At 39.3% G+C, this 144,179-nt stretch overlaps 4 protein-coding genes across 7 annotated transcripts; 2 read left to right on the top strand and 2 right to left on the bottom strand.

The window, feature by feature from the left end:
- Positions 1–55,567: 55,567 nt before the first annotated feature.
- Positions 55,568–56,589, top strand: si:ch211-198c19.1 (uncharacterized protein LOC100151013 homolog). Its single transcript, XM_044359787.1, has 2 exons — positions 55,568–55,733; positions 55,816–56,589. The coding sequence occupies exons 1-2, from the start codon at positions 55,589–55,591 to the stop codon at positions 56,367–56,369; spliced, it is 699 nt and encodes a 232-aa protein (XP_044215722.1). The 5' UTR covers positions 55,568–55,588; the 3' UTR covers positions 56,370–56,589.
- Positions 56,590–80,201: 23,612 nt separating this feature from the next.
- Positions 80,202–101,879, top strand: cep162 (centrosomal protein 162). Of its 3 annotated transcripts, XM_044359793.1 has the most exons (31): positions 80,202–80,307; positions 81,624–81,725; positions 82,295–82,430; positions 83,422–83,478; positions 85,104–85,370; positions 86,371–86,520; positions 86,762–86,933; positions 87,617–87,696; positions 87,803–87,852; positions 88,962–88,992; positions 89,112–89,186; positions 89,826–90,032; positions 91,041–91,122; positions 92,007–92,277; positions 92,818–93,058; positions 93,178–93,341; positions 94,221–94,355; positions 95,051–95,182; positions 96,463–96,575; positions 96,807–96,906; positions 96,995–97,121; positions 97,262–97,425; positions 98,146–98,250; positions 98,388–98,627; positions 99,109–99,330; positions 99,455–99,758; positions 99,950–100,082; positions 100,153–100,294; positions 100,390–100,488; positions 101,128–101,262; positions 101,341–101,879. In XM_044359793.1, exons 2-31 carry the CDS (start codon positions 81,666–81,668, stop codon positions 101,554–101,556), a joined length of 4,410 nt encoding a protein of 1,469 aa, XP_044215728.1. In that variant the 5' UTR covers positions 80,202–80,307; positions 81,624–81,665; the 3' UTR covers positions 101,557–101,879. The 3 variants fall into 3 exon arrangements, with proteins under 3 accessions (XP_044215728.1, XP_044215729.1, XP_044215730.1); XM_044359794.1 differs by lacking the exon at positions 85,104–85,370 and having other exon boundaries at positions 80,204–80,307; XM_044359795.1 differs by lacking the exons at positions 83,422–83,478; positions 85,104–85,370 and having other exon boundaries at positions 80,204–80,307.
- Positions 101,880–105,434: 3,555 nt separating this feature from the next.
- LOC122987464 (melanocortin-2 receptor accessory protein 2A-like) lies at positions 105,435–114,941 on the bottom strand. Its single transcript, XM_044359359.1, has 3 exons — positions 114,304–114,941; positions 110,580–110,679; positions 105,435–106,781 (listed from the first exon to the last, which is right to left on the bottom strand). The coding sequence occupies exons 1-3, from the start codon at positions 114,509–114,511 to the stop codon at positions 106,319–106,321; spliced, it is 771 nt and encodes a 256-aa protein (XP_044215294.1). The 5' UTR covers positions 114,512–114,941; the 3' UTR covers positions 105,435–106,318.
- A 2,865-nt stretch (positions 114,942–117,806) lies between these two features.
- Positions 117,807–139,879, bottom strand: LOC122987401 (cytochrome b5 reductase 4). Of its 2 annotated transcripts, none has more exons than XM_044359278.1 (16): positions 139,450–139,879; positions 138,353–138,462; positions 137,874–138,027; positions 135,527–135,627; positions 134,997–135,081; positions 133,661–133,742; positions 133,496–133,553; positions 133,058–133,151; positions 132,540–132,572; positions 132,307–132,429; positions 131,893–132,033; positions 129,152–129,298; positions 126,201–126,351; positions 125,836–125,922; positions 124,648–124,809; positions 117,807–122,183 (listed from the first exon to the last, which is right to left on the bottom strand). In XM_044359278.1, the coding sequence occupies exons 1-16, from the start codon at positions 139,571–139,573 to the stop codon at positions 122,129–122,131; spliced, it is 1,707 nt and encodes a 568-aa protein (XP_044215213.1). In that variant the 5' UTR covers positions 139,574–139,879; the 3' UTR covers positions 117,807–122,128. The 2 variants fall into 2 exon arrangements, with proteins under 2 accessions (XP_044215213.1, XP_044215214.1); XM_044359279.1 differs by lacking the exon at positions 139,450–139,879 and adding an exon at positions 138,685–139,033.
- Between the last annotated feature and the right edge of the window lie 4,300 nt (positions 139,880–144,179).

Here is a 144,179-nt window from a genome sequence, read left to right as displayed (position 1 = left end):
GTGTGTGTGTGTGTGTGTGGGTGGGTGGGTATGCGTGTGTGCACCACTTGTTCTAACCCCACTCATTTCTTTCCTTGTTTGTACTGAACGTCTGACTGTGGAACAAAGGCCACAGTCATACAAACACACACTGTCACATACAATATAATGAGCCCAGTGAAGCAGGAATGACAGGTCTACCATACAGACAGGAAAGCAACTCTGTAGTGGACCGACACTGTCGGGATTATTAGTCATGAGAATGAATCGAAGAATCAGCATCCTCTCTGTTACGATGCATTTCCTTGGTAAGAATAGGAGCTGACTGACTGTCACGTTCATATTGTTAGAGACATGTGCTCCCTGAGGGACTGTTGATCAAAGCTGCCACTTTCACTTTCAAAGTGTGACGTGTTCCTGTGCTTGTTATTATAAGCTATTATACAGTACCTCCAATATTTGGGGAGAGGTTTGTGTGCACTGATGCCTGATAGAGGCTCTCTAACATCACCCAGTCCGATATCTTTTGATATCCAGCAATCCACCAGTGCAGGATTGAAAGCCGGGTGTAAAAGGAGTGTGTGAAAAGATAGCAATGTGTTGGTTAACAGTGACAAATTTGCATGGCAGTAAAAATATACATACAGGATATGTTCAAATGTCCATGAACACTTCTTGAACCACTTCTGCTCTATATGTTATAAACACTTATCGTTTCCTTGAGGAGGCTAAATTCATTGTCCCCCTTAAAACTCCAAAGCTCTGCTAACAGCTGTGATTTCAGACACAGATATAGAGATGGGGATAACTTGTAGGCCTGCTAGTGTTGTCAATGCAGGAATGATGTGCTTTTCTGTTTTGAACAGGAAACTACATACATTTCCTGTATTGTTGTAAGTATTCACATCTTTCCTTTTCTTATTTTGTATACACTATTCAATGCTGTGCTTGTGTAAAAGTCCTGGATCCACTTTTCTGTTGATACTTTAACTTCAGTGAAATGCTTTTAGAGTGTTATATTATTATACATGTCCAATCATTATTCATTATCAATGATGAGTTCACATGTAAGCAGCATTTTACTTTAACATCTTGGTGTGTCTTGGTTTATCAGCAGAACATGCCTTCTGAAATGTAGTGGAGTAGAAGTACTGTAGCAGGAAATAGAAATATTCAAGTAAACAACAAGTATATCAAAAGTGACCTGAGTAAATGTACTTAGTTACTTTCTATCAGTCTTGTGCTGACAGACGCAACATTGTTTTGAACAGTTCTGCTGCAGCTTCTTGATTTCCACTGTCCATTGCATTGTGGGAAAACAGTGACTGATTCTGAAATCTGAATCCTTTCAAACTCCTCATCCAATCAGAAATCAGAACTATAGTTTTGAATGGCACCCTAATTAATATTGACAATCTGCAACTATAGAACTTGACAATGGGTTGAAGATCTGAACAATTTATTAAGTGCGTATCTGACTCATTACAAAAACTGGTATAGCCTTCTCACTTTTATTTCCTGTTTTTTACAAGCTGCATGCTCCAAAATCTAAAAAAAACATTTCTTTAGAGAAGACTCATCACTCTGTTGGTGTTGCTGATCTACAACAACACACAGTCCACCTGTGGTTATAGAGTGATGTTCCTTTATCCTACAAATGATTTTTGGTAGACAAACAGAAAACAGCCAAAAGTTTAATGTCAGCAATTACAGAATCAAAGTTCATTAGTTACAGCTGATCTAATCTGCTACTGGTGATGTTTGTCATTTCTCCAGTGAAAGTGTCAGTCAGCTGTTTGTTAATAAAATAAAGAGATGGAAAAAAAGGTTCAATAAGAGTGTCAGAGCTTCACAAATGGAATCCAGACCCCAAATTAAGCGGGCTATCAGAAGCTGGTTGTTAGAATTGGCATATAATATACATCCTGAACACAGCTCATATCTAATGAAGAGGTGAATCTATAGTCAAACCTGCAATAGATGATGACATATCATCACCTTTTAAGTTGATATGCTGAGGTTGTTAACTCTCTTCTCTATTTTTACTCTCTACCAACTCCTGAGGGAAATATCTGTCTCTTTATCTGCTAAATGCTCCACTATGTTCACCAGCTAGTCTACAGCTAACTGTGTCTGTTTGCCATTTGGTGCTGAGCAGGTAGTGTACAGTGGCTTTCTACAGCTTTTCCTCTGAAAACAGCTGCCTGCTGGGGCTGAAAGCGACACTATGAGAGCACTGAGAGTGAACTAAAACAGTAAAGTTGCAGCCGGACAGATAAACAATGAGCTGAAACTCATTATAAAGTTCGGTAAAGCCGAGAGGAGCTGCAGAGTCACTGATAATTCTCTGTAGGTTGAGCCACGACCAACACATTACACCACTGATACAGTGGTATTATGAAAATATTGACTATAGCTGCTTTAAGGGAAGCTCTTCTCCCAAAAGATTCTTCTCACAAGCACTTATTCATTTATTGATAGAAGATATAAAAAGTTATTAAATGACAGAATTCACAGTCAGACTTACTGGAAATAAAACACTGAGGTTAAAAAGTTTTTTCTCTTTCATACAAAAGTTTTTCATACAAAATTTGAAACTGTAGTAAAGATGGCAGACAGCACTGTACATACAGCTGTTTCTTTTGGCATAAACAGAACACAGCAAAGAGCACAGGCCCAAAGTTACAGCACAGCGAGTCAGGCAGGCAAGACGAAAAAGCAATAATGTGAGTGTATTCATTGGAATTCATTGTTATAGATTTGAGGAGGAGTTGTAAGGCAAAAATTCAGACAATTTAGCCATCTTTCCCTGAAAAACAACAACCAATCAATTTTCTCTCTCAGACTAATTTCATTGGACTGCAGTGATTATGGGCTGAGGATTTAGCTAATTTCCTTTGTGAGAAAGCAGCCCTTTGCTCCTTAAACAAACTAATGGCATGGGCAAGCAGCCATACACAGGCATTAGGCATGGTGCTGTTAACAATGAGTAAATATTCCACTGCTCAGGATGCAGGGAAGGTGGAACTGAGGGCTGTTTGCTCAGCCACAGATAGTCTGGCAGCATCATTTTAATTAGACAATGTTCATGAGAATAGTATAGTCAGAAGATGTTAGTTCCCATCTTTCTCCACTTGCACTTTTTACAATAATTTTGATTAAAAAAAAAACAAACAATAAAAATCTTACACGAAAGAGTGAGGTGACTTAGCAGACGTTTGCCAGTACACAGAACTAGAAATGATAAAAGTTACAGGCAAATTAAGGTTAATTAATTATTAATCAGTTTCAGTATAAATGGCACTGTTTGTTTCTTACTGACAGACTAATATAACCAATATTTGTTTTACATGATCAGTTTCAGCTGGCTCGTTCAGCAGCACAGCTCAGTGCTAAACTGTGTGCACAGCTATGTGTTCACAGACTTGTTTCGCTGGAAGTGGCAAGATAATAACTTCTGTCATTCTTGGCAGATTTTTACTGTCCTAAAAAAGCTGCTGGATATCAACTACACTCACTATATGCTATTATATGAGAATAGAGAATATATTAGACCAGAATAGCTTGGTTGTGGAATGCCTACATGTGCTTACTTCTGGTAGCTTCGCATAATATCCAAAATCAACATCCACCTTTATGATGTATATTTTATGTTACAGGATGGTGCTTAAAATTGTCGTTGTGATTATAACATGCTTTTAACATATATTCAAGTGAATGAAACCTATTGTTTATTGAACTAATGTGACTCGGTGCTGTATGAGAGAGGCTGTGCAGTATGTGGCCATTTACACAGTCAACACTGTCATACTCTATAAGTGGAACTGCTATTTACATTTCTACTATACTGCATGCTTACATCACCCGCACTTGGACGGGCACGTCAAATGAGACTGGACTACACTGTTCCTAGCCCAGTTAGCCACCACCATGGCTAAATGCAGATACAAAATTGTATGATGCAACACTACTGATGATGATCATTGGATGTTGGCTTCTTTCAGCCAGACATACTGTAGTGGTCTTAACAGCTACTTTAATTTGTAATTTAGAGGTGATTTAAATACAGTTTTACTATGAAGATAACTGGGTATAATATTTGGTAATGTAAAGCTTTGTTCATACATCAATGCAGATGTGGACAGCTGCAGTCTTGCATGTGCTCCTATACATTCTATAATCAGGGGTTTGCATACGCACACTTCAGGACAACAAGCAGCTCATTTGTTTGTTGTATGTCTGAACAACAGGGGAAAGTCAGAAAAAACAAAATGCATTAGAGGTGAGCTAGAAAAGCAGACAGTCTACTCAGTCACACATTTTGGACAGATGACCATGGACCCTCATGAGTATGTACCTCTAGTATACCACATACTGTACCTCCTGGTGAACGCCAGAACACACAAGTCTCTGACTAAAACTTTGAACAAGCCAAAGCATAATTAGCACCAAATTCAGAATACCAAAAAAAAAAAAGGGAATACTCAAAATCTGAGGAAACTCCATCAACTGATGAAAGTCACTTTGGAGATCTCCCCTCACTGCAGACCTAATCACACCGAGGCAATATTTCAAAATGACATCTCATTTGGCTTCACCGTTGGAAACTAGTCTCACACATTATGGCCATGCAGTTACCGGTTCTTGTTTTTTTTTGTTTTGTTTTGTTTTCTTTCCCATTGTACTCATTCTTCAGGCCACTGAATGACATTTTTTCAATTGGTTTTGTTGACTTTACTTGCAGAAATATATGTGCATGCTGGAAACCATAAATTTTACATTAACATTTCAACTATGCACAGGTGGAAATTCTCTATATCTCATTATTTTAAAAAATGACTTGCACCATTGTTATATGATAGCCTGCGTGTCTTTTATTCAAATTCAACCTTATGATGTCACACATGCTTTTTTCATGAGTTTCTACAGTTCTCTCATCTTGCGATCAGAACTGGTGATGGAGAGCTCATTCTGTCAGACCAATGAAGAGGATGCATTTTTATAAATAAAATGTAGTTTAGAGATGATTTTGAAGTAGCATTACCCCGAAAAATCCAAACTGTTCTCATGCGGGGAGTTGGCTGGGTTGCCATCGTGTTCAGCCTCGCCTACGGCTGCTTAGCTTGTTTTATTATGTCAAAGTGTAGCAAAACAACCCTGTAGCAATCATAATCCTGTAGTCTGTGGCAGTCTTTGGAAAACTCCAAAGAAAATTCCATTCCTGTGCTTTCAAAGCCTAGCTTTCACACTTCAGAGATGGCTGACTTCGTAGCTGCAGGCGAGCGCCGGGAACCCACACAGCATCCACTACAGAGGAGCAATAATGCAGTCCTCTGGCCGGACAGCAAAAATATTTACTTTGGAGCCGCAAAAGGAGACACCAGGGAAGTTCTTTAACCTTGATGTAATCGCCTGGAGTCACAGAGGCTCTCACATGTCTCTGAAGTGAATTGTGGATTAGTCTACATTCTGATGTGCGTTTTCCAAATGCTGTATAATCGTCAGAAATATATGCTACTCTGAGATTCTGCCTCTGTGGTTGAGTATTCAGGGGGATTTAAGTGCTGTAAACTGAATGTTGTCACAACACTACTTACTGTCAATATCTGAGATGCAGAGTTAACATTATAAAAGATATGCACAGTATTTTTATATGCATAGCCTCCCACTGGCTTTCATGAGTGTAATTATCATTCAATTTATGTACAGTACACACACTCATATGCACACACACACACACACACACACACACCACCCTTAGCATTCACTTCTCCACAGCTTATGGTGCCTCTTAATCCCCCTCACTCTCTGTGAAGCTCAGCAGCCTGCCTCGTGTGTGTTCTCCTCAGCTCGCTCATCCTCCTATCTTTTTTTTTTTTTTTTTTTTTTTTTTTTTTTGGCTGTGGATGCTCAGCATGCATATTGATTACAATCCCATGCATACATACCCTGGCTCCATGTGGATCAACAGGTCAAAAGAATCACAGCATTCTTGTGTTCTTTAATTAAGCCTAGTAGTATTGCGTCCTTGGACAGTGCAGCTTGTGGCATGTGTCCCCCACATCATTTTTTTGAACACAGATAAACACCGCCTTTGAGACGGCACATTTGAAAACACAGATTAGCCTTCAGCACAGCACATCTGCTGTCTGAGTGCATTTCTCTCAACCTGTCATCAAACAAATTCTCTGTTGAAGGTTCAAAATCAAGCTGTCACAATAAAATGCCTGCATGTCTTCTCTCTGCAGAGAAATATTTTTAATTTAAAAGGATGATTTATTACCAAGTCATGCCACTATGGAAAACTACCATTTGCATTGCACTTTGGCTAACTAATGGTACTGTAATAGGCTGTAGGTGTGTGCTTACTGTTTGCTGTGTTCAGTGTTGAATGACAGGACTCAATTTTTTTTATTTCGAACATGTTAAAAGAAAAAGAATTAAAGAAGCAGCAAAATAAAATATATAAGCAAGAAAACAAAACAAACTCATAAGCAAACATATAAAAAAAATCCCCTTCTCGACCCCCTCTCATGAGGGGTGGTGGTGTGTCTTCCTCAAGCTCGGGTCCTGGGAGTTTGAGGGTTCTACGCAGTATCTTAGCTGTTCCTAGGACTGCGTTCTTCTGGACAGATGCCTCAGATGTTGTACCTGGAATCTACTGGAGCCACTCTCTCAGTTTGTAGGTCACAGCCCCCAGTGCTCCGATTACCACTGGCACCACTGTTGCCTTTACTCCCCACATCTTTTCTAGCTCCTCTTTCAGCCCTTGGTATTTTTTGAGCTTCTCGTGTTCCTTCTTCCTGATGTTACTGTCACTTGGGATTGCTACATCTATCACTACTGCCTTCTTCTGTTGTTTGTCGATCAACATGATGTCTGGTTGGTTAGTCCAGCTTGTCAGTCTGGATCATCACCAGCTTTTCAGTCTGGATCTGGAGGTCCCACAGGATCTTGGCTTGGTCATGCTCAATCACCTTAGGAGGTGTCTTCCATTGTGACCTTGGGACTTCCAGCCTATACTCAGTGCAGATGTTCCTGTACACTATGCCAGCCACTTGGTTATGGTGTTCCATGTACGCTGTTCCTGCCTGCATCTTATACCCTGCTATTATGTGCTGAACTGTCTTGGGAGCATCTTTGCACAGCCTGCACCTGGGGTCCTGTCTGGTGTGGTATATCCCCGCCTCTATTGATCTTGTACTAAGTGCCTGTTCTTGTGCTGCCATGATTAGTGCTTCTGTGCTGTCCTTCAGTCCAGCCTTTTCCAGCCACTGGTAAGATTTCTTGATATCAGGCACTTCTTCTGTCTGTCTGTGGTAAATGCCGTGTAGGGGCTTGTCCCTCCATGATGGTTCCTCCTTGTCCTCTGCATCATTGGGTTTCTGCTGCCTGAGGTATTAACTTAGCTGCTCATCTTTGGGGGCCATCTTCCTGATGTACTCCTGGATCTTGGTTGTTTCATCCTGGACAGTGGCTCTGACGCTCACCAGTCCTCGGCCTCCCTATATATACGTAGGGAGTAGAAAAGGAGTAGGAAGAAGTTGAAAAGTGCCCCCCTCCCTTTTTTTTTTGCTTTAACAATAAACTTTATGATTAATATGAAAAGTCATCTATCGACCACCAGTGTCCATGATACCTACCTCTATCAAATCAAACAAAAACAAGGCATTCAAACAAAACAAGAACAAAACAGAATAATTACAAACCAAACAACACTAGAACAAATCAATCAGGTTGGAAACAAACAAAATGTTACAAGTCCATCACATATCCATTCAATATATTTTTAAAGAGTCTTTTAAATTTGATACATGTTTTCATTACTTCACTACAGCTGTACCCGATCCTTTCATTGTGACACACTGATATTTTGATTTGTCCTTACTTAATGCTTTTTGAACATACAAATTCCTCTCAGGTCACGTTTATGTTCTCTTATTTGAAACAACCCTTGGATACTGTTAGGTAATCATTGATTTTTTACTTTGTACATGATTTGATTTGACATGATTTGGGCAGTTTTGAAGTCAACCAGATCTTTACATTTTAGTGCTTTTAATTTAATAAAAAGTGGGTTTGTTGGTTCTCTATAAGTAGTTTTGTTTACAATTCTAATGGCTCTTTTTTGAAGGATGAAGACTGGATTAGTGTTTGTTTTATATGTATTTCCCCACACTTCCACACAGGTTATATATGGAAGTATAAAGGAACAGTATAAAGGTGTCTAACAAAGCTTGATTTAGAAGATCTTTGGCTTTATACAGTATTGCAACTGATTTTGATATTTTAACTTTAATATACTTTATATGTGACTTCCAGCATAGTTTATTATACATTATCACTCCAAGAAATTTAATTTCAGTCACTGTTTCCATTTCTACATCATTTATTATGAGTTTCTTATTTGAGTTATTTGAACTATTACCAAAGATTATAAATTTCGTTTTACTTAAATTCAGTGTTAGTTTATTTGCATCAAACCAATTCCTTTTCCTACTGTATCCAAAAGTTGTTCCAAGTTGTCCCCACAACAAAGTAAATTTGTATCATTTGCAAATAGCATAGTTTTCAGTGTTTTGGACTCTTTACATGTATTATATCTGTTCAAAATAAACAACAGTGTTCCCAACACTGAGCCATGGGGAACCCCACAAGTAACCTTCAGTAATTGGGATTTGAAATTTTGTATCTGAACATATTGATATCTATTCTCTAGTTAGCTAATAAGCCAGGAGAGTACTATCCCTCTAGTTCCATATCTTTGTAATTTCTTTAATAATAGGTCATCGTCAACCATGTCAAATGCTTTTTTGAGATCCAGAAATACCCCTACTGCATATTCTTTATTTACTATTGCTGTTGTTATTTCTTCTACAAATTCCATAAGTGCAAACAAAGTTGTCCTAATAGCTCTAAATCCATATTGCTGTTCATACATTATGTTTTGTGATGAAGTCATCTAGTCTTGTATAGATCATTTTTTTCCAGTATTTTTGAGAACTGTGGAAGCAAAGAAACAGGTCTGTACTTTGAGAGTACATGTCTGTCTCCAGCCTTATATATTGGTATGACTTTAGCTGTTCTCATTTTTCTCATGTTTGTCGAGACTGGTTACAGATATGAGTCAGAGGTTTTGCTATACATGCAATAATATTTTAACCATGGACATGTCAATTCCATTCCAGTCTGTGGATTTCTTACTCTTGAGATTTTTAACAGTGTCAATCATTCCTTCTTTTGTTATTTTGTTTTTTTAGTATGTATGCTCTCCTTGTAGTCAAAATGGACTCATAAGTGGCTAGTTTATGAGTCCAGTGTTATCTTGCACTTTAACACACACTCTATATTGTATATAACACAACACTGTGTGGCAATAATTTACACTTCAGTCTTTTTAAAGGTGGAAAAAATTGCCTTTGGGTCCCCAAAAAACTTGAGCCAAGAACCAATGATGGGTCAGCAAACTTGTTCACAGTAAACTAGCCACTTACAAGTCCATTTTGACCACAACCCTTGATTTACTTGTAACTGGACACATAGAAAAACTAAATGAACCAATTCAAAAGAAAAAAGTGTATCTGCATGAGTTTTGTGTGCAGATGCGTCAATTCACACCACTTACAATCTCAAAGTTACTATTTATCCTGTCATGGATTTAGATGATAATAGAAGCGGCCAGACTGTTTTCTCTCCTCAGAGCAGCAGACAGTCAGGCATTGACGTCAGCAGCTCTCAGTCTAATGGATCCCTCCCACTGCTCTGCAGCCTCCCAATCTCCAGAAGGAACACTGCTGCTGCTGGTCATGCAAAGAAGTCAGTATGCAGTCCTTTCCAAGTGTTTTAGTGCTCTTACCATGGGGCCATTACAGTAACACTCTAAGTCCAGTGGATGTGGCCATCTGTCGGCATCGGCCCGCTGCCCTCTCCCAGGTCTCATTATGTTGGCATGGCGCTGAATATCAAACCAATGCCATGCCGCCTGCAGGAGCAACTACCGAGCCGTAGTATGCACTGGCACACACTGAGATACACAGGTGTGCATGTAAGCATGCAAAGCACACACGCTCTCTTTCACACACTATTTAGCTATAAGGTCACTTAGAAGAAAAGCAAAGGCATGACATTATCTTTTGTTGAGTAAAGTATGCCAAATTTTACAGCATAGTAGACAGTTTTAGAGCAATACATTTATGATACAAACAGAAATATACATAAAAATGCATTTTAGAAAGTAATTTGAATGACTGTATTATGGTTTGGGATTTTTTTGTCCATTTGCTCACACACAAATCATATTTGCATCACAGCTGACCGTTAATAAAAAATAAAAAAAATAGTATTTTAATAGTATTTTTTCCATTTATGTTGATTGCCATCCCAAACTGGAATACCAGGAAACATATAGCTGCATGGAAAGTTGTAAAAATATTTTTGAAAATCTGACATTGTGGTATATAATGGTGTGTTTTGGAAAATGGTTGTCAATAACGGAAGTACTCACTACATGATTTGGATTTGGTTGGTTTAGATCTTAAAACGTTGAAATCATAAAACATAGAATACCACAAGCCTAATCATTTGATGTTGACGGTTGAAAGGCCAATACAATGCTTGTCAACTTAAATCTACTCTGTGAATCAACCAATAAGAATCCACCTCATGGCTAACAAACAACCTAGTATGTCTGGTACATAGATCAGTCCAGGCCCTTTCTTAAAAAACATCAATGAACACTTGTCAGTAATAACTTTGAAGCAAAAGTACTGTCTGTCCAAGGTCAATAATTGCACCAAAAAGTATACTCTCTTTTTATTACATCAGCAGACTATAGACAAAGCATGTAATTTTGGTAAATATATTTAATGGTTTGGGGAGCTGCAATTCAAAACTAAATGTGCTACATTATTTCAGAGGTTCAAGAGGTTCTCTGAAAATCTATTTGTGGTATTGATATATGCAGGCATAAAGCATTTGTAAGATGAATTCTGAAGAGCCTGCAAAAGTGGATATTATCCAGAGTTTGATAGACTCAAGGAGAGACATTAATGCATCCTTTTTAGGGTTCAAGTAGCATTAATTCTTCACCTTTTTGGAAAATTGTCTCGGTGTCATATAAAACTAATTAGTTGCGCTCCACCCATGACTGTGCCAAAAACTATCCGCTCAAACTGTTCTTTTTGCTGGTGTTCATTTGTGTCTGACATGTCACTAGCTGCAGTGAAGTATTGCAGTAAAAGTAGTGGTTTGGTCCCTCTGACTGATATATTATTATATATGACATCATTAGATTATTAATACTGAAGCATCAGCAGCATGTTACTGTTGTAGCTGCTGGAGGTGGAGCTAGTTTCAACTACTTACAGTTACCTAATTTAGTCCAGTGGTTCCCAACCTAGGGGTCGGGCCCCTCCAAAGAGTCACCAGATAAATCTGAGGGGTCGTGAGATGATTAATGGGAGAGGAAAGAAGACAAGACCTTTCCTTTTCCAATGATTGTGTATTTTGTACTGGCCAAAAAATGCTTTTTGGGCCAATGACTCAGGAAGGCTAGAAACAGATGAAGAAGGCCATTCACATCCAACACTAGAGTTGGATGTTTACTATACTATAATCTCTCAGAAACTTCAAATCCATATGCCATACCTTTCTGACAGAATCCTTGCAAAACACCTTTGGAAAGAAAAAAAAACATTCTAACCAGTAAAATTCTTTTGTTTATCAAAATGGGAGTGCATGCATGACCAAAGATGTTCCTATTCAACAGCCTCGTGGTGCTCGTGGAAGAGTGATACTGCAGCTTCACAGAGAACTGCAAGGTCAATTAATTGCTTCTTATTCAGGCCATCGATTCCATAAAGTGGTTTGGCTGAAAAGGCAATTTCAGAAACCGATCCTGACAGTTAACTTTGGCTCAACCTTCGAGGCAATTTAGAACTGTTTAACATGCGTCAATAGGAAATATTTATCTTCATATGAATTAATTGCATGATGCAAGAAATCAATATTTGTGATTTATTTTCTTCCCCTCCTGTGTGTTTTCAGAGACAAAGAGATCAGTGGAGGCTGAAGCCTTCTGACATTCTCTACTGTCCTTCCATATTTCATTCTTTTAATATCCCTCGCCTCTCTTCTTCAGTTTCCCCGTCTGTCCGAGCTGAAAGACAATCCCAGAAGTGATTAGAGACTGTTAAGCTGGGGAAGCTTTGCAGCAGATCTGGTTTCATCTCCCCAACATCTTTCTGTCTTTATGCATGCATTATTATTCTGAGGGTGCTGCCCCGAACAGAGGAATGAGGACGAAGCTGGCGCCCTCAGGTTAGCTGTCTAATCATTCCAACAAAGATAGAGAGGCCAGGGACACCAAAGGAGAGCATGCCTTAACTTACTCCCCTGGCAGTCTGGGAGGTCTCTTAGTGCTATGAATGATTCACTGAGCAGGGGCCCGTCACTGTTCCGGTACCTAAGGCAAACACAGGTATGGGAGCCTCTATACTTGCTCTTTTCACCCTTCCTGTTTGTCTTTACAATTGTGCTTGTATCACATCTTTTCACTGCACCACTGAATTGATCTGCCGCAGAGTTTTCTGTGACTTATCCTGTATTTCATCTCTAAGAGTATTGGTCCCAGGAAGCAGCCCAGAGATGAATTGAAGAGTAAAAGATTACCTGTTAGAGGTGTGAGCAGGCTTTGTCACCATCATAAGATGTGTTGCCATCATCAACAGTAGTGCATGAAGCAGCACTTCCTGTGATAGCAGTAGGTTTTTTTTTTGCTTTCCTCTTTTTCACATTTCCCTTCTATTCTCTTTCTCAGGTTAGATTTCATTTTTGTTCCGAGAACACACATATCTCTTGAGTCATCCCTTATAAGTGGGTGGTAGTTGGAATTGTAGGAAGTAAAGAGGTGTTCATTGACACTGACAAAATAAGCACAATAAGAAACATTTGTAAATTTGGGGGGCGGGGGGTATCAGAGGGCAATTTAGAGTCTAAATGTTTAATCAATTAATGGAATTGACAGAAAATTAATTTGCTATTTGTTATTGCTATTGTTTTAGTCAATTTTAAAGCAAAAAAATGTCATATATTACATAATTACAGCTTCTTATTCAATAATAAATTAAATATATTTGGGTTTTAAACGTATAACGCAATATGAGCAATAAACAAGACTTAAGGTTTAACCTGTGATCCTTCGTTTCTGCCCTACTTTTAACTTTAACCCAAGTCACAAATCTGATGACACTGACTCAGTAAAATTTAGAAAAAGGTTTTGTGGGTAAGAGCAGACCATTTGTCCCCATTACACTTTGGATTTCTTTCCTTACCTGTCATTTGTTTAGCCAGTATATGTAGCAGTGCTGCCACATACTATCCCAGGTTTTGTTTGTGTTTAGCATTGTTGTGTTACATTTATTTACATCTGCCTTACCAAGACAGACAAGTGTTTAAGTTTACTTACTGTTTATTCATTTAAGTCCTGAGTTTCTTGAGATTAGCTTGTGTTATTGACTACACTTACCATGCTTTCCAGGAGACAAAGAGGAAGTCACCCACCCAAGTATGGGGGATTTATTTTACTTAGTTAAATGTTTGATTTAGCATGACTCTACATGATTTGTACTGCATATATTGGCTTGTAATGAGGATTATGCTGAGAATTATGTGTTTTGTGTTAAAAATGTTGACTAATACAAGTGACATTGTCATATGCCAGTTGGTTGAAGGGAAAGGACACCCCTGCAAATAATATGGTTCTGCCGAGATAGATTGGAGGGCCTATTTAACGGGCAAGTCATTGGTTTAAAAGAGAGCCAAAATGACAGGAAGTCTGTGTAGCTGTGTGCACGTGATCATGCCTAAATTTGAGTTATCCTGAGTTAAGCCAGTTAAATTTGATTTGCTCGTATTCATTTATTTTTTGAGACACTTGTTTTTTGTTACACTGGACAGAATAAATCTTTTTTCACTTTTTTTACTCATTTAACAAGCCTGAGTCTGTCTCTTACCACCCTCCTAGCCACTGTGGTCAGGCTTCCTCACAGGTTTGTAATGAGACTTAACCAATGACTCAAGACTTCACTTTGACTTAAGTGAGATTATGTAACTTCTGCTGCACAACCTCAACACCCACTGCTACAAGTGGCAATTACAGGACGCTGGCACATTTAATTCTGTTGATAACTGAGCAGCAAGTACTGCACTATTCTAACAGGAGGGAAACACTATTTGAAGGGGAGCAGACTTTGACTCAAGACCTGAACAGAGAGGAGAGGAAACACATCTTCAAATGAGGTGAAATGACTTTACTTTTGGTTCTTTTGTTCACACCTTGTTGCTTGGGAACATAGATATGACCGCACACTCAGCCGGCACATCTGCAAAGCGATCAAAAAAGTAGGATTTGGTGGCCAAAACAAATGTATGGGTGGGTTTGGTACATTATTTTTATTACTTAGAAATTTAACTATTGTTTTTGATGAGAGTTTACTTTTTGTACATTTAAAAATTAAGTAATTAAGTAAAATACTTGGTGTGACGTGATACCCTCCCCAATCCCACAGATTAAAAATCACGCTTCCACAATATGCAAATAAACCAGGTGGTATGCAGAAGCTATATGTTTTGGCAAAACAACATATTTTGCAACAACTGAGCTTTTGGATGGATTGGGAAATTGGATTATGCTGAAAGAGTACTTCTAGATGTTTCTGGCAATGTTGATACTTTTTCTGCCATAAAAACTGGGACTGTCCTCCCAAGAATAACAACATGATCAGTCATAAATGCAAGTGACCCAAAACGATATATATTACGTATACGTAATGTATACATTCCATTGACAGCACCCTCTAGTGGCCATAGTAATTATGACGGGAACAAAGGAGGAAATAAGATGATGTTAATATACAGCAACAAATCCACGTAGGGAGGAGGTCAGGCTGGATGGATGGGTCAACAAAACACCAGAAAGATAGATTTGCTATGAGACAACTATGGACAAAGTGTCAATGCTAATCTGAAAATGAGCTCTTGACATGTCAGTTTGGTGACCTGTACATCCAAGAGGTAGGTATTGGTAGCCTAAATGTTGTCTGACAAATTCTCTCAAAGTCTGTTAGTTATCACTTATTGTTGGGTGGCCAGCATGTTGCTAAACTCAGTTCAGCGAACAGCATTCATGTTACAAAGTAATCTTGAATTAATGACTTTATAGTCTGTTGCTGGAAAAGTTGAGGCAGGTACAACTTTATTACTGAATGGCAATGCTGTGTTGGGGGACATACAGCAGTCCCATTGAAATGAAATGAAATGTTTTTATTGACACAGTGTTCATGTCGGTCTGAACATGGACTTAGTCCTGGGTCACTCAGTTATGTATGAAAGAAATACTGCAGCTATATATCAAATTATATATACATCATTTCATTCATCATAGCACCAGTATACATCCTAAAATGTGATTTAAAAAAATGGTCACATCATAATAATATAAGTATTGTGACATGATGATGTATTTAGATGTATGTTAGAGTAGCAACAATTAATCGATCAAAAGAAAATCAATCTGCAACTATTTTGATAATTGAATTTTTTTTAATGGTAAAAATTCACTGTGTCCAGCCTCCCAAATGTGATTTTTTTTCATGCTCTTCTATGATAATAAATTGATTATCTTTGTATTTTTGGACCATGAGTTCTGGGAACTTATATTTTGATGACATTTTTCACAATTTGCTGACATTTGTAGTGGTTTAATTGATAATGATTGTTAGTTGCATACAGTCTGCACTAAGCTGAGACAAGCTGATCACTACTGAACTTTAAACTGTCAGTACAGCAGGTGAGTTTACATGAAATATTTGATGATTAAATATTTTAAATCAAATCACAGCTCTGCATCTGTCTGATTGAATACAGGAGCTGGTTGTATAGACCACAGCAGCCGAAATTATATTATCATGATTATATTGTAATCATATTTCAGGTATATTGTAGTTTTGTAGACCATAAAGTCAAAAATATTGCTGTTGGTATCTCATAATGTCATCCCTCCTACCAGCAACCCACTACCATACTGCCCAATTATTCAAAGCACTCAAACCTCTACCTCTCTATTTCTCTCCATTTCCCACCTTCATGTCTGTCAGTTTCCATTTCTCTCTCTCTCTCTGTCTCTCTTTCAGTCTCTCTCTCTTTCTCTCTCACTCTCACACACACACACGCATACCATTAACTGTATATCATGGATGTATAAAGAGAACTGAATACAGCATCGGCGGTGCTTTCATTCCTATGAAAGTTGCTGTAAAGAAATTACCTGGATGAAAACATACTGCACACACTCTATGGGCCCCAGTGCCCATAGAGCATGCTCACTAGAGACTTCCGCCGGCCAAGACAGCTAATTTCCAGTTTAGCCCTCCGGCTAACTTTAATGAGGATAAAACAATTCAATCATGTGGTTCTCCTAGACTTTCCAAATGGTATTGGACTGAATGGATCAAATTCTGAAGTGAAACAAGTCATTTTGCAGGGGTTGTGAGGTTAAAAAAAATGAATCCACCATTTTTCAGCTGCTCCTTTTCCAGTGATTGTGTGTGGGGAAAAATGCTTTTTCTGTCAGACCTAGAAGTTGTAATTCCATGGTTTGGTCACTATGTCAAATTGGCTTCAAAGCTCGGCGCTCTTTCGCTTCCACTTAGTTATTTGATGATATAAAAAGGGGTGTGGGGTGTGATGCCATGATTGACAGCTGTGACAGCTGCTCTCAAACTCCCGTCTGGCTGAGCGGGTGTGTCCCACGGGCCGTCATTTCACCGCCCGACTCTACTGCACAGACAGTCACACAAGCAAGGTCGCAGCTCCCTGAAAGGAAATATTTTGGCTTCACTTTTACACAGTGGCAGGAACTGTAGATGCATCGTCCATACTTATATACAGTCTATGATATACACACACACACACACCCTCCCTCTGTACACAGTATAAGTCTGTGTGCACTTACAGGGCTGTGCAGTGTTGTTGACAGAGCCTGGATGATGAGGGCTTCTTCATGAGCTCCTTCCACAGCAGTGGGGATTGGAACAACAAGCTGAACATCTTCTCCTGGATCACAGGATTTGGTTGCGTGTTTCCTGTCTGTCCAGTCTTACAAGTCTTGGGTCTGTGTGCCAAATTGATGAGAATGAAACTAATCCAGTGACACAGCAATACAGAAATACAAACTCTGACATCATGGGTCAATGACAAGAAATAACAAGCAAAAATAGTGTATTAATGCACTCATGGCATTCTGAATCTAAAGTAACTATATTAAAAATGAACGCGGTTGCATTTTGCACATGGGCAGAAGCCTTTTGTCATTTGATATTACTTTAACAGTGCCAGAGGTAGCTTGTACAACTTCAGAGTACTCCACTGATTCAGCTTCACTGATTCACACATCATTGGCATTAAAATGACTTAGTGATACAGATCTTTATTTATCAAATTGTAGTTTACCTAAAGAATCAAATATTGTTAATACAAAGAGTATTTCAGAGTGTTTATGACAATCAGAAAAATGTATTCCTTGTTTCATAGTCATTTCTTTTGTAATGATTGTGTATGAGAAAAAGTCTTTTGTCACATGACAAAAGTATGCGTCACATAACCTGCAATTCCTATTATGGCCACTACACATCATTCCTGGGGGCTTGGTCCATGGTGTAATGTACCTTATACTGGATACCATCAAAAGTCCAGTCAAAACTTTGGACACACTTTCTCATTCAAATGTGTGTGTGTGTGTGTGTGTGTGTGTGTGTGTGTGTGTGTGTGTCCAAACCTTTGACTGGTACTGTATGTCAGGTCACTGTTCATGGACTTGACAATATGTTTCATAACTTGTTCTGGTGAAAATTAGTGACAAATTTCACTTGATTTTTTGAAAATCCCAACTACACAGTTTTCATGTAAATGTGCTGTCTGGGAAAGCACTGATTTCTTTCATCACACAGCTTGGAGAAGGCTAACTTGAAAAGATGAACACTTATGCTGAAGGTCAGGTTTGACTGCAGGAATTTTTATAAGCAACCCAGGGCCCTTTTAAGTACTCAGAGGCTTTACATTTTGTCTGTCCCACTTTTGCAGGAGCTCCAAAAAAGTCCCTGCTCCTGAGCTCTTGTGGCCCAGGCCCAAGTCAGGTTGTGAAGCTCATATTAGCTGATTATGACAATAATATAACACAAACACATATTAAAAGTTTCAGTCCTCAAGCCTATGTTGCACTCACCATCTTAGTGCCACTTTTAACTCACAAACCACATTAAGTCTTTGTTAGTGCAGGGACCCACAGTCCTGCAGTGCTCTATGCAACATTTAATATCAGATGGGAAAATTGCCAATGATTCAACCAGCTACACTGTCTACAGAGAAACTGTTTCCTAATAAAAAAAAAATGGTACAGTGATAGCAGAGCCCCACACAGTGCATACACTACTGTTTGAGTCAGCTGAGCTCAGTGTGACAGTAATAGAGAAGCTGAATATACAAAAGAAGGCGTATAGAACTCATATTGATGTATGTATATGAACACTCATGCTAAATATACAGTTTGTCCTGTAACAACTCTGTCTCCCTAAAATTTATATACAATTAATTTTGTGTTTTTTAGGAAATGATAAAAAACAAACAAACAAAAAAAAAAAACCCCATCAAAACAACATGCTTTGTGCTTCCAAACAGCTACCTTGCAGTATAAAGATGTTACACTTCCTGGACTTGAAAAAAAAACTTTGCCAATATCATTTTAGGGGAAACATCACAGCTGCCAGCATTACCTTCACTGGCAAATACAAAAGTCACTAGAGACACTGGAGTCAGGGTTCACATTTTGAGTCCTGCAAGTTCAATCAATCAAGTTAATTTGTCACATGTGATCATATAAGGTACAATCACAGTGAAATGTAATCCTGCCAGTTCCTTCAATTTGTGCATTAAAAAGAGTTTAGTTTAGAACAGGAATAATAACCAATATATATGTATGACTGGGGGAGTGTGAAGCAGGGACCTCATTTAGGATCCAAGTGGCCTGATGGTAGACGCTCTTCCTGAGCCTCTCAGTGCTGGCCTGGTGTATCCGGTACCTTCTTCCCAACCGCAGCAGGAGAAAAGGCCGCAGCACTTGGTGTAAATGTCTTTTATGCAGGGTAGAATCCCACCTACTGTATGTTCAGCTGAAAAAAATCACCCTTGCTGTCCAGTTTGGTGCTGTTTCAGTACCAGGCAGTGATGTTCCCTGTCAGGACGTCCTTGATGGTGCAGGGGTAAAAATTTCTCAGTATTTGAGGGGATACCCAGAATTTCCTCAAGCATCTGAGGTGAAACAGCCTCTGTCTTGCCTTTCTGATCACTGAGTCTCTGCCCACCAGCCACAACCAAGAGGACAATGGACAATGGCACAAACCTCCCTCCCCATCCCCAGGGTCCCCAGTCCAGAGGGCTGTCACACCCCTACCATATCCCCAACCACCCCAGTCATCATGACCAGCCAGGTCAGATGGCAGCTCACCAGGACCCAGACCAACAAGGCCAGAGGATCTAAAATCAACCCGAGGGTTCTTAGGTGTGAGTGGAGCAGCTGGCAGGAAAGTTCCAGCATCTTTCTGACCTCTGAAAAGGGTGCCCAAGACCTGGAAGACATCCTGTATAGGGCCTGTGCCCAAGAAGGGATGTCCCAGCACTCTTAACAACCTCAGGCCTGTGGCCTTAATGTCACATGTCAAGATGACCTTTGAGAGGCTGTTTCTACAGCACCTCAGGCCCCAGCATGTGACTGCCTGGACCCACTGCAGTTTGCTTACTAGGATGACAATGATGTGGAGTATGCCATCATCTGCCTGCTTCAAAGAGCTTACATACACCTGGAGAAGCCACAAAGCACTTGACTTCTCCAGTGCTTTCAACACCATCCAGCCACTCTAGCTGGCTGAGAAGCTCTCTGCGATGCAGGTGGACCAGAACCTCGTGGCCTGGATTACAGATTACCTCACCGACAGGCTGCAGTATGTCAGGCTGAAAGGTTGTTTGTCCAACATGGTGATGAGCAACACTGACACACCCCAGATGATGAGGAATACAGAGACCTAGTCGAAAATTTCATAGGATGGTATGGCAGCAAGAACCTTCACCTCAACATCATGAAAACCAAGGAGCTGGTGGTGGACTTCAGCAAGCCCCTGTTGCCATAAGGGGGGAGGGAGTGGAGATGGTGGACACCTACAAGTTGCCAGGGGTGCAACTCAACAACAAACTGGACTGGTCAGACAACAATGAGGCCCTCTACAGGAAAGAACACAGCAGGCTGTTCTTTCTGAGGAGGCTCAGGTCCTTCAATGTGTGCACTAGGCTGCTATGGATGTTTTACCAGTCTTTAGTGGCCAGTGTGATCTTCTTTGCTGTGGGAGGTGGCATCAAGGCTCATGGTGCTAATAAATTGGGCAAGCTGGTGAGGAAGACCAGCTCTGTGATGGGGATGGAGCTGGATAGTGTGGAGATAGTAAAAGAGAAGAGGATGAGAGAGAAGCTGAAAGCTATCATGGACAACCCCTCTCATCCTCTCAGTGCTGAGCTGAAGGCAGCTCAGGAGCATGTTCAGCCACAGACTCTTCCAGCCACGTGCCTCAAAGTGCTTAGGGGCTTCTTCTGTGCCATCAGCCATCAAACTCCAAATTGCCACAGTACCCAGTACCTCCTACCTCCAATGACTGAGACTCAAAACATACACACTAACAGTTAAACTGTCACCACCACAAATATTGCCCATGTAATGTATATACAAACAGATACTGTATGAGTATATGTACTGTATGTATAGTATATTTTAGAAACAGCACCATTGCACATGTACATACACATAGATCTATTTTATTGTATTTGTTATTCCTATTTTATCTTATTTTATGTTTTACTTACTTTTTTGATATACAGGTATTCATGAAAATTTCTGTCTTTGATGTTAGCTACATTCTCTTGTGCTGCTGTACCAAACTGAATGTCCCCTGCAGGGGATCAGTAGAGGTACATTTTATCTTAGAGATGCATCAGCACTTGACAAGGAGGTGGGGGAGGGACTTGTAATCTGTCATACTTCTTAGACCATAATCCCTTTTTGCCTCGTCTTACATTGCAGGTTGCTGCTTTGTAATTGACCATGTTTCCAGACTGCAGCCCAAAGTTGTAGGCTGCAGTGTGCGTGTTTATAGCATCCCGGATAGTTCTGGTAATCCATAGCTTCTGGTTGTGGAATGATTTAACTGTAGTTTTGGGTACAGTTGCTTCTGTTGTTTCACAAATTAAATCCACCATAGAATCAGTGAATCCATTGATCTATGCCAATGATACACACATTAACAGTAATACAAACAGTAATTCATGCGTTCATTTAATTTCATTTTGTTAGATTACTGCAATGCACTCTCCTGATGCCTCACACAATAAAACCTCAATAAACTTCAGCTGATTCAAAATGCCACAGCCAGACTTATAACCAGGTCCAACAGGATAGAACGCATGACACTGGTTTTAAAATCACTTCATTGGCTCCCAGTATGTCTTAGAGTGGATTTTAAAATTTTAATGATCACTTTTAATGTTCATAGGGGGTTAACTCCAGAACATATAACTGACCTCCTACGACCATTGAATGACCTATCCTCTGGTAGATCATTCAACGGTCAAACCTTAAAACTAAAGATGACTGGGACTTTTCTGTACAGGTCATGTGGAATGACCTGCTAGAGGAGATCAGGGAAGCTAACACATTGTCTTCTTTTAAGTCACTTTAAAAATCTCATCTCAAGGATTACCAGTCTGTGAGCAGTTAAAGTTTTTGCAAAGATCTGACAGGGCAGTCTCTGTGCACACTTGAGGTGGGATGTAGACTGCTGTGATCATGACTGATGTAAATTCCCTTGGTAGAAAGTGCAGTCTGCATTTGATTGACAATAACTCCAAATCAGGTGATCAGGAACGGGATAGAATTTTAATATTCCTGCTGTCACACCAATTGTTATTCACCATAAAGCACATGCCTCCTTCTTTTTTCTTCCTCCTCTGTTCTGTCAGATCAGTATACAGAAAAGAGACACCTGGTTGAATGGCGCTTCCCAGTATTCCATTATTTAGCCAAGTTTTGGTGAAACAAAGGACATTACAGTTAGTGATATCCTGTTGGAAGTTGATGCAGGCATGGAGGTCGTCCAGTTTATTATCCACTGCTTGTACATTGGCTTGTAGGATGCTTGACAGAGAAGATCCATGTCAGCGGGATCACAGCCAGTGTTTAATCCCTCCATGTTTACTTTGGTGTTTCCTCCGATGTTAAAATGGATGCAGAGAGGGTCTTGCTTGTCTATGAGGTCGGCATCGTAGCTGGTAGAGAGTTTACAAAGTGGTGAGTTGACTATTTACCTGTCCTGATGAGAGACTTGTAGTCATATGTTATCATTGTCCAATATTATTCACAAAAAGTACAACTAAATGTGAAGAGCATAAATTTTGCAGAGCGAACGGAGAGGCGATTGGATAGGTCCACTCCTTCTAGAGGTTAACCAAAGCACTTTGGTCAAAGGTTAGAGAAAGAGCATTTTTGTAAAATGTTTGTTTTTTTCTCATTATGTTGATAAAAATAACATGTTTTGCTGCACAGATTATATTTGCTGTTGCAAATCAGTAGTAGTAAGGACACACAACTATTCATGCCATTTTATTTTTGTTTTTTTAAGAGATAATGGGTAAAAACACTTCATTCTGCTGCAGTACAATGGAATAATCTGCCTTAAAAACTGAAGTTGATCACATCTTCAAAGTTGCCTTGAAAAGATGTTTTTTCAGTCATTTGTAGCTTGATTTATATTTTGTGTTTGTTGTATATTGGAGAATCATTAGGCTTTATTGTTATTTTGTCCTTGATGATTATAACTACTGCTGCTGTGCAGAGTTATTGTGTGTTTGAATCATCAAATAAATTCAACCAAGCAAAGCTAATTAGAAGCATGTAAATGTTTTAGATTGCCTCAGAAAGCCATGGAATGTCATGCTGGAGAATCTCAATGGTTATTGCTAGTCAGATGTAGTAGTTTGCATCCAATGGCTGAGGAGCTGTCATGCACATTGCTGGTCTGCCCATCAGGAGCAACTTGGTGTTCAGCGTATTGCTCAAGGACACTTGACAGGAGGAGTCTGGGATCCAGTTACCACGATTAGTAAACAACCTGCTCTATATCCTAAACTACAGCTGCCCTCATTACAAAAATAATAAGAATAGATTCAAAAATCACTTTGACCTGACTACAAAAAACAGCAGATTTTTCTAACTGGATGGACTAATGTTGGTCTAAGTGAGATGCTGCATATTTTGCTTCTAGTCTGTTGATTTTATCAACTACAGCTCTCTTTGTATGGCTTTAATTACCCTCTTAACTTAATTTCTCTAAAAATGGCATGTCAGACTTTCCATTTCTGTGCTTTTGTTGCATTTTGTACTCCTTATTTTGTCTTTCCCTACCTTGAACGTTGATTGTGTCCTGCTTAGACCAGCCCTGCTCTCCCACACAGTAATTGGATGGTGAGTAGATAGCGGGGGAACAGCTGCAGCAAAGTTTAGAGGCTGCTCGTAACAATAAATGTGTTTTACTGTCAAGATCAATGCAGGGTGCTCTCATGCATAAATATATGCTCTGCCTTTTTTTCCCCCTACATTATGGTAAAATGTTTGGACAAGACAAGGAGGCTGAGAGTTAGAGATATGTACACCCAATCTGAAATCATGCTCCTCTAGTAAAAGCAGCAAATTTGCACATTGTTAGTTCAGCATAGTGGCTCTTTCCTTGCCTGTAGAAGTGGGAAGTGAGGGGGTGGGAGTAACAGACAGATGGGAAATAATAGGAAAGATATGACTGACCAACCAGGGGAGGGGAAAGAAGTACAGTAAGAGAAATGGGGATGAGATACTGTAAGAGAGTATGAGAGAGAGAGAGATGTAGAAGCGTCTGAAAACTGTTTGCTTGAGAGTGCCTTTTAATCAGCAGAGAAAGCACCAGCGAATTTGATAAAATGTTATCTGAGAGCTGAAAAAGTGGAGGTGGAATTTATGGTACATTATGTTTCCCCACTATAAACAAATGCTCTCCGAATGTTAGCTCACAGAAGTCATTCATCACACACAGCTCAAAGCACTCTTTTCCTTTTCTTTGCTTTTGCACACAGGCTGGAACTCTGCCCAGACCGATGTGGGACCAAAAACACACACAGTGCTATAGGAAAGGTAGAGGTAGAGAAAAGCACTTTCTCATTGTTCCAGAAGAGATTCATTGAATTTATATTTCTCTTCCTTATCTCTGATAAACATATTGTATTATTTGTCTGAGTGGAGACGTGTCCAAACACTCAAATGCACACACTTTTTGAAGAGGAAGCTAAAATGATGTAGTCAAATAAGGACATTTCCAAATAGGTTTGGCTGCGGTACAGCAGAGACGTATTTTGGGCGATACTGTAAAATTGGACACACCATCCAACCAAGATTTTTAATAATTATTCAAGCGTAACAAGAAGACGCTTGAAAGTGTTGCTGTTTAAAAGCAAATAAATCAATAAACTACATGAAATAAGCTGGGCTGTGAAGCAACCAACAGAGTTATCATGCTTACAAAGCCTAGTAGTGTTTCCCTTAAGTTGAATGCTTTGGGGTGGTGGCAATTCTTTGTTTAGGAGTGGCTGAGATTGACACTAAAATTAGAATAGCTGGTCAGTCCACCTTAAGTGAGCCCGGTCAGGTTAAGCTAATCCATTGCAGTTAACCTCAGGGCTAACCCCCTTCACTTTTCCAGCAGTTAGGGAAACAACAGACAAGACTTTTCCTTGTCTAGAGAAGCTGCAGTATTTATAAACTGACACACTATAGCCTGTACAGTACAGTTTACTGCCAGATTGAAACCTTACGGCTAACCTTTTCCTCTGCTCCGCTCACATTCACCCTCACTTTTCTACAACCACACACTCACTACGCACACACATTATGCCTGCCCTATTCCGTAAAGGAGCTACAGAGGCTCCAAAACGTTATTGATTTCCAAATGAATGGATATTTGCCATTATCTTTGGCATTAAAAAAAGGATTTTTTTGGCCTGGCAGGGGTTTTTGTTGGCCTGGTGGCCCACCAGGCCTGTACAATTATAGAGAAACACTGCCTAGCATAGCAAAATGAAGGCAAGGTGAACTGAGGAGCAAATTTCCAATTCAACAGAAAGTACAAAAATGCCATTTGGACCATTTGGACAGAATTAATATTCTAGCGGATGAGTGTGATAAAATACCAGCCATGCTCCTGTTATTAGACTAATTGTTCAGTATTTTAGTGGTGCTATATGACAGGCAGTGGTTGGTAATAAAGACAGCACATTCCCCACCTGCACATGCAATCAGTTCTTGTCTGTACTACTTTTACAACAGACTATTTGATGAGTTGCTCACTTGCTCAGCTAATGGCTTTTATTACTTTACGGTATTCAACTTCCACTTAGGACCGTGTTGGTAAAAATGAGTTAATATGTATAATGTCAGCATAAGCCATTTGGATTTCCTCCATTACACCACACAGAGCTTTACAGTTGAAAAATGTACCTGTGCCATCAGCTGTTTTTGAAGACCAGCTTTCGGTTTGCCAGTTGTGACTGTGATATGATAGAATGAGGCACCTGTCAATCAGGCAAATATTCTAAATCAGAGTCTTTTTAACCTGAATATCTACTCAGGTAGATATCTAATGTCTGCCTGTGATTTTACATGGCTTTCACACTAAAATGCGCAAACTGGACATTGCGATTAAATTTAGAATCACATTGGACACACACAGCAAAGGTTAATGTATTTGGGGTCAAACACTGATGGGAAGCAAATGTTGTGACAGCAGAGAAGAATGGTGGAAAAGTTAGGCTTGAAATTAACCCCGGGATGCAGAAACTTGAGAGGATGAGGCTACCAGGGTTACAAAAGTTAATATTGTGGTTTTTCACATTCTGATGTAGTTCATTGCATCCTAGCTGCTTTGGAGGATCATATGCTGCTCATCATTCTACGCATCATCTCACATAAACTATACACTCTTGTGCCTTTAATCTGAAACTGGCATTATATGGGAGGTTAATGAGAGGTGAGAGACTCAACAAAATGGTCAGTATGAGGCTGGAAAACCAAACAACGAGGTGACAAACAGTAAAAGCTGTTTGGAGTTCTTATAGGTACATTGACCTTTATTTTGATAGTGAACAGCTGGGAAGGAGGGATGACATCAAAGGCATAGCCACAGGGATATATGTCAGGTTTGAACCCCTTCCTCACTGAAATATTTCACACATCCAATAATGCATACATTTACTGCAGTACAAACACAGTGAAAGCACATTGGTTGTTTTGCACAATCGATATAAAGCCCTATTAAACATCCTCTTTGTTACTCAGACAGACATTTTAACCTATCACACTACTAACTTTGTTCACATATATTTTAATTCGCCCTACCAACTGGTACTTAACATGTACGACACCCAATCAGAATGAGGTGTTGAGTATGTGTGAGTGAGTGAGTGAGCGTGGGGAAGCAGGGGATTCACTCAGGCTTGTTTAACTTTTGCTCAAAAGCGTACAAATCATGTTTGTGTTCCATTCATACTTGTACATGTACTTTTACTTAGGTCAAATTTAATTAAGCATTAGCAACAAAATATAATTGAAGTATTAAAAGTAGCCTCAAAGTACTCACCGTTTAGAGTGTAAATACAATATTTCTCTCAGAAATGTAGTGGAGTATAAGTATAAGGACCTCAAAACTAGAATGAAATGAAGGAAATTATCTGTTTTCAGTTTTTATTTTGAAATTTGTGAGATAATTCAATCTCTCTTGGACTTCTTACTTCCATCCCCAAATAAATTCCTCACTACGTCACTGAATGACATGCTTCAAACGTCCCTTACCAGACTTGAACCAGGGACTTTGCTATTACATGGTCAGAATCTCACTGTAAAACCTTGTAGCCACCAGGACACACACAGACCAACCCTTTCATATTACATGCAGCTGTTTGATTTAATGGTAATATTAAAAGATATTAAATGATATAAAAAATAGAATGCAATGCTGTTTTCAACATCAGTCAGGCAACAAACATTAGCAGCCTCTCAGTGAGTCACTATCAGAGTATTGGTAAGTTGATCAGTCGTCCGTCTAAGCGCACACTGACAAACCTTATCTCCCTCCCGCTCTGCTGGGAAGCTTTATTAACATCTGCAGCGCTCACTCATCATGCCCTTATTTTCCTGTTGTTCTCCTTTTCTCATGTTTTTTTTCTTCTTCTATTTCCAAGCTTGGTTTGATTTCCTCTCAGCTGGAGCGAAGGTCACCCCTGTGTGCAGGCCATGTGATATTGAAGGCCCTAGCAGTAAATGGTGAAGCAGCAGAAACAAGATATGGTGATAGGAGCTTTAGCGCCAAGCATGTTTAACATTACAGATGGGCCTTCACGGTGGTCCGGCACAGGGCTCCCACCATTCACCAGCTTTTATCTCTGTTTAACCTTGAGGACTGCAGATAGAGGGCAGCGTCTCTGGTTTCACTCCTTTGACAGACAAAAATCTAATATCCCGAGGCCCAAGCATACAGAAACATTCATTTTCACCATTTGTTCTCACTGTCACCCCAGTTCCCTGCTTTGCTTACTTTTATGATAACACTGTGTTCAAAGTCAAGGATCCACTCAGAACAAATGGTTAGCATTCCCGTTTTGAACAGAAAAATGTGACTGTAGTCATTAAATCTAATGTTTAAAAAGTGTAGAGAATATGTCCAAAGGTCTGCTGGAGGACGGCGTGTCACTGAATCTTGATTGAATTCTTCGATCATTAAGCTCAGTGGATTTGATTGAGTGAAAGGGTGTGAAACAGTCTGCTTTCATCTCCAGTCTCGCTATTTCCCTACTGATGCAAATTTCTAAAATAGATTCATGGATTTGAAATGATTTTTTTCTCCCCTCTTGCTCTTCCCACATTAAGAAAATTGAAAATGCACTCAGATAAGTGTGTGTGTGTATGTGTGTGTGTGTGAAGTATATATAGTATGTGTGGAAGTGAGAATGTCTGGGCACATATATGAACATGATGGTGAGAGGGTACAGAGTCCCTTGTGCAAAGAAAAATATCTATAAAAATATTGCCATTGCCATGCATCAAACTGGTCATTAATGGACATTCCAATATTGTTTTCAATCCTGTGTACCTGGCACTCAAAATTAAAACTAAATTATTTTAAATGATTTCAATTCATTTTTAGCAATTGATTCCTTGCTTTCTCATGAAATTGCATGAAATATAGTATATTTTAATGTTTTTTAATGTATCATTTTTGTGACATATGATGTGATATCTGAAGTTGACTGTCATGCACGCTGAAGATGAATTTCTACTTTTGTGCAGTAAAGGTGGACAATAAAGTTGTTTTGGTTTTAATTTTGATTTAATTCTATACTGACTCAAGCACTGTAATTTACTGCAAAGTAAACTCTGCTCTTAAAAGCAAACTCAGGTGTGAATGTCGGAGGGCGACAGTGTGAGAATGAGCTGTGACTTGGGGGAGAAAATATTGAATTGGGATTTGGATTGAGTGAACTGTGACTTTGGGGAGGGAGTATTCAACTGGGACTTGAACTTGAATTATATTGGGGATGAGTGTGTTTTCCTTGGATGTGCTTTTGTCCACAGGTGTGGTGAATCCTGCAATCAAGGCTCCCCTGTCAAGAGGCAGAGGTGACAAAGGAGGGAGACAGACGCCACGGACAGGCCAGAAGGTACTGACTGCTTTGTAGACAGTGACGTGTCTCGAGATCGAACTGCTGCTGTACAGAACCCCAGCTTGCCTCTTCTGATGCTGAAAAGATCACATCACTCACAGACTTCTGGATACTGCTGATATTTTGCTGCCTTCCTGGCTGTGCCATGCCGTGCTGTGCCTGGCTCTATGCAGGCATCAGAGGCTGGCGTTCAGACAGGCACTGGGCGTGATGTACAAATGAGGCAGTTGTTTTTATCTATCTTGTTTCTTGTGTTGGTTATTTAAATGTCATTTTACCTTATAAGTAGGCCACTGACTGTGAGAAGGTAGCCTGCTATGTATTCTGGGGAATTATGCTGATATGGGGACTTGGGGAGGGGGGTTGGAGGAGTGTGGGAGTTACCTTTAGCTGGATATTTCCTTGTACCAGGTCAGAAGATGTTTTGCATGCATGTGTGTTGTGGGATTTATGATAACCTGTGTGTTGGTTGATGCATTTTGCTGTTGACCCTCATTCAAGTAGTCTTGAATGATTTTGCCCAGTTACTGTGTTGCAAGGATATATTATGCTCTTGGTGGTGGTCTATCTATGGTAATTATTTATTATTACCCCCCACAAACTAGTTGGGAAGTCATGTTAGACGATAGTCACCTTCCTACACACAATTAGTCATTTGTGTATTAACGTTACTTAATATAAATATACAATACACCTCAGTATAACTTTTGAGAAATAACCAGGAAAGAGGACAAAACTCTTGCAACTAAACAAAAAACCATGCACAGTGCACACAAACAGTGCTCGGTCGCTATGCAACAGCATTATACTGGTTGTTGATGTTGTCTTCTTAAGAGTGAGTTCAAACCAGAAGTGAGTTGTTAGGTTCAGTTCTTTTGCTTGTTCACTCTCAGTACGTAAAATACCCAGTCCATGAATGAGTGCTCTCAATCTTAAAAAAACAGCAGAAAGGTGATGCACACCTAGGTGAAGATAGAAGTCCTTCAGTGAACATAGAGGGCACTGCTGGAGGATCCACCATGAGCGTTGTTGCTAAACTCAGCCTGTACTGCATGTTTGTCACACAACACTGTAAAGCAGTTACATTAAATACTTAATAATAAAGGATCAATCTTCAGTCTTCTAGTCAGAGACGCTAAGAAGGGTGACCATATAGCATTAGTATTGTCCTGAGAGTAATAATAAATAGTAAATACTGTAAATTATGTCTCCATTTACTGAATGTCAACTTAATGGCAACATTAAAAGCTACAGCAGCTCATATTATGTCATTGATTAGGCATTATAGACAGAGCCACTGTCATCCAAAGTTTAAGATCTGTCTCGAGACAGGTTTCAGCAGCACTAATTCTTAATACATCAACCTAAATCTTGGAACTATAACACTTTCCTATAATATTTGAAGGTATGACCTTTTGACAAAGGGCAGCTGTGGCTCAGAGGTAGAGCGGGTCACCCACCAATCAGAAGATTGGCAGTTTGATCCCTGCTTCCTCCAGTTGACATGTCAAAGTGTCCTTGGGCAAGATACTGAACCCCAAATTGCTCCCAGAGGCTGTGCCATCAGTGTGTGAGGGTGTGTGTGTGTGTGGATTAGAATCTCCTCCTGATGAGCAGGTTGGCATCTTGCATGGCAGCCTTTGCCATCAGTGTATGAATGTGTGTGTGAATGGGTGATTGCTGGCATGTAGTGGAAAGCACTTTGAGTGGTCAGAAGATTAGAAAGGCGCTATATAAATGCAGTCCATTTGCTTTGTTCTGCAAACATTTCCAATAAGAATCATCAGGCTTTAGACCTACGGCGTAGTGAATCACAACAAAAAGCAAGAGCTGCAGTATATTGCTCTCAAAAAAGCAAAAAGGTTTCATAAATTTTCAGCATTCTAATAACAAAAGCTTTTTTTTAATCTAAAACTGGGTCATTTTCCATCTTGGTGTGTTGTGTTGTGTATGGGCTCATCTTCAGGGATAAATCCATCAGATCCAGTTGACTGGCTGTGTGTCGACAGCTCACGTGCTGCTCATTGGATGGGTGGAATAATGGCATATTCATTTCTGGTGTCTGTCAGTGGAGCTGCGTGCCTCTTTGGATACTCTGCTGCAGGCACACCCCATACTGAATGCTGCAGCACAATAAAAACATGGCAGGATGCATTCCCTCCTGACCTATCTCAGAGGGTGCGGGCCTAATAAAAGAGATATAAGTAGCCTGTCATCAAACCCATGTGGAGATGACTGCAGTGCTTGTTGTTATTTTTATTTTATCTGCAGCCGTGAAATGAAAGCTACTGTTTGATTGCACCGAGGGCGAGGCAGGAAATTCTTCATTCACTGGAAATTAAAGTCCAAGCCTGTGGGTTCTGGTGGGTATTGTAGATTGTGGTTCTTCTGGATGTGCTTTTATTGCTTCAATCTTTTCATTATCTCGGCTAGGTGTTGTTAAATCTGTGAAGTTTGTGTTTGTTGGTAATTTGGGAGTGTGAAATTATCCAGAATAGCCTGCTTATAATTCATGTTATGCAGCTGTAAAGGATGGTTTAGATGCATGGTTACCTTTTCAGTGGGGTAGTCAAAATAACGTGTTAATTTCAATTCATTTATTATAGAAAAAATATATAAAAAATAACATGTCAAAAAAAGTAACACTATGATGCCTTGTCCTTGTCCCCATATATCACTGTGCATATATATACAGCCATCCAAAGTAGCTTTGTGAATGGAAAATTTACATTTAAAAAAACACCCAGATAGAACTGTTGATAGAAATATCACCTCAACACAAAGCAGCAAGCTCGGGGGTCAGATCTAGCATAACCCCTGATGCTACTGTAAGCAACCAGTCTCATCAACAGGCGTTCAGACACAGACGCAGTCTACCGGTGACAGAATTACCAACTCAATCACTAAATGGATTGCAATGGACTGCAGGCCAGTTTCAGTGGTAGAGGACAGGGGGTTAATGGAGGCTTTACAGATTGCATCCACTGATACAATTTATAAGCTGCCATCGAGAAATACAATTGTGACCAAAATCCACCAGCTCTACAACACTGAAAAGAGAGCAAGGGAGGATATATTGGTGGAAGCCGAATAATTACCCTGACTGGGGATCATTGGACCTCTGTTTGCAATCACAATTACCTCAGTGTGACTGCACACATCATTGACAGTGAGTGGAAACTTTAGTCATTTGCATTAACCTTGCTGAAGACGGTCACCAGGCACTTTGCTGATGCTTGCGCCAAACAGTTTATGTCTGTGGCAGAGGCTTGGGGAGTTCAACATAAGGTCACCACAGTCAGAACAGACAGAGCTCAAAACACAGTAGCTGCAGCGAGAAAGCTTCCATTCATGCACATGCCTTGTATTGCTCACGTTACTGAGAACCATCAGTGTTTGCCTTCATGACAGTCGGTTTAGTGACATGTTGGCAAAGTGTCATAAGATCACTAAGTGCATTTTAAACACAGCTCTGCCAATACTGAAGAACTACACCAGCAGCAAACAGAACTTGGGCAACAGGGAGAGAAACTGAAACAGGATGTTTCAACAAGATGGAACTCATCACTCGCCATGATCTCTCATCCCCTCAAGAACCAGTAGGCTGTAAAGGCTACTCTGGGCCAACAGAAGCACAAGTTAGTCATGTTGACCACATCTGAGTGGGACAAACTGCAGAGGCTAGAGATCCTACTTGAACCATGTAGGTAAAGCACCCATACACCCACATCAGGAACAGCTGTTTTATTAAAATGGGATTTACTTATTGCTGCCTTTTTTTGTAAAGCTTTTAGAATTGACTCTGAATTGACGCGATATAAATTGCTTTTCCTAAACTAAATGTACTGATGTACTGATATCACCCTAATATAATAAACTTACTGTATGCATCTCTTATCATCCACTGCAGAAATGTGACAGAGCTCTTTGGGAACCTATAACACACCATGGAGGTCTCAGATGAGGTCCCAGCCTACACAGAGAGGTTCAAGACTGCCTTTAAGGACCTACCTGAATGGCAAGATAACATCAATAATGAATGGCTCGAGGTGGCTTCAGCACTCGACCCACATTTCAAGGGCTTAAAGTATCTACCAAGAGAAAAGAGAGAATAGGTGTGGACTAGCCTTGAAGCACTGCTGCAAGAAGAACCCAGCAGAGCTACTCTAGAGCCCTCAGAAGAGCCAACAAAGAAGAAGAGGCTGTTGGCTTCAGGCTCAGATTCAGATAACCAAATGGGGCTTTGAGCCTCTATAAAGCAGAGCCCAGCATCAGCATGCAAGAGTGCCAACTGTAGTGGTGGTCAACTCATAGAGGGGCTCATCTACAGTTGTCTGCCCTGTCTCGCAAATATCTGGTCATCCCTGCCACTGCTGTCCCTTTGTGAGAGACTTTTCCCACTTGCAGGCAACATAGTGTAAAAGAGGAGGGCAGCCGTGAACTCTGAGAATGTAAACAAGCTAGTTTCTCAGCGACTGGCTGAAGGAAAAGTAAGAGGTAATGTGAGTCTGATGGGTCCGTTACTGTTAAGTTACACTACATGTTGATAAATCAAACTGTTATGGCCTATGCTGCTACAGAGATTAATGCTTGGGTTTATTTTGTCATACAAGATATTGGAGAAATAAGAGGAATTGGGGTTAATGGGACTGTTATTTTTAGATGGTCTATATGTCCAATGAAATGAAAATGTTATGTCCTGAATTTGAATTGCGCTATATGTAAAACTGTTGGCATATAAGATATTGGAGAAATAGTATTGAGGTCAAAGGGCCTGTTGTCAGGTAATAATTGTGGCCTGCGATGCTCTTTGTGTTCAATGAAATGAAAATGTAACACCATGTGTCTTAAACTGCACCATTTTTTTGCATCTAAAATATGACGCATTGACAATCATTACAATGTCAAGCATAAAATGAAAAACTTATGGAATTACCATCATTGTTCTCGGTGAAACATTTCAGATTTTTTTCTCAATTTCCTCAGTCTAAATTGCAATAGGTCATATTTGTGATTGTTATGTTATTAATTTACATCTGAATTGACTTGACTGTTTCTGATCCTTCACTCACTCACCAGCCTAAATGCCAAAATTACAATTAAAGACGTATACTCTTATATAACTGGCTGCTTGTACCTTCATTCAAGCATCTAACCTGTTAGTCAGTTCACTGGGGTGTAACATTGAGCGCACTGATGCCTACATTACACTATGACTTCTATGAAAAAACTCATCAATGACCCTATCTTGAAGAAACCATACCATTCGTAGAGCTCAGCCTGAGGCATTGAATATTCATATGATTTGTGAATGCAAACAAAGATCATATTACTATTCTAAGTGTGAAGTTATCTACTCTCTATTAATAAGACTTCCAGAGCAGTCAATTAGCTTTCATAGCATTGACGACAGCAGCACAAATGTTCCCTAGCCCTGATCTGTGTAAAGCAGAAATATAAGAGCAGAATGCCACTCCCTCACACAGCCACTTTATAGCTGTACTTAATGGCTGTACCTATACACGTTGTCATGAATATCCGACATTGCATGAAGGAGTTAAATATCATTTTCTGTGTCCACTATGTGCCGCTAGAGAACTCCCTCATGTAAATTTTATGTAAATCGGATGATGTTTGTCACATAAGGCTGACTTCCTGTTGTCAGTAGGTGGCACTATGACTATGACTAAATATTGACATCTAGATGTGTTCAGGCCTAGACTCTTACCAAGCATATGAAATTTGGGGCAGATAGGACAATGTACATTTGAGTAACAACAACTTCCTGTTTAATGCCCAGAAACGTTTTGGGTAAAATTGACTGGCACACCACATCAGCAGTGTTTGATGAAAACTCAAAAGCTTCACAATTTAGCATGGCAAAGGTCTTTAGATGTCACTTACCAAATTTCACCCACCACCACTCAGGTTAATTCTCTAGGAGGAGTTTGTTAAAGTAGCTTGCCTGTAAATGGTGTTAAATCCCAATAAATTCAAAATGGCTGACTTCCTGTTAGACTTAGGGTATGACTCCATGAGGCCTTTTTTTAAGTCTGGAGATGTTACATCTGTCTACCAAATTTTGTATCTCTACGTCAAATTTAAAGGTGGGGGCTTTGACTTTGAAATTTTCTAGGGGGCACCCTCGAGCCATTTTGCCACACCCAAGCCCATGATCCCTATCAGATATCAAATTATGCCACTACTGATACATATGCAAAGTTTTTGAGTTTTCAAGCACCCCTAGCAACTAAAAAATGCTAAATGCCTCAAACGTGTTTGCAAAATGAAAATTGACACACAAAATCCCAAAATCCCAAGCCCCTCCAAAATGCACTTTCACACTCAGGCCCTAATAATTTTTAGGGGTGTAGAGTGTAGAGTTGACTTTACAACTGATGTAACATATGGACCAACTTACTTTCATCCTCCGTTATGTATCCCCAGAGGGCTGTGTTGAAGAGTGTTTTCTGACATTCTTGCCCATTACGAGCCACATGGGTGAGGCCCTGTTTAATTGAGTTTTGAGTGTTTGGCAGGAATTGGGCATTGATGAAAGCAACTGCCACGGACAATGTTATGATAATGTTAGTAACATGTCTGGCACCTACAAATGTCTTCCGGCATGTATTAAAGAGATAAATCCTCTAGCTGAGTGGATAACATGCACAGCCCACACACTTAATCTGGTTGGGGTTAATAGTGTAAACTGCTGTCAGGAGACTGCAGAGCTTTTCAACTTTGTCCAGTAACTTTTTCATTTTTTTCTCAAAATCTACCTCTGGATGGCAGACCGTCACTGCAGGCCTGGAGCCTAATGAGAACAATTGGATAGAAACACTAAAGGCTCTGTCAGACACAAGGTGGTCAACTCACTCTGAGGCCACAAAAGCGCTATCTCTGAACTATTCTAATATCCAGCATTCGTTGCAGAAAATAAGAGGACTATAATCAGGGAAGACTATAATCAGAACACAATTACAGGAAATGAAGCATGGGCTCTTCACAAGAAAATGTGCAAGCTTGAAACAGCATTTCTGTGTAACATGTGGAATACAATTTTATCACGATTTCTGTGTAATGCAGTAGACCTTGTCTGGTCACTCAGAGATTGTGTCAGGTTTTCGCTGTCAATTTGACGCTTTCTGAGGAAGCTGCAAAGAATATATCTCGAACAGTTTGTCAGTTCTATAAAGCAGACACACAACTAGCGAGAAGACGAAAGCGGCTGTCTGGTTCTCTACAGAACCAGAGTGTGAACTGTCAGGCCAGGCCAAGTTTTCTGCATCGGTGCTCACACTTATAATTGACAGACTGTTTGGCGGAGCTGAACAGAAAATACAGCTCATATCAAGATGTTCAGAAGTGGTTCGGTTTTTTGAACAGATTCACCTCTACCTCTGTTAAACAGATCCACACTGAGGTACTGAGGCTGCAGAAGAAATATTCCACGGACTTGGAGGAAAGCTTTCTTTAAGAAGCCATTCAGATTGGAGAGTTTATGCGCAAGCAAGAAACAAATACATCTGCCCTTCAACTGCTCAAACTAATAAGAAGACAGAATTTACAGCTTGTGGGGAGCGATCATTCTCTAAACTTGGATCGGTCAAGACTAGATTACACTCGCTTCTAAGTGTAAGGCACTTCTAAGGGTAAGTCAGTGTTTCATTTTAATGCTTGGTATTATGGCATTAATATGCCCTGGACTGTTTATACAGCCTGCAATGCATCTGGTGTGGTCTGTTGTATTGGTGGTAGTGTTTGCAGTGGTGCAGAGATGTATTGCTGATAGTGTTTGTAGTTGCACTGAAATTTTGAAGTGTGACATGTCATACTGTTGGCGAGAGATGTTTGTGTCATTTGAGAGATGTGATGAAATATAAATGAAGTTAATTCATGTACAGTCTGTTTGTTGTGGTGAGGCGTGGCTTAGCAGTATCACTATGTGCAGAGGTAAATTGGTTTGTTGTGGTGGTGTGTATGAGGTTGCAGGAAGCAGAAGGGATGACGGGTTTAGCCAAACCCAGGGGCCTATGACAGGATTAAATCGCCCCTAGCTGTACCAGCCACTTTATTTCCTATAATAAAGTCCCACTTAAAGCAGCATGAAAATGACATTGCCATTACTGAGCTCCCGCTGCTGCTATCAGGCCAAAGTGCTGGAAAAGCCCAGCCAATTAATCAGAGAGCATTACTAGGTTTGCACATTCAGACAGCTCTCTTTGAGAGAGACCGCTGCGGATCATTGAATGAAACAGCTTGTAAAAAGTGACAGAGAGGGCTGAACATCTCTATCAGTTCCACAAAAACTCCTGTCGGCTCTCTGTTCTCAAGTCTCTGCTTTTAGTAAACAGAAAGTGTCTTTAAAGCAAGCCATGGCGGTATGAAACAAACAGGAGCCGCTGAATGTCTGCAGTGACAGTCAGATTGCATTTTGCACTGTGCAGTGCAACATGACAACACAATATGTGTAATTATGTTCATCCTTGAAGTGGTAATCATCAAGACGGATTGTTTTCTCCTCTCTCTGGGCAATGAGCATTCACTGTTTTGTTGTTTTTTCACTGAAATTTCCAGTCACCTGTAAATCAAACAGAACTCAAAATTCTATTTATATTCATAGCTGACTTTGCTGCATCAAGAAGTGGCTGATTTTTAGGAGTTCCTAAACCCTATGATTCTGGACCCCGTTGACTGAGTGATTAAACCACTTGGAGAACCTGTGGCAAAAATGAGCTGCCAATGTTCAGTGCCAATGCAGGGAATAGAGTGTTCTTTATGTAGTGAGGTGGAAAGTTAAGGCTGTGTCTGACTTTTGAGACCTTTTGTTCACGTCATGTCACATCCCCATAGTTTTATAATGATAGCCACAAACTTTCCCTAACCTTAACAAGGTGTTTTAGTTGCCTAGTCCTGAGCATACCCTAAACAAACTGCAGTTATTATGCACAGATATAGAAAGAATTTACAAAATGCTGGTGATTTAAATTCATTGTACATAGTCCAGGGTTTTGTAGAATCATCCAATATCAACACTGTTGATATTTCTCAAGAGTGAAATGAGGAGATTGATATAAATCTCATGTCTGTGTTTTTAGGTTTTAGGTCTTGTATTTAGAGCTGCAACTAATGATTTTTATTACTCTGATTCAGTTAATCTGTTGATTATTTTCTCAATTAATCCATTGGTTGTTTGGTCCATAAAATGTCAGAAAATGGTGGAAAATGTCAATCACTGTTTCCCAAAACCCAAGGTGACATCCTCAAATGTCCTGACTACCTAAGCCTAACCCAAACCCAAAGATATTTAGTGTACTGTCATAGAAGATTAAAAAAAGACTCAAAACAGTTGACTAATCAACGAATCGTTGCAGCTCTACTTGTATTCTCATCTATATTTATATTTATCTTGTAACATACTAATCATTATAACTGTTTGTTTATTCAATACAGCCTCCTATGAAAAATATTATTCATGCCTTCTTGTGTTTTAATGCTGTTGGTTAGGGTTATGTATGGGTGATGTGTCAGATAAATCAAATGTGTGCGTGTGTGTGTATAGATTACACAAAGATACATGTTTTAGTGAGCTTTAGAGGTGTTGGTAATTTCAAACTTCAGTCAGAGTCAGGCTCGCTGTTTTTTATTCTAAGCTAGGCTAACCTAGCCTCCAGCTCTGTACTTAACACAGACATCAGACTGGTATCAATCTTCTCATGCCACTCTTGGAAAGAAAGTGAATACGCATATATTCCAAAATTTTCAGCTATTCCTTTAAGGTCCTTATACTTTCATATAATACTGTGCATATTCTCCAACAAATTTAATCTTTTTCAAATCACCATGAACCAACTGACATTGTGAACGCAGGGCTTTTGGGGACCAGTTTTGCCTGATATATACTTATCAGGAATGTGACTAGCCTATGTGAACGTATCACTGGAGACATAATTGTTCGGAGTCACTATCTTATATCATTTGGTGATGACAGTATAGAAGAGGGCAGGCTCATTAATCTGGAAATGACGCTAGTGTAACTTTAAGTGGTGACAAATAGTCATGCATAAAAGACATCATTGAGGTGATGAGTGTGGTGTGTATGTGTTTGGTTTTTCCTTCATGCTGCGTCCATCTGGATGGTGTGTGACGGTGTGTGTGTGTGTGTGATACTGAATGAGAGTGTGGTCGATGAGCCCAACATCCAGACCAAAAGGCAAATGATCCTCTCAGTAGGTGGATGTCCTCATTGTGGGATGGAGTTGTCATTAGTCATTGTCCTGGCCTCCACCCTCCCCACCAGCCTCTCATTTGTGTCCCATCTCCCCAGCCAATCATATGCCCATTAGTCTTCATTTCTCCTTTTATGGCCAGGGCCTGCTCAGTCCAATCAGCTCCTGCTCTCATTTTCTTCACATTGGTTTTATCTACAGAATCGACAGGGCTGGCAGTCCTCCAGCTAGCAACTTCCCCATCACTTACTGAGCCCTAATAACTCTCTCTCTCACACACAAACACACACACACACACACACACACATCCAATACGTACAACATTAAAAATGTGTCTGCTTTAATAAGATGCCTTTTATGAGTTCAAGGTTCTTTCACTGAACAGAAAACAATTCTGCCTTAAGCTTTAGTGCAACATTTTGCAGGCAAGCAGCTCTTCTGAAGTTCAACCCAATCTGATTGGATAAGGAAAACCTCACAGGGTGGAGCCAAAGAACAAAGAGAGCTAATATAAGTCCAGCAATGTTGCGGCTGACTGAAACAGGGACACACAGATGCAAAATACTCGACACAGTTCACACTTTAAAGGTATCTCATATTTTTAGAAGTCAGGATGATGTTTTCAGTTTTTTATTCCCAAGTGAACAAGAATAAAAACTTCTATCATACAATAGCAATTGTGGCTCGGTTATTGATTTCACAAACTTTTAGTAATAAAGTTTGCCAATAAGGTTTTTGAAAACTCTCAGGGGAAACATGTTTTCTAAATTGTCAGTGCCCCAAAAATAACTTTTCCACAGAGCTGAGAGGAACTCAGATAATTCTCTGTGGGCTTGTCAATGAAAGCAACACCTTCTATATTACACATTTTCATTGATCAACTGACAAAAAATCTATATATTAGGGGAGCTTTAAAGATAAGAGCAAATGCAATCAGTTATTGTGCTTTGAACACTCAGGTTTTAGTGATGCTTCACTAAGAAAGTGTCTAGAAAGGACACAGACAGCAGACAGCCCTCTTACACATGGGACACAGTCAAATGATTGCACTACAGTAACGTTTGACTGGTCCCGACAGAAATATTCCAAAGTCAGTAGGTCCCAGACTGAATCATTTGAGTGAAACTGCTTGTGAGAGAGAAGGCCGAGTCCATCAAAAATGTTGCCCGTAGAGACCTGCTGACCTTTCAAATTCATGAATTCCATTGTCATGAGTGAAGGACAGAGGAAAGAGTGTGTGTTATTTTTATTCTTTTTTCTTTACATTAATGTTTGCCACTTGCTTTGATGCACTGATACCTGGGGTTCTTTATCTCCGTCCACCGAGATTTCAGCAGGTGAGACATTTTTTTGAAATTCTTGTTTTTATGTCTACTCAGACCAACTCAGACACATTTGCATAACTAAAAGCCTCTGTTCAACACAACATTTTCCTTGCTGTAGCTTAATTTCTCACGTCTGACACAACGCCCATGGTGAAACGAGAAATGGATCTTAAATTGAAATTGTATTTTTCATTATGCCTTCATATACTCGGCACAGATGGAGAGAGGTTACAGGAGCAAATGTCACGTATTGTTTCCACTGCATTCCTTTTTTTCTCTCTAACACTCTTCATTATTGCTTTATTTGTTTGAGAGATGCAATCGTTGAGTTGTGTTTTCTCAGCCTATGGAATAGCTGCTCTGAGGGGACTCCACCAGCCGCTCACACTAAATGAGATGTGGCATGGCAATCTGTGGTAAGAGGCTCAGGTCATAATAAGTGCCCTCATACATAAATTACCTAGTTAATGCACAGCTAATCATCCAGACAGACTGAGGGCAGCACCCGCTGGCAATGTGTATGTGCAGTTACATTGCATGAAATAGGATTGACATCAGCAATCAGACTATATTGATGGAGGTCTGCGTGTGTCTCTGTAGGCAGCCCTGTAAACCACTTTCATGCAGTGTTCATGCAGTCACAAAGGAAAACAATAACTGTGTACAGTCAGTTGAGTTTACTGTGTTAGCGATTAAGTGATCACATTTGACACGCCAGCCGACATCTGTCATATTTTACTGGCCTTGTGCACAAAACGACCATAATTTATAAGCTGGAGGAGTGTGCAAGTGTTGCTGATGAATGGCAGTCCATTTCTGGTGTGTAGTAGTTGAAAGTTAAAACTTTTTAGGCTCTGTTTTTTGTAGGGCTGCAACTAACAATTATTTTCATTGTGGATTAATCTGTTGATAATTTTGTTGATTAATCAATTAGTTCTTTTGTCTATAAAATGTCAGAAAATGGTGAAAAATGTCAATCGAAATGTCTTGTTTTGTCCTGACTGACAGTCCACAACTTAAAGATATTCATATTTATTGTCACAGAAACCAGAAAATATCCACATTATAGAAGCTGGACATTTTTTTTCTTAAACAATGACTCAAAATGATTAATCTATTATCAAAATAGTTGATGATTAATTTAATTGTAGGCAACGAATCGATTCAGCTCTAGTTTTTTGTTCCTGAACTACATATCATTTGCGGTGCATTTGGGTTTGTTTTCTGACAACTAACCATGACCATGAAATGTCATGATGAACCATCAGTTGAACTTTACCACAGCAGCATGTTAAGGGACCGAGAGACAATGAAATACAGGCCTGTTTGAGTGATAGATCCATGAGTTTGAAGGTTTATGAGTCACCAAAACACTGCACAATGGTTTACTTTCAGGAACTCTTTTAGAACTGTGGAAAGCTATGTGACAATAACATTATTCTCCATCTCAATCATCACAAGGTAAACAGTAGAATAATGGTATTCAAATTCAGAATTGGCATCATATTTCTCTGACAGGTATACAACCTAATATGTAACAAATACTGTAATGCAGATAGCCCAGGAACTCATCATGACATCAGGCTGTGAGCTCCACCCAAACTCCCATACACATCTCAGCTGAAAGCATACACATCACCAACTTCTTTTCAATTCCTCATGTACTGTAATGGAATATTAATTCAGACCACATCACCACAAAATCCCAAAAAGGACTCTCAGACTTTTTTGAGTTGTCTGAGAGAGACATTTCTAAAGGACACAAGGACCCCTCCCACAACTTTAATAGTCTTTGATGGCCACTACTGTGTCGGAGAGCAATAGCAGTTCCCACACAGACTAGAGAGCTGCAAGTATGTACATGTGAATTGTAACGGACATTGCACACATACCCACAGAGGAGATCACACGGGTCACCACTGGGAGCTTTACACTCAGTGCTTTGTCTATAAATCATCCAAGACCATAGCCTCCTCCCATCCACTGAATATCTATACAACGCAAATAATCAAAGTGCAGGTAAACTGCCAAACAATATGTGTCAAATAATGTACCTCAAAAGCATGACACATGTCAATTGAAAGGGCCCTGCCGCATTTCCTGTGGAAAAAAAAGTTATGTTTACATTCAGTGTTTCTCACCACTGGACCACTTACATACAAACTGTATGTAATTTCCTTCCCGATAGAACATTCGCAAAGCATTTTAAATCTTATATTGTTTACATCCATGTTTCTTCTTCTTTCCTGCCTTTACTGGCACAGTGCTGATTTTCTCCATTGGAATAGTTTGGAACCATTGGAAGGACTGTGTATCACCTCCATGCATAACTCTTTGCACGTACACAAGACAAACAAAACAGAGACTGTTGTGATACAGTATGCAGCCTGTGTTATTTCTGTATTAGTTAATGTGGTTTATTTAAAATATAAGATTTTACTAAAAAAAAAAAAAAAGAAGAAAAAAGATAAAGTATTTTGAAAGTGAGGCATTTGCTTTGTATGAATGCCAATAAATGTTGCATCTGTGAAGACATCCAGTCAGGTCCAATAAATATACATTTCCCCAAACCAACTAATCATGATAGTCACCAAAACATTTGGAGAAAAAAATGTCTTAAAAGTATATGGGATCACACATTCCATAAAGAAAACACAACCATCAAAAGTTTAGCTTTTAGCATCTCCACTCCCTCGTCTTCTTTTCTCTCTGCCTCTGTGTTCATGTTCTTTGATAAATGCTCTTTTTTTCCGTGTAGCTTCATCCTCAGCTTAGAGAAACAAGCAGGCAGTGGGGGGGTTGAATGTTCAGCTCTAATACAAAGCATTGTGTGCTTCAGGGAGCTGAGATCAGTCAGTCAGAGCTTTAAGCAGACAGACAGGTACGTCACACACACAGACAGCCGAGCAGTGTCATCATGCAGAAGGACAGATTATGCTGACACTGTCTGCTGCATGCAATACCAAGTCCAAATCCAAGTATCTTTATTGTCATTGTACAAAACAACAACAACGAAACAGCAAAGCATCTTCCTGAGCCAAGTAGTGCAAAATAAAAGATAAAAGTGTTAATAAAATAAAATAGAATAGTTACTAAGAATAAAAAAAAGATATTAAGAAGATAGTCAACACTTACTTACACAATAAAATAGAATAAAATGGTTATCAGGAATAAAATGAATACAAAAAATAGTCAGCATGTATTTTACACAGTTATCAGTAATAGTTTCCATTGCAAATTATTCAGGTGCAAAGTAACACATGTAGTGCAAACATGATTCAAAGTTCTTGTCTGGGGTTGTGTAGGGGGCAGTGGGCTGGGGAGTTTTGTTTAGCAGCTTGACTGCTTTGGGCAAAAAATGTTCATCATTCTGGTAGTCTCAAATCGGATAGACCTGTATCTTCTTCCTGAGGGCAGGACAACAAGTGATGGGCTGGATCTGATTGGTCTCTGATGATTCTGTGAGATTGGCGTAGGCAGCGGGAGGCATAGATGGTGGTAATGTCTCGTAATTGGGCCCTGATGATTTTCCCAGCGGTCTGTATTATTCCCTGAGGAGCTTGCTGCTCTGCCTTTGTGCAACTGGTGAAACACACTGATAGGCGGTATGTCAGCACACTTTCGATGGCAAAGGCATAGAAATTAAACCAGAAGCTTCAGCTTTGCTTTCTTCAGTTTTCTCAGGTAAAAGAGGTGATGATGAGCTTTCCCAATCACTGAGGCGGTATTGGTACTCCAGGTCAGTTCCTCAATCACTGTCCCCGCATCCTCACTGTAGCCCATGAGGCATGATAAGAGATCTTACCTGTCCTTGGATCAAGCCTCTGCAACACCTCTCATACTGTCACTGCATGCATAGTTTCATATTTTCATCATGAGTGAAGGTATTGGTTACATAGTGCATTGACAGTATGGTTGTAAGTAATTCAGGGGACCTTTTCCCACTACTTAATTAAATTCATAGTTGCAAGATAAAAATTTGAATTTGATGATTTAGATAAGCTTTTTAAATTGCCAACATTGTTTTAATGAGTTGTGTTGACATACTTTGGGCATGTTCTCAACTGTGATATAACCAACAGTGGACTTATGTACAGAAGTTAGGCTACACCTGCTAACACACAACTTGATGGAATCTGTTACTACTACACATAGCTAAGGCTAGTCATATTTAGCAGTGTAATCTGGCCATCCTATCCTTCAGTTTAGCATAGCAGTGGATTAGAATGATAAAGGTTTATTTGTGAAATATGCTCAGCTAAAGAGGGCTGTAGCTGAGGGCCATTTGTGCAGAAAAACAAACAATTTTTGCTTATTCATGTAACTGTTAACTACATTGTGTAATCTAAATTCAGCATTTTTTTTTAAATCTGCTGTTATTCACATAGGTAGCACGGTAGTTCCACTGTAGCCAAATTGCTGTTGGCCAAATTTAAGAGCCTTTGGACTGTGGGAAGTTCTGAGGGATGCGGATGGTGCGGTGCAAGATTTTTTTCTCAGCCTCTTGCTCTGTCCTCCAGTGTTGCTTTTCGTTAGGTAGAGATATTAGGTATAATGATATTTGTATTGTAAATCATTTGGGATTTTGGTTGCAGTGATATTGTGATACAACTTAAAGTTTGTATTTTTCCTGGTCTTAAAGGCGGCATTACATTTTTTCTTAAGATGTCAAAATGTGTAAAATATTGTTCATCTGAATAATCCAATTCATTATCTCAAACACACTAACCTATCTTTTAATTTGTTTTACAAGGACAAAGAAGAGTTCAAGGCAGGCCTTGACAGGCAAGTGAAGAAAATTGCCATCATCTGAGATTGGTCCACCCCAGAATCTGACCACAAGACAGCAACATTGTGGTCAAGGGAATGAAATCCTGGAGTGAAGGGATATCCCATCTGCTGTACTTTGCTGATGGGCGTCATATATGCTCTGAATCTGAGCTATCCCAAGAAACTTAAATGTACTTTTAAAGTGTTTCAGAAGCTGTTCCTTGAACTTGATGGACTAAAAGCCAGTGCAACTTTTCCACTTGTTCCACAGCACTATCAGTTTTTATTTAGATGATGTTGTTGTATTTTGAAGTTCACTGAAGAGGCTACAAAACTGATAGTGTAACAGAAAATGGGGCAGAAGACACCATTTGAAATTGTTTTGTCAACTGTCAAGACAAATTGCACATACAGCTTACTCAAAGCAACTTGACAGAGATTTTTTAACCTTGAGCTAAAAGGTCTTTACTTTATTGTGCAAAAACACAGTTAGACAGCAGAGGTATTGTATACAGCAACAGGCATGAGGTCTGGCAGCACAATGATAGTCCCGTAGCCCACATCAAGAACCAGCTTGCCACGCATGTAGGAGATAATGATTACAATAATATTAGCAAGTCACTCTGCAGTGATGACAGTGAAACAAGATAAGACTTGGGAAGGTAAAAAATCCATCCGACATACTGAGCATATCTAGACTTATTAAAAGAATGTTAAGTTCAGTTCAGTTAAGCTGTGCTTGCAATTGAGACTACTTCAAGAGAGAAAGACAGACCCATATGTGGGTCTCTGTAAAGTTGAGTATTCACTTCTATTGTAATTTGTCAACCACAATGCATGCATTTAAACCTTGTACTTGCTTCTGTTTTAGAATCAGTAATAGTTCTTGTTTATGGTACATTATTTCTTTTTGTTCGTTGGCAGAGAGTAACTGAACAAGGATAAAACCGATCTCCAATATCAACATATCCAAGGGTGAAACTGGAACATGGATGTATTATAAAGGCTGGATACTGGGCAGAAAATGGCTTCCATTCAGTCCAATAAGAATTACTCACCTGGCACATACTCCAAAAAAAGTTTCTAGCTTCCGGGTTTGCTTCTGCATTGTGTGGCCCACTGAATATGTGCAATGGTGTTTCCCCCACTGGCCTTGCCCACAAGTTCCAGCTCAGCCCATAGACTTTACACTGTGATGACGTCACATATTAAAACCTCAATGGATCAAAAATTCATAATAGAGAGAGTCATGATGGACCTTGTTTGCAGTTCAAGGTGTCCTGTCAACAGTTTTGCAATGATGGTCTATGGGGAAAATGCTTTTTGGGCTGCAGGCATGGATGTATGAAGAGAACTGGATACAGCATCGGACGAAGGGCCCCATTCATTCCTATGAAAGTTGCTCAGTGGCGTATGAAGCCGGAAAACTTAAACTTTCAACAACTTTTGCTGCATAGCTTCCACACCTGTGGGGCCCATGGAGCAAGCACACTAGTGAATTCCGCCGGCTAAGCCATCTACCTCTGGTTTAGCCATCTGGCTATCTTGAATGAGAATAAAACAACTGAATCATGCGGCTCTTCTAAACTTTCAAAACGTGATCAGACCAAGTGGATCAAATTCTGATAGTGAGACGAGTCATTTCATGGGTGTTGTGACAATAGCATCACATGATGTAATTACACGGTTTGGCCGCTATGTCAAATTTGCTTCAAAGCCGGGCGCTATTCCTGTATAATTCATAGAAATGTTAGAACATTTAGAATCCTATCTGCTTAATAACAGTAGGAGCACATTCATGTATGAGCCTCATCATGTGCATTGATATTAAACACTTCGGCTTCATTATTGGGGCTGCCGCGTGATGCAGGTTTAATGGGAGTCCATTTTGTGGGGGGAAAAACACAGTGTAAATCAAGTGTGCAGGGTAATTTCAGAAGTGGCTGTGGGAGCAGGCTGACACTGCAGTAAGGGGATGAGGTATAGAGCAAGCCCTGGGGTGCCTGGCAGCTCCTCAATAGAAGTGTCAGACTGGCTTACAGGGAAGGTTTTACTGCCAGTCTGACTCAGTCAATGTCGACGCTCCGTCGAGGAAGCACAAAAAGCACAGATGTTCTTACGTCTGCCAAAAGTGTGACAATGACAATGAAAGTCTCTCTCTCATGCACACACAAACACACTTATACATCACTACCTGTGTGACGACTTTTTACTGACTACATTCATAAGCCATCACCCAAAGTAAACCTAGTCCTCTCTATATATTCATCATAGATTTACATACATATAATACGGTTCTCTTTAACACCTCAAATCCCACACCTGGTGACTTGAGCACAGGAATGATGAAATGAGTTAGCTAAATATAATTGTCAGTGATTTGAAACCTTCTTAAAACGTATCTGGAGTTTTTGTCACAGCAATAAGCACTTAAGCTCAAACTTGCAGAAGTACAGGCTTCTTCAAAGCTAGATAGCTCATGCACAAGTCTTTTTTAGCTTGCCCCATCTATCAGCATTTTATGATAATTATGCACAAGTCTGTGAGCTCTGTGAGGCTGTGCTTAAATTTTGCAAACATTTGCTATTTAGCACTAACTATAAAGTACAGCTGAGGCTGATAAGAATGTAATCAGTTTTGCAGGTATTTAACCTAATATTACCGGTATATTTTTAAGTATTGGACAAATAATTCTTCGACCTGATGATGGTTCTGTATGGGAAGTAAAGGGATCATGAAAGATGTTACTCATCCCGAGGAAGGCATTGATTTCTGTTCTACTTAACACTCTAGGTACTAGAGGAAGTCAGGTGATCCCTAAATTCATTAGAATACATCATCTGAGAACCATGAATGTCTGCACAAGATTTTGTACCAATTCATCTTGTAGATGCTGAGATATTTCACAGGTTAAGTGAAAAATTTTCATTTTCACTACCTGTGGACCATGAATGTCTGCACTAAATTTCATGGCAATCCATTAAATATTTGAGACATTTCAGGCTGAACCTAAGTGGTGGACAGTATCCAACCGCCTGACAGACATTGCCTTTCCTAGAGCCATGCCACCAGCATGGCTAAAAATAGAAAACATAATAATACATTGCATGGACTTGGATATAACCAATTCATTCACTTGCTTGCAATGGCTTGTCATTTTCATAAATAATCAATCATTTAATGGAACTGATTACTTACAATAATCTGCTTAGAGTGGTGATCAAAATGGAATTGCAATTAACCTTAAACTTTTAGTTGTGTGTCTTTAACCTTCCACATTACTAAAGGCTTTGCTAGTGTTCATCCAGTCTCATTTCCTAGCCCTGAGACATTTTATGATATGATATTTTCTGGTTTCATTTTACTCATCTGCAGCTGCAGTAAAAAGAATCTGCCTCTGTGGTCCATGGTGTCAATCAGCGTTAAAGTTACAGTCCTTAAAGCCCCTGACAATGTGGTTTAAAATTGAATTATGAATTATGCATCTCTCTATATCAGTTAAAGTTTGGGAAAAACAGTTTAAAGTCACAGTACAGTAAGTAATCCTTCAAATCTGATTGGATCTCTCAACAGAGGGTGTTGTTTAGCAAATATGGTCAACACGGAGCTGCGGAGAGATAGGGAGCGGGGACTGTTGGCCTGCACACACACCTCCCTCCCCTACACTGTTAGATCAGGGGGAAGAGGACAAGAGAGAGATGAATAAATTAGACCACAACCACATTCTTTAGAAGAGTAAACAACATTTTTGCTCACTAACATCTAAACACACACCTCCTACTATGATATTGCTCTGCTAGCTACTACCCACCAACAGTGAAGTGCAGTTTTACACAATGGGTGAGGTTATAGTCAGATTTCATTGACAGTGCTGGCAGCATACACACAAAGACCCACAACTGTCAGATTTTGATGTTGCTAACTTGGTGTATGGAAATACATGACATCACCTTTTTTCAAATGAGCCCTGCCAGAATACCAGGGACGAAGGATTGCTAAGGATTAATGAGCATTAGGATTGCAAACCCAACGCAATTTGAGCTAGCTAACATCATACTAGCCAAGAGTTAAGACAAATAAAAACAGGGCCTAGGTCCCTAAGTAACAAAGCCATTTAGTCTCCAAGATCTGAAATTCTCTTTACCAGATAAAAAATAAGGATGTGAAAGCAGCAACAGTGTAGTATTTCTTGCTCTTACTTGGCTCATGGCTGCATCATCAGGTATGGAATTCAGACTGGTGAACAGAGCCATGTATCAGCTGTCATGAAACACTAGGGGACTTGGCTAGTGACCAAAAAAACATCCACATCAAATTCTTTTCTTCACTTCTTCTTTCGGAGAATGATTTGTTCAAATAATCTGTGTATGCAGTCACTTTGTCTTTTTGTAATGTTTGTTCACAGGGAAATGCATCAATGATATCATTAACAGCATTATGATTTGGATTATTCATTCACTCATCAGGAGTCATTTAGACATTTTTATCTTAAATTGCTTCAGTCTGAAAATGATTGCCTTTCAAAGTAAGAACACAGCTGATTAAAGGACAATTCCAGCATGCTCTCAGTTTCAGAAAAGCAAACATTGTTGAGTAATCTTTACAAGTGAAGGCAGAATGGATGAAAATGAGCACACTTTCAATTCAGAGCTTACACTCACCTCACAATAGTACATCAATAAAGCAAGATTATATTTCTCTGATGAGTGAATGTTGGCTACAATGTCAGCTAGACCTTTCTCATTTTAATTTTTAGCTTTTTTATTAGCTTTGATGTATTAAACCAGAAAAAGTTTGAAAAACATTTAGAAAATTCAGGGTGCGTGTGTAAGCAGCACTGCAGTGTTAGCTGCTAGCTAGAACAACCACAGAGAAAGAAAAGTCTTTTTGTTTGTCATGTGTTTTTCATTTTTAGAAATAAAATGCTGCAAAGGTAACTCCAAAATAACCAGCTGGTTGCTGCCATTAACACTTGCTCTTTGCCTCAATGCAGAGTAACATAACCCAGCGTAGCTAGCTACCCAGCTAGGTATGTAGCATGTTAAGCTAAATGAAAGAAGAGGCTGGTTACTATATTGTTCTTATTTACAGCAGCAGTCTGTAGTCAGTTGATTCAGAATTACATGGACATTGTTGTTACTCTAGCAGGAGCTAACTAGGATGAGATTTCAGACTGAGCAGACTAAAGCACAGAAAGTATCACTGGTATGTGGAGTAATATTTGCTTAAATGTGGTAACAGTTTATTATTAACTAGCTTAATAACCATTACAGATTCATGTGTTGAGGTGTTCATTCGGATATTTGTACATGAGAATGCGTGTATTAAAGCCCAAATGAAATGGCACGGAGTATCTTGCCTCTGTATCGTGACGTATTTCCAAGTGAAACAGGCTAGACAGGCAGGAGGACTTTGATTTGAACGTTGAAAAGTGGGTGTGTCATAATGAACCTTAGCTCTGTGCAGCTAAAAGTTGAAGATTGATTGATGAATGGATGTCATGATATTATTGGTTAAAACTGGTTGGTCAAGCCTATGTAAGCACAGATCATATTTTATTTTACAGGAAGAAAATATGATTGGATTTTGATATAAGAATAAAAAGAAATAGATTTTTTGTAATTTTTTGGGTATAGGTGCACAATATGAGCAGGGATGTGATCTAAAACAGTTTAAAAGGCATTTTTCTTTTCATTTCAACTTTAAAAGACACTGAGGTTATATTCACATTACATACTGAAGTGGCCCAAATCAGATTTTTTTTGCTTTCCTGTGATTTTCTCACAGAAGTGTGAACAAAAAAAAATCACATTTTTTTCATATCATATCTGGGCCACTTGTATATTTGGTCCTATATCTGATTCATATCCGATCTCTGGCTACGCAACAGCTGTCAGAACAGTCGTTATCATTCAGTGTTGGCACCTTAAACATGGAGGAGAGCACCAACAGTGGTGGGAATCAATGGAGAGACAAGGAAGTTTTACATTTGTTGGACATTTATGGAAAAGCTTCTATTCAAGCCAAACTGGAAGGAACTTATCATAAGCCATGTCTTCCATGTTTATGATTTGACTGTTGTATAAATGATGTTATTTTTGTCATTCTTGTTGTACGCATGTGTGGCAGTCTTCACACCGGAGCCGGATACATGTCACAAACTGCAACTAACGATAATTTTCATTGTTGGTTTTTCTGTCAATTATTGTCTAATAATCATCATCATAATCAATTAGTGGTTTTGTCTATAAAATGTCCAATAGAGCAATAGTCCACACCCCAAAGATATTCAGTTTATTGTCATAGAGGACTAAAGAAACCAGAAAATATTCACATCTATTAAAATAGTTGGCAACTAATCAATTAATCAAGCAATCATTGCAGCTCTAACGTGAACCATCAACACAAAAAGATTGGATCTGACTAAAATATCGGCACTGAGCATTAAGGCCTGTAATGTCCGTTATATTCTTCTTCAGCAGAGAGGTGAAGCTATGAAAATGATTGGGGTATTAAATCTCTAAAGTATTGCTTTTCTTCTAACTCCATCTCAATAGTTTTTTTGCCCCCGGGGAGCATTTGAACGTACAACATTCAGACAAACAATTTAAAGAGTCTAGGTCCAGGTGAAATGACAGTGGCTAGTCCTGTATCTCCAGGCAGAGAGCGAGACACATTGGGGAGATACTGTGGTTTCTCTACAGTATGTTCCCTCGCCTCTTCGCACTGACACATTCATTACATTTCTGTAAAAATGTGATAATAGTGTGAAAAGCTAGATATTTTATTCATAAAGTAAACAGCATAAATACTAAGCCTGAAATACTGTACATGCACAAAACAAATGGGGGTCACCTTAGGCTGGCAACTAGACATATTGTACCAGACTGGCGAATTATCAGTATTCACATGAAAACACGAGCTGCTACAATAGTGCAGAGCTGTTATATTACAGAATGTGTAATAGCCCTTGCCTGCCTAATTGTCTAATGTGAGATTAACAACCATGAGACATTAAAAATAATACTAATCAGTGAAATCTTTTATTATGTATGTCATGTCAATGTGTTTTTGAAAGTGGTTAGGATGTTAGGTCCGCAGGCTAAAAGCTCTAGTCAGGCTCTAATTCTGAGCATCCCCACTCTGGCATCAGAAAGGTGTTCACATGAGGAGGCTGAGCCAAGTGCACCTCACAGAGGTGAAGATACTACATGAACATATTATCCCTTATGTAGACAATAAGTAGACTCACTTTATGTCTCTCACTTTATAGCACTGCTGAGAAACAAAACACACATGGAGGTTATAATGGCTTGACATGTCTGCCAACAACTCCTTAATTACTGGATTCTGGTTTATGACAATATTTTTAATACTTTTGTCCATCTTTTGTGTCAGTACTAATGACACTGTCATAACCAAGTAAATTCCTGAGATCTGATATAAATCATGTCCAAAAGCTAAGTTTTAGCAAACCACAGATGGGGTGTGACCTACAATTGGTCAGTCTCCTCCCAAGGGTGTGGGTGCAGTCAAGGCATCACCCAGCATAAGGGCACTATTAGTATATAAAAGAGAGAAGAAACAAGAAAAGAAAGGATTAAGCAAAGGCAAAAAAAAAAAAGTGATAGCCTGTAGCTGGGGCTTTTATACAGGTCACCTCTTCCTGGGAAATGTGTTGCTTTAAAACCCGACCAGCACAGTGCTGGTTTGTGTCGGTTGGGTGTGATTTACATTCCATTTTAATGGAAACAGAACACACTCCGTGTTGAAATGACAGCACTGTTTGGCATCAAGCTGCAATTACCACAGCTTGAGGCTGAAGCCAACACAGAAGTACCTTGAAGTGTGTTATTATTCCCTGTTACTCCTATGAAAGTTGCTCAGTGGCGCATGAAGCCAAAAAATCTGCTTCCTGCTGTAAAGAAATTACCCAGATGTTGCTTATGCTTCTGCATTTTTGGGCCACTTCACTGGCCGAGCCAGCTAATTTCCGGTTGATTCCTGACCCAACTTGAATGGGGATAAAATAATTTGATCATGCGACTCTACTAGACTTTCCAAATGTTGTTGGACTGAATGGATCAAATTCTGATCTGTTTTGCAGGGGTTGTGATGCTCAGATGGTTTGTCCGCCATGTCAAATTGGCTTCACAGCCCACTCCTCCTTCCTTGGGTGGTCCCAGTAAGCTAGCGTCAGCTTGGGTCTGAGGTAGTGGGGCATGTTTCCAGAACATGAAAGGCAACACCCCACAACCGCTAACCAGGCTTCAAAGCAGCTCCACTGCGGACCAATGGGTTCTTTATATATGGTCTGTGTTTGGAATGTATAGAAAATACCACATGTACCAAAAGCATTATAAACAACAGAATAATAGACACCTATTCCACATGGCGTGTAGTGGCTGAATCCAAATAGAGGAAGTACTCTAGTGTTTCTCACAAAAGTTAAAGCTGTGACAAAATGACATGAAGGTTTATCACAGCATCTCTACCACCTGCTGCTGTTATTAATAGCTGATAGAGACACCCCATACCTGCTGCCTTGTATGCTGCCTGCACTCCATTTAAGCAGGTTTCCACACCCCTGCAGCTACATAACAAGTGGAAAACAGAATACACACAGAATAGTCCTACTCGTCGAACACACACACCCCACATCAATACAAAATCTCTTCACACATCACATCACATCAGTTTCAACTACAGTACATTTCAGTTTAACTTTGTTCCCTAGAGTCTGTGCATGTGTTCTGTTGTGTCTATTTTGTCAAAAAAAAATACATTGTGTCATTTGAACTGTCTTGTTTCACTAACTTAAAAAAACAAATTTTAAAAAACTGTATACAGCCATGAACTGCTGCCATAATTTCAACCAGCATGGCCTTTGCAGCCATCAGTATCCCATAATCCACTGCGTGCTGTTCACTTGTCTTTGGGTCTAATTGTAATTCGCTGTGCGTACCTAACTCCTCAGAGAGCTGGTTGACCCACTGCAACCTGTCAGCCTAGACTGGTGCTGAGGCAACAACAGAAGGCAAAAAGGAAAAAAAAGTGGGCTACACTTGTATGATAATGGCTGCGAGCAAAGACGGTTCTCTAGAGATGGATGTATCACTCCCTCGTGTATTTCAAAGGAGAATGCCTTCGGTGACCACTCTGTTTTTCTACAAGGTGTTATTTAGCTCTTTATGTTTTCCTATTCTTGCGGCAGTGTGTTTAGCAGTCACACTGCACCAAAATGTTCAGATCATTCTTATAAAATGTATAATCAAAGGTGAACATTTTTAGCATTATCCATATTGTGCTTATTAAACTTCTTTATTTGTTATGTTATGTGATTCCCCCACATGCTTCCACAGCCAGGTGCCTCATCCACTTTCTTTTTGTGGCTAACTTTGCATCAGAAACTAGAAATACCCTGCTGTGAATAACAAGCACAGCCGCTTTGGGGTGAGGAGCAGCACCTGGTGATGAAAATCCCGTTTGGGGAAAGAGGTGCAGGTTCAGCCTATTAGCTCTCAGTTCTCCAAAGGCTGCACTATTGTAGGCCGTGTCTTTCAAAAGGAGACAGACCCTGAACAGCTTAGGAATCAGCCTGAGTAACAAAAACTCACCCTGACTAACTCTGCCTGGCTCACACCAACCAGCCAACCAACTACAAATCCCTGAAATTGCATGTAAGAAAATGTGCACAGGTATTTTCTTTTTTATTTTTAAGGATTTTTGGTGTGCAAATCAATATTTTTTTCATGTCAACAATGGATCAAGTGACTACAAATGATGTGGAAGAGAATTTTCACCAACTCTACAGTTATTCTCAACTCTCGTTTTTTAGCATTTCTCAGCTCATTATTTTGGTTTTATTTTAGTTTTCAGAATCTCTTGTTAACCTTGTTTCTGCAGCAGCAGGGTCCCATTTTCAGTGCACTCACTAAAAACTTACTGTTAATCTAACTGCTGAACATAACGGAGCACTTAGCAGCTTAAAAGACAAATATTTCTCTCTCTCCTACTATTCTGCTGTTCTGCCGCAGATGTTACTTTCAATTGGGAGTGAAAGCAGAAGTTAAGAAATGCTACCATTTGTGATCATGACCATGATGTCCTCTGAGCCTAAATCTTGACATGTGCTTACACTCCTGTCACAGTGCAAGCACAGTATCACAGTTTACAACAACATGCAGACTTCCCTATCATCAAGTCTATCCATGGTTTGACACCTCGGCGTTGCAGTGTCAACATTTTGTAAATACTTATTTCACGCTGAGGCTTAACTTGTCTAAATTTAAACCAAACTCTCTGCAGACCCCAGCTGTGCAACAACCACAGCACTTCCTCTTTCATTGCAAATAGAGAATGACAATAGTTTCATCTCTGATCAAAAGTAATAGTATGCTGCTTTCATCTTACGTACAAAAGACGGAGAGAAGTCAACCACGATTCCCAGCAGTTGTGTCATGCCCAGCAGAGAGTAGAGACTTCAGCTACAGTTGCAAGCACATTTGGAGACAGCTGTCATTACTTTTCTCCTGTTACGGTAAGCTGTGAAAGAATACACTGTTCTGTACCCACTGTGGTTATGTCATGTAAAGAATTAAGTATTAATATGTTTTTCATAGATATTCTGGACATGGCACATGGCACAGGGATGCACTCTTTGTTTCATCTGACACTGGTGTTGTCCATCATTCTGACCTCAGCTCTGAAGACCCTCGACTCAGATCAAGAGCTGCAGGACAGCGGGTTTGGTCAACCGCCGCCTCACCACGGCATTAAGCTGCTGGTGTGGTATGTTCAGAACTGCGTGGACAACAACATGGTGGCTCTGTGTAATCCCACACAGGGAGAGTATGGATTTCATGAGTTTAAGAACCGAGGGCCCCGGCCTCTGCTTCCAGTGATAAAGGACAAAAAGCAATTCCGGTACTATACCATTGGAAACCTCCACTATCATCATGCTGAGGATCTGCCGTATGAGGTCAAGAAGTACTACAACCGCAGCAACCCAGAGAGTAACGCAGACAGAGTTTTGGTGAGACACAACAACAACAATAAACGCATCACTGAGATCTACGCATCTACACATTATAAGGCAAAAGAGACATACATCATTGGCCCCAATCTTCTTGCCTTTCTTCGACAGCCAACAGCTCTTGTTTGCATAGAAATGTAATGCAAATATCTCTCTCTGACATTTTTTTAACAATCTTGATTGACATATTCATCTGCTGCTTTTCTTTGTAGACAGAAAAAAAAAAGTGCCAAACATTTGATGACCTTATATGAGTATGAGTCAGTAAAGTTTGTGTAGCCCTGCACAGCTTGCTTGTAGAACATAAAGAATGCTTTGGAGAAATGTTTCTTTGACCAATAAAATTAGTGTTCAAATGTGATACTGTGAAATATTTTTGCTCTCCATGTGTATTTATGTTTGTGACTCCACGGCAAAGTTGCCACTGTTGAGTTGTTTCTCTGGTTTCAACAATTCTGGTTTCAACTTGGGTCTCATTTTTTCTGTTTTGGCCATCATTTCTAGTGGTAATGATAACACTGCTCCCAAAGTAATTGTTGAGATTTGGTAACATGGCTACATTGCCACAACAAAGTCTGACGCAGCAACCAACAACTGCAGTCAGATGATCAGACGGGTTAAACAAACCAAAAAATTATCTAGATTGTCTAAGGTATTTTATTTGAGTTACTCAATTTTCTCTGGAAACAGGCAAGTTATTACAGTTCCAATGAACACTGTATACTGGTACCACCAGAATCAATTATCCGACTAAAATGAAATACCACTTTTCTTGTCCAAAACAGCATATATATCTGTTCTGTAAATCACTTGCCCATGTTCCCCCTTGAGAAAAAAAAAATTAAACTAAAAAGGGAGAAATATATATATATACATATATATATGAATATATATACACACATATACATATATATTTATGTATATATGTGTATGTATATATTTTTTTGTTTGTTTGTTTGTTTCATGATGTAGTTAGTTTTGTATTAATCTGTCAGAATATCTTTAGTTATCCGTTTACATAGATTGAGACCTTGTTTCCTTGAGACCTTGTACAGCAAATCAAATCTAGCATAAAGCAGTAACATGGTGACATTTTTTTAACAATCTTGATTGACATATTCATCTGCTGCTTTTCTTCTAGACAGAGCAGACGGTCACACTGAGCCTGATTGCACCCTGCTGCCCAATACAAGAGCCACAGACTCTGAACAACAACCCACATTAGCTTTCCTGCTAATGTCTCCGTCTTATCTAACTTACAAACATGAACACGTCTTGTCCTGCAGCTTAGCTTGTTGAACGAGACACCAAACAAACATTCACCGGGCAAAAGTGCACCGCTAATTTCAATTAGCAGGCTAATTAGCTGCTCAGCTGCAGCACATTACAGTTTTTTTACTATTACTAAAACCCAATTTCTGAAACTAGGGCCTTCTTTGTCGAAACTCTACACATAAAAAACAAAAACATATACACACAATACAAAATATCTTACATCTCTTGCAAAAGCAAACATGTCATTCAAAACTACATAAACTCTACTAAAATGGTATTTTGCATCACAAATTGAAACACAAACACCAAATAAATAGCTCTTTATGTGTCTCAACTGCATACTGATGTGCTAAGTATAAAATATCATTATCTAGAGTCTTTGGCATTTTCATTTGCAGCATGCTGTAAATATAGACTATAAACACAAATGTAATGGGGAAACAAATATATTTATTTTTTCTCAATACTCATGTACTCATAACAGTCACAATGAATTTAACTGAAGATGACATGAACATAGTTACTGTACTGTAAACTAAATACAGTATATTGTAATTACAGTCCATCTCATCTTGGATGTGCAGCTGTTTCATCTGAAGTTGATGCCGCTTCAGTGAACAGCCCAGTGTGGATAAACTAACCCTGTTTATGTTGTTGAATATTGTGTTGTCAGTGATGATGTGCTGTTGCAGTTGTTTGCAACGACCATGTTTATGATGTGTTGTTTCTGTTCTTGTGTGAACAGGTGATTTCTTCCTGTAGGGGGTCACCTTGCAATTCTGCAAAAACAGAATGCAACTGTTTAGAGTCTAAGATCTCCTTCTTATGAAATACTGTAAAATCATAGAGAGGGTAGGATTTCTACCTGTTCTCATTTCAAAATGTCCAGATGACACCTGCTACAGTGTAGGCTGGACCCTCTGACAGCCTCCTGTAGACTCAACCCATGGTTGATTACATGGTCGACCAAAGTGGCCCGGATCTCATCTGTGACAGTTCTATTTCTCCTGACTTGTCGTCTCGCCACTCCTCGTCCTCTATGTCCTCCTCCTCTTCCTTGTCTTCCTAGTCCTCATCCTCCTCTTACTCAAACACCTCTTCCTCTAACTCCCATTGTTGTGCACACCAAAGATCAAACTTCAATCCTATTTACAGTGTTCAAGCTCTGATTTCTAAGTGATCTAAATGGTTACAGGTGTTTTCACATGTGCATTCTGAGTGCAGGTGATTTATCATTGAGTGTGGTATTTCATTGGCAGTGTTTAGCAAACAATACACTGGCTTTTAATTTTGAATGATGTGTCTAATGTAGATAACTGTGTGTAGTTATTTGCAAAAAGTGTGTTTTAGAATTTCAAACTTAGTGTAAAGCAGACAATGTGCTTATGGTTTAGCAAACCTGGTCAATAGTTTCAATAATTCTGAAATGGTTTCAATAATTGTGCCACATGTACCAGTTTTTGTGTCTTGGCAATTGAAAAAAACTGTAAACAGCATGTAAACATACCTTCAAAAACATCACTTCAGTCTGGTTAGATTCTGGTGTGGTTCTTACTCTTCAGTACCACTGCTAACAACACGCTGTCTGTCCATGACTTCCAGCTACAGCAGTTTGTTTACTTTGTCTCCGCTCCCTACGGTGTAATACTGACACTCTAGCCGGCTGAGATAGAAAGGAATGTTTCTGATATTTCCCCAAATACATTTTTTCTTAATTTTAAGAACAACTGACAATATATTTATTATTTATATAGCAGTTATTATTTTTGACTGCAAAAAGAGATGATTAAATGTGATATCAATTGGTATTATTGGCTGGCAGGAAACTGCTGGAAAAGGGTCTATTGGGGTATGTTAGACATGTAATTCTGGTTTAATGATAATTGTAAATCAGTACTCGTTGCAGCCTAAGCTGTATTTCTTTCCTATATCAGGACAACTAGTGCTTAAAACACATCCTGTGGCCAATCAGAAATAAGTACAGCAAAAGCAAAAATAATGCAAAAATGTATCTTAAAATACAATAGAAGAAAAGCTAATACATAAATCACAGAGAGACAGGACAAATACAGAGGAGAGGGCAGTATAAAGCCATTTTACAAAAGTAAGGTTTCAAAGCTAATTTTATAAATTGTTACTATCATTGCTTTATTTTTTTAAATTGTTCTTATTCTTATTGTTCCTACTGATTTATTTATTGATATGTCTCATTGTCAATTCCTACACTTTTACTTCAAGCATTGTTAATTGTAGCTTGTTTTTAGCCCTGTATTATTTAATGATATTTGATTTTAGTTGTGTCTGCTTTTATTGAATGTCTGTACCTCAGCACCATTGAAAATGAAGGTTCTCCCTCAATGCGTCTTCCTAAGTTTTAAATAAATAAAATGATGATGAATGAAAATGATGAAGGCCAACACAAAAATATAAAAACTCTCAATGTGAAAGTTCCACTGAGCTTCAAAGATTTGTATGAACTCCAATATTAGCTTGAACAGCAGGCAGTCAATCAAAATGTTGACTCTAATGAGTTGTGAAACAAGGCAGCACACACCTTCATGCCCAAAAGGCACAAACTCTTGCAAAACTCACTTTCAATATTATGATGACAAAGCACCCTCATGCCTGCAGTCCTCAAAACCCACATAAAGGCCTCATTCATCTTCTGCTCTCCTCTGTTGCCAATGGGAGGACACCATTTGGACGGCTGTACGCTCACAGGTTGAATTCAGATTTGATTTGATACTCCCACTGAAAATATTACAGGGCTCTTGAAAGGGCCCCTGAACAAGCAGGACCAATCTTGGCAGATAAAAGAGATTTATAGGGACCTCGCTTTGTACAGAAATATGTGGAACATTAAAGATACACTGCAAATTTTGTCAGAGGGCCCAAAGGTGCTCAAAAACCCCAGAATGTCCTATCAGCTCACTGTTATTGTTTAGAAACTCAACTCTGAACTGATTTGCACATACATAATTTAAGTTATAATCCTTAATGATAATCACATTAAATATGATCCTTATAATAAATGATGTATCCATTCATCTGACGTCATTTTCAGTCAACATAAAAGCCATGGTAAAGGTTCCTAGGAGCATTTAAAGGGGACCTATTATGCTCATTTCCAGTTCTATATTTTTTATTTTTGGACTCCATTAGAGTAGCTTTGCATGATTCACACTTCAAAAAACTCCTTATTTATCTTATACTGGCCTTTTATGCAGCCCCTCAGTTCAGCCTCTATCTCTTAACAAGCAGTCTTAGCTCCTGTCTCTTTAAGGCCCTCCTCACAGAGTCCACTCTGTTCTGATTGGCCAGCTTCAGGAAGCCTGCTGAGGGGCAGCTGTATTAGAGTTGTGTTAAGTTACTGCTGATGAAAACCCAACATTTCCTGCTTTTGCTGCTTCATGTCGAAGCTTTTAAATGACTAAATAACAGGAGACTTTTATTGTGAACAATATATAGGAAATGAGATGCGTTCATGTGTTTTGCTAATTTCACCAAATTAGCAGAGCTTCGTTAGCGGCAATATTCTTCAATAAAAACAGGTTGAGACAACATCTGTAGATATTTGGAGCTCTTTGTTGAGCAGATCAGTTAATAATAATGCAGGCAGGAATAGTTCAGAATAGATAAATAATACAGAATAGTACAAGCAGAAACAGCCACAGTGATGATGATGATGTTTGATGAAGAGCTGCAGATGACCAGCTCACCTCCAACAGGTAAACTATTTATTCTATTTTGCCCTGCTGTGTAATGGAAAAACACTTGTAGTGTACCAGCCCCACTCCAATCCTGACTCGGCGTGACTACCCCCAAAACAATGGAAAAATACCATAGTGTTGGTGAAGTGGAGCAGTGAACAGAGCAGATGACCATATAAAGAAATCCATCATGAGCCGACATCAGCTCGGTTTGAAATTTAAAAAAAATGTTGGAAACTGAGCATTCAGAGCAGTCTGAAGCCAATGCTTTTTGCTGGCTGGGATTACTTTTAGATATGTTTACCTCATTATTTAAAACTTTGGCCACATTTAATATGAATCGGCATTGTAACATTATATATATGACTGAAAATAAGGAAAAGCATAATAGGTCCCCTTTAACTTAATGCTTGGCATGCCAATCAAAAAAAGTTGGTTTAAAAGTTGTTATTTCTGTCAGTCGAATTACAACAACCTATACAGCTGCATTAATGTGATCCATGCTTCTCACCATTTTTGCAGCCAACTCATCAGAAAAGCACTGATTGGTTTGGTGTTTTAATCCTCGAAGAAAGCCATCATTGACCACAACACCAGCCCTGTTCACTGTAAAAAAAAATCTTTGAGATTTAAGCTGCCATTCAAGTTTTGGAACCAGGCTAATAAAACAAGTCCCAGAGTTCTGTTGGCCTCTTGAGCAGCTACTCTGTCAGAAATGCAACAGAAGAGGAGCATCAGAGTCACAGAAGCACAAAGTGTCACATTGCCACCACGCTGGCCAGGTACTTCAACAGTGGCCTGTTGTGCAATTATGTTCCTGCCTCTCCTTCTCCTCTTCGTCAGACTGAACCCAGCTTCATCCACAGAAATGTATTCATGGGGTCTTTCCATGGAATCCAGTTCAAACACTCTCTGTGTGTAACAATTGATATAGCTTTGTAAGTGCTACAGAAAGATAGACGTATGCTGCAGTGATGTATTGAAACATCTGTATACAGTAAATTTCCGATGACCAAAAAAAAAAAAAATACCTGCTCTCTCTCTCTCATCTCCTGATTATGGTGGTCACAGGGAATCTGCTGAGATTGGGAGATTGGGTTGTACTCTGTGTCCCGCTTCCCTCGTTGTCATTCCAGGAACAAGAACATGGTCTATCACAGTTGCTCGAATTTGATCTGAAATTACTGTTCTTGGTCTTGCTCTTCCTTGTCCTCATCCTCTTTCTCCTTGTCCACCACCTCTTACACACACTCTTCCTCCTCTGCCTCTCAGATTGTTTCCATCCATTGTTGGTATCAGCAATGTTGGTATCGACCTTCAACTGACCTGTGTTGTCTGTGCACTCTGGACTGACCTATATTGTGTTGTTATGTTGTTATGTTTCATGACATCATTAGCAACAAGTGTGAACAATTTAGCGTCATAGTGTGTAAGCTATGACATTTGTGTTGTAATTGTGTCGAACAAATGTACTTGTACTTGTAATGACAGAATGCAAATACATTGAATGGCTATTGCTGAAAAAATGTCAACCATCAACCATCAATATTTTTATATCCATATTGGATCAAATAAATCAAGACTATCAATTATCACCAACTCTGCCGTTCTCCTCACCATTATGAAGCATTTTATTAACCAAGTTTCCACCCAAATGCCATCATTAAAAGAGCAACAGTCAAAGCTCAAACGATGGAAAACCATGCTGATAATGTGATGGATATGGATGGATGGATATGGATATGACATTTCTGTTTATTTCATGTATTAAATTGAGGAACCTTACAGTCTCTTCATCACTCCACACAGATCTGATGTTTTTATCTCTTCAGTGGACAAAGTCTTCATGTACATCATGATTTTTTTCGCGAATTCTGTTTCCATTGCAATTTGTCACATCCAACTTTTTCACTTCACCTCATTAAGCGTAATCATTTTTTGTGATATTTTGCAATTTTTGAAAATTTTTTGGCTTTACAACCCAGGTTTTGTGTAAACTGAAAATGCACATAAAAAGTGGTGGATAGAAATCCACCTACTCTCTTTTAGCTCATTGTTTTGGTTTTGCAGCCCCCAACTTCACTGTTTGGTTCAGTATCACTGCTATCATCCACCTGGTTTCCAGCAGCAGCAGGCAGCTCTTCTTAATGAAAAAGTTCTGATAAACCCGCTATGCACTGCCTGCTCAGCACCAAACAGCAAATAGACAAAGTTAGTAGCTAGCTGGTGGACATACTAGAGCATTTAGCAGCTAAAGAGCAAGATATTTTTCTCAGGAGTTAGTGGAGACCAAAGCAGAGTTAAAGGAGCATTAATATTGGACTAAGTTTCCTAACTTTAAGTAATATGTTACAAATAACAATAATATGTCAGTGTTGTTGTTTCACAGCCCCCAGATAACCAAAAAAAAACTGATAATATAGCTTTAAATCTTTAACAAAAATCACATACAAAACACTGAACTGTATTGAATGTGCATGAGTCAAGCCAAAGTCAATATAATTAATATTGGCACTAAATTTACTTAATTTCTCTGCATTTATCCATCTATAAAACTTTTTATTATCTCATTATCCTTTCAGGGTCCAGGAACATTATTTTCACATTACTAACTTCAACAGCACATATACTGAATGAGCTTATTTCACCAAATGTTGTTCTCTTAATCACATATCAAACTCTGCGTTTAGTGCAGCATGTCTAGTTTGTTTTTGCTGTAGCAAAATTCTTCAAAAACTCCACTGGTTTGTGATTTCAATGATGTTGGGTTAAGTTTATGATGAAGATAGACATGTATGTTACAGTGAAGCTCACAGTAACCCTCAGTAAGAATGAATACAAATTAATGCAATGTCCCCAAAAATAACATATGCAAATGTTTGTGCGTCAGCTTATGACGTGCACATGCATGGTTGTCTGCTCCATGACACACAAGTCCGTTGCTCCATAAAACCAGCCGTATGCACATAATAATAGCACTGAATCCGATTGACGCCCTGCACCCTTTCCCCTCTCCCTGTGTGTTTGGTTCATCTTAAATGGGCTTGAATGGAAAATCAAATTGAAGGCGGCTCTTAGTGGAGGCCGGCTCTGATGTTTTACTCTGCCTGCCCATGCTTAACGGAGGAATGGGGGGTGGGAGAGGGGGAGGGAGTCCGAGCTCTTTGACAGAATTGTAAAGTGGCAGAATGAACAGATGTCTCTCAATGATTAATGTTCCTCCCCACCTTGCCTCAGAGGAGCTGCGTGCCCATGCATCTCTAACCCCACACCTCCTCCCCGGCACTCTATAAAGCTAATTTCTTTAACTCGCAGCTTTCTCTGTCTGTCTCCAAGTTCGTCTTGCCTCTACCTCTCCTTTACTTCTCCCTCCAGAAACATCAACCTCAATTTCTTGTATATTTTAGGCGAAATAAGAAAGAGCGGTGCATTTCCTGAGCGAAAATTTAGTTTGCTCTTAATGCATTGAACATGAAGGACATTACATACAGTCTAATTTGTACCTTGTGTGGTGTAAGGGTTTAAATGGAAATCCCCTTGTACGTAATGTGGCAAGACTATAGACGGCAAGGCTGTGTGTTGAAGGGATCAGTCATACAGAGAAACAAATAGAAACAGTCAGGCACGTGTCTCTCTCTCTCTCTCTCTCTCTCTCTCTCTCTCTCTCTCTCTCTCTCTCTCTGCTGTAATTTAAATAACACCTTCACAGAGGAAAGTAGTGTAAGGCTGACCTCTACTGCCTCAAACTGGAATAGATTTTAGGAAGTCCTCTTTTTTTCTTTTAATGTGCAGGAGATGGATTAACGGCAATGTGTCTAATTTATGTTGTCAGTTACTTGTGAGTCATTGCCTGTTCTTTTCTAGAGTTAATCCCAGCATGTACTGAATGGAGGGTGAGGAAACACACTGGGCAGTTGCCACTCATATCACATGACTGATTTATGCCCCGTTACACTATTTCTCCCATTTGTTATTCCCTAAAACATACACTTCCATTTTTACCTCAGGACTACACATTTTGACCTATGACTCACAAGAAGGAATAAAAAACACAGTAATTCACTGTGCAAAAACTGCTTCTTTTATTTTCTCAAAACACATCTCTCTGTTCATCCCCTCCTTTCTTTAAATTTGTCTTTTTTTTTTTCCTTTTTTCTTTTTTTGATACAAGAAGACGTGCAGAGCAACAGTGACCCCTGCTGCAGTTTTAAGGGAAAGAGGAAACCACACACAGTCTCCGGGGAAATTGCCCATTAAAACCCAGCACTGCATGGTAATGAATACCCGGCCTATGGTAAAGGGCTCACATTAAATATTTACACTCTCGGTTAATATTTCATGTGGTAATTTTGTATTTAAATTGGATTTAATATTTAATATAAATACAGAGCTAAGTGGGGTATACTATTCTCAAACACCAATCCAGACACCTTCCATATGACTGGGGAGTAAATATGACACGGACAGCATGCATATGTAGATCTTCAGAGGTAGAACACACACACACACACACACAAACCAGGACACCTAGATAGAGTATCCACTCTGTTAGCAGCACTAGCTTTATCAGTCAGCTCAGTACTCCTGAGTCCTCTGGGATGAAATTTGCTGCAGGGGAGAGTGGTGACAGAGTTGCCATTTTACTTGAGGCATCTTTAAGGTGAGGTGATGACATTGATGTCCCCAAGTAACATATTTCAGAATGGTGTACATCTCTATAAATCATATCTAAAATAAACAAGTCTGAAAATACAAACTTGCCAGCTGTGGTCTCCCACCTTAGTACCAGATGAAGATTAAACTGAGCATCTGAGGATCTAATGCAGAAACTACTTCCAGCACTTGGATTTCAAGGAGAAAACAACCAAACACATGCAGTGGTAAAGGCAGTAAAGAATCAGTCTTAACTGGCCGAAAATTCTCAGAGTGATGCAAATTTGGTCCTACTTTTAGGCCTTGGAGAAGAAGCAACTCACAACCTCACAGCAACAGACAAAATGCAGCTGTGAAACAATGATTTGAGTCTGTCACAACAACAGTTTCAGAGGTAAAAAAATCAAACTTGGATCACTTTTACAGCACCTCAGATAATCCACAGCGCCATTCATTTCACAAGCAGTATTCACACAAATCCTGGGTTTATTTAGTCTATTTAATAATTTGCTCTCAACAAGTTTAAAATTACTGCTGGGCAGGCTATATTTATACTGTATTTTCATATTGTTATGGTGTATTTCCCAACACTGCGTAGCATTAGAGAAATAGATAATTTTCCCCACTTGTAAGGATACATAAGTTAAGAGGAGGTGTAAACCACAGCTGTATGCACTATTGATATATGCAAGATGCAGTGCTAATACAGTGTAAAACACTGTGATTAGATAGTGCTAGGGCTGCAGCTAACAATAATTTTCATTGTCAATTAATATGTTGATTATTTTCTTGATATATTAATTAGTTGTTTGATCTGTAGAATGTCAGAAAATGGTGAAAAATGTTGATCACTGTTTACCAGAATTTTTTCATTTTGGGGCAAATAACCAGTGTAGTAGAAAATGTAAGCCTATATGATTTGTTTATTTCTTTTAATTCATCTCAGAATATAATTGATAGATGTCATTTTTCACATTAGTAATTGAGAGCTAACAGAGTTACATCTTATTAATACTCATTTGGCAAAAATGATCCATATGCAAATATAGTTCTGTGTTGCACTTGACAAGACGAGACATACTTTATTGGTAATACACAAATATATCCTCCTGATTAATTTATGGTGGATTGAAGTTCTGATGTTGTTATCTTAGAAAAAAATGGCATCAAACACACTATTTCTGTGAGACCGCCACCTGCATGTGTTTGTGAAGAATAAACCTGTCATGGTCCAATCAGCTAAAGGTGTGGAATTTCTGGGGTTGGATTCATTTTATTTCTGGTAGATTAATTTCTGCACCATGTGCTGTTCAAATAGCATGGCACAACCATGGTATTAATGCCTCTCATTGTCTGTGGGCAGTATTAGAATTAATAAGCTTATATTCACTGGGATTTTCACAAGCCTTGTATTTTTTTAGTCTAGAATTTTGATTCTTTTTTTCTTAAAAAAATGACTCAAAATGATGAATGAAGTTCAAACTGTATAAGCCTAAACATGTATTGTTTAATCCATGCCAGTAGCTTGCCAGTGTTTTACAACCTATTCCATATGGCTCATTGATAAATATCATTATAAGATTTAAACTATGTATTTATTTTGCCATGTTATGTTATTGCATACATAACTCAAGTACCTGTCATTTTAAAAGTGGAGCTATTTAGTGCATTTTGATTTTTCCAGTTATTTGATATTTCAAACCACATGGTAAACAGTGATGTCACACTCTCTCCTGGGAGTCATCCTTCTCCTGCTGAAAGTCAGTGTAGGACGCTTGAGAAACGAGTCTCAAGTCCTTCTCTGAGGTAGGAGTGTTTTTAATCCTAGAAGTGATTCAGAGGCGCTTGATAAATACCAGCCCAGATCCTTTTCAAAAGTATAATGCAGAAAAATTACCATTATGAGTAATATATTCATGAGTCATTTAGAGCTAAAGTAAATAAAGTAATCCTATCCTAATCTTCAACTGCATACTAGCACTAAAACACGTCTGATATATTATTTTTGTAATTGTACATTATTGTTCAGATGCCAGAATCAGGACTCCACTTTAATTTTTAAACCTTACATGTGCCCATTATTTTTCATCAATGAAATGAAATGAAGGGCTCTTTTAAAGTGTGGTCACATGACTAATTTTGAATAGCACTTCCACCCTACCATTTCAAATAACCCCATTCTCCCATGGGAAAGTAAAGCTAATCCCTTCCCCATATGGTATTGGCAGGCATTAGTGTAAATTACAAAATGGCAAGAGATAGTAGGAGAGAATTTTATCTACTTTTGATAAAATTCCAAATTGTAACTCCCTGGATAACAAGACCAAGTTCTTGACATACAGCGCAGACTGGCAAGGATTAAATTGAATAAACATTTGACCTATTTGGCACAGCTGCATCTGTGTGGGCAGGGCACTAAAATATGAGGGACAGCATCGGGGAGATTTCTCACCACAACAACAAGGACTCGAGATAGCACACAAGGATATCTGAGGGTATGTCATCCTCGTCAGTGGCCGGCGGGTAAGCTGTCATATCAAACATTCAGCCCAGAGGAGGAACAGGCAGCACAGGAGAGATCCGTCTCCAGGGAGGAAAAGTGTTGAGCTTCCCTACAATCATCTTTTTTTGTGCTCTCAGCAGACATTATGTGGTTTGCCCAAGAAGAAAGTGATGGAGGGGATTTACCAGGCCCGAGCTTTTCCTATCAAAGCGAATAGTGCAGACAGAACGAATCAATCACTGGAATGAGCTTCAAGTTGATGAGGTTTAGACAGATTGTTAGTTCTCCGGTGTGACACATTTTTTCACCCATTTATCTCTCAATTGTTTCATTCATCTTAATTTCATCCTTCACCTCAAAGATCAGTATTTTCAGTATTTGTACCGGAAATGAAACACCTTAAATTCATAGCTGAGATAACACATAACTCCTCAGACTCTCCTCCACAATTTGATACTTTTTGCTGTTCATTACCATTTTTGGCTCTCTTACATCAAGTGTCATTTCGCATTAATTGCATCATCTCTATCTATAATGTACCCATGCACTGTTTGGCATAGTCACACTGAATTTGGTGAAGAGAGCATGAATACTGAAATACAGACTATGCATAGAATGCACACCATGACAACTGTGAACCTCTACTGAAATAATTACGTGACAACTGCAGGAATAGGATGAGACATTTGCTCCATCCATCATGTAGAAAAGTTGAGTATTAGTTCAATGTAGTTTAGTTTCATTTCTGATTAATCTACCGATTATTTTATTGATCATCAATTCTGATTGCAATCTGTAAAATGTCAGCAAAATTGTGAAAAATGTTCCCAGATTCTATTCAAAATGTCTTGTTTCATCCAACTAACAGTCCAAAATTCAAAGATAATCGATTTATTATCATAGAAGAGTATGAAAACCAGAAAACGTTTTGGGAGGCTGGAATCAGTTGTTATCAAAATCAAAATTGTTACCAATTAATTTTCTGTTGATCGACTAATTGATTAATCAGTGCAGCTGTATTTTACTTACAGTAGTCAACTCTGGTTAGAGCCTGAATCTGAGAAGTCTAGTTGACATTAGTCTATTGTTCCAGATGTTCTAGATGGTTATCCAATCAGAGTGGAGCTTTAAAGCAAACCTATATATCTCATGAAATAATGATTAATAGTCTTTCTTTTACAAATGAGAAGTTGAATTCATACACTATAAAACTAATCCTGGATCTATGCAACAGCATGTTGCAATTTCCCTTGAATGCTACCAAAGCCCTTCTCATCTGATGAAGTTCAGACAACATCCTGGCCAGCTTCAGGGGAAATATTCTAACTAAAATGTACCTAAACTATAGACTACGGATGGGTGAAAAAAATCAATTCACATAAGAATCGCGATTGTAATTCTCTACAATTCTGAATCAATTCCCAGATTCTGAAAATTGATTCTTATGTACTGTTTTTTCTAATTTTGTTGGAGAACAAAGAAAATCTGAATTTAGATATTCCAGGTGGTGGTGGTCATGTAACTTCACACCAATTGTAAGTTCAAAAGGTTATAATTGCATTTTCGCAGTTAAATGTAATACACGTCTTGTTTTATTTCTGTATGAAGGGTCAAAGCATTTTAATTAAAACAGCTGTGTAGTACAATCCATACAATCCATTTGTTTGCTCAGAGACTGATCTTGAAGACCAGTTGGCTTCCCTTTTCATGTTTCATATTGTAATTCAGTGGACTGAAAACACAAGTGAATAGTTACATAATGCACTTAAGTAAGAACCTGAATACAGGGGCACTTTTTATATTAATTAATCAAATCATTGACACCAAGAATCAGAATCGAATTGAATATGAGTTTCCCAAAGTTTCCCACCCCTATTAACCTATGAGAAGCATATTGCAATTGTACTTGAACATTAACAAAGCCCCTCTAATATGAGTCATTATTTATTACCCTCAGGTGAACATACTGTAAGACACTAATAGTATCTTCACACAAAGGAAATGTTGTACAACTAAAACAATAATGTAATGAAACACATTACTCTCATGCAAGTCAAACCTCATCTCCTCTCAAAGCTAACCACATTAGCAATGAGTTCAACTAAGATTCCATTATGATACGAACAACCATAAACCAAATTTGAGTATCTCTAGTGTCCAGCTAAATAGCATTAATGAGCTAATAGAAAACCCTAAAACAACTCCAAACCACCAGCAGATGATGAGATGAGATGAGATGAGATGACATGACATGAGATAAGATGAAATGAGATAAGATGACATAAGATGAGATAAGATGAAATGAGATGAGATAAGATGAGATGAGATAAGATGAAATGAGACGAGATAAGATGAGATGAGATAAGATGAAATGAGACGAGATAAGATGAGATGAGATAAGATGAAATGAGACGAGATAAGATGAGATACGATGAGATGAGATAAGATAAGATAAGATAAGATGAAATGAGACACGATGAGATGAGATGAGATGACACGAGATAAGATGAGATGAGATAAGATGACACAAGATGAGATAAGATGAAATGAGATGAGATAAGATGAGATGAGATAAGATGACATAAGATGAGATAAGATGAAATGAGATACAATGAGATGAGATAAGATGAGATGAAATACGATGACATGAGATAAGATAAGATAAGATAAGATAAGATAAGATAAGATAAGATAAGATAAGATAAGATGAAATAAGATCCAAATTCTGAGATCCTTAATAAAAGGTAAGACACTGAAGAATCTTATCTACTGCACTAGCCTCTGATGTTATCATTTATTGCACAATCACCATAGAGAACAGTACACAAACATTATCATCAACACCAACAACAATAATCAACCCTTGCTACTGTTGACCACTGGGGTGTTTGTTAATGGCTTTAATGGACTGAGGGATGAAAGAGTGTTTGTATCTGTTTAGCCTGCACTGAAGAACTCTATAATGCCTGCCTGAGGGGAGGAGCTGGTATTCACAGTGAATGATATGAGTGGGGTCAGAAAAAAGGTATGTATGAAGGCAGCTGACTTGTGCCTTTAACTGCACTGACAGCTTGCCAAAACAGGCTGAGACTCCATAGCCCAGAATCCTCTCTGTTACTGTCATAGTAGAGAAGCAGGATTTTTTGACTCACACCGAGCACTTGAAGTGTAGTCTCTGTTGGACATGTGAGTACACCTTTCCTACATGGATTGTCCAGGTTAGGGTGTTATCCATGTGAACTCGTAGTACTTACAGTAGCTGACATGTTGAATGGCATGTTTATGGATGACCATCAGCGAGCGGTGAGCCAATGGCTGTGAAGCCAATCATCCAATACAAGCACGATTTCAGTGCTCTGCCTGAACTGTATGCTTGATTAATGGTACCATGGTACATTTTTCATATTTCCCTTAACAACTATAAAAATGTCCCCAATGCCAGCCATTATCACTTCTTACTACAGGCAGAGAGCAAACTGCAAATGTCACCTGACTGCTGTTGCTACCAACAGCATGATGCTAATCTGACATACATTTAAAACAGATCATTGTGCATGGTCTTCAAAGAGGAAAGTGAGCTCTAAAAGAAAGAGGCGTGTCCACCAAACAGCTGGCAGAAGTGCTGCAAATACTATTAATATAATAATAATAATTAGATTCATGTATAAAATGAAACACAAAGTGCTTAACATAAAAGCAAAGAATCATAGCATTTAAAACAAAACAGTAAAATAAGGATAATATAATAAAATAGGACAAAGTTCATTTCAAAGACAGGAGAAAAGACAAGATAAAACAACCATGAGGTTTTCTTAGTTTTTAAGTTTTTGGTTAACAACGGAGGTCTACAGCACAGAGGAATAGTCAGGTTTTGATTATACACACAATACTTATTAGTAGATCAATCCTTTGTTGGTTTGGGTCTGCATGTGAGATTTGTTGACAATAAGAAAAACACCAATTTTGAAAATAACCGCACATTTCTACTACATAGTTGACCTAGTTTTAAGAAACATAACTCTTTCCAACAGTGAAATTCCTCTTCAATATAACACACGCAAATTCATTCTGTTCTTTGGCTGTTTGTAATATTGAATAAACTCAGATCAATCAAATTATTACAGGCTTGTGATTTTGGATTGCTTTGAATTTTTAAACATATTACAGGTTTTCTACCATTACACCTGTTAAGGAAAGGTGTAATATCTTCTTTGTTGACCTGTAAAAGGACAAAAATGATTTCAGCATGACGACAGTGCATTCAATCAACACTCCTGTCTCCCTGCATTGCCTCATGGCGACAAGTCCACACATACATTTTCCTACATCTACCCCCCACCCCTGCAATTACCTTGAAGTAAAATAACATGCTAGGAAGAGCCTACAAGAAATTTAGGGTGCATGTGCACGGTATGCAAGGGTTGGGGTGGGGAATAAAGGCATTAGCTATTAGCTACAAGCTTCTCACCTAATGTCACAGGTGTAACTTGAAAACATGTACCGAGTTACAGTATTACTGTACATGCAACACCTATCATGTAGTTCTGCCTCATGACTGACTGCAAGCTATACTGCATCTATTCTTCTAGTTTAGTATTCAGCCAGAGTAGTGTTGTATAAAATTGGATAATGTGACATTACTTTGATTTGAGACTCCCCTTCCTGTCAGATGTTCTCTCATGTCTGGAGCAGCACTTTAGTCCGCTGCTGTGCGAATGCATTGACTTCCCCACATGGTTAACTACCACAATTTTTCTTCCTATTCACCCTTTTGTGTGGTTGGTGTGTGGGTTTAAACTTCCCACTTCCAGCAGTGGAATGTTACTAAGTACATTTACTCAAGTACTGTAGTTAAGTATAATTTTAAGGTACCTGTACTTTACTTGAGTATTTTCATTTGATGCTACTTTATACCTCCACTCCACTACATGTCAGTACATATTGTACTTTCTACTCCACTACATTTATTTGACAGCTTTAGGTACTATAGTTTTCAGATTAAAATTTTACATAAAATAACACAATGATAAGTTTATAAATTACACTGCATTAATAAAGATTAAACAAGTGGTTGCCAAACTGTTTGGCTTGAGGCCCTTTACAAGAAATCAGTATGTATTTGTGTCTCTTTGTCATGTTTCAGATGTTGTTTGCAGTTCCACCAAAGAGACAGCCAAGAGATTAAACTCTCCAATATTTCACAAAAACGCAAAGGTTAGAGAAAGGTTCTGAAAAATGAATCCAAATTTATGTAGCAGAGCTTTGTTTTTTCTTTTTTCTACCCCATCTATCCTCTGAAGACCTCTCAGATTTATCTTGTCACCCTCACGAAGCAGTCCAACAATAAAATGCTGCTTGTGCATTGATTCTTCAGAATTAATAATGTACTTTGTTAAATGTCATATCAGTCACAGCCTAAACTTCAGCAAAATTAGCTCTTTTACTTCAGTACTTTAAGTAAATTAACTGGTAATACTTCTATATTTCTACTTAAGTAGGATTTTAAATGCAGGACTTTTACTTGTAATAGAGTATCTTTACATTGTAGTATTGATACTTTTACTCAGGTAAAGGATCTGAACACTCATTCCATGGCTGCCCACTTCAAACTGTGCTGTTTCACTCTCAGCTGTATTACTGCTGTATTTTATGGTTGTCGTTTTCCCATCAGATTCATGCACAGACCACATTATTTGCATTTTAAGATGTCATATTTAACATCTGTGAGACCAAGCTTTGTGGTCTATCTATCTGACGTGCCAGCATGTGGAGGGAGTCATCACTTCACTCCCTCTGTTTCAGTAGATTGAAAAGTTCAAAGTTGAAGGGATAACCTGCACAGAGAGCTCCTCCTGCACGCTGCCTCCTCTAAATGGCCAACCTGGGAATCCAACCTAAAGCCATCAAATTAATCCAGAGATGGGGGCACAGCAGGTAATCTACCAAACTGCAAAGGCTGGTCAAATTTACAGCTTCCACTGTGGATTTTGATACCCTAAATCAAAAACAGGAAGTTGAAAGCCGCATAAGGTGCACTAATATCTCAGTGGAGGTCACTCCAATTATGTGTGATGGAAGTGCATCCTCATAAGCCACTTTTCTATAAGAAGTGTCTACACATGAATATGAATCAGAATAAGGAGCTGGTGGGTGGGAGGTTGAAGGTAGCTGTGCGGTTCTCACAGTGGAGATGGTGATCCCAATGTCAGTGTGACAGGAGAGGACGAAGCCTTCATTAGGGTAGGAGATTGGTGCATTTACATCAGAGACGCACATGAAAAACGGAGTGTGCTGACCAGCATTCTCATCTCAATCAGTCAAGCAGTTATCATGGTGCGACAGCGACGGATACAACACTGATGGTGCTCTCCAACCCTGGAATGCAATATTAGAAGACATTAGGCATTCATTTAGCTGACTGGGGAGAGAGTTTATTACTGCTGGCTTCTCCCCGTTATTGTTATAATTCTTGGCTGTTATTTCCTCTCCTTCACTCATTTGGGCTTGAAACAGCAGAAATGACACAGCAAGTAAAAGTGAAGGAGATATTTATGTCTGACTGCTTCTAATAAATGAAACATGATGAGTATTTTATCATAATTATACACTACATATGCACTTGAGAACTTTAGTCGCAGATCACTGCTACTACTTTCCTTGGCTTTATTGAAATTTTAAATAACAAGTCAGAGTCTGTAAGCATATAATTCATTTTAATCACAAATCATAGATATACTGATCAAATTACAGCTCTATTAATGCAAGTGTAGCTGCAAAGCCAGGGGGAAAGCATACTCTCTGACTACATTTAAGCGATATATAATATATAATATTCAGTTGAGAATTAGGGTACATGTATAACAACCATTAGGGCTGCATCACTGTGCACATATTAAAGGGCTTTTGTCATTTTTAGGGTTTATTCTGGGTTATTCTGGAAATATTTGAGCATGTTTTACTTTATTAACTGCTACCAAGCAAAGACAAAGTATTTTTTGTGTCTTATCATTTCATTGATTTTCTTTTTGTCAAGCTGCCAATTCCATCAGCCCAGAAGAGAGCTCCTTTCTGGGGTGTCTTCATTTGTTGAAGAGTTTTCAGTTGGTTTTCCTTGAGGATGTTTCCCTGGTATCGTCATTTATTTTATTTTTTTGTAATTTCTTTATCCGTTTCCTCATGTCTTTAATGTGTTGAAACCTTTGTGGTGATAATGTACTGTACTTAATGTTCTTTACTTAAGAATACACTCAATACACTCAATTTTAGAGTGTTAATGGATCCTTTAACTATAAAGGGGTTTTTCTTTAAAAATGCAGTAAGACCCTCATATAAAATCTTGAAACCAACTTTATGGAAGTGCAATATTAAAATCACTACAGTATCCTTTTAAATGTAAAGATCCCCTCCAAACATGTGTAGAACACATATAAAAATACTCCACTTGGAAAAATAATGTGTGTGTGTGACATAGTTTTTCAGCAAAAAAAGTATAGTTACCACATTAAAATCCTTAAAATGACATCTACTCCATCTCCCTCATTAAAAATTCCAGAATCTATGAATATGCAAATATACTTCATTTCAGAAGACGTCTCCTACTTCACTGTAAAGTCCATTCTCAGTGTTTGTGCACTGGAGGCTTCAAGTTTCCACATCACATTTGTGTAACTTGACTATTGGACCACGATTGGCTTTCAAACTATTTTTTGATGTCGCAAATCATACTCACACAGAGAAACTTTCCACTTTCAGCAGATGAATGTGAAAACAGCCTTCTAGCGTCCAACTCTACACACATATCATTCTGCACAGTGAAGCTCATACATGAGAGAACAAGGAGAAACACATCATTTTGAGTGGAGGGGGACTTTAAGTAAACAAGTATAAACACTAAAATGTATTTAAGTGTCCCAAGTAAAAGTCAACTCATCTTAAACAAAAATTCCTTTAAGAGTACTACATTACTGATATATCTGTCAGCAGCAGGTGCTACTGTGTCTGACTACTGTATACTGCTGTATAAACTGTAGCCATGCATCATATTTCATAACTGAATCTTCCCATAATTGACCGACTACCATAAAATCCTCAAGAAAATGTCAATAACTAAAAATTGCACCACACAATAATTACATTTCTTACTTTCAACCACTGCTTATTATCTTTTTAAGATGGTATTGGCCTTTCTCACAGCAGACACTTTAACTTGTGATAGTATTACCAAACATTGTGTGAATGCAGTGGAGCATTATGGTTGATGAGTGATGTGTGGATGTCTGGAATGGGGCTGTATGCAGCACAGGTCAGCACAAACAGAACAGCCTATATGATGTCATTTTTCCTCCTTGTATCCTTGACGCACAGTGTGTGTGTTGGTGGAGTGTGTGCGAGGTTATGAGGGACAGAGCCATACAGGGAGGCACGTGAAAACAGAGTTTATATGGATCCGTCCTGACCTCTGAAAGAGAGAGAAAGGCAAGCAGGGCAGAGTTTATTAGATTACTACTGATCTCTGGTGACGGACTGCCCTTCCAGGTACACAGACACACGGAAGAGACAAACTGATTCTCAGCTCAACACTGCCAGCAAGTGGACAAAATAAAAAAGTTACTTCTACATGAAGGCTCCTGTCATGGTTTTAAATGCAGTACACACTAAGTTACTGCAAAATAACAATGTGTATAACACTAGTAGATATTTTACTGCCCACATCACAGATTTAAGGAGGAAGAAACCCAGCTTTATTGAAGTTTAATTGGGATATATTGTATAGACAAATGGGAAAACATGAATACATTATATTTGTTGTTGTCCAGTGTTAGTCCCTGTCAGCTTTCCTGTCAACACCTTCCAGTCTTGTGTTCTGAATTTTGGTGGTGGTGCAACCAAACAGTCTAACAATGGCTGGTTAGTACAATAAACCTTCCAGCCTACATCTCTACAGGCTCACAGGTTTAACTTGGCTGGGTAACTGCTTGTATCCTAGCAATAATCTCACTCTTATACACTCTGAACACAAATAACATTACCTACATGACACAGGAAAATGCTATTAAACAAACTGAACAAACATCTGTGGTGGGTGTACATAAACTAAACATTTCACAGGCTTTGTTGTATCAAAATTGCCGTTAATGCCAGTTATTAACACACGTTAGACTTTAAATTTCATATGCTAATCACTAATGCTAATCACTAGCACGAAACGTTAATGCTTCCAGCACATACACACATCCCAGCCCCATTTGTAGCTACATTTAAATTCACATTGAATGCAACCACAAACCAATGTCCACAATACTTACAGGAGTTTACTCTATTTTGTCACCATAACAGTCCCAATTTAGTTTTCTTATCTGTAACGTACTAAAAAGAAGAAGAAGGGACACCTGCACACTGTCTTCACTTCCTCAGTAAAGATACTTTAATATATACAACGGTTCAGTCGACGACCTTCTTCAGGTATATGCTGACAAATGGAAATAAACATGTTTGAAGGTTCACAGCAACCAATTATTACAAACTTTTCATTAGTGGCAACAGGCTAACGTAAAGCCATCCTATAGGTCTGCATTATAACATCACAGTAAGTAATAGTTCATCACTTTCCTCACCTGTGCAAAACATATTTAAAACAGTTGTCAGCACGTTACTCATGGTGGCGTTAGCACAGCTTGTGGTCACTGTGACCAGTTTCCTGAGTCCTGATAGCCAGCACGTACTTTGGATTTCGAGACCTGCTTTTTTCTGACTTATAGTCAAAAGTATGCTGACTATAGATCAGCTCTCACGGCATCAGTCTTACCATTACTATAGTAGAAGGATATGGCAAACTGGCCCTATATTAGCTGATCAGCTGTCATCATTGATTGACCAGCATTTGTCCCGCCATATTGTGTTGGTGAACTTGACCAACGACATATCAGATCTGGGGTGGCCACAGGGGTGGCCAGTGAGATTTCAGAGGTGGCCGTGGCCACCACAGACCACCTTTGAAATCTCACCATTGGTTCCAGTCACTGCACCCATTGTTCACCAACAAATAGTTCAAGCACGCTTGATATTTTGTCATTTTAAAGGGCAGTGCAATTTTACAGTTCTTGTTATATACAGATAAGACAAATCAGGGTATAATAGTAATAATTAGCGTACTTTAGAGGTATTGGTAGGTGTATTTCTTTCAGTGTCTGCAAATACAGATAGGATATAATCAGAGGGGTAGTATGCAATACTTTGATTTATAAAAACTCTCTTTTTAGTAATACAAGCTTCCAGCAGCTGATTTACCATTGGAGTGAAGAATATTGATCCCTTACTGTGAATAATTGACATCAAATAAGTAATCCCTGCACCAATGCTGTGTAATGAATAGACTTAGCCTATTAGTCATTAGACCTGCACTACTACAGGGTCAAACCCATGTAGACATCCAAATATTACACCAATACATTGTTGAGCATCTCATTCCAAAACCATGGGCATTAATCTGCTGCTAAAAAAGTCTCCATTCTTCTTTGAAGGCTTTCCAGCAGATTTTTGAAACTGGCTGCAGGGATTTACCTCCATTCAGCCACAAGAGCATTAGTGAGGTCCAACAGTGATAAGGCCTGGCTTGCTGTCAGTGTTCTGGTTTATCCCAAAGGTGTTGTATGGGATTGAGGTCAGAGCTCTGTGTTGGCCAGTCAAGTTTCTCCACACCAAACCAGTAAAGGTATTTCTTTATGGACTTCGCTTTGAGCATGGGGGCATTGTTATATGGGGCTTTTTTCCTGTCTTTATTCAAGAGTGTGGTCTTTCAATTTGAGAACATGATTTATTGATTTCACATTCACATTTTGTTATTCTCTCCCTCAAATCCCACCCTCGCTCTCAAATAGCCTCTGCTTGTGCTTAGACTTGCTCTGCTTTTGCTCTAACTGTATGCTTACACTCAGATATATTGTTGCTTGCACAGATTTCCTGCTCCAGCTTCAGCCCTTCTCCTCACACTCAGGCTGCTTCTGTGCACTTGTGAAATGTCTGCTCTCAAATTCCTCTTGGATTTTTTGTGCAACAACCCTGTCAAAATTCTCCAACCAACAGTCTGCCTCCTTGTGGATGCATTCACTTTACTTCTTAGAGCATTCCGTACGAGTGTTACGTACAGGACGGACCACAATTGGACTGTAGATAACTGCAATCTGAGTTTTACCTAGTAAAATATCTATTGCAGATATCCAGAATGTTCATTCTAGATATCAAAAATGTAATTGTGGATTGTGAATTGTGTTATCTGAAATTGAAAGCCCAACACACATGAATGGCAAAGGTAATATCATTTGTCCTCAGAAGAATGACGTTGTGGATATCTGAAATGAAAATTGTGGATAGGACGAAACTTATTGTGGATATCTGAAATGCTCACTTTGACAAGGAAGAATTGAATAACATATATCTCCAGTACATATCCAATCTAGCTATTAAATGTTAAAACTGCCACTTTTAGATATCTTAAATGTATTTTTGACTAGTACAATCAAAAGTTGTAGATATCTTGAAATACAATTTCTGCTAGTAAGAATGTTATTGTGGATATCTTTAATTACTACTCTGACTAGTAAGAATACAGTTTTGACTGGTAGAAATGCTATTATGGATATCTAAAAAGTAATTACAGATAGGAGTGTGGTCCGATCAAATGTGAAAGCAGCTCATGAGCCGGACCATAGATGTATATTTTTGAGCCGGACCCGTCTCATACTCTTGGCCATATGCTGAGCCCTCTCTATTCATCTGTCTATTGGTTATCCTTTCTTATGACGTATTTTTACTAGCCAATCAGATTAGTTTCGTCACCCGGGTGGTGTCGCGGGAACTGCCAGATACTCAAAACAACAGAGCGCGGAGGAGAACACTTCAAGTGGTCGCTCGGCACAGCTGTCGAAAACCAGTCTTTTATGTGAGTTCTTCTGATACAAGATTGATACGTTTACCTTGGTGAAAGTCTAGTGCATTATTCCTCATGTAGTGGGCGGAGTTAGTAAGCTAATGTTACTAGCTAACGAGATAAGCAACTTAAGCTGCTGTTAATTCTGTCATATTGTGTGGAAAAAACGCCGGAAATGAGGGGATACTTATTTCAGAATAAAAACGGGCGTCCACACTGTAACTTTAGCACGCTACCATTTCTGCTCCTTAAAACGATACTCTGACATTTCTAACAGAAAACGCCACTTCAGACTGTCGAAATAACGAGAATTCTGATAGAGGAATGAAGTCAGTATATATAAATTAGTTGTAGTTAAATGTGTTATTGTATTTATTGTTTTTCAAGCTGTGAATGTAATATGAAGTGGACTTTGCTCTGGCTTCACTAAGTCACGTAGTTAAACCTCGAATACCGTTTGATTTTGACAGTTTTTACCGGAAGTCGTAGTGTTGGTTTCCTAGGCGACAACATGATCCCGTCCTCTCGTATGTATTAATACATGTCAAACTGTATTTGTACATCTGGCAGTGTTCTGAGGTACTGCCTGTCATTATAATAACTGTAAGGATATTCTAATGTATTCGGCGGAAGTGTTTTAGCGGACAGTGTTTTATTTCAATAAAATATCACCTCTTTTATAAATGGTTTACACTGAGCCCTACACGACAACAGTATTTTGAAGTCAAATCAAAGCAAGCCCTGCTTGGTTTATTGTATGTTTGTTAACTAAGATGATAAATAAAGATTTTTTGATGCGACTGTCATGTAAGTTTCATGTTTTCTACGTGCCTATTACTTCAAAAGTCTTTATAGACGGCTGTAAATGCGTTTATTCCTTTACTATACATTTGAAGTAAACATATATAAACATTGACACATTCATAATAACCATAACTGATTGAAAAGAAGTAAGTTCATATTTTATGCAGCATGCATATCATATCATAAAGATGTCATCAGAATTGTATGGATTGGTCTTGTTAATTCCTGGGTGTTTACCAAGCAATGACAGATGCTGTCGTCTGCATTATGGGAAATGTAGGATCTGGCGTTTTTTGGAGCTTGACCCATACTAGATTAGATATCTGGGCCTCTGCTGCCAAATATTGATTATCATTATCCTTGATGGCCAGTATTCTGTAGTAACATAATTATTACCTGTAGATGATGTAATGCATTGCACCTCATCACCTTTAAGCCTTTTCATGTTTTAAAGATGAAAAAGTGTAGAACATGCTATACGAGGTTTCATTTTGTTCACCTGATTCTTTTTCTTGTCTTGTCAGTTGCCGGGGTTCCTGTTGGCTGATGGAGCAGACAGCATCACTATGTCTCACAGACTGACCAAGGAAGAGCTGGATGAACAGTTTGAGCTGTTCTTGAAGGAGGTAATATAACACTGTACAGGCTGCTGTGGTGGTGTTCATAGATATATTGCCGACCTGATCATATGAATGTGCATGGCATGAACTGGGGAACCCAGAGTTAAACTGAGCCAGTTGATAATCAGCTTTGTGATACTGGTTATCCAGGATCAACAGCGTTAGGGTCAGTGAAGCAGGTAACCCAAAAGGAGACAGACTAAGCTGAACTTCCTTTATGGTACAGGCCCATGAAATGAATGATCTGAACTCTCACCAGTAGCAGCATGTCAACTGGAAAGCACTAATGACTGTCTGTCTAATCAACTCTGATACAAATTCAGAGACTGACTGGATTTTAACGTCTCTTGTTTAGTAGTAATGGAAACCTAGTAGATGAAATAGAAACTGAATTGACTAAATGTCAGCTGAGCAGAGCTGTGGAGCTGAAATGCTGCGATAAGAACTGGTCTTTTTAAACAGAAATATGAGTGTGGAACATCAAAGATGGAGACAAAAATAAAGGATGTCATGGGTTGCTGTACACAGTCTTGTCCTGAGGGAATCTTTCTGACTTAATCTTGATTTCTTGTCAGTCTGTTTCAGATGACTCGGTGGATTTGGGCGCCTCTGACAAGCAGCCAGGTGCTAAAAGTAGTCAGAAATCAGCCCGGAAAGCAACAGTGTCATGGTGGCAAGATGACGAACACAGCGATGGAGGAGCAGGGAGAGGTAATAACGAGGAGAGGACTCTTCATGATATAATATCCATCACACAGGTCCTATTTGTCTTTGGCACCTTCAGAATGAGAATGTATAATATCAGTTGCTGCAGATGTGTCAGTGTATAAGCATTTGGGTATATGTTAAAGGATTTTACAACTGAAATGGCAGGAACCAAACGCTCATAAAACAAGTCTTTTGTGGACTTAAAAATAAAAATGTCCTGACAGCTCTGACGGAGCTCAGGATTCATCCATACGGCTGCTTTATTACAAACAGTTCCACCATATAAACCTGAACACAGAACATGAATTACCGTCAGATCTTGACCGATCTGCTGTTAATGAAGTTACTGCTTCTGTGCTGAATGCGTAAATGTGCACAGCCTCTTTCTTATCCTTTCAGCTACTGTGTGATGCTGCAGCCAGCTGTGAACATCAGTACTGATGTTTCTGATACATTCGTTGACACCTGAACATGTGTGTTCACTCTGTGTGCGCACCTCTGCTAATTGAAGACAGTTTGAGGCAGTTTTCATTATGAACCAACCTGTGTGCTGAAATGTGGAGAAAAGCTTGCAACAAAATTACAGTTAATAGTTCAACAGTTCCCATCACATATAAGTTCCTCTGTCCCCCTAACCCTCATTATCCAGTATCCTTGCACTAGCATGCTGTTCTCATGCTGTTCTACTCTTTGATTTCTTTCTGCTTGTCTTGTAACATTGTGTTGTCTGCCTCATGATCTTTTCTGTTTACTTCCAGTGCTGTGAAAAGGTACCTTGTTGGATTTTTCTCAGTTTTGCACATCTTCCAGGCGTATCCCGTGGCTTGTTGTTTGATCTCTTACGGGTGTCACTGACATAAAATGTCAAATTGGCTGCAGAAATGTGCAAACATGCAGCTAAATGAGTGTACATTTTCACAGCTCTGTATTGTCTGTTGACTATCTCCTTATTTGAAAAACTGTCTTTTTCCTGTTTTTCCTCTTTTCCCTGCAGCAACGACCAAAAGCAGATTTATCAAAGCCAAAAAGTCTCAGCCTGAGAATCAAGAGGGTGAGAGAAAGTTGCTCCCACAGAGTCTGTTAGGAAAACACTGTCTGTTCACATCTTTGGTCATGTGGGCCTGTAGTACACAGCAAGCACCAGAGATGTGGAGTCGAGACTGATGACATGAGACTTGACTTGACAAAATAATAAAAGACTTTGATTTTGACACCAATGACTCGTGACTTTACTTTGACTTTAGTCTTTTTACCCAGATTGACTTGATATCTTCCTTAAATGAAATGATGCTATAAGAAGGTGTGCAGAGAATCAGCTCTTTCAGATGTAGCCTGCAGCAGACTACTGCTTATCAGCGGTAACTAGTTCATGGTAACTTGCCAAAAGGCCAAAATGAAGCTTGGCTGTTGTCTTGTTAATGCGCTGTCTGTAAGCTGCTGTCTGTACTCAGCCAAAGATTATTTGTGTTATAAGAAGCACCACTCTGTAACATCGCTCTATGATTGTGAGTGGAGAACACCATCAAAAACCTAGTCACAGGAATCACATATCTGATCATTTAGCTTTTAACAGGATGTCTGCAGCTCTTGGAAAAAAAAGCATTGATTTAGTCTTCCTCAAAAAAAAGGCATTAGAAGGTATTTAAAAGTCTTAAAATTAATTCGCAAAGGTTTTAAATATTTTTTCTAGCCTGCCATAGACAGTAATGTTGGATATAAAATGTTTATTTTTTATTTTTATTTTTTTAATGTAATTTTAGCAAAACTTGTCTGGAGCTTAAATTAATTAGCTAATATTAATTGGTTAATCTGTCTATCCATTCATCCTTTCTTGTCCAGGTGATGATTAATGAGTCATTAGTCATGTTATGGGGAATGATTGTCATATACTGCAATTAAGTCATGACAAAAATGTAAAATGAATTGAAATAAATTGACATTTATTTCATATTGCACTTGGTAAATAATTCTAGGCCGTATCATCACTAATGCTTATATTGATATCTTTCATACTTTTACCATGAAACAGAAGCTGAGCTCTATGTGGTATTAAAATGTCTCTAAAAGTCTTGAATTGAACTCAGTGAAGCCTGCAGAAACCCTGTTTTAAGTATTAGAATGTTTATTTAAAAGTAAGAAATATAAGTTCATTATTTCTGTCATGTCGTTTGTCATGTAAAGTGTCTTTGAGGATCTTGAAAAGCACTCTATGAAAAAAATGGTTAATTATTAATATAGTTAATAAGTGGCATTACATTTGGTAAAGTGTGCATAAGGACTTGTTTAGGACTTAAAACACACTCATTGGTCTTCACATGGTACTTGACTCAGGCTTCACTGTACTGGACACTTGACTTTGGACTTCATAACCAAGAACTACTTATGCTCTTACTTGTGTAAAACAATGACTTAATCCCACCTTTGGTTAATATGCTGCAACTACAGCTGCTATCCACCTTCCATTATGTGATCATGTCATATTTTTCACGGGGCTGTAGCTTAAAATAGCAGGGTTGGTTAGCATTATGACAATAGAAATGTACTATTTTTAAACAGGTTGATCCCTATTGTCAAATCTCCTCTGCATGCCTCGTGTAGTTTCAAACATTCAAACTCTACTCTAATTGGACAGTGCACATATATTGTCTGCCCTCTTTTTCTCCATGCTGTCTGAAGTTGTCACTGCGGAGCCTTTTTATAAGCCAGTCCCCAAACCTCGCAGCAAAGCTGCTGACAAGACCCACAAAGATCCAGTTGTGGAGATTTCTCCAACTGTGACGAGACAGAGAACTCCAGCTGATGACTCCTGCTCTGACAGTCTGAGCAGTCCCACACATGAAAACCTCCAGTGTGCATCAGGAGAGAGGAGCCCTGATGAGACCCTCTCTAATGATACTCCAGCAGCCAGCACTGATAGTCTTTCCCAGGGGGACAGTGAAGATGGTAACTTCAGCTCCGACCCCCTCAAACTCCCAAACCCCCTGCTAGTGTCACATTAGTCCCTCAGCAGTAGACCGATAGACATCACTAGTTCTCTTAGCTTCCTGTCATAGAGTCATAGAGTCTGTCATAGACTAATAATCTTTTATGTTTGCTTACTGATACATTAGGTCAGTGCTGGTCTTCTATTACATAGGAGATAATAGGTTCTGTCATTGTCATTCACTGCCTGATGGAGATTACCCTGAAAACATACCCTAAAACTGTCTGACTAGGTTGTGGTGTCATCATATATGTGTGGGGGGGACATTATTCAGCAAACGTCTGGAACCTGACACAGCTTTGATTTAAAATGTGTTGGCCTCAGTGAACAACAAAACAGAAATCATGTAAGTTGACTTATTCAAACACACAGTGGAAGGACGCATATATACCAAAAGACACTAGGTGGCAGTAAAGAGCCATAAGCGATACACAAGTGCACCAAGTGTTCTGGAAGAGTTTCATTTCTTATCCATCTTAACATAAATGAGGACATAGTATATGTAAATTATGGCATTTAATCCCTTTATTATGGATTAGAATTACTAAAAGTCTTGAGTCGGAAAGCTGCAGACAAATGTCAAATAAGTGACTTTACTCTGACAGATGAATACAGAGAGGAGAAGAAGGATATTTATTCTGAGACAGTTTCCTCCTAAGTAATTATTCACACACTGGTTGTGGTTATATAGACTTTTGTGGCTCGGATGAAACACACATTCATCCATGTCCCATCAGCTAGTAACCACAGTTAGTCCCATTTATTGATAGACCAGTTATCAAATCTATATACACAAGAAAGAGAGATGTATAAAATTCCGACAGTCCTCAGTGTTGACAGTTGGCACAAGAAGAGTAAATGCACAAAAATAAATACCTGTGAAATATAGTCCGTAGTTTGTTTATTTACAGGTGTTCAACCGAAGCTTTATTAATGCTGCTTCATGATATTTTTGTCTAGGACTGCTGGGATCTGGGAAGACTTTCAGGAAATCTTTGAGGAAATCTCAGCCAATTCGAGAGGAGGATGAGGATTCAGGAGACACTGGTTTGAAAGAAGAAGAAGGGCTGGAAGCAGCTGTTCTCAACAGAGACAGTACAGACACAGAGGGTGAGTTTGAAAACAGATGTGAAACAGATGCATATAAGCAAATATCGTCCAGTGAAAGAGTCTGACAGTGATATAAGAGTCCAATTCTAACTTGGTGGGGTGCTCTGTTTGGTGTTCCACATCCTGTCTGAATAGGGGACCTTACCTTCTTTCTTTATCTTCACTCAGATTTGTAGTTATTCACTCCAGGAGTATGACAGTTGTGCTTTCCATGTGTGCTCTCTTCTAAAAAAAAACTCAGCATTGGCACCAGCTGTGAACATGACCGGTATGGGGTTGGACACTCTGGAGGAAGAAGAGGAGAAAGCCAGGTTCTTTGCCCAACTAGAGGCAGGTGCTTCATCATCTATAGATTACTCCCAGCTGAACAGAGAGCTAGACTCCACTAGTTCTACCATGGCTACTAACCTCAGGTATGTAAATGGCCACGCTCTAGCATTACACCCACTCAGCACTAAAGGCCTAAATATAGTAGTCTGAAACAGATCAGTATAGAGGTGTCTGCCACCACATTGGCTGCTGACTTCCAGAGACAATAACATACATATTGGAAGAAATCAATGTCAGTGAAGAAGTCAAATCAAATTGCTTTTTATGGCACAGAATCAATGCCTTTTCTGATGCTTTTCATTCTAGAATTAAGATAATTAGTTTTATTTAATTAATCAGGCAACACAACATGATTCAGATTAGCTGACATTTTGCTAACATTTTAATTTCACTCTCTCAGTTATCTGGATGGTTAATCTTTAGCTCTTTGGTTTCATCTTAATCTTTGTAAAAGTTGATTTATTGTCTTTTGGAATCCCACTGTTGACAAAGGTCATGTGGTTTCTTGTCTATTATGAACCGCCTCCTGTGATTTGACATAAGCTAAATGAACAGAATGATGAGTTTAAGTTAATGAGCTTTGTGGTAAATATTTTATTACCATCTCAATGGAGCCCGGAGGTAATTTTTTGAAGTCCATCAGCCCTTGACAGATGAGCCAAAAGTGGAACAGAATTGCGTATTAACTCTGGTCTCGGGTGCAGCGTCTGTACTGCCGCTCAGTGTTGTTGCTATAATGTGATGAGGATGGATATCTTCCCTCCAGGAAAGATGAGGAAGCAGTGGAGCAGAGTGAAGATGATCTCAGGAAGGGCAGACTCACAGAGACTGTCAGAGACTCTCCAGGTAAGAGTAATGATCCTCAAACCTCTTCTCAGTTTGCTTTATCTCTTTCTCTGCGTGTTTAAATCCCTCTCTCTCTCTCTCTCTCTCTCTCTCTCATCACTTACAGACTCTCCACACTACAGTGAGGATTTTGAAGATGAGGAGAATGGGAAAGAGGTTTGTGACTTGAATCTATAGCTATTAAACTCTGAAAGGGTTCTTTGATAAGTTAGGACCTCAGCAACTTAGTCATTTGAACGTCCACTTACTAGCTTTTTTAGAGATTTCAGCCACATCTCACAATCTTAATCAACAAATGGAACTTGTTCAGGTGTCATCATGTGACCCAAGTATAGAATATTGTTCATGTGATAGAAATTACTGTCTCATTACAATACCCAAAGAACCCAATGTGTCAAAAAGGAGCTTTGCATTATAACGAATGTTTCAAGGTTAAAAAGAGCTTGGGTTAAAAGAAAGTTATGAAACCATGTATCAACAGTACTTATCCAGGGCCACCACCAACTTTCTAACTGAATTCTACCAACCAAAATCTCCACTGCATTCTTTGTCTCCACTGAACAAATGCATGTGGTTGAGGCTGCTATAGAAATATACAAACCTGAGTCAAAAGCACCACAAAGCAGCTTCTCCATGTCCTCAGATGCAGACCAGCGTGTGCATCACATACATAAAAAACTTCCAACTAGCTGTTTAATGTTACCCATCTGTGCAAAGGTAGAGCTGTAATAGTAAAATATGTGAACTATAGGTAACACTGTTTCACTGCTAGTTCACAAGTAGTTAGAAAAAGACTCACCTGTACCAAATAGCAACAACAGAGCCACAGCACCACTTCCTTAACACAGTTTCTTTTGAAATTGGTGCTGCCCAAAATCATCATCTCACTTGGAACAAGCTCCTTGGAATTTTTATGGTGAAAAATCAGCCAAATGGGACAGGTTGCACTGGTCAGGATGCCCTCGTTGTCAAAACTAATGATGAATTTCAGTCAGTCATACACCAAAGTTGAGTGAAACGTTGGTGCAAAATCAATTCTCAGTCAGACAAGCTCATGATGGTAAAAGCAGGTTAACATGGAATACGTCATTAAATCTTTAGACTGCATGGTGGTTGGATCAAAGCTGAGAACAGGGTCAACAAAATTTGTGATGACATCCACAGATTCCATGAATATTTACACTGAAAAATCACTTAGTCTCAAATTCAGAAATTGAAATGTCTTGGTACAGGTTCAGTAATTCATGTTCTTTTCTGTTTTTCAGAAGTCTAAAATGTCTCCAATTCTTGCTAAAGGTAAGAAAAAAAAAACAATGTTTTTATGTAATGTGTGGGTGGTGGGAGGAATAAAACCTTTCAGTTAAAAAGAACACGATGTCTTCAAAGGGGCGACACTAACTTCACTTTGGTGTCAGTTTCTCTCTATGATTCCCTGGATGACACTGGTGGAGAAGACATGAGGAAGGACATAGCAGGATCACTGGACAGAGGTAACACAGATACATACTGAACGTCTGAGAACATAAGTGGAACAAAACAAATGATGTAAAATAGATGATTTTGTTTTATGAAATCTGCATTCCCTTTAAAACAACAGCTTAAAGCAAAGTACAGAGAGTAAGCTTCATTTCCAGGTAGTTTTTGTATACATGCTTGTTAAAACATGTTGATAGAATAAGTGAGCATCAGTCAGCAGGTGTGGACAGAGTTCTAACAAGTAGTGTTGGAGGCACTGAACTTCTCAAGAACAGAGAATATCTCTGCAGTTATAGATGGACTGAAGAACAGAAGACACTCTTACAGCAGAGAAGGATTGAGGAATACTGAGGTCTTCTCAAAGAAATGTAACAGTGACAAAGAGTGTAACAGTGATGGAGCACTCCATATACTCATATATATATCCATATACTCAAACTATAAATCATAACCACTCCATACTTTTAAAAGACCCAACACATCCAGAAGATTCTAGACTGTAGATATACTGATAGTCCAGTCAAACAGATTATCTTTGGCCAGCTCTGTCTGCTGCCTCTTTCTTCTCTTTATTCTATTTTTTGTGTGTGTGTGCTTCTCCTGTGACCCACTTCCCACTTGACTCTGTACACTTAAGTTTGTTTTCTCTGCAGGTCAGTCCTATGTGCAGAGTGGAGGCTCAGAGATGGAGGCTCTTCATGACGCCTACAGGCAGATCCATGTGGTGGAGGATTCAGATGACCATAATGACAATTATTCATCACTAGAAGGGAGGGGAAGGTTTAACAGACCTGTATCTCCATCCTCTCCCCCACAACATGCCAGACAGTCCCTACAGCCTGCTTCTACCAATGAGTCAGGTCAGACAGACCAAACTGTAGACAGTATTTGGAGGAATGTTGGAATCATTCTGTATATAGGAGGTTATCTCTGCTTCATGTCTCCTTACAAAGATTCTTCTAGAAGCAAATCACGAGCAGTGTATTCTTTACAGTCGTCAGTATCCCACAATCCATCATGCTCTGGTATATTTTTTAGTCCTCATCACCTCCTAAAGTCATCAATCACTGGTAAATATTGTACATTATATGGACCTAACCAATGAGTATACTTCCTATAAAAAGACTATACTAGACATAAATCTCCACTGTGTTCTTCCTAGCAGCTTGGACATGTTTTCATAACTACATATAGATTGATATGGTCAGCTCCAACATGTTTAACACTTTACACTGCCCCTTAAACTTTCAATTGGTAAACTTGGACACCACCAGTTTGATCTCTGAGGGTTGGGGTAAACTCATGATAACACTATGATTTTAGTCAGATCATCTAACTGTGGAAAAGACACAAACAGACAGTGCTGAGGTCTTCAAAAATGCCCTAAAGTGTGTTCAGTTGACAATGAAATGTATCAATACTGCTGTGTGGGTTGACCTCTGAGTAGACAGTGAAAACCAAGTCAGTCAGAAAAGTAGAGGTGGAATTCATAACATTAATGATGGCTGCATTCCAGCACTCTCTTATTGTGCATGCTCACTCACTGACATGACTTACTGGGACAATGAATGGAACAGAGGCATTATTAGTGTTATTATTTACACCTGTGCTTTTCCTTCTTTGACAACTGTTTGGCATGAAAAGGGTCCATAGTTCAAGAAGAACTATGAAGATGGATTAAACAGATTGATTTGACTCAGTCACATGAAGTCAGTTATAGTGCTTGATGTCTTATTGTGAATGAAAAATGATTTTACACTCGATCCATTTTCCATCTTGATTATGGCAACATTTACTGGTCGTCCTTGCCTGATGTATGTTGAATAAATTGGTCCTGTATGAATTTATTTGTGTATGTGTGTATTTAGAGCTGCCCACTGCAGAAGAGCTGATGAGGCCCATCAGACCAGAGAAGGACCATATCAGAGGTTTCTCCCTCCAGCCAGTCAGGTCAGAATGGCAAAATGTTTTCTTGAAATTGTGCAAAATTATTAAATCAAAAACCAGACTAAGAGTCTACAGCCATGCTAGCAGCTCTGTGAGGCTGCACTTAGGCACAGAGGTGCTTTGAGCTAAATGCTAATGAACACACTAACATGCTCACAATGACAATGCTAACATGCTGATGTTTAGCAGGTATCGTGTATCATGTTCACCATCGAAGGATACTAACGTTTGCTAATTAGCACTAACCACATTATACAGCTGAGGATGATGGGAATGTCATTGGCTTTGCAGGAGTTAAGCTAGAGTAAAAGCCAGGGGATCACCAAAGACAGTAGGATTCATCCTCTGGGGACCATGAATGTCTCTACAAAATATCATGGCACTTCATCAAACAGTTGTTGAAATATTTCAGTCTGGACCAAAGTGGTGGACTAACGGACTGACAATCTCATCCATGGCTAAAAATCTCTGTCAGTCTCTGTCACCTATTGGTCTCTGTAACAATCAAAGGAACAACTGTTACAAATGTAATCATGTAAATAAAGGTCAGGTATGTTGTTATTTTTCCTGCTTTTGATAGAGAAAGGTTAGCAGATTCCCTCAGCGTCAGGTTTCTGTGTTGAGCCTAAACCTGTCCTGATGTCTGCATCACTGTATGCACAGATAGAGAACTGACAGCTATGATCTCAGACTCATATTTGTATTCATGTTGTATTAACATTTGTGTACATTTCCATTGTTTTGCTGAGAAGATGACTGCATCATTCATTTGGGATGACATTACTGTCACATAATGATATATTACATATGGGCTCAGCTGTACTGTGTTGAACATTAAAGCTTTTACAAAGTTATGGTGAAAGTTTTGTCACATTTTCTGATGACAGGGCTGTAGAACTTGACCAAGAGAAGACATTCCACTCCTTGGAAAGGACTTTCCCAGACGTGACTTCTCCAGAGTCACATGAGAGGCGAACAGGGAAGGCTGACTCGGCAGGGTCAAAGGGAGCCAGAGGATTGACAAACCACCCATCCAGCTCTCCAGACCTTCTCAGCCGTGACTTGACATGGAGCATCAGGGAGGAAGTGGAGAGACTGATGCAGGATCAGTTTTCTCTTCATACATCCTTTCAGGCTGGCAAAGCTAAGAAACAACCAGTGAGACTTAATTTTGAAATGTTTGTCCATTTCAGCAGTCCTTGGATTTGTACTTGTGCCAGACAGACCACTTCATGCACCACTTCTCCACTAAAAATATAACAATTTAGCATTGGTTATGTAAGCGGTGGTGTATTGTAAAATGTACACCTGCCCCATTCCTGTTCTGAATGCTTACTACATAAAAGGAGCAATTTTAGAACAGATTTAGCAGCTTGTTCAGAAATGGCCTATATGGAGAAGTTTACACATACATTTATATTTCAAATGTTTAGCCATTTATGTAGTAGCTGCAAAGTATATTTTCACAATTTGCTGAATTATTGAAATAATGTTTTTGTCCTCTGAATTAATAGCAATTTTATTTTTGGATATATTATGGTTAATTAGATGATGATTATCACCTACGTAGAAACATCACTGATGGCGCTACAGTACATACTAGCAAACTCCAATCACACTACTTGTCAAGAGTATAATATCCGTTCATGTTAATACACCACAGTGTAACCATAATAAACTATGGACATTATCCCCCAGGCGGCCCGTGGCTCCGCCGTTTCTCACGCTTCTGCATCTTCATGGAGGAAACCCTCTGTGGCTGCTGGGAGAGGCAGGAGAGCGGAGGGTAGAACGGCGGTGACCTCCAGATCAACCGGACTGAGCAGAGCCGCTGCTGCTACAGCCAAGTCCCAGTCTTCTGTTTCCCATTCTCTGCAGCATGCACGAGAAAAAAACAAATCCACAATGAGCCAAGACAAAGATGACTGCAACTACACAGGTTATTATAATTATTATTATTAGTGAAACTCACATGCATCAGACTGGTCACATCAGCGTGGTGTGAATGTGTAGAATCATTTGTGTGAATACCTTTTTTATGTTTTGACTGATTTGCAGAGCCAGGTGTGAAGGTGAGCAGTGAGCTGGTGGCATCTGTGCAGTCTTTAGTGACTGTCCTTCAACAGCAGATAGACACCAGCAGTCGCCAGGATGCTACAGATTCACAGGAAGTCAGAGGTCCTCAAGGATCCAGACTGACACAACATCTCCCAAAGAAGAGTGTAAGAAAACACATTTTGCTGTCTCGACTGACTTATTTTTAAAGTTCCCAGGCATAAAGTCAGCATGTTCAGTTGATTATCCATGTAACAGCTGCGGAATTAAAGTAGCAGCATTGTTCTTGTATCGCAGGGTCAGGATAATTAGTCTGAATATTATAGTAGTTATATAAGGTGAAATGTGAGTAGGTGTTGTCATGGGACATCTTCAGATCGGCCAGTAAATCTTCACGTCACCCAAAACTCAGCATTAAACTCAAAACTTATAAGAGACACACTCAAAGCAATCCACTTGAAGCTGGTAGAGTTTTACTTGAATATGTTTACTGTGCATAAAAAGCAACACAAAGCAAACCCAGGCCTTGATCCTGGGATAAAGAACCCAATGCAAAATCATAAAACATCATATTATATTCTTTTCACTACCTCTCCTAATGTGGAGCTTGTTTTCTAGGCTCCACCTTGCTTTTAACCATATTCAAAACTATTCTGCCATTATTGCTGAGTTCATTAGTGACCTTGAAGCTCTGGTAATGATCCAAGTATGATTCATCTTAGTAACAATGGTGGCTCAGACTTCTCTAAAATGTATCAGTTGCACCTGGATTGGAAATAATACTGTCTCCACATCAGTGTTAGTTTGCACAAAGCTTCAGCATTCTGACAATCCTCTGAAATGTTTAAAGTATATCGGACAGTCAATGTCTGGAGGAGGATTTAATCATTTTCAGAAAGGATCAGTTGTCAGTGTTTGCAGGTGGGAAGCCAGTGAGGGATCATCCATGTTGCTGTACTAGTGTGAAACTCTGTGTACATGTAATAAACGCTTTTCTGTCTTTTACAAACTCAATCAGTGAGAGATGTTAAATGTCTGACTTCCAGAAGGAAGAGGACAGCTCTGTGGTGGAGGAGCTGAGAGTCCAGCTGGCTCAGAAGGAGAGAGAACTGCAGATGATGAAGCAAGAAGCAGAGGAGCTCAACTCACTCAGACAGCAGAACTACCTGCTGCAGAGCAAGGTGACTCACAAACACACTCACAACACAAAAACATTGTCTGCATATCTTTTTAAACTTACACTGTGTGTTTACTGCACTGTGTGTGGTTGAGAGTGGGGTGACAGTTGGCTGTAGACTCTTTTATTTGGATTACTATCACTCCCAATTATACACATTCATCTCCAGGTGTAGCTATAGTAGGCCATTTTTTTTCGCTGTGTAGCCTTTTTTTTTGCTACACTCAGAAAGTCCAACATCAGACATTCATCAACAGTTAAAAGACAGTAACACATGGTAACAGTTACTTTTAGGCCCACGCCTTAGTTTTGTCCAATAGTGTCAGTGTGGGCGTGATAATGTAACAACTTGCAAAAAAAACACCACTCTTTTATTTAAATACATTATAATTTTAGTCCAACCGCTGTGTAAAAATGCATGTAATGTAATGTGTAATGTAAAAAAACACTTTCACTATGGATAGAATACAAAACACAATAGGACACAATAGAAAAAGAAGGAAAGAGGTGATGCAGGATGGAGCGATTCAGCTGTCAAACAAACTGAAACTGATTTTAAAGTAGGTTTTAAAATGACTTGTTATTGGAAGATGGTCAATATTGAAGGACTCTGATTGGAATCAGATACAGAGAAAAGATCTAGTAGTAATAGTTGTAAATGAAAAACTAGTGAATAAGCTGTTTTGTTGCACTCCTCAGCTGCGGAGTGCAGAAGAAGCCGTTCAGAAGAGGAGATTGACAGAGGCGTCTGACTCTGCTACAGAGAAAAAGATCCAACAGATTGATAAAGAAATAAAAGAGCAGGAGACGCTCATAAAAGGTTATCAGCAGGTTTGTTTCTGTCTTTATGACTGTCTTCACTGTTCATTTCCGTCTATGATTTGCATGTGACTGCCCTTTCTTTTCCTCTGATCTTCATTTCATCAAATCTGTTTTTAAATATTAATCTCCACGCTCGAGAAACGGTCTCTTTTGTGTGTAGGATGGATGCTATTGACTATATGTAATGAGCTGTAGTTACTGTCCACAGTTTGATTTGAGTGAGACGGGTGTAGGTCTGCATGAATGTGAAATGTATGCTAATAGTGCCCTCTCAAAGTCCCACAATGGAGTGAAAAAGTAGTGTTCTTAGCATGTACACCACTAACTATCTCGGTTTATTAACTGCACAGTAGCTGGCTGACATTTAACATTAGCGTTAAGTTGGATCTACTCTATTTTCCCCACACCTTGCTAATGTTGCAATACTGATGGTGGTTACAAATATCTTCATGAAAGATCAGCGTTGTAAACTCTGCCATGAGGGAAGACAAAGATGTTACTAGGACGAGGGGAGGACATTTCTCTTCGCTTGATAACGTTAAATGTAAAGTTCGACTTTGCTGTCGGCTTCCCGAGTCATTATAAAAAAGACGAGAGAAAAAGAGAGCGAGAGAGAGAGCTGTGGTCAAGCGAGCTAGAGAGTGAATGAAGAGAGGGAGCGTTGGTAGCGAGAAAGCCGGTGAATCAGAGCAATAAAACGTTATTTTCTGATTGTTTCACAGCGGTTACGTTCTAGAGCACAAATAAACACGCCCACACCCCCCCACCACCACCACCACCACCACACCTCCACTCCACCCTGCAGCTCAATGCTGCACCGCCTGCTCTGGTCTGAATACGGCCTTAATGAGGTCAGCAGTGGGACATCACACCCACTCTAGCAGTTGGAGGCCACAAGTAGAGTTAGTGATCTTGTTTGATAGGAACATGAACCATGAAGTGTTACTGGCTTTATTCACAGATTGTTGTTCAAATCCACTGATCGCAGCTGCTGAGTTACACTTTTGTGAGTCATCATCTTCTGACTAAAGCAACTGAGTAAAACAAAGTCAGCATATCAAATGCAAATGTATCCAGTAGGGGTGTTAATGTATTTTCTGTGGTGTGTTAATGTAGCAGAGTAATATGCCCAGCTGTGAAGCACTGTACTACAAACTGAGGAAGAACTAACTGCATTTTACTGTACATTGTGTAGTTTTCTTTTCCTTTTTGTTTTCTGTTTTTATTTTCTTCTTGTGTTTTTAATATTTGTACTTTTAAACCACAGTAAAACAAAGGTGTTGTTACAGGAGAATGAGAAGCTGTACTTGCAGATGAAGGCTCAGCAGGCCAAGAGTAAAGCCAACGAGGAGGCCATGTTTAATGAAAACCAGAGGCTGCTGAATGAACTGGCTTTCACGAGGTGGGTTCAGTGACGGTGTGTGTGTGTGTACCAGAGCTATTTGTGACTGTGTTATTGCTGTAAATGTCTTCCAGATACTAATTTAAAAAATCTATGGACACTTCTTGTTATTGAGTGTTGGCTTATTTATGAGATTTCACAGCATTATGATTATGTTTTCATCATCATTTTGAAAGGTATTTTTCAATCTGTTCAGTTTTTTCTCTGGCATGTTTTTTTCATTTCCACCAGGAAGCAGCTGAATAAAACCTCAAGGCCTGTTGGAAATGTCTGCTCAATGGATCACACTCAGCGCATCACAGACTTGTTAGCTCAGATAAATACATTTCAGGTAAGTACCTCTGTCGCTGAGTTACTGACAGACTCAAGTTCTGTTTCCGCTGCCTCACTCATTATCGAAAAGTCTCTTTTTTTTGCAGAGGAACGAGGCGAAGCTGTCTGAGGACATTCACAGACTGAAGCAAGAAAAGCAGGCTCTGGAGGTGGACGTGCAGCTAATGAAGAAAGAGAGAGACCTAGCTAAAGTGCAGGCCATCTCCACCTCAGGTCAGACTGGATACAGACTGTTGGTGCTAAAGCTCAAGCAAACATACAAACATTGCATTGGTTCATGAGCTGAGCTGAATACATGCATATCCTGAGAGTGTTCGTCATGTATCTGTCTGTCAACATTCTGAACGTGTCAGGTGATAAGACCTTCGAGATGCGTGTCCTGGAGGACAAGCACAGAGAGGAGGTGTCGGCCCTGAAGAAGAAGCTCCAGTGGTTTGCTGAGAACCAGGAGCTGCTGGACAGAGATGCTGGCAGACTGAAGGCTGCTACAGCTGAGATACACCAACTCCAAGAACAGGTGAGGTGCTGCTGTCACACAACAAATAACCTGGAGATGATAAAGACAGCCACTAACTGGTTCCTGAAGCTGTGTCTCAATTCAGAGGCTGCGACGGCTCAAAAACTCTCCGCCATATTGCTGCCGTTTGGTGCGAAATGCATTCTGGGATAAGTTTGGCTGTGAAGGATCCGTTTGTTGCATCCTCCAAAAATCCAGCTGCATTTGAAGGAACCTTCGAAATGGAACATCCTTGGTCGCACCGCTGTGAGGCATTCAGTCTTATACATACATTGCTACATTAATACAGCCTTTGAAGGATGCAGCCCCTGAATGGAGACACAGCTATAACATTGTGAGCAGCGCGGAAGAGAGACAGGAAGCAGCTCTCAGCGATGAAAACCCTTTATTGACATCCAACACAGGAGACAGGAACTCACAAACACAATAGTAAAATACAGCTGTGGTCAAGAAATGAGACCTCACTCATGGTAAAAACTATAAACCAGCACAAAAATGACAATTACTAACATAAACCACCATGTTCAGAACAGATTCATTACAAACACTGACAAAAAGTATGTTGGAACGTAAAAGAGCAAACTTAACAAACTGTTCATAGTTCAATAACTTATGCAAATGTAAAATATTTTGTTCATGTTTGTACATTCAGAATAGTTTTGGATCAGTATGTTTGAGCAGTTGAATGTTACTGTGTTGAAATAACTGTCCACATTTCAGGTGGAAAAACTGAAAATGGAGGTTGGCAGAAGAAGCAGTGAGCAGCAGAGGAAGGCCAGAGAGAAATCTGTGGATGCTAAAAGGATGCAGGACCTGGAGCGACAGGTTTCTCACACACACACACACACACACACACACACACACACACACAACAAGCTAACTAATCAAACTTGTTCCACTACCTCCCTCCCCTCACCGCTTTATGTCAGCTCATTGTTTAAGAGACCTCCTGTCTTTACCAGGTGAAGGAGCTGGAGCAGATACTAAGACGTAGAAACCCAAACTCGCTGCCCGCTCTGATCTACGCTGCAGCCACGGCCGGGGGTCAAGAGGATGAGGATGCTGCGAGGACGTCCCCGCCCAACCGCATCAACACCCTGCTGGAGCGAAGGATTCAGCGTCTGGAGGCGGAGCTGGAGAGCCACGACGAGGAGGCCAAACGCAGCCTGCGGGCCATGGAGCAACAGTTCCACAGGATCAAGGTACAACTAAAGGCTATATTATAGCAGCCAAAGCAACACGACTTTTTATGATGAAGATCTGCCGAATAGTAAACAAATCAGCATAAAACACGGAGGTGGTTTAAGTTCAATATTCAGACATTAAACAACACTTGTCCTCAATAACTGTTGATCACTTTTCACCAGATCAGTTATGCAGAAGTACAGGAGAAAACTCATCATATGATACTGGAGTGGACAAAATATTAGGAACACTTTTCAATATAATTCACCCCAGTACACCACCGCTCACTACGACCTCAATAATAAACATAAAGTAGAATTATCACCTTTCTGACATTGTCAACAAAAACTGAAAATGTATAAGCTTTGTAAAAGTAGAATTTATGGCGGAGCTGTTGTTTTAGATTGCATTAGATCACACAGGTGTTCCTAATGAAGTGGCCGGTGATTGTATATATATATATGTATATGTGTGTGTGTGTGTGTGTATACCCCGTAGCTCCGCTATGAACAGCAGATCTCAGAGCTGGAGCAGCAGGTGGAACAGAAAGGTCAGCTCACAGCAGCAGCAGCAGCAGCCTCAGAATGTGGGCCTGAGTCACAGGTGTCACAGGTCAGAGGTCTGGAGGAAGAGCTGCAGCATGTGAAGGAAGCCCAGCAGCAGAAAGAGAAATCCCTCCAGGACCAGATAGAGTCTCTCCAGCAGCAGCTCAAACACAAGGTCGGTATGAGCTGTGCTCTCTCTTGATCTCGGAAATATTTGACTACGTAGAATATCGGACTGTATGAGATTATTCAAAGCTGTGAACAGACAGTCAAACTGATGCAAACCCTCCCCCCTGCAGGCCCAGCCCAGCCCAGGCCGACACCAGCGGCAAGCAGAGGCAGCGTTCGGCGTGCGGATAGACCGGCTCAACCAAGAGCTCGCCACCAAGACACAAACTATTCAGGAGCTGAACCGTACGGTGCAGAGACTGCAGAGAGAGAGGAGGAACATGCTGTCTGTCCCTAACACGCGACACGAAGCCCGTCCTACAGAAACCAAACAACAACCAGCCCCGACCAAGAGCCTCTGCCCCGCTACTGCAGAAGAACAAACCTTTCCAGCTGCTCACTATGAGAAGACCTACCAGCCCACTGTGTTTACAGGTATGCATGCTAGAAAATATGCTATATGCCCCAAATTACAGGCATCTCAAATAATCAAAGGAAAGCACTTCACCTTTGTATAAATCTCCACTGCATATATGAAACAGTTGTATAAAACCTGTTGTGCCTCTGCTGCTATAACTTGAGACCACTAAGAATACTTATATCGTACTGATGCATTCTTTGCACAGGGAGTCATATCTCAGAGGTCCTGCAGGAGAACGAGGCTCTGAGGGAGCGCCTGGAGCAGCTGGAGCTGCACAGCGAGCAGGAGAAGGAGTCGTTAAAGTCTGATGTTGTACAAGCTGAGGAGGAGCTGTGCAGGTATGTGTATCAGTGTAAACCACAGCAGCAGAGCCTGAACGTGAGACTGATTATGATGTCATCTGTTAAGGCTGAAGCAGCAGTTGTCAGAGGAGCTGTCCTCTCTGAAGGCAGAGCACCACGGGGTGTTGGAGCGTCTGCAGGCCACACACGCTCTGGAGCACTCGTCCTCAAAGGTGGCTCAACTTACCAATGAGCTCAACACTCAGGAGGTACGGAGTCTTTAACCAAACATATCTCATATCAGCAGGAAGGAAAGGCTCCACCTCACACCTGTCACTTGTTTATCCCTCACATCCACCTGCAGATACTGGTGAAGCATCTGCAAGAGCAGCTGAAAGAGCTGCAGGGCGTCAGAGATGCACTGACGGTATCCAGGACTCGAGAGGATGCTCTGCAGAAGCAGGTTTCACTCTGATAGTTTTTATTGTCTCTTTACTGCAAGAAAGAACTAAAATATAAATGATCTGTATCCTGAAACACATCTAGCTAATCGCTAACCTGGTGGTTTGTTGAAAACCTCGTCTGACCGCTGGTGTGTGTTGCTCAGCCATCTTTTTAATGATATCGCTCTGCTATTAAAGGTTTCTGTTGAATAAGCAAGTTAGCAGAGCAGCAGCAGCAGCTAGTCTGTATCTACACAGGATGCGTTCAGGTACAGTACTGAGTGTAGGTCATCCACATTTTGGCAGCGCTCAGAGCCAAACACACAGTTACTTTAGTTGCACATGTTCAACAGAGGAACATAGACTTGGAAGTGTGAAAATAGCTGCAGACTGTGTATCCATGTGCACATGCATCCTCATGCAGGAGACACTACCAGAGGTCAGAAACTCAACAGGCAAGCTTTAACTTAGTGAGTACAGTGTTATCATAACTGATAAAATGATGGTCTGAACTATAGAAACTCATTTGTTAGTTTTATTTTATTTCATTTCATTTGTTTGTTGTTTACATTAGTCCCAAGCTTGTGCTTTTTTAATATTCTGCAGCGACAGAACTGTTCACTTGAACTTGACATGTTACTGTTACGTCTTGTGTTCAGCTGAGCAGACTGCTGAAGGAGCTGAGGGAAGCTAAAGAAGCTCAGAGCCCAGAGGTGAGACTGGTGTGTAGCCTGGAGAGGAAGATCCTCAACATGGAGCTGAGACACCAGCACAGAGAGAAAGAGCTGCAGCAGGTAGAACTGACCGCTCATGTCCTGCTTTGAAATGATAAAGTCTGTAAAGTTACAATACGCTCTCTCTCCTCCTGCAAGGTGATCGGCGGCTCATGGCAGGCGCTGGAGGCTGACCAGCAGCAGTCAGAGGTGGAGCGCTGGAAGCGTCTGGCTCAGGACAAGAGCAGAGAGCTGGAAGCTTTCCGCCTGGAGCTGGACTCCATCCTGGACATCCTGAGACATCTCCAAAGACAAGGAGTGGTCCTCCCTCTGCTGAAGCCCCCCATCACAGCCTCCCTCACCCAGAAGACTTAATGCACACACAAGCTTGAAGCCAAAGAAAGACTAGAGAGCAATAATCCTAATAATCCTGATTAGTACAGCTGAAGGGCAGTACAGTGTAATTTTAGTCAACATTCCATACATCAGCACCAGCATTAATATCAGCAATATTTAGTGTTTACATGTATGTGAAGCTACAGTATGCTGGAGTGATTCTGTTAGGATTCAGAGACAGAAACATTTAATGTCTTTATACACATACTCTACCTGTTTATTAGTATCTGTGTCATTTCTATTATTTAAATTATTGTAATTTATTTAAGATGTAGTAAAAATAAATGTTTTTTAAGTCTTAACTGATAAATTGTGAGTCACTCACAACTCTGCACCATAACTCACCATAACATGTTTATATGTGGCATCAATTCCTTCTTGTACAAATAAAGTGAAAATTCTCATTCTTTCAAACATTGACACACTTAAGACCACATGTACTCTGAGCAGCTTGATACATACCAGCTCTTTCAATGAGCACTTGTATGTGAGATTAATAACAGAGAATTGTATGTTTTTTGAAGTTATTCACAAAGGATTTGTTGACTTGAATCAATGAATGATTTAAATATGTGAAGGTTAACAAATCATTCATTGATTCAAGTCAACGAATCTGGTATATCTATATGCTGGATAAGGTTTTTATGCATAAAAATAGATTTGTGGTTCAGAAATAATCTGGTATAGAGACTCATTATGAAGCATCAGAATATATACAATTCTCTGGCAGTGACAACAGTCACAGGTAGCAGCCAGGGAGATGACATAATATTTTCTTCTTTTGTTCCTATCAGAGTCACAAATGAGACATAGATTTATTTTCATAAAATATGTTCTATAGTTTAATGTAATGCAATATATCTTGTTCTAATGTGTTCTAACCCCTGTAGCAGTTTTTGGCAGTGTATTTATGAATGCAGCACCCAAGTGAGAGTAATCTGACCTGCTTTTGTCAAATGTTCGCTGTTTCCCTTTATTATAATCATCATAAATCATAAATGTGCTGAATATGCTTATATATTTCCATCATGTGTGCTGGATAGCAATGATCATATTACAGTTGTTTTAGTATGAATTGACAGGTTTGTTGGTATGATCCATGTATAACAGAGCAGAGGAGTCATTCTGTATCAAAGTGTGGCGCTGAGCATTGGATCCAGTTGATTGACATCTCATCAATAACCTTTCAACAAGCGAGCAAACCAGCTTTTCTTCTTGGAGCACAATAAACACACTGTTCCACTAATGGACATCATCTCAGCTTGCTATCCATTAAGAAGCTGTTCAACTTCCAATTAATTATTGGCCTAACTAGCCTCACTAATGGACAGAACGGTACAGAGTGCACAGTTTATAAGTGGTCACAAAAGCTCCATTACAGGTTGGTATCCTGTGGAGTTTCTGATCACCGATGGAGCTATGGAGCAATGTTTTGATGACTGGGTTCCTGTTTTGTTTGTGTCTTCTGCTCTACTAACATGCTTGAGGATCCACATGTACATGCATGAGTTTGTGAGTATCAGAAGGTTAACAGTGTTTTACTGATTGACAATCGGTGACAGTAACACACCAAAAATAACAATTACTATTACTACCCTGTTAAGTAAACACAGATGTAAAAAAATACACTTTAAAATATTCATAAACTACTTTGCAAATATTATAAGGAAGAAAATGCTTTCAAGACCTCAAAAAAGTGTGTTTTGGTGAGAAATACTAAATATGAACACTATTTTACTTTGCTTACAAGAAAACCACAGGTTAACTTTAAGATCATTACAATGTCTTAACTACTGTCTACCTACATCTATGACTGCAGCTGACAAGGTGTGGAACTGCTTATATTGATAAGACATATTATCCATGGTCCATAGTGGTCAGACAACACATTTAAAGAACCAGTTCTGAGAGAAAAATGTAGTTAAAACGTATTAAAGTAAAAGTAGTGGTTTGGTCCCTCTGACTGATATATTATTATATATGACATCATTAGATTATTAATAGTGAAGCATCAGTGTTACAGCAGCATGTTACTGTTGTAGCTGCTGGAGGTGGAGCTAGTTTACACTACTTTATATACAGTTAGCTAGTTTAGTCCAAGCGGCAACCTCTGGGGATGAAAAATGAAGCCAATGCGGAAGTGTCAAAAACTGCAGTTCCTTGAATGGCCACTTGAGGCTCCAAAAGTGAGTCAATCCGCATAGACCCCCATGTTAAAATGGCCAACTTTACAGCAGAAATAAAGGTGTTTACAGCCTGGTACAAAAAACAGTTTTGGTCTCTATAGCTAATTTTAACTCACCCGGGCCAGACCCCTAGGTTGGGAACCACTGGACTAGATAATACCCTAACTAAATGAACTCCGAGCTCTTGATATGGTGACCATGCGTTGGGTAGATTAGCCACATCAGGGAACCAGAAGGGATTACAGCCCAGGTGTTGATTTTATCACAGCAGAGATTGCTTCATTCATAATTACAATACATTATTTTCCGATGATCAAGTTCGTTGTTTAAAGTCTTTCTTAAAATTTCTGATTGCTGTGAAATGTATTAACCTGATGCGTACTTACCTGAGAAGTCGTCCATTGAAACTGTTTGGAAAAGGGCAGGCACTTTCAAAAAATACTTGGCAGGTGATTGGATGAACCATCTGTCTGTCACTGTCATTTTACCAGGTTCGGACACAAGCGCATAACTTGAAGCCTGACAAGATGTATTCTCATGGGATCTCGTGATGTGATCTCACAAATCCAGTTGCCTTGACGTAAGAAATATATGCCTTTGTTGTTTTATATATAAAAAACAAATTTCCCTCCAATGGGATGGAGCCCCTGGGGGGGGGGGTTCCTAGTACTGGTTGTGGTTGCAACAAATTAAGGGGAATACCCACATTCAGAGAGTGTGAGTCAAAGCATTTGCCTACCTTGCCTGTTCATAACATTCACCTATGCCTAGCAACTTTCTTTATTATTTTTTTTAAAAAAAGCATTTGCACATTCAGCATAGGGCAGGACGGTGCTGATTGTACTTACCTGTAACTTACCTGTAACCTGTAACTACTTAACTGTAACTTTGAATTATTAGGTCTGCCTGCCATTAACAGTTAGGGGCTGGTGTGTAGGAGCCAAATATGCTGCTGAAGTGACCAGAGAGTTGATTGTTATTCAAGGTGCATACATTGGGTGATATTGTACCTGTGGTGTGACTCAGGTATATAGGTAGCAACTCACTGTTGTCAGGTGTTTGACCCCGGAAGGGCAAAGAGTTTTAGACCACTGTGGTGTTAGACTTGGCTGGTCATGCTGTAAATTGCGTGTTTTGTTGTTGTCACTGGAAGTTATCAGAAAAGGACTTACTCACCATGATGAACTCTGAAAATAATACACCGACTATTATTGTGCAACTAAAGGTCAGTTCTTTCTTGAATGCAACACACATAGGTAAATACGGTTAAAACAGTGTGCAAGTGTGTCAACCGGGTCACTCCTGGATGAGGCATCACAGTAGCTTAAAGTAATACAGTATGTTTCTTGATGTTTTGTAGTTTCACACTTCTTCATGTTGTATTTGCATTAAACTGTGCAAATACAACACACTGGTCTGTTCCTTGAAAGCAAAGCATGAGGAAGAGTTCAGCTGGCTAATATAGGACACAGTCAACATTAGGTAGTAACAGTGCACATGTATAAATAATGGCAACATTTCAGTGACTGCTATTAATTGTATATTTCATATCATGTTGAAATAAAAAAGAACATAGTTATTGTTAATCCATCTAAATGTATTAGGAATTAACTATAAGTCTAAACTTCTAAAATCCAAGAATAGACTTGACAGTAAGAGTTTTTTGTTTCTTTATAAATGTGCTGCAAAAAGTCATAATTCAAACATTTACTGCATTTTAGCAAGAATACTAGTCATACAGACTCATTATAAGGGAAAATGATACACTCCTTTAATAATGTAATAACAGTATCTTTGCTCCACATTTTCAGTCTTTTGGTGCTAAGTTACATTTTATAAATTCAATTCATTACTTTTGTCCTTTATGCCATCAGGCAATGAGTTCAACCAAAAAGGCCAATTCAAAAACTTCAACATTCATTTCCATTTCCATAACATGTTGGTGATTTAGAATAGCAATCTGTGGTTCTCATAGTATAGTATAGATTATGGAATGTGGCTCAGCCTTGCTACATTCTATCTTTGTCATTGCTACTTTAGTCACAAAGCACAAAAAGGGGTAGGGCAGGTTATATAATCCATGCAAAGAAAATGTTCTATCTCAACCCAAGTGGAATAGATGCAGGCTGAGCAGAGAAACCTGACAGCAGAACTCAGAAGGTGTCTTTCTTCATTTCACAACCACGAGATGTCACGAAAAACACCAACATGTTTCACAGATAATATGTTAGACTTGACAGCATTTACAAAATACATTTTGATTATTTCTCGTACTGTTTTCTACAGACCAGTGGTTCTCAACCAAATGTCCTGATGGGCTTCCAGTCTGCAGCTTTTCAGTCCAAACAAAACAACAGCTGAAGTCACACCATTAAAGACAAATCATTCCCACAAAGAAGACACAGAGTTTTTTTGGTGAGTCCCTGGTTAGGCAAGTACATGTATTATGTGACCAGTCACTGAATATTTTCATTGCTGTAAGTGTAAACTTGTTGTTTTGTGAAAATGACCTGAGTCCTCCTGTTTGATGAATAGCTGCCCTCCATTCTCCAGTCTTAGGTGAAGTCATTGTGGTTATCATGCTTCCTAATCATGCTGCTCTGATCCCGCCCCTCCAGAATGATTGGCAGCTCTGGCTCACCCAACAGCAGGTCGTCCTCCCCTACAGTTGAGCTCTGCTCAGAGTTCACAAAGTTAGGGATGTTGAAGTGGGCCAGCAGGATGGCTTCTTTCTCCGTCCTGTTAGCTGTCACTGCTAGCTCCTGCAGGAGTGTAGTGTCCCCCGCCTCCGGGCTGCTGCTGGGCCTCCTGTGGCAGCCTCCGGATGCTCCTCCACCCACACCACCAACTGTGGTCCACAGGGCTGTGCAGCTCCCCTGACCATCCTTGGACACGTAACAGTGGAAGAGAGAACAGGATGAGTCCAGACCACTAGGGTGGGGGGGAGGAGCTCCTTTGCCCAGGTCGGTATCCATGAAGCCAATCAGACGGGGACGCTTCTCACATGGCTGTCCACTGCTGCACACATGGAACAGAAAAGAGACAGAGATTACAGAAGATAGTGTCCTTGTGTTTAATGTCTCTGCTGCTCCTAAGCAGAAACCAGACGTGTGTTTGTTTTGTTGTCAGCAACAGTTGTCGCCTTTACACTTTTAGTTTCTCTCTCTTTTAATCTTTCTGTCATCTCTTTCTGTTTCTAAGAATCTTGTTAAACCCTCTGAGCGTCAGTTCGCAGCAGTAACTAACCGCTCAGCCTTGCAGCAAGTTTTTCCCAGTGGCCACTCACAGTGTGCAGCGAAAAATCCCCCTGCATCCCAAAAAGCATTTCCCCCATAGACCACCATTATAAAAGACACATCTGTAAAACTGTTGACAGGACACCTCAAACTGCAAACAAGGTCAATTATGACTCTTTCTATTATGAACTTTTGATCCATGGAGGTTTTATATTTGTAAAACTTTCCTCGAGCCGAGAAAAGTGTTTTAAAAATCTGTGACATCATCACAATGTAAAGTCTATGGGCTGAGAGGGAACTCCCAGATGGGGCCAGTGGAGGAAACACTAATGCACATTTTTAGAATGTTAATGTTTTGGCACAGAGCTGATTAAATCTGCCCTCAGTAACTGAATTTAATTACAAGTAACCAGTTTAATTTCTCACATTTATAACAAACCAAATTTCCTGAAAACTGGTTCAGAATTAAGTGAGTAAGAGTCAATTTTGTAGTGAAGTCTGCATCTCTCAATACACATCGTATTAACACTGTTTCAAATAAAACCAAGTTTCATCGTCAATCAAGTTTATCAAATCAACTGACAATTTATCGCTCCATTTTTCAATTCACATGCACTTTCATCACTTCCATTTTTATCAGTTAATTTTTGTTACTTCCACCCTCATAGTCACCACCCAGCAGGCAGAGTAAATATTGACTCATTCCTTCATGATAAGCAGAGCTCTTAATAAACCAGTGGGAGGATGCCGTCCATCTGCCTCAGCTGCCAAAAAACCCAACATGCTGCTATTTTCTCCACCTCCAGAAACAAACAGCAACTGTATGAGCTCAGTCAGTGGACACGGGCCACTCTTTGCTCTTAACACTGATACAGCTGGTGGATTTGTGTGAAAATGTTGCTGAATTGAACTCTCAATGAAGACAATAGTTCAATAGATGATATTTCTCCACTCATAGAATTGCTCCTTTACAGTTGAATGAGATATCAGGGAAAATGAAAGGGAAAATAACAGCTATTAATATTTCAAGGGTAACCAATGGTAAAAGATTGAATATTTATGTCCATGCATGCATGCAGTGAGAATTCATCTCCTAGTAAGATCCCTGAAGTAAATAACAAGGCTGAGCTTGTTGAATTGTTTCTGTTTAATTTTTAACTGGAAATGTGTTTTATCATGTAACTACTACTCATCACACTTATTATTTTATCACTGTCAACAGGGCGGGCTCTCAGTGAGTTCCCCCTGTACAAATAAAGGTTTCAGTCAATCAATCAATCAAATATTGTGATTTCAGAGTGTCCTGGTAATAATGTATTGAAACAGTAGTTCCCAGTCTGGGTCCACATCCATAAATCTCCATGTATATCCATGACTAAAACTGTGTGTATGTGCAAAACCAGAAATATGTATTCTTTTCATCAGATTTATAAAGCTGTATGTACACATGCTTCTGTTTCATAAATCTCAGTCATTGTGGAACTGAGTGCACGTGCACAAACCTCATTTTAATCCCACAATGAGCCAGCTGTTTTCATATCAACATGATACCTGCTCTACTGGTCAGTACAGCTATCAATGAATTAAACAGTGCCGTTTCACAGATTGTGTTGCACCGGTGAGGTTTCCCAAAAACAGAACAGCTGTTGTTACACACGACTGTGTGGCTCTTTTTAGCATCCATATCGTTAATCACATGCACCTGTGAACCATCATCAGGAGTGATATCTCAAAAATGTAATCAGTGATTAGTTTGTAGTGTTCATGTCTAAACTGACTTTACAAGGTGTGACACAACTAAGGATCAAATAAAAAGAACATTAAGAGCAAAATACAATGTTAACTCCTATGTAAATTAAAAGAATGATAAAAGATTTTTTTTAAAAATCAATGTTACTTCAATAAATGTGCCTTGAATGGCAGAATACAAATCTCTAAGTAAAGACAAAAAATAAAAAAATAAAAATCACACAATCAGTGCAGCTGGTTATCAACCAAAACAATGTTTTACTAAAAGATTGCATCTCTCACCTTATGTTTCATCTCAACACATCACCCTCAGATCACTTTAGAAAAACATGTACTCCTGGTGTAAAGAATGCATGAGGCGTGCACATTCTGTTTATAAGTACCAGTTTATGTGCAGGAAATAGTGTATGCATGATGTGTGTGTGTACACATGATTTATGCATCTGGCCCCCGGGGCTCTGGAACCCCACTAGGGTTAACCTGAAGTTAAATCTCAGGGGCCACAAGATGATTAAAGGTATAATTAAAGTTCTTCTTGTTCCTACAGTTGGATGTTTGAGCTTCACTGTGCAGAATGATGTATGTGCAGAGTTTGTTTTCACATTCATCTGCTGAAAGTGGAAACTTTCTCTGTGCTCATTGAAAATCAGATTTTAAGGGTGGATCAACAAGCATGATTTGTGACATCACAACTACTGTGGAAGCCAATCGTGGTCCAATATTCAATTTACACAAGTGTGATGTGGAAACTTGAAGCCTCCAGTGCACAAACACTGAGAATGGACTTTACAGTGAAGTAGGAGATGTCTTGTGTCCAGCAGTTAAACTTCTGAGATGAAAAATGTTTACATATTTAGTTTCTGAAGACTAGATAATTCTAGTTTTTTTGTAGAAAAACCATATCAGACGCACACTATTGTTCCAAGCAGAGTATTTTATATGTCTTAATACATGTCTGGAGGGAATCTTTAAGAAAAAAAATATTTCTGTTATGCAAAACAATACTTTTTTACAGATTTTTAATTTTTCTTGTGAAATACTTGATCCTTCTACCTCTTCTGGCCTCTAAAAATCCCTCAAATGTAATAATCAGAAAAAATGGCACACAGATCATGTCCAGACTAATGAGGGCTGTTACATAGTTTGTTACATCGTGAGTAGACGTCACTTGTTTTAAAGGTTAAGGCTGGTGTTATTCTATACTTCTCTTATTTTCAACAAATCATAAAAAGACAAAATCAAGTTTTCTTCCATCTCTCAATACTCAGTAATAGTATTAGTACTGAGTATTGAGTAGTATAGTAGTAAATAGAAGCAATAGTCAGTAAGTCTCTCAATACCTAATGACATCCCTTCTCTGTCTGTGGCACTCAAAGCCCATTGTTTCCTACTGAAGATGTTAATCTTTAAAAACACCTCACAAATATAGAGTTGCATGTTTAAAAAAGGATCAATAGTTTCCTAAAAGTAGTTTTGAACAAACATTACTCAAACATTGGGGGGTTATTGCATTTGTTGGGGACTATTTTCATGCGTATTAATCCACAGTTGGTGTTGTAGTGAGTATTTCAAGCAATAGTGTGGCTCAATGACATGTGTTTAAAAGGTTTTTGTACAACAGTGGAGCTCTATGACACAGAGGAATGAGATATATCAGGCTTTCATACACACACAATACTCGTTAGTAGATCAATGCATTGATGGTTGTGTTTTGCACATGGGATTTTAGACCCATTGTAGGCAATTTTTGTAATCATTTTTCTTTAACTATACTTAGATGTTCCAGTAATATCCAGCGTGCATTAAGTTGAGTTTAATTGCAGTGACTCACTCAGGATGTGGAGCTCCAGTCTTGGTCAGAAGAGTGAGCAGAAAAAACATAAAGATGACAAAGACAGCCAGGCCGACCCAGAAGCCGATCACTATAGAATCTGCAAAATGAAAAAAAAAAGGTGAGAAATGATGATGGTGATGATAAATGCACTCAATATATTCTTCCAACCCAGCCTCACTATAAAATTCATAGTGTTTGTAGGAATGAGATACAGTTTAAGACAGAGATTATCCAAACATCAAATTACATTGGTGTGTAATATCCTACAGCAGTATTACAGTCTTATCATGAGAGGTAGTAACACAGTTTACACAGCAGACATGTTGCCAAAGAGATATTATAGAAACATTATAGTAAAGCCATACAGAAAAAGACACAATACCATATTGTGTCAACAAACTAGCTCACACATACTGTAAGAGACTTCCTGGGTATGAATATGAGTAACATAATGCTGTTCAAGGATTAAAATGTCAAGTTTGATATTACAGCACCAAAGAATGAGAACTAAATCCTCCATTCAAAAGAGTCTCAGAAAATGTTGTATATTGTATTAATTATTATCTTATGCTGGTGGAAATTGTTTTTATTAAAGGATAAGTATGGTCATGATCAATATGTTTCATATTGTCAACAAATCCAATGAAAACACCCAAACCAACTATATAACTTACAGTTTTACAATTTACAATTTCATTTAGCAGACGCTTTTATCCAAAGAGACGTACATCTGAGAGTAACAAAGTGCCAAAGCTAAAGTTTGAGTCTGATAGGATGTAGATGCCAACAGGTGGTGCACAGAGCGCATAGAATGCATAGAAGCTTTTTTTTTTTTAATTTTAATTAAATTTTTTATTGTTTTCTTCAGTCCATCAAGTGCAGAGGTGTTTGTGACTTAAGTCACTGTTGTGGAGGAGGTATCAGGCACCTTTAATTGGCAGAGTGTAAAGAATGGTAAATGGACTGTACTTGTATAGCGTCTTTCTAGTCTTCCTTTTACACTGTGAATCACATTCACCCATTCACACACATTCATAAGCTGAATGAGTACAGGGACTACCATGCAAGGTCCCAACCTGCCCATCAGAGGAAATCTAATGATTCACACACATTCATACACTGATGGCACAGCCATCAGGAGCAATTAGGGGTTCAGTATTTTGCCCAAGGACAAATTGACATGTGGACTGGAGGAGCTGGGAATCTAACTGCCGATCTTCCAATTAGTGGACAACCCGCTCTACCTCTATAGTGGGAGAGAGTGTAGACCTGAATGAGGGAGTTCAGGTAGGCAGGAGCCATTTTAGTTGCTCTTTTGTAAGTGAGTGTTAGGGTTCTGAATTTGATGCGGGAAGCAACTGGGAGTCAGTGGTGCGTTCTGGACCATCTGCAGAGGTTTCAACATACATGCAGAGAGTCCTGCCAGTAAGGAGTTGCAGTAGTCAGTGTGTGATATTACGAGAGCCTGTACCAGGAGTTGTGCTGCATGCTCAGACAGGCAGGGTCTGAGCTTCCTGATGTTGTACAGAGCAAACCAACACAACCAAGCAACTGAGGCAACGTGAACCTTAAAGCAAACACAATAAATTAATCATATGTCCCATGGAAACACAAACTGACCAAATAATCTGGTGACATTGATTTATAAAGTGGGGTTTCCTAATGTCAAGTATGAACACAACTTGTTAACTAACACGGATGAGAAGTCCTCAAATATCTGGTATAATGGCTTTTTTTGACTCATCACTGATAAGAGAAAGCCATTCCTGATGTAAATTTCCATCCTCTGGAAAACTGTGAAGACTTTTTAGCAGCTGAACAATCAGCAACACTTCAGTGTCCTGCTTTGCTCGTCATCCGGCTGAAATACAAACTACCACTACAGAAGTTACAGCAGGGGAGGGCTCATGCTAAAGCTTCCTGCATATTTGATTGGACTTTCTGGTGTGACGTAGTAACGAGTTCCGCCTCAACACCGCTCGCTCTTGAGGTGCAAATTTCAAATTTTCAAAGAACATAAAAAGATGAGATTTTTTAATAATTTTACAGCAGAGGAGGCCCCACCATCACCCTAATCCTTCTCTTAGATCATTTTACTTGTTTTTCACCATATCAGCCCTTTAAAGAATATGTTCACATTATTTAAGGCTGTCTTAAAACACTTGTCCATATATGCATTGAAATAGTTTTTGGTCATAACACTGGTCCTCTACAGATTCCTTTCTAATGTGAATCCAGTGCAATTAATCCACTTCCCTCATTCTGTGTTGAATGCATTCCTAAATTTAGGCAAAACTAATAATGGAACTACTGTAATAAGATAAAGTGAGTATCTTCCAAAGCTATCATTTTAGTGGGAAATTTGCATATTGTTTTTCTATGGCTTCAGCATGGATCTGAACACAAACACTGTCCACCATTCTGTTTAAGCACAAAGAGGGAATTTCATAGAAAAAGGGCAGTAACTTTGTACACCTGATTCTCAGACATGAGCTTCAGTTGAACCTCAGAATGCATTTTTGCACAGAATGATGACTGTGAATTTTGTCCCCCATCCCTGACATTGGAATTGGGATGTCTTTAGGGCCAGTATATAAAGAAGAAACAATTACATCAACCAAATACTGTTTCACTGTACATATGAGCATGTGAGTATTGTTTTAAGATAGACTTAAAAAATGTGAACGTATCCTTTAAAGTGCTAAAAAAAAAAAAAAAGAAGATTGAAAGCAGAAAAACGACTAAATGGAGGTGAGATTGGGTTTGTCCCAATCCTCACCCTTCAGTACTGGCAAGGAGTCAAGTGCCTACTGGTGTGATGTATTGCCACAGAGCCCATGTGCCAGTTAACTGCAGAGTGTGAGGTTTATCACAGCTCACTGGGACACACTTGATTGATGAGGACAACCAGTGGCTCGCATAAATAAAAAACAAACATGGCTCAGTGGAACTCATATACATTGTTGGTTTTATTGAATTTCCACAAAATGAAGAAATAGATTGGATCAACCACACAGTACTACAGTTACATTCAGATGATGGTAAAAACACATCCAGGAGCTGAGAGGAGTAATACAATCAATGAAAACAATTAAATCCAGTTATCTAAGCAGGTAGGTGTATGTACATAAAAGAGAAATTACATTATTTTATAGGTTTTCTGTCTGATTACATTTCAGGAGGAAGTTATTTCTCAAAATCATTGATAAAAGGATATGATAATTGATGGGACTAAAATTATTGCAACCAGTCCCATCATGAATGATAGATAATATCTGGTGAGGTTCTGCCATAATTGAAGCCAACATCTCATTAACTTCAATCTCTTCATGTCTGTTGATTATACACGTGTGCTGTTTGTTGGCATTTTGCAGATGTGGGACACAGCTGCCTACTATCTGTGGGGACTGGAACAGACTCATTCTACTGTATATTCAACTTCTATCTATATCTTTAACAGCCGTTTTCAATGTTGAATAATCAACTTTCAGGCTCTGTATTATATGACATAACAGCAGCGCCGCATGTGGCATGTTTGACAAATCCTTTACAAGTTTCAGGTGGTGATTTTTGATCAGAGCCACAGGAAATGTATGTGGTTCTACATTACAGAGATGATGTCATCAGGTAGCGAATCAGCCTGTCAGGCACATACTGGATCACTGTGACTAATTCCACTTGAGTTTCTCAGTAAAGTACACACAAAAGAAAGGCTACTCACAGCGGTGCGCCCTAAGTCCTTCGAAAGACACTGGCTCCTCATCATCATAGTATTCATATCTCCATTCATAGTCCAGGACCGGAGGCACACTGGTGCTGTTTGGACTGTCAGAGCCTGACATGTCAGAGAGAGAGAGAGAGAGAGAGAGAGAGAGAGAACTCTGAACCAGACTGAGCTCCGGACGCTTTCCAGAGATTCCTTGAAGCATCTGACTCAAACCTCGCGCATCATCTCACTGAGTGATAGCACACAGTCACATGCTGCTGCTGCTCTCCCTCTCTCTCTCTCTCTCTATGTCAACCTCCTCCTCTCTCTACCTGCACCTGCTCTCTCTCCCCTCCTGCTCTGTTGTGCTTCATGTAAATCTTGGTGACAGGAAGCTGACAGTTTATAGATAGAGGAGGAAATGGAGAAAAGAAAATGGATTTCACTTTCTATTTCACCAAGCTTCCATTCACTGTTCTGGCAACCTTTTTCTATAGAGATAAATAGAAGCTACACACATGTAGCTCCAATACTCAGAAACTACTACCATAGAAACCAACCTTTTATGATAATGTGTGACAGAGTACTCTCTTATCCATAATCAATAATATTCCAATTTGGTGGTGATTTTGTCTCATTTACTCAAATTTCTATGTCTACTGTTTGCCTGACTGTATGTCTGTCTGTCTTCAGGTGTAATTTGGGAGTTGATGGAGGTGTTGGTTCAGCAGTTTCCTTTAGAAGGCTGTGATGCTCAGATTCAGAACCACAATGTCCATGAGTGAAGCTGGAATGTTGATGTTGAAGGTACGAAGAAAACGTTTCAATAGGAGTTGAGTTGTGCAGTATTATTGGAGCAGGGATGAGGGTGGCATTTCACTTCCATTTAACTTAAGGCTTAATTTATTTCACATTATTAGATGGGAGACATAAACAGCTACAAATATAATGGAAGATATTAAATTCCAGCATTAATTTCCAGTGTAGTTCTCAAAAAGGGTTAAAGGGGTGAATAACCAGCCACCATTTAGCGAGCTATGTCTTAATAAATATTTGGTTTAAGAATGTATATTTTAATTAAACCTGCCAGATTCAGTGATGATTATGACCAAATAATTGAACTTATAACAACATCAAAGTTTGGTTCCTTGTAAAACTGTACTGTGTTTGGATTCCTGTGATTAGGCATTTTTCTCTTTTTTGGAATTAGCTTGGAATAGTCGTTCATTAAAATAAAATCATGGTTTTGTATAAATTTGACAGCATTAAGAGAATATTGTTACAACACATGTTAGAACCAAATCATCTGCATACATGTGAATTTTTTTTCTCTGTCTTGTAAATCTAATCCAGATCTGAATTATTATTACTTACCTGTCCATTGCAGTTGGACCAGTCCAAACTGGGATCATGACAGGTGACATATTGAGAGGCTGCTGTTGAACATGTTCTCAATAAATAATGCACATGAGCAGCTGGGCTCTTCTAATTGAGCACCTTAGGAAGCACAGGTGCATTACAATAATCCCCTCTGAGATGCTGTACCTGCTGCATCCTGCTGCCATGAATATTCAGAAAGGTAGTCAGATACAGGCTTCATGGATACAGTAGCTGCTTTTATTCAGCCTGGCTAATTAAAACTTTGAAAAGCACTCCTTTAGCTATAAAAGGACTGAAAAACATCTACGAAAGTGTTGAGCTTCAAAGGGCAAGTTATATGCTTCTGATATTTGCAAATGAAAAAGCCCTAGAAGAATTGAAATGTCACAGCCCATGTGACAGACTTGGTTTTAACGAATCCTTGAGTGGTCTGCACATCCAATTTTCTTATAGGCTTTACTAATCATGTTGGCGAATCACCAAAACAGAAAGAAGGGAATGTACTTACCATTTTCATAGCAATCAGACTGAGATTTTGTTCTGTAATAATACTTCATAGTTTATAGTGGGGTTTTGCTCAAAGGAAACATTGTAACTCCAAAGATAAATTCCAAATTGAACTTGCTATCCTTTTGTCATTTCTGGAACCTTTGGAGTTACTTGATATTGATATTGATTTGATTCATTGATTGGGACAGTGTGCAGTTTTAAACATTAAAGATGCACTGCACTGGAGTTAGCTCAAAGCTAATTTGCATCCATAGTCCCCCACAATCAAAACATACAACAGCACAACAACAAACAGTACAAAGCAAAAAAAAAAAACCCCAACAAAAACCTACAAACAAACAAAAAACCCCACATAGAACACACCATACAAAATACTAAGCTACACACAACAGCACATCACATACACCCACAATGTCAATTAAAAGTTAATAATGTAAACTAGTCTCAGTGGTCACACAGCTGATTCATCTTTAGTTGATGTTTTAATTTGGCCTTGAATGTATTGATAGAACTACAGTTCTTTCACTCATCTTTGTAGATGCCCCATTGGCTGATATGTGTCTGGATGTACATGATTGGTTGTCTTTTTTTTTTTTTTTACCTTTCTGCTTCATACCTAACCTACTCTACTTAAATGTTGTTTGTAATGTGTTTTATGATGACTCTGATGAAGGCCACAAGCTGAAACGTGTGGTCTAACAATAAAGTTGTTCTATATACTACAAGTGTTGCTGGAGTTTTAACCTTTTAAATGAAAGATCTGAAATAATTTCCTGGTAGCTTTTATCATGCCGCTCCCTGCAGGCATGTAGATTATTTGATGAACACTTCACAAGCTTTGCAGGGTTTCATGATTAGAATGCCCGATTGAAAGGTCACTGAGCTCTTACTTCGGTTTAAACCAGAGGACTCTTCAGGGAAAGAAAGATCAGAAAATCAAAAGTTGTTACAGACACGTGGACCTTCAATGCATTTTAATCTGGCCACCCAGTTCCAATTTCAGCAACTTCCACTGCCTATCCTTTGTCCGGGTCTAGGTTCAATTCACTGATCCAGGTAAAGGTTGCTGATCTGGTGGACATTGCGGTGGCCTGAACTGGGGAGCTGATTGCAGGGTGATAACAGGGATTTAGACTGTGAGATGGAAAGGGAGGCACACAGGAGACCTGACATGAAGTTACCAAGCATCATACAGAAGTGGATGCAAATTCATTCTTGCAGCTGGGAAAGGCTGCTGGAGGAGCAGGTCTGCATCTTCCTCAGCTAAACATAAGGAGATGTGGAAAAAAAAAAAAAGTGACGAAAACCATTCCTTGGTTGGGACTTTGATATATATTTGATATTAGTATTGACAATTCTTCTCTTATCAGGACAGATCAAACTCATAATCAGGGAGGGATTTGTTCTTCATTTGCTCAGATATCAACTTTAGTGTTAGATCTGACCTGGAGGATAAAAATGAAATCTTTTTGACTGATAGTTGATTAATGAGCCAACTCATGTTTGTAATGAATCTCAGACTGCTACTGATTTTATTCTTGTGTCAAATAAAGGCAATATACTGTATGTCATAGAGGGTATTTTTGACATGTGGACCTGTGACCTGTGAGAGGAATAAGCTTTGGCAGAGAAACAGTGTTCTGCGTTGTCTACCACATAAGTGTAAATAGGAGCTGGACAGCATTCACAGGAGACAAAGCTTTATTTTGACTTGCCAAGCCATAGGATGGCTTCAGTATTTGCTTCTAGAAAAAAAAAACAGTTGCAAAGGAAAATGGCAGTAAGTACTGAAGTTTACCTTACATGTGTTTTTCGTAAAATGAAGCTGCCAGAATATTTTGCCAATATTCAACATGATCAGTTTTTACCTTTTTCATGCCAAGAAAGTATTCAGTAATTCCCAAGGGCTGTACTTTTGTCAGGGTGGAAATGATGGAACACTATCTCTGAACTGCATCACATCTCTCTTATAGAGGAGGACTGGCAGATTTTTAATGAAAGGCTAATACATGTCACATATATTGACAGACTGTATATCAGTCTAGCCCTTGCAAGTGCAACAATGCAAAATAATTTGGAGTCTATACATGAAATAAGAATGACACAAGGTTAACAGAGGAAACACAGCATGTAGAACATGAAATATATAAATTATACCATTCCTAAAGAATAGTCAACCACAGAACAACCAGTATGTGACAGTAAACCAGCTTCCTCTAAGTCTGTGGTGTCTAGTTCTGTGCCAGTCGACCTTTTCCTTCCAGTCGACCAGCTCATTACACCGTTTTCTTCCTCCTCGGTTGAAACCGTGTTGATCAGTGAAATGAGCTGCTGTCGTGTTTGGGAGGAATGAAAAGTCTGCTTATGGCACAGGATGGGACACCACTGGCTTCAATAAAACTGGCTGTAACCTGAGAGCAGGTGGCTGGACCTGATGTTGGATTGACTTTGTGCGTGATTCAGTGTATCTGGCAGGAAGTGGATTTATATTTGAGCAGTGCACCACAAAAAGTTCGATAACCTTTATGTATTTTTTTTTTTCATATGAGAGAATATCTATTTTGCTACTTTACCCCTGGCAGTGTCTTTACCAGGTGAGATGAGTGATTTATTCAGAATAAAAGAAAGAACTGAGCAGTCAGCATGAGGCACAGCTGAACACAGAAGAGTGCCAACCTTCAGAAACTCAAACAGACAATCACTTTGGCAACCACAGCTGGCTTTTTACTTTGTCCAGGAGCACATTTTTCATCTTGTTTTCTAAGAAAATTAAAACAGTCAAGCTGTGGCACAAAGAAGCCCTTGAACAGCAGCATCAGTCTGGCTGTGATGATGACCGCTAGACGTTTGGAGCAGCCAGACTCTCTGCACACTGTGTTCATGCCTTCTTTCAAAGAACCTTGTATTTAATACAGTGATTTTACTGAGACGCTCTTGGAAATTGCTAGTGAATTCTAAGCAATCTATTTGAAAGAACCAACCTTCAAACTAATGGTATGAGCTATTAGAGAGCTTCCCACTCATTCCAGTAATAATCATAATCATAATCATAATCATAATCATAATCATAATCATAGAAAGATGTCACAGTGCCAACTGCCAAAGTATGCCATCATTGTGGCAAAAAAGGATCTCAAGGATTACCATTTAAAGAGTAACTACACACTTGCACCAACATGCATGCGTAGAAATCAAGTATAGGACTTCTGACCACACCCAACGCAAGGGATAGTATTGTCAAGGTTTTGATGATACCTACAGTACTGTGCAAATGTTTTCGGCACTTTAGATGTTTAGATTCTTCACCATGATGCAACACCTTCAGGGAGGCATCTGATGGTCCTAAATTTATTCTGCAGCATGACAACGAGCCCAAACATCCAGCCAGAGTCATAAAGAACTATCTTCATCAACAAGAAGAACAACAACGGATGGTTCAGCCTCCACAGAGCCCTGATCTCAACATCATGGAGTCAGTCTAGGATTACATGAAGAGACAGAAGCAGCTGAGACGCCGAAATCCACAGAAGAACTATAGCAACTTCTCCAAGATGCAGGAACAACCGACCTGCCAAGTACCTGAAAAAATGTGTGCAGGTGAACCAAGCAGAACTGCTGCTGTTTTAAAGGCAAAGCTGCTCACTGCAGATATTGATTTCATTTAGGTTTCTTCTGTTTACTGAACTTTGTATGACGTTAACTGATAAATAAAAACTATTTATAGCGTCATTTTTTGAAAGAATCCTCACTTTACTTTTAGTACCTAAAACATTTGCACAGTACTGTACATCTAACCAATGCTATACCAGTCTGGTTAAAAACTCCCTTGACATTAAAGATAACTTCAAACAGACCAGTTTTTTTTTAAACAACTGTTGACACCAGCTGATATAAACTGTGCAATATGAAGACATTAAACACATGTTGAGGTTTGAAACTCCTCACCTCTGATAAATGAGGTTTCATTACAAACATGTTGGGTGAAAAAGGGAAGCAACTAACAATCTTATTCTCCTATTTTTCTAATTTTGTGGGTGGAATACTGTGAATCTCACAAAGGCAGCGAACAACAGGCCTCATGCATGAATGTTTTCTTATTTTTCTCTTATATTTGTTCTTGCACAAAGCAATTAAATGAAACAAACTCTCTTAACTGCCTGAACTTGCCCTAAATTGCTTGTTTCAGCCTGATGACTGTCACTTGTTCATGAGGAGCTGTACTCATGAGACCATTAGCTAGGACAAGCTCAGAGCAGGGACATATACCAACTGGTCCAGAAGGTGTGGCCAGGCATTGATGAGGCTCGTACCACCAGGATGGCATCAGGAAACTGGATGGGAACGTTTTTGTGGTCTGATAGCCGGTTGGTAAAACTCCAGCTCATCAAGTTCATCATCCAGACTCTGTATAATGCGCCTTGATGTGTCCATCCAGCCATCCAGGGGCAAGAGTGAGATGAGAGGTGCTGACATGCTTGCCGTCAAGTGAGCTCTGGATCAGAAGGAGTGATGTGTGGTGTAGTGCTGCAGGGACACAAGGTGGTGTGTGATCAACCATGGCTGGGTCAACAGTGTCTCTCTAGGTGACATCACTGATGCTATGTCTCAGTGCACCACAGGATGTTGCTCAGACATTAGAACATCCAGCTGGGCTTTTGTGAAACAGGCCAGGAGGTGCTCATTTGTTTTTAAATTGGGGGATTGCTTGCTGTGCAGGAGCAGGCTGAGCTGTAATGTTTTCCAGTGTGCTGCACTACTTCCAACATATACCATGTTGAATTTGTGTGTCCTGAATGTGTCTCCTGTTAGCTAACTATGAAATCTTTTTGCATTGTTTACAGTACCAGTACAATCACATACTGAAACATGACATACATCATGTAACATCAGTGTTTCCTTTCTGTTGCAGCAAGTTTTGAATGTCTAAGGCAGCAGAAAGCAGGTTTTCAGTCAGTGTGTAGTTACCCTTTAAAGGCTAAAACAAGTCAGCATGATGACTCAGAATTAAACCGGGGTGACTCAAGACTCTAATCAGAGGAGTGCTAATGAAAATTGCCCCTGTCTTAGTGAATAGGAGACTAACCTTTCAGGATTGGTCCAACCGTTTAATGCATTTTATTTCACTGCAGTGGCTCAAACTCTCCACTCCTCACTCCTCTTCTACGCACTTCAAGGCTCATGTTAATTGTCTTTGTATTGCATATACTTCAGTTTACATAATCTCATTTCTTTTTGTCTCTGTATGTTTTTCTGCTTTAATTTTTACACACCTTTACAATGTTTCAACTCATAGTTTACATGAACTCTATTAACTTTGCCCCAGACACTGACTTAACTGTCTAGAGTTGTAAGAATCTTACTGCACTGTGAGGTTTGTCATTTTCTTTCCAGCTTGTCAAATTCTGGGTATGGAGTTATATTTGTGCCGTATTGCTGATAACATGATGAGACATTTTGAGCACAGAAAAAAACATTTTTTGCAAGCAACTAGATTATATTTTGTAGAGAAATTAGTATTACGCAAAGAAAAGTCTAATTTGAGCAAAAAATGTATTTCAATAAATGTATTTGTGTGTTTGCTAAGATCCATGTAAGTGCACAATGATGATATCTTTCATTCTATTTTGCTTATTTCCTCTCTGTCAGTGTGTCTGCTCAAGGAATGTATTGAGCACAGAAGAGAGTTTTATTTGCTCAAATTAAAATATTGTTTGTGTGATAACATCTCTACAAAACTTATTTCCTTGGCTTATAAAAAAAATCTTATTCTGTGCTTAAAATGTTCCTGTTGCGCAGTCAGGAATGACTCATACCTGGGGTGTGTTGTTTTGTTTGTTGTCAGCATCATCAGGTCCTTGATGCATAGAAATACAATGTTCCTTTCATTTCTCACAAACACGCACTCACAGGCACACACAGTCTTTGTAGGGTTGAGTCAAGGCAGATCTCATCAGCCCTGGAAGGCGTGGAGCTCCTCTTCACTGAAGCCCTGCTGCTTCACCAACCTGACACACAAACAAACAGGAAGTACTGTATGTCAAGGTGAGAAAGTATAAGGACGTACACACATTTTGAGGTCTACGGTGCGTAAAGGATAAGTTAAAAAATTTTCACATTAAAGGACCAGTATGTAGGGTTTAGTGGCATCTAGCTGTGAGGTTGCAAACTGCAACCAGATGAATACCCCTCCCCCTCCCCTTCCAAGCATGTAGGAGAACCTACGGTGGCTGTGAAACATGAGAAAAAACGAAAGGTCCTCTATAGAGCCAGTGTTTGGTTTGTCTGTTCTGGGCTACTGTAGAAACATGGCGGTGCAACATGGCGGCCTCCATGAAGAGGACCCGCTTCCTATGTAGATATAAATGGCTCATTCTAAGGTAAAGAAAACACGATTCTTATTTTCAGGTAATTACACACTAATTAAAACATACTTATGAATATTATATTCTATTTCTGCCCTTCCACTAGATGCCACTAAATTCTGCACACTGGACGTTTCATACAATACGCACATGCTCATATGTACATTGAGAGAATTCTTCCTCCTGTTTATACTGGCCATGAAATGTCTCTGATGTAAGTGATGGGGAACAAAATCAATACAGTGTTATTCAAAAATGCATTCCAAAGTTCAGCTCGCGCTAATATGAAACTCCAGCTGTGAGACAGATCAAGTGGGTTTCTTTCCAGTCTTTCTAGAACAAAGTTCCCTCTTTTCCTTACTCTGGACTGTATTCACTTGCTGAGCTGCAGCAGAAGAACAGTAACTAGTAGATACCCACTTGATTCAACTAAGTCAGACTCCTGAGGCCTCATTTATTCCAGCTGAACTTTGAAAAGCAGTCTCACACAGACTGAGGACCTTGGATTTCGTGCTCCATCATTTCCATTGAAATGACTTTAAGAAGGGATCTCTTTAGAAGAGATTCAATAGAATATCACAGAACAGCAGCACTCCTAAACCTGTTACCTGCTAAGTTTGTGTAATTCTGTGTCCTCAACCTTATATCACTACTTCTACTATTGTTAATAAAAATGTTTATAATGAGGATTTCTGTGCCTCACAATTCTGGTTTATTGTAAGTTATGTCTTATTGTTGTAATCTTAGCCATCATTCCTATCAGTAACAGGGTAACAGAGGGTAACAAACACCCCAAAATGATCCCTTCAACAAAAATTGGAATGTCTAAAAGAGCTGTATGTTTAAGTAATTATATTCCATTTATGTATATGAGGAGCAAACAGGAAGTCAGCCAGCTTGGGCAGAGGAAGTCTCTAATGTACATGCTGTCATCAGAAAGACTTTAATGCACACACTCTATAGGCCCAAATAGTTGAAAGCCTATTGAAACCTGCAGAGACTTTATCTGTGCATGAACCCAGTGAGCAACTGTCATAGCGATGAATGAGGCCCCATCTTGGAACACGGTATCCGTTTAACAACTACTGTACTTACTGCAGTTGTGTGCACAAAGTTTCCTGTGCAATGAGGATTTATTAGTGATATTCCAAGTGCACTCACTTTTGCTTCTACCTCCAAATAAAGTTTCCAGCCTGTGTGATTGTCTGATTGATTGTATCTCTTGTCCTGTCACACTTTGTTGAGGCAATGAGTGCGTTTACATGTGTATGAGTTTTGAAGTATCCCAGTTTCTTATGTAAACACCATATACTGGTTTCAGAAAGCTAGATAGGCCCTTATCCCAGTTTTGAGAAACCTTGATATGCTACCTGGAATACTTCCACAGAAACCAGGATACTGTGGCATGTAAGCACCTGATCCAGGTTTCTGATCATTCTCTGCCATGTTAGCAGGTGCGTCATCAACTCAAATTACTGAGTAGTTAGTCAATAAGTAAAAATGATGATGTAATGATGATCCACACACTGAAATAAAGGGAACTACTGGAATGCAGATCATAAATTGTATTGTCACTTGTTTTCCATTAAAGAGTAATTAATGGTTTCCGTGTCTCTGTACATGGGTTTGCATATGCAGACGGGTTCCACACATGTGCACTAAGAGCTCCTTTGTTGTATTTGGCAGAACAACCATAAAAGGTTGAAAAAAAGAAAACTTTGTGTGACTGCTTAATGAGAACAGGACCAAGGATGAGGAACACAGTTCACAGAATACATGAAACAAGTGTCCAGTTTGGTTTTTTTTTTAAACGCATGTGCACGGACCCTCACAGACATGGAGACTTGGCTTTTACTGTGAGCAGATGGAGAAGCCAAATGAGCACTGTGCTAAATTCAGCAGTGTTTAAATAGCCAGCGTTCATTTTCAAATAGTGAATCAGGAATCAAGACACACCAACAGGCAGATGATCAGAAACCTCCAATTCACAAATGACTATGGTGAGTAAAACATTATGATAACTGATAGAAATTGTTGCCAAAGCTGTGGAAAAAAAGGCGTAAGTTGTAAAACACTGAATTATCCCATGCAGTGAGGTCTTGCATACCCTGTTGTTAGCTCTGTAAAGGCAGTGGGGCCACACACACACACATAACATTTGGACCCATCTGGCCTGTTGAGGAAATCCTTGAGCATGGACTCATCCACCCGGCCCTTCCTGCCCGTCCAGCTTTCACAGGGCTCAGAGAGGACGTACTCCACCTGAAACCTGACATACACACACACACACACACACACACACACACACACACACACACAAATTCAGAAGATGTACAAAGACACTGAGGTCCAGATGTAGCAGAAGAGTTCATAAAGGTGAAACTTCTGCCTTATTCCAAATGTGGAATTCAAGCCTGTAAAGTCAGACTATTCATGCTGCAACTAACTCGCACCACTAACTAGGTGTGAAAAAGCACTCACTACACACACACTATTGCCGATTCTCATCTGGATGTGTTGGTAAAAATTGGATCCTGAGTTAAGTGTCAACATAGCTGTCATGATAAAAGCTTTTGCAACTGATTTTTCACAGTAACATATTTATTTTTCACCAGTGTTGTTGACTCCTACAAGAAAAATGTTTAGTTTTAACTCAAACTCTTTTAAAGCGTCCTATTATGATGTACTGCACACTACACTGGTGTGATATCGTACTGTAACACAGGGATGGACATGCTTGTCATAAACAGAGATTGTATAATGTAGCCTTGGTGAAAGTTTAATAAGAAAGATCTTTTGTCTCGTGTTCTGCCTTCATTCCTCTGGAGGTTTAACTCATTATAGTGGGTGTATTTAAATACAAGCTCGATAACGTCTTCTCTCATTATTTTTTCCATTATAATATATTCCAAACTGTAAACAATTATAAAGGCAGAGTACACTCCCAGTGGTGGATGATATCTGGCTCTTGCTCCTACATGGTTTTATTGTAAGTCGCTTTGGGTGAAAGCATCACCAAACTAATAAATGTCAATATTATTAAATACTTATTTATTACCATGGTAATAATCAACATGCTTAATGGATGGACTGGTGACAGCTCACTCTCTTTCTCTTCTCTTCTGCTTATGTCTCAGTTTTTCCTGGTTTTATGTTCCACACTTTACAGACCAGGCTTCCCTGATCTCACACGCACCTACTTTCACACTCCACAACTTAATTTCATTTAGAATGCATAAAATTTGTAGGTCAGGTTGTGAAATGGACAAACACAAACACACACAGCTATCTGTACCTCTCATCATTAGCAGCTAATGCATCCAGTTGACAGCGCCACAGAATGTCCTCCTCCCGTCGGTTAAAAAAGAGCAGCTTGGTTTTTCTGAGGACACACAAACATGTTATGATCAGACGAAGCCTTGGATTTATAATCGGTTGCACAAACAGCTAAAAGGAACACACTGCGCTTGTTTTCTCAGAACTGGCAAGGACAAGCACCGTCTTTCAAACTGGGAATAAGTTCTAGATACAGAAATACACCTTCTCGTTTGGGTTTTAACCAATGTGTTGAGACAATAATAATAAAATAATATATAAATAATAAAAAGTAATAAACATATTGACGAGGGATGATGTTGTTGTTGTCTGATAGTTCCCCACCTGATGCTGTCATTATCCTGCAGGGCCAGTCGGATGAGGCGAGCCATGGGCGTGAAACCTGTGCCTGCTGCCAACAGGTAGAGGACTGTGACATCACGAAGGGGGCGGGGACTAAAGGTACCTTCTGGACCGCTAACAGATATGTGGTCACCTAAAGAGTCACAACAAACAGTGAACAAGAACTCATGAATACTAGAAAATCATCTGGAAGAAGACTCCAGACATCACATCAAGAGATTTTTGTTGGTGATATTCAGTATCACTATTCAGTACCACAAATAATGTCGCATGTATAAATCAATAAAAACATATAAACTTGAGAAGGGAGGGAGTGACTAGTGTTTGCAGAAACTGTCTATATTGGGACAGTCATTGTTTATGGGAGGTTAGAAATGACATAACTAAAAAGATCTCTAAAACAAGTGGACACTAGTCCCTGATGAGAGAGCATGTGAAGGTGAAGCAGGAGATTAGTATTAGGTAACATCTCCAGCAGAGCAGTAATGGAAAATAAATGTCATCAGATCATATAATGCAGGCTTCTGGAAACGCTCAAGGACGGCAAGAGCAGCAGGTGTGTTTATGACTCATGTCTCATGTTTTAGGGTCAGAGCAAGCTGTCTTGTGTAACTGCTAACTGATTAAACTGAGTGGTGTTTCAGCATGATGGAGGAGGAGGAGGAGGGAGAGAAATTAAGAAATTAAGCCAGCTGGAGGAACAACAGAAAGAGTGAGCAAATATCCCCATATATTAGATAGCCTCTCATTTTTTCTTCATATTTTCAGTTAAAAAAGCTGAGTGTGACTTTTGAAACAGCAGTTTGACTAAATAATCATAACTCGAGGTCTACCTACTAGCTTTACTGTATGTGGAGGTTTGGATCACATCTGTGTGTATTTATTAGTGGATGGAGTTGGCTCAGTTGTCATGTGACTTATGTATGGGTTGTGGGAATTTGCAATAGCTGTGGGGAATACTGCCTCAATGATACAGCGACGACCCTGGACAAAGACTGAACGAATGAACAGCAGAAACAGATCCAAACCACTCACAGAATCCAATGGGAGAGGCTCAACGTGACGTAAATTTCGTCATCTGCCCACATCTGTAGGGGTTCATGCCACCTGCAGCCCAAACTTTATGACCACACTGACTGTAAGCTCAGGCCGCACACGCCCACAGACATGTAAGAACATGTTTGCACTCTGCAGACACTGGATGTAGTAATAACAGAACCCTGTGTGACCATCTGATTAGGTCATGGAATATACTTGACCTGTGATATTATTTTGTCAAACCTAAAATTCTATTTTTATTTCATAAACATGTTCTCATTAACATGTTCCTAAATATCTGATCTGTAATGATCTGTTTGAATTGAAACGACTCCAGCTGGGGCTTTCTAACTGTGGTACTTGCATGTCTAGTTGCCCTCAGTATATATATAACTAGCTATTGTTATTTTCTTCACTAATGCACAGCTGGGCTCAGCAGATTATTATGACACAAGTGCTGACTCATCATTTTGGATTCTGGCCCAATTATGGCAAATATATGGATGAAAGTGAGGTTGAGAGGCAGATCTGAAGTCTGCTGTTAGCTTGTTACTGTGAATGGATGAATGGAACCACACCAAGTCTACAACGTAGTTTAGGGTTAGGCTACATCTGTTGTGTTTTAGCCTACAGTTCAGGCTAGAAGAGTTTAACTGGACCCTCATTAAATGTGTTGGAATCACATTATTTCATTCATTATTCTATGCAGCATTTACACTATTATTTATTTTCTGAGCTTAGTGATGTCAGACATCACTAACCGCCTTGTGAGCTCTCTTTGAGCTCCCACAATGCACCTTGAGGGGAGCCTCACACACTGGGTGCTTTCCATTCTACTAATTATGCTTCTTCCCATCCTCACGCTCCTCCATCCTCCAGGCCATGACCTGGAAACTGATCAAGGTGGTCCTCCATCAGAAGAGATGAGGAGTGAGGAGGCTCACAGAGGTGCTTGGAATGAGGAACCACAGGTGTTTCCTATGCTGAAGTTCTTTACCACACAGCAACAACACTTCAGAATCTCTTAACTGATTGGTCAGCTGATCCAGCGGGACAGTTAGCGTAGCAGTCGGCTGTACTGTAATAATAACGATACTGCATGATTGTAACACTGTAGATTAGTTTAACTACCTGTGGAAACAGGAATCACAGCTCCGATGCAGCTCTATAAAATACAAATATTACAGAATGATCCAGAAAACTGTTTAACAACTTTGTTGACTTTCTCTTCATAAGCCAAAAGGATTTTCTTCTCAGCGTCTTTTCTTGTTTTCCATTCAAAGTGCATCTTGTCTCATTTAGAAAAAATACACAGCGACAGTCCTACACAGCCACACAGTTATTATTACTCTATAATATCAGCCTGAGCCTGAGAAGGACGTCAGACGTACTGTACTTGTGGTCTTACACAAACTAATTAGGCTTTAATTTATTTTGAATTTATTTATTCATTTAAAAAAATATTATTTCCTAAAATTTGATAGTTGACTTTTACATATTTGACAGTTGAAATGCTGTAAGACATCAGTAATTACCAACTCCTCAAAACAACGCTGGAGTGAGAGAGAATGTCTCATTTGATGAGTTAAATTCTTCCATCTTTATGTCTCTTCTTTGAATCTTTCTCTCACATTTCAGGAGGAGCAAAGACATGAGGAAGAGGAGTGAGTGAGTGAGTGAGTGAGTGAGTGGGTGAGTGAGGGAAGCGAGTAGCTACATTAGCCAAATGGAAAGCACCCACTGTCTGCATAATGCTGCCTTACAAAATCAGACACTAATTACACACAGACAATGTGGGAAAATTGAATGAAATGACAAGTGTGAATTTAACCTGAGCTCTCTCTCCTCCTTCTTCACAAGACACACACACACTGGTGTCATGTCTGTGAACTTACCGATGTGCAGACTGTTGAGATGTGGGGTTAACACTCCGTCAGGGTAGACTTTGATCATGAGGTACAGGTCTGATTCCTGTGAGGAGTGATGGGAAACTGCTGCAAGATTCTGGTCCACTGGAGTGTAAGGCCTCACGACCTCTGTGTCTGGATATGGACGACAATAATGACAAAATAAAATAATTATAAGAAGTGTCTAATTAAATCCAGTCTGTTCCTTCAGAATAGTTTCAGTCCTCTGAATGTATTATAATGTTCTTCTTCATACAGATCAGACTGGACAGAGATCCTCTCTACATCTATCTGTACTGATGTAGGGTTGTATTTTCTTAAAGGCAGCGCTCTGACTGTTTGGTATTTTCCTGACCTTGAAATTCACTTTGTGCTTTGTGGTAATTTGATAACCAACACAGAATGCATGGTGCACATGTGGGAGGAGAAGCACAGACAGGTGGGAGGTTCATTCAAATGAGGCAGTGCAAAGGCAGTTGTTGTACTTTGGTTGAGAGTCCAAGACATTGCATTAAAAACGTGTCAGAAGCACGTCTATGTGGCCCGACGTCAATCTGTTGCTGCTTTGGTGATTTCATTCAATCTCTGCAGCATCTGAAAGCAGCAAGACTGATATGTTGATAAATCATCTGATGACACCAGGCTGCTACAGTATAACCACACACACCTCTACACACATCAGACTCAATATTCAGCTTTTTATGAAGGAGGTGTTGGTTAGCAGCTCATCAGCCTCTTTTACAACTTTCTTTTTAGCAAAAGTAGAATCTCATGTTTTTGTCCTTGAAACACATTGTGGTGCAAATGCTGTTGTGTAACACTAATCACTAAACTATGTGACCATGTACGAGGTGACATACATTAGAATTATTGCTGAAATAGCGTTGGTCCAATATAATCATATAAACAGCTTCACCAAATCAATTTCTTTACTTTTTATTTCTGTCATTATTATGGTAACTAACTGATGAAAAAAACGACTTCATCTGTGTTTGGCTGCAGATTTATGGTGACGTGTGTTCATGTCGTGGTGCTCTGAACTGTCCTGAACTGTGATTGGCACAACTGTTTCAGAGCTATAAGAGCAGTGATGTGACTGGCTGAGAGAGCATTTATTCATCACCACACCCGCTGATCTATATTCACCTTCACTCAGCCCTTTAGCATGTTGCACTGCTGCACATACATGAACCAAAACAGCAGGTGTACATGGAGACAGTCTGTGTGTCTAAGACCTACCACCTTATGTTTATAGAGTAAACACTCCTCCACCTACAATACTCTCTCTTCATTACAATTAAGACCTACTTTATACTGCTTAGTGCCACCTAATGGACATTGAAATATAACACACACATCACATCATATATATGATTTCATATTTTCACCAAGTTTGTCTTAAAGCCATCATGTTTATCATTGTATGAGTTTCTGTTAAATGGAAGACAAGAGATGCATGATCTGTATTTTTTCCATAATATTCTAATATATGAATGCACTTCTAAGAGATTTAGGTAAAAAGTTACTTATAAATTAGGATAAATGTGAACCACAGCCTAAGAATTTTGTATTTATGAAATCAACATGATTTATGAGTAAATTAACAAACAAAATAACAGTCGTATACTATCATAATGTAACAGCACATGCATGTCTATGGAAACACCTGACTTGATGTTGTGGTCTGAGGTTGGACTGTGTTTTCTGTGAAGCTCATAGTGCTGAGGGACGATGCAGCAGGAATATACAACAGTTAAGTATCGTGAACTAGGATCAGTGGTGAAACAGGAAGCCTTAAAGTACTGGAGATTTGAAGGCAGGTCAACAGCAGAGACTGGAAAAATTAGGCACCTCTGGTTGGACCTTAAAGGAAGTGTCCACAGTTTTTCAAGTCTGTCTTAAAGCAACAGTCTGGAGCTCAAATGAGCAGTGAAACATGTTTTTCTTGCAGTAATCATTCCTCCTGTTCCATTCCTTCATAATGGAAGTGATGGGGGACAAAATCCACAGTCCTCCTTCTGTGCAAAAATGTATTTAAAAGTTTATTTGAAGCTAATATAAAGCTTCAAATCAAGTAGATATCTTTCAACGTTACAGTCTTTTTAGTGTCAAAGTGCCACTTTTTGTTACTATACTCCCACTGCAGCTCAACAGGGAAACACTGTCTGAGGAAGCACAAAGAGGGAATTTGATGCTAAAAAGACTGTAAATGTGGCAGATATCTACTTGATATGACTAACTCAGACTGATGAAGACTCATATAAGCTTCACAGAGACTTTTAAATGCATTTTGCACAAAAGCGACTGTGTGGACACACTGTGAATTTTGGCCTCCATCACTTACATTTGAAGAGCATCTTTTAATAGCCTCTTCCACTGTTCATATGGACACCTGACTGTTGTATTAAGACACACTTTAAAAATTATGAACCTGAACTTTAAAGCAGCCTGGACCTTCTGTACTTAGTGGTTGTGATGAGGAATCATGCTCACTAATGTAAAAGGTAGCCTTGGTGCAGAGACAGCCTAGCGAAGCCCTTTTTCCATTAACTCACTATACCATACTAAGCTGTGGTGGAGTGTACTCCTCAACACAGAAGGTAGCAGCCTCATTGTTTTCCTTACTTTTATGCACAAGTTTATTTCAAAGTGATAAGTGAAAAAAAGCATCTTCTTTGGTAAAGAACAGAAGGAAACATTCACTGTATTGGGTTCAGTGTCTGTCTTACCTTGAATAAGTGCTTTGAGGTAGACATGTTTTCCAACAGGCACATGCATGACGGTCCCACGTGGAAGTTGTAATCTGAACACATGAGTGTTATGGTTCACCTCAGTCTTAGACACCAACACGCAATCCCGATAGTAGAGGGCTGTAAAAAGGAGAGCCAATCAGTGATCCAGTACTAATACAACAATCATGACAGATGATTGTTTGGAGGAGGAAGAAGTTTTAAACTATCTTGTACGTAAAGATGTATAAGTATAAAAACAGGCTTTATTTTTTCATGTAGTTTTGCTGTTTAATTTCTTGCACCTCTAAGTGAGAAATTGGTTTGATACAAGGTGTGTCATTAGCATTAAATTGGTCTACATTCAAGTTAAAGGCAGTAAAACTTCATGGTTTGTATGATGTTGGATCTCACCTCTGTCTTTTTTGCGTGCAAACGTATTGTGGAATTCCTGTGGCTGACCAAGACTTGCCCATTTTCCTTTAACCTGCTTGCGTATGGTGACCTGAATCTTTCCCACGGTGAAAGCAGTGTGAACTGTTGAAGAAATGACAGTTGAAGAATAAGAACAGGACGATGAACATCAGCACAGATTTCTACTGATGTTTTATTTGATTTGTTTACATCAAATCAAGATGTTGTCTTACCAGCAACATTTCCCTCAACTTCTTCAGTCAGACCTGGAAGAGCATGAAAATGACACCTGTTTTATAACCAACGTCTTGTGTATATCAGCATAATAATGTGTAATCACACACAAATCAACATTCAAATGAAGTTTAGACTTACTGTATTTCAGTAAAACAAAGAACCAGTGAAACATAGATTCATATAACAGCTGACACTATATTTTATGTGTAAACACAGAAAAACAGACCAGAGAAACAGAAACACATGTGAGATGTAACACAAAGCAGTACAATAACTTTACAATAAATTCCTTACATAAAATACCTAAAACCACCATTTCAGTTGTTTTATGTTTTCTTTACATTTATAATATTTTGTGCTTCTCAATTTAATATATGAAGAAGGTCAAATATTAGAGGAGGAGAAAGAAAAGAGAAGGAGGCAGTAAAGTAATGCTCTGCATCTCAGTGTTTCTCACTTATGTTTTTGTAGGAGAAAGTAAATGGAAATTTATAAAAGCTACATCTTTACTCACGTAAATGAACCATGTAGGACATTTTTCCCAGCAGCACTTCCAGTCGTAAGACATTGGCCTCGAGGTCAGCAACGGTACAGCCTGAGCTGGGTATCTGGCAGAACAACACAAACCTTTAATCCTCCACCAATGACCCAGACACTTCTTTGGCCAATCAGTGACAAGGTGCATCATTATTCAAACTTTCATCAAAATCAGAGCAGTTGTGTGGCAGGTGACGGATAGACAGATACAGAAACTCGTCCCCCTGTCACCCCAACCAAAACGTGAGGGAGCACAGATGAAGCTGAAAAGGGTTGTTAGTTGATTTATTCCACACATGGGCACAAATCTGAAGACTACTTTACTTCCCCACTGCAGCTTGCACTGTTTGCCACTAGAGGTTAGAGTAACTTATTTGATTCCTCATGAATGTTTTTATGGTAGATGAGTGGTTACCTTCCTTTTGGTGTAAACAACCAGATGAACAGTGGCATCAGTTTGGAACCAGTCGTACCTACACCAACAGGAAACAGATAATGATGTCAGTGATTATGTACTACTCTGTTAGACTCTAGCTGTGACATGTGTACTATATCTATGTGGATGTAGTGTCTGTTATACCGAGGTCGGGAGTCTTTGTCTGGGGGTGGAGCCACTGAGGTAGGGGGGGCGAGGCTAGTCGGCGGTGGAGGTGGGACCATAGCTGAGAAGAAAAACAGACCAAAAAATAATAGTAATAAAACACATCATTACAATTAAGACTAAAGTTCAGATTAGAGTTAGATTGACAATAACACTTATACACTCATACATTCAATTATTGAATTAATATTTTTAGCCATTAAAGCTAAATTACAAAGGTTGTACATTATCACGACCACTATTGAGACATAACATCATTCTTTAGGTAGATTTCCAGGCAGCTATTTGATCTCCACTCCTTTCAGTATGATATGAAAATCAAGTTGCACAGACTTGAAAAATGCTTGAGATAAGCAATACGGCACATTTTTTTGTCAAAGTTGTTCTTATTGTTTGGAAATCCAGTTTGCAATCAGAGAATGTTCTGAAATCTCTTAATTGTTGCTTTGTTAGTAAAAAACTTGAGTGAGCTGCTGTTTTGGGCACAACGTTGGACCATTTTATCTTTCATTTGTCAGTTATCTTTTGTACCAGGGTCTGTATTAGTCAAGCATCTCAGAGTGGGAAAACAACCTCTCAAAAATTCTTGTGTCAAGACTAAAAGTAAAAGCATTTTTATCAGCTGTCTTTACTTTGTGCCTATCTCTGTTGATATTTAGGAGAGCTTCAGGTGTCTCACTGTTAGAGGAGTTGTCAGGAGAGAGTGTTCAAGCAGAAACATTTCATGGGAGGAGAGATGTTTAGGGAACACTTGATGACAGAAAAGATACCACTATGCAAAAATGAAAGCATCTTTGTGACTGAGCTTGTGCAGGAAGCATCAACAAAGTCAATGTAGTAATTTGCTTTTTGGCAACAGAGAAATTGCAGCTACGACAGTGATGCAACAGTGATGATTTGGCTCTGTCACAACCAACAATTCCTGTACTTACATCGACTTTTTAACCACACAAGTGATTTGCTAATATTTACTTAGAGCCTACTATGAAATGGCAATCAGATTTAAGCTATGTATTAACATATGAGATGACTAAGTTACCATGGTCATATATTACACAAACTAGTGGTTTCCCACATTTCAAAAGTTTCTGTTGTCTCATTTTTCAGACTGTAACTGTCAGGAAAACTACAGTATATCATCATGATCTCTACTTTGCAAAGTGTGGTAAAACAGTAACATCACTCTCTGTCAGGAGTCATCTGTCTTCTTGTACATCACATTCAGGTTAACACTTAAGTGTCCCTACAGAAGTTAAAAACAGCATGTGAGCCTATTAATACAGAGATACTGTCAGTGAGTTCAATGTGTGTGTACCTTTGACTGCTGTGGTGGTCGTAGTGGCCATCCTGCCCACCAGGCATTCTTTCAACATGGACTCGTAGTTTACCCACCGATGGACCTGTGAACAAACATATTCATGTTCCCATAGCAACATATATGAACCCAACCATACCCACAGTAAACTACATTCTACAGTCTTACAACACAAAGACAGCCAGACAATAAATGTTGCCATCCTCCCAAGCTACTGGAGCTTGTTTTGACTCCTGCTGAGCTTTTAAAAAGACACGTTACATTCACTGCTTGGACAGTTGTGCCTTTGTTAAGTCCTGATAAGCTACAAAAAGTAAGCAGGAGACCAGTCTTTATCAGCTAAGGATGAGATCTTTCATCAGTACCACAACAAACAAGCCCAGAAGCAGGAGTGTACCAGATAATTACAATGTCTATGAAAAGTGCCACCTGTCAAACAACTAACCAGGTGAAAGCAGCATTTTATGGTGACTTTCCGCTTTAAAAAGCAACATGAAAATGTGCTTTACTTTCTCCGTCAGCTTCCATACCTGGTCAAAGAGTTCAGTGCCATCTATCCCAGCTGCCTTCATCAGCTCCTCTTCTCCTCCAGGGTGGTAGTCCATGTAGGGGGTGACATTGTAAACCATGCCTAAAAAACATGTTAAGACCATATCAGTACAGTGCCCTCTGCTGGTAGATAATAACCACTTATTACAAAACTCCAGTAACTGCTGATTTTAGGTGTGACATTTACATGTTATGTCATTTGGCAGGCGCCTGAAACCAAAGCGACTTACAAGCGTTGGGAGGACAGTGACTCATAAAGAGCCGTGCTACAGATTCTCAAGTATCTGAGGTGAAGCCACAGAAGTTAAATACATTTAAAGCATTTCACTAAAAGACCTGAAGAAGAAGCTGAAGTAAAGCAGGCCACTATACATCCACAGTATTCGCCATTAAACATCATTTTCAAGCAAAAATGACAAAAATTCTCCAGTTTTAACTGTGAGGCTTTGATGCTTTTCTTTGTCTTATGTGATAGTAAATCTTCTGGTTTTGGGGTGATGATGAAACAAACAAGCAATTTCATATCATCACCTTGAACTAGGCCTATAGGACATTTTCACAATTTTCTGACATTTTATAGACTGAAAAATAAATCACTTAATCGAAAAAAAAAAAACAATTCAGCAGATTTTGTTTTGATTAAATAATTATTAGTTGCAGACCTACATGCGTCAAAGAAATAGTAGTCTACACCAGCATAAACACAGGGGCTCTGACACTACATGCAAACCTGTGGTGAGTCTGAACAACAGAGAGGAACAACAAGAGGTGCAAGAGGAACAAAGTCTTCACTCAGGTGAGGCCAACATCACCTTTTACCAGAATGACATCAGAGTGTGGAGGGAAAAAAGAAACTGCTGCTAAACCAAAACACTTCATCTGTTAAACAAGGTGCAAGTGTAAGATTCCAGTGGAACAGCATCATGATCACTTGTTATTAATGATGTCAATTTTTAACCAAAATATTAAATACTGTATTGACTAAAATATCAGATGACATTTTATTGTACACATTAGCAACATCAGATATTCTTTTTCAAAGAAGAGAGGTCCAGTGTAACACCTAACAGCCCTTTAAGTGTTTACTTAGACCAGATAAATATTACCAGTTCTATCAGTTTTTGATATATTTTGCTGCCACACAAAAAATGAATGCCAATTGAAAATTAGTCACAAGTGTCTCCTGATGTCTTTACTGCAGAAACTAACTCAATCATCTGTAAAAAGAACTCATGTCATGATGAAGAGCTCAGAAAATCAGTCTGACTGCTTCTAAGAGCCTGAGAGGAGGAGAGGAGAGTGTGTGATGTGGCTGACAGACAAGCTACACAGATGTGGGATTAACATTCTGCTTTAATGGAAGTGCTTCTTTTTTTTTTGCTTTAACAAGGGAAAATACTTATTTTTGGTCAAATTGTATCTAGAGGACACTTTTGCAACAGTATTTTGCTATCTTCAAAAGGTCTTTTTCCAAAAACAGATGTTTTGAGAAGCTGAGGTCATCTTAGAATCAAGATCATCTTATTTTTGTGCCAGTACGATACTTTATGATGACTTCAGTTTGTTTCTTTGTCCACTGATATTGGACGCCTGTGCTTACTGACTACACACTCAGAACAGAATGCCTGCGTTACAAACTAGGGCACAAAGTGTAAAAGCAATGGTCAGTTAACACATTAGAGGGGTAACAAAAAATATTGTTAAGATGCATTATTGGAGATGTAGGATCCAGTGTTTTTGGAGCTTGACCAACGCTAGTCCCCTCACTTTATGAAAGTGCAATATTACTTTATGAAAGTGCAATATTACTTTATGAAAGTGCAATATTACTTTATGAAAGTGCAATATTGAATCACTGAAGTATCTTCTTCAATCACTTGTGCTGGTCTACTGAGTCAACACAGAAAAAAGTGTCCAATACTTTTGAATCTTGACAGCCAGGCTTTAACTGGCCAAAGAAATGCCTCAGCTTGCAGGTAAAATGTGTTATCCAAAGTGCTGCACCTTTCCCCATCAAGCATTTTGATCCCTTGTACCCTCCTGCACTCACGCACTTTTACTGAGCAAAGAGGGGCTGTTCATTAAAGTCTGTGAGGGTTTGGTGCTTTGGTGTAGTGGACATTAGGGCTGGGACTCCCTGTCCGGAACATCCCTCTCTAAATTCCACCGTATTCATGAACGATCAGGATAAGTGGGATCAAGTATCATCAAGCTGACATCAAGTATCCTCCAATTCTACTTAACACTACAGCTGCCAGCAGGTTATTCATCTATTTTCTCAAGTGTGAACCAGCCACTGTCCCCTGTCAGACTACCAAGGAGGCTCACCTCGTATACACGTCCAGCAGTCCTCTCTTTTGTTGTGTTTCTGCAGCTCTTCCTGGGTAACTTCAATCAGACGCCCTCTGAGCCCGGTCAGATCTTTTCCACTCTTTGAAAACCGGATCCAGTCCATCAGACTGTGGCCTGGCTTCAAGGCCACCTAATTAAGCAATGACAGTCATGTAACAGAGGACAAGCGATCGGGAAATATGTGGTCATGTTAAGACCAAATTTAACACAACAGCGTCATCTTGAGTCTGCTGACATGCCAGTTATCAATGCTGCTATCATTATAGATAGACACCTGCTGGATTATATATATGGCGAAGTGAGAACTGGTTCTAGAGGATTTACCAAGACATGAACGTTACTTTTATTGTCACTTGAAGAAAACTTTAATCTGACAGGTTTTAGAAAGGAGTTTGATGTGCTCTCGACAGAGGTTGCAGTATAATGAGAGGTGATTTCAATCTGTTGCTAGTTACCTTGTTCCTCCCGGACTGTCCTGACGGACCGACCCGCTGCTGGGAGCCCGGCGCAGGGAACGACAACATGCTGTGAACGCTTCGGAGAAACCCCAAGTCTCGAAGAAAACCTACTTAAGCAACGAAGGTTTACCACAATATCACATGAACGACAGTTCTGTAGTCTTACTTGCTGCTAGGTGTCACTGGTACAGTTTCCTTCCTCGTTGTGACACATCTCTGTCAAAACTGAGTTGTGCAATGCTGCTTAGCAGGAAGGCTATGCTAAGCTAGGCTAACAAAACATTTTGGCCTGCCTTACTACCTAATAAAAACAAAAGATATGTCCTCACATTCAGTGTCTATCAACGCTATTATATGCCGTAATATCATTAGTTGATTGCTCTCTAATAGTCAAATACCAGTTCAACCCTGCCTGTGGCTCCGCCACCATATAAATTAAGACTACAATAACTGTCGCACACTGTGACGACAACGTCAACAATATGTGTCATCAAATTGCGACGGTCCTCCGTCACCCTCCAGTGTTCGTATCATACTTTGCACAGTATCGCAGCCAGTATTTACAGAAGCAACAATAAACAAATTATGTGCCATTCTGACGGAAAACAGACCTTTTTTCGCGGCAGACATTTTAACACGTCATAGCAGGAGAAGCACAGGTGCACTTAATAACATTAATAAATGCTGTATACTGTATCTGGACAGGCTGTGTATACTGTACGTAACACCTAACTTACTATATGAAGTAATGCCTTTTTTCTTACCATTTAATATTTATCTCAGCACCATGTGCACTCTTCACTTTCCTGCACTATTTATATCCTGTTTACAGCTCACAGAGACAGTTTCAGCTGTAGAGTCATTCCTTGTGTATATTTCTGAAAATTATTGTGTTGTTACTCTGGTTAGGTATGTTGAGAGCCACTAAACCGGAGTCAAATTCCTTGTACGTGTAAACATACTTGGCGAATAAAGATAACTCTGATTCTTACATTGAGGTGTGCCAGTTCCAAGGCTCCAGTATTATGCACACTGGCTCACAGGCATGTTTTACTGAGAGACTTAAACTGACCTGAAAAATGACAATAACTGACCTGGAATTAAACTGTTGAAAATAGTGGTGAAAGATGACACATGTCGTCCACTTGATTCACTCTCACTGTCATCATCATCATCCTCGTCTGAATCTCTGGTTTTCCTGTGCCATTGTGACAGCATGGTATCTATCACACAGCTTTGAGGTTGTATTTATTTACAGTGTAATACAGTCCACCTCTGACTCCCATCATGGCAACTGAAGAGTTTGCTTCTGAAAGGCTTATCTGTTAAGAGGATTCAAGACAAGAGTTCTCTGACTTCAAAATAAAGGCCTGTGCTTGTTCAGTGAAGGCTTGGCAGAGCTTCTGTGTCCCAGTAAGCCTTTCATTAAGCCAGTATGCACAATACCAGATCCCTGGCGCTGTCTCACCTAAATGGAGAACTTATAATTATTAATGTCATTATTTAGAGCTGTGCTTTTCTTGTCATGAAGGTAGGTCAGTTACACAGTCAGACAGCAATGGATGTCCCTGTTACTGATTGGATAGTCCATAAGCTGTCTCATCAGTCTGCAAACACCCAAAGTCAGATGATACTCTTTTTGTAAAATTATGTATTACAATCACAAATAAAATTCAAATATTTATATTTTATTGTTATTGTTTTGTTGTTATTTTCATCTTTTAAATTTAAACTTCTATGTTTTAACAGCAGTTATGCAACAGACAGCTTATTTATGTTGCAACAGTACAGCATTTTCTTAGTTTGAATTAGAGTGACGTGTTGCAGAGGGTGGAGATGAGAACTAACGTAAACTTATTCAATAAGAAAAATCAGAAAAGAGATGCAAAGTTCAAATTGTTCTGTTCATGAAAAGAATAAGATTTTTTTTTTCACCATTCTAACAAATTCTTCATGCAGTGCATGATAGGGAAAAATACTCACAGTATCCAGTTACTTTTGAGTGCAGTTATATTATTTCCTGCACCATCATTCACTTTCAGGTGGAAAATGCACAAAATAACATGCAGACCCAATCAAAAGAGTAACTCCAAGAGTTGTATATCACAGGTTGAAGATCAGTTCTATATTTCTTTCCTATCTCCTCCTTTTCCAGAAACTGCTTTCAGTGTCACTATCTTGTTTGTCTCCTCAATACTTAAAGAAAAAAATGAAGCAACTTGGTATCTAATAGGAACCTTTGTGCAAGGAAAAACAAATTATTGCCATAGTCAATGTCTGATCACATAAAACTCAGCTAGTGCTTTTTAAGCTGAATATCCTCAGTGATCACCAACAGCTACTATGGTTTACAAATGGTGGGAACTTTCTAAAGAAATTCTTGGGACTGGTGTATATTTGCTAGTAGAAAAAGGGTAACAAGCAGGAAAGGTGTACGGAACATACCTTAAATCTTATTTTTTGTGCATCAATTCTGAAACCAAACCTCTGGATTCGGCTTGGCACTCACCTTTTTCAGAGTTGCCCAGGGTGAGAAACACCAGATGGGTGTGGGGATACTAACAAGTAAGACTGCAACTAATGATTATTTTAATTACCTATTAATCTATTTCTCAATTAATGGAATAATTGTTTGGTCTAAATATCAGAAAATGATGAAAAATGTCCATCACTGATTCCAAAAGCCAAGGTTACATAATCAAATGTTGTCTTTTGTCCCGATCGACCCAAATATATTTAGTTTGCTATCGCAGGAGACATAGAAGGGGCATTACATCTGATTGGACCATGTAGTTGCTCACCTCATTGCATCACTCAAGTCATCATTTCACTTCATTATGCATTATTTCTACAGTTTTTTGTCATTGTTAGGTTTGTGCTCATATTTTGCTTGTTGTCTGTCAAGGATCAGTTAACATCTAACTATATAACAGCATGCAGTACCACGTGTTCCTCCTGCAGATGGCAGCAAAGATCAACAATACTGAGTCAATGGCTGACAACATTTTTCCTGGTTTTGTTGGTTTTGATTGTTGTTTGTTGTCCTCTCAAACATGGTAACAAAAGCACAGATACTCAGCTGACAATGAGTTGTCTTGTTATTGTTCTACATGCTGAGGACTATATTTTAAAGTGAATTTTACACATTGGAGCTTGATGCTTTGTCAGTTGTCAGCGCATTTAAAAGTATCATGTTTGTTGGTTCTTTATAGAAATGTATCTAACCACCATCCTCTTCTCACCATTTTTTTCCTTCCTTTGCATTCTGCCTTTCTTTCTGCATCTATTTTGTCACTCCACCCATCTCTTCCTCTCTCCCTGTAGATCCAGCACAGGGGCAGATAATTACAATTTCAAAACCATTTGCCAGATCATTACCAGCTAATCCCATGTTTCGTCTGATGAGTCACGCGCCTCATTTGCCACGGTGTGGGGCAGCTTGGGGCCCTTTCACTTACACCGGCCAAGGACCACCAGCCTGCCCTGTGGGGCCACCAGCCAGCTGGGGGTGGGGCTGATGGGGGTGTTCCTCCAGGACAAGCAGGGATCACAAGACTCAGCAAAGTGGAAATTAGAGGACAGAGTGTTAAGTGTGAATCTAGACGAAATTTTAAATTATTATTTAGACTTGTCTGCATCCACTAAGACTAATTGTCATCATTATTGTATCTAAAGTGTGAGCCTAAACTGTAATACAGTGGTGAGTAAAAGCCCTTTCATTCTTTTTTTCCCCAGAAAGCCTTCTCTTTATTATGTAAACCTTTTTACGCAATTTACCAGATGTGCACTGTAAAATTGCGTTTTACCTCCATTGTATCCCCGTTGAGTAATAAAAAGGAAAGCAGTTAAGTATATTGCATTTTGTGCTACATTGTAAAAAAACATTATCCTATCCAGTTCATTTAATCTATGATCAAACTCATAAAAAAATAAAATATCAGATATAATCTGATATAATTTAACACCTGTCTAATAATGTTACCTGGAGAAAAAAAAAGTTTGCAGTTATCTGCCTTATTCTGTAAAGATAGGTTCAATTTAATTTTTTTTTTTTTTTTTTTTGAAAACTCTAGAAAGAAGGAGAACTGTAGTGGGAGAATGCAGGTAGTCATGTCACTCCATTGGAACAATTTGTCTTGTTTCAAGAAAAATGTATAAGATGAAATGACACATAAATAGTGATGTATGTGAAATGTGCAAAAAAGTAATGTACTGTAGCTAATTACATTTTTAGAGGCAACAATACAAAAATACGTTTTTTTTAAACAATGGATCAAATGACTGTAATGCGAGAGGTGTCGCTCCACCCACAGTGACTTATCATGATCTCCACATTTCCCCTCAGGTTTACAGCTCATTTTAGCCATTTTTAGGTCATTGTTTTTGTTTATGGTACATGCTCAGCAACAAGCAGCAGAAAGACAAAGTTAGCAACCAGCTGGTGAACATAGTGGAGCATTTAGCGGCTAACTGTCAGGAATTGATGGGGACATGGAATGGGACTCCAAATGAATGCTAATGCTGCTCTGTGTCTGCTGGATTTGTAAATAGGCAATGGTTTTGCTAACACGTTCATCACAACTTTATAAGGTGATAGATAATACGTTACTGTTGTGTTTACAGCTTGTTCTGCCGCTACCAAGTCGCCAAAAAATTAATTGATGCAGCTTTAAACTCCACTGACTTTAGTAGCATAGCTTACCCAAGAAATGTTTTGACTAAATGTAGTTCCATACGGCAACACAGACCAACATGCTGAGTCAATTTTAATTTAATGACCTCAAATTGTACCTATAAGGTTTAAGAGCTTCATCATAGTAAAGACTGAAAGGCATATGTACACTCACCGGCCATTTTATTAGGTACACCTGTGCAATCTAATGCAATCCATCTAGCTCTGCCATAAATTCTACACTTATGAAGCTTATATGTGTTGATATTGTCAGAAAGGTGATAATTCTACTTTATGTTTATTATTGAGGTTGTAGTGGTTGGTGGTGGCGGTGTACTGGAGTGCATTATATTGAATGATGTTCCTAATATTTTGTCCATTCTATTAATATACATGAGGGAGTAAAATATTAGGAACACTTTTCAGTATAATGCAGAAGTACAGTTTATGGCAGAGCTGTTGTATTGGATTGCATTAGATTGCACAGGTGTTCCTAATAAAGTGGCCGGTGAGTGTATATTCATTCGGATATGAAAATCATCATATCATAGTAGTGAATTTCACATTCTGTCTTTTTCTATGTTTTCTACTCATCTACTATATCCAGATAAATGGAAATGAGTCATTCCTCCAAAATCAGTGAGCACATTTCCCATATGTAAGGTTGGTGTAATAAGAGTTGCTGAACTCCCCAAAGGGTTGAAAGATTAATCTAAGGGTTCATGAAATGATTACAGTGATAGGAAAAACAAAATTCTGCTACACAAGAATATGTTTTCATATTTTTCTCTAATCTTTCCTTTGAATTATGCAATATTGTATACTTTTACCTCTTCATTCCTCTAAAACATATTCTGCAAAGGGAAAATGATTCAGTCTGCTCAAAACCCATTAACATGCACCCTGTGACAAGGGGTTGCGAGTTGCTTTGTAATTAAAAGTCACCAGCAAAAAAGGGTGGAGACCACTGATCTAAGCTCAGCTGTCACATAAACTTCAGCAACAGTTATCTACAAATGTTACAGCATTACAGACAGTGCTACTGTTGGATTATATATATGGAGATATTATGAAGATATTACATATCTGTGTTCAAAATGTATACTACATGCAAAAATATAATTTGTGTTGGTTTCTTCATTTTTCTTTTCC

The sequence above is a fragment of the Thunnus albacares genome, chromosome 8, assembly GCF_914725855.1.
Source record: "Thunnus albacares chromosome 8, fThuAlb1.1, whole genome shotgun sequence".
Lineage (NCBI taxonomy): Eukaryota > Metazoa > Chordata > Actinopteri > Scombriformes > Scombridae > Thunnus > Thunnus albacares.
This window is presented reverse-complemented; position numbering and strand designations above follow the sequence as displayed.

Bases quoted from the DNA above. Each gene is read 5' to 3' on its own strand.
- si:ch211-198c19.1 (XM_044359787.1), top strand. From the start codon at position 55,589: ATGCTGCTTTCATCTTACGTACAAAAGACGGAGAGAAGTCAACCACGA. The intron at 55,734-55,815 runs GTAAGCTGTGAA...TGTTTTTCATAG, and splicing joins ATTACTTTTCTCCTGTTACG to ATATTCTGGACATGGCACAT.
- cep162 (XM_044359793.1), top strand. From the start codon at position 81,666: ATGTCTCACAGACTGACCAAGGAAGAGCTGGATGAACAGTTTGAGCTG. The intron at 96,907-96,994 runs GTAAGTACCTCT...TTTTTTTTGCAG, and splicing joins CTCAGATAAATACATTTCAG to AGGAACGAGGCGAAGCTGTC. The intron at 98,628-99,108 runs GTACAACTAAAG...TATACCCCGTAG, and splicing joins AACAGTTCCACAGGATCAAG to CTCCGCTATGAACAGCAGAT.
- LOC122987464 (XM_044359359.1), bottom strand. From the start codon at position 114,511: ATGCTTCAAGGAATCTCTGGAAAGCGTCCGGAGCTCAGTCTGGTTCAG. The intron at 110,680-114,303 runs GTGAGTAGCCTT...TTCATTTTGCAG, and splicing joins AGGACTTAGGGCGCACCGCT to ATTCTATAGTGATCGGCTTC. The intron at 106,782-110,579 runs GTGAGTCACTGC...CCATGTGTGCAG, and splicing joins ACTGGAGCTCCACATCCTGA to CAGTGGACAGCCATGTGAGA.
- LOC122987401 (XM_044359278.1), bottom strand. From the start codon at position 139,573: ATGCTGTCACAATGGCACAGGAAAACCAGAGATTCAGACGAGGATGAT. The intron at 133,152-133,495 runs GTAACCACTCAT...TTGTTCTGCCAG, and splicing joins TTGTTTACACCAAAAGGAAG to ATACCCAGCTCAGGCTGTAC. The intron at 129,299-131,892 runs GTAAGACAGACA...GTCCATATCCAG, and splicing joins CCTCAAAGCACTTATTCAAG to ACACAGAGGTCGTGAGGCCT.